The sequence below is a fragment of the Fundulus heteroclitus genome, chromosome 1, assembly GCF_011125445.2.
Source record: "Fundulus heteroclitus isolate FHET01 chromosome 1, MU-UCD_Fhet_4.1, whole genome shotgun sequence".
Lineage (NCBI taxonomy): Eukaryota > Metazoa > Chordata > Actinopteri > Cyprinodontiformes > Fundulidae > Fundulus > Fundulus heteroclitus.
The window spans coordinates 36,701,417-36,811,988 of record NC_046361.1 but is presented as its reverse complement, the minus strand read 5'-3'; the positions used below and the strand labels follow the sequence as shown (position 1 = coordinate 36,811,988).

The following is a 110,572-nucleotide window of genomic DNA, read 5'->3' as shown; positions in this document are numbered from 1 at the left end:
GACGGAGGTGAAGGGTGTAGAAGCTGGCCGGCAGGAGGAGTGTGGAGAGACTGACCGGGAGGAACTCTGGAGCCGAACACTGGAGAGCCGAACATCTGAGCCAAGTGCTGGAGAGCAGAACGTCAGAGCTGTGCAGTGGAGGGCTGAACGTCAGAGCCGAGCCGTGGAGGGCAGAACGTCAGAGCCGAGCCGTGGAGGGCAGAACGTCAGAGCCGAGCAGTGGAGGGCAGAACGTCAGAGCCGAGGAGGGCAGAACGTCAGAGCCGAGCCGTGGAGGGCAGAACGTCTGAGCCGAGCCGTGGAGGGCTGAACGTCTGAGCCGAGCGGTGGAGGGCTGAACGTCTGAGCCGAGCGGTGGAGGGCTGAACGTCTGAGCCGAGCGGTGGAGGGCTGAACGTCTGAGCCGAGCGGTGGAGGGCTGAACGTCTGAGCCGAGTACTGGAGGAAACAAACTGTCGGAAAGTCTTTGGGCTGACTGTAACAAGACCAGGTGAAAGGAGTCTTCAGGCTGACAGTAACAAACGGAGCTGACAAGAATACTGGCAGGGACTGAGCGGGAGTGAACGCTATGGACCGGCGACGGGAACGGAAAGAGGTGAGTCTTATAAAGCGGTGGAAACAGGTGGAAGCAGTTGTGGGTTAATTGCAGCCTGCCAGGTGAAACCGATCAGGCTGCGCAGGAACGAGAGAGAGGGAGAGAGGTTCAGCATGCAGCCAATAAGCTGCATCCTGACAGCACCCCCCCCCCCCAAGGCCGGACACCGGACGGCCCAGAATCCCCACGCCGGGCGGGTGGAGGGGGCCCAGGAAGGCGGGCAAGAGTCGAAACTGAACACTGAGGGACCAAAGAGCCAGCAAACACGAGGAACCAAAAGGGGCCAGAGAACACGGGGAACCAAAGAACTAGAGAACACTGGGGAACCAAGGAACTAGAGAACAGCGGGGAATCAAGGAGCCAAAGAACACGGGGGAACCAAGGAGCTAGAGAACACGGGGAACCAAGGAGCTAGTGAACACTGATGTGCCAAAGCACAACCAGGGCGCGGCACATCAGGGAAAGGCACGAACGCTTGACTGCGCCGGGGGATAAAGCGAGCGCTTGACAGCGCCGGGGATAAGAGCGAGCGCAACACAGCGCCAAAGGGAAGGAACGGGCGCAACACAGCGCCAAAGGGAAGGAACGGGCGCAACACAGCGCCAAAGGGAAAGAACGGGCGTACACAACGCCAAAAGGGAAGGATCGGGCGTACACAACGCCAAAAAGGGAAGGATCGGGTGTATGGAAACGCCAAAAAGGGAAGGATCGGGCGTATGGAAACGCCAAAAGGGAAGGAACGGGCGTATGGAAACGCCAAAAGGGAAGGAACGGGCGTATGGAAACGCCAAGGGCAAGGAACGGGCGTGTGGAAACGCCAAGGAGAAACAACGCCGAAGCGTGAGAGGAGCGCTGGGGCCCAAGGGGCGAGATCGCCGGGGCGTGAGGGAACCGCCGGGGCGTAAGGGAGAAGTTCGCCAGGGCGTGAGGGAAACGCCGAGGCGAAACGGACGCATGACAGCGCCAAGGGGAAAATATAGGCGTACGAAAACGCCAAGAGGGAAAGAACGGACGTACTTAACGCCAAAGGGAAAGAACGGGCGTACAAAACGCCAAGGGGAAAGAACGGGCGTACTTAACGCCAAAGGGAAGGAACGGGCGTACTTAACGCCAAAGGGAAGGAACGGGCGTACTTAACGCCAAAGGGAAGGAACGGGCGTACTTAACGCCAAAGGGAAAGGACGGGCGTACTTATCGCCAAAGGGAAGGGACGGGCGTACTTAACGCCAAAGAGAAGGAACGGGCGTACTTAACGCCAAAGGGAAGGAACGGGCGTACTTAACGCCAAAGGGAAGGAACGGGCGTACTTAACGCCAAAGGGAAGGAACGGGCGTACTTAACGCCAAAAGGGAAGGAACGGGCGTACTTAACGCCAAGGGGAAAGAACGGGCGTACTTAACGCCAAAGGGAAGGAACGGGCGTACTTAACGCCAAGGGGAAGGAACGGGCGTACTTAACGCCAAGGGGAAGGAACGGGCGTACTTAACGCCAAGGGGAAGGAACGGGCGTACTTAACGCCAAGGGGAAGGAACGGGCGTACCTAACGCCAAGGGGAAGGAACGGGCGTACTTAACGCCAGAGGGAAGGAACGGGCGTACGACAACGCCAGAGGGAAGAACAGGCGTACGACAACGCCAGAGGGAAGAACAGGCGTACGACAACGCCAGAGGGAAGAACAGGCGTACGACAACGCCAGAGGGAAGAACAAGCGTACGACAACGCCAGAGGGAAGAACAAGCGTACGACAACGCCAGAGGGAAGAACAGGCGTACGAAAACACCAAGGCTCAACAACTCCTGCTGGAAGACGACTGGTGTACAGAAACGCCAGGGGAAAACCCGCCGGGGCGTGAGGGAAACGCCGGGGCTTGGGGAAGAGAACGCCGGGGCGCGAGGAAGGAGATTGCCGGGGCGCAAGGGGAACGCCGGGGCACAAGGAATACAGGAATTTCTAAAACGCCAGGAATCTAAACACCAGGGAACTGAGACAGAGGGCGTCTTAACACGCCGAGGAACCAAGAACAAAGGGCGTCTAAACACGCCGGGGAACCAAGAACAAAGGGCGTCTAAAGACATCGAGGAATCAAGATGAACGTAAACACCAGGATCTAGAGGGTAAACTAGGCAGCAACAGGCCAAGCGCGCCAGAGGGCACAGACAGCGACTTTAAGCACCGGAGGGCTCTGGCGGCGACCTGCGTGCACTGGGCAGCGACAGGTTGGCGCACCAGAGGGCTCAGCCGGCGACATAGGAGCGCCGGAGGGCTCTGGCAGCGCCTAAACAAGGGAATAACAACAAGAGGGTGAGCTAGGCAGCAACAGGCCAGGCGCGCCAGAGGGCACAGACAGCGACTTAAGCACCGGAGGGCTCTGGCGGCGACCTGCGTGCACTGGGTAGCGACAGGCTGGCGCACCAGAGGGCTCAGCCGGCGACTTAGGAGCGCCGGAGGGCTCTGGCGGCAACCTGCATGCGCAGGGCAGCGACAGTCTGGCGCACCAGAGGGCTCAGCCGGCGACATGGGTGCGCCGGAGGGCTCTGGCGGCGACCTGCATGCGCCTAAACAGGGGAACAACACAGAGACACTAGGGCAAGACAGAACAAACAACTACGGAAGGGAACTAAACTAACCTAAACAGGGCAAAACATACAACGAAAACAGGAGAAGGGTGTAGGGACCTAGAAAGCGCAGGGACCTTAAAGAGCGCTGGACTCCATCCAACGCAGGAACCCATACAGCGCAGGAACCCAGACACCTAAATACTAAGGGGGAAAAAAAAAATAAAGACAAACAAAACTTAAGAAAAAACAAATACAGAACCAGACTAAAACTATAGGACTAGGACAGAAACTACAGGGGCTAGACAGGGACTACAGGTGCTAGACGAAACTACAGGGCTCAAAACTAGAACAGGAACTACAGGGTCTAAAACTGAAACTCAAAAACAAAAACTCAGAAGACTAAAGGCGAACCTAGAATACTAAATCAGGGCTATGGCTAAAACAAGATGACGGAGAACAAAAAACCCGAACTCGCTGACAAAGAAAACCAAAACTAGACTACTAAAGAAAAACCCGAATGACTAGAATAAACCTGGAACACAAAAACCCGGACAAAAGCAACAAAATAAAACACAATACTCAAAAGCAACATAAATCTCAAAAAATCCTAAGTAAAGCAAAAACTAAGGTTGAGCCAAAACAAAGAACAGAAGGCGGAAATAATTCTTCTAAAACAATAAAAAATATACAAAAAGACTAGAAACAAAAGCAGATCTAGAACACAACACCAAAAAATAACTCCAAACAAAAACCAGAAGGCGCTGGGCAGCAAAGTCTGAATATGCTGGGCAGCAGCAAAAGTTAGCGCTGGGCAGCGACGGCGAGGAGCGCCATCCTTAATGCTGAGCAGCGGGGAAGGCGGACCAGGAAAACAAAGTCAGAGGTGGGGCGTCGCGGATGCGACCCCGGCAGACGAACCAGAAGCGTGGCGTCGCAACTCTGCGACCCAGGCGAGACGAGTCCAAAAGCGTGGCGTCGCAACTTTGCGACCCAGGCGAGACGAACCGGAGGCGAGGCAGATCCTACCAGCTTCTACACCAGGCTCTGTGCGTGCTCGGGTTCATCCCTTGGCCGGTCCATAATGCTATGATATATTTTTCTGACAATATATATTTATATATACATATATATATATATATGTATATATAAATGGTTGGTACATTTCCATGCTGCACAGGAATGAGGCATCATCTCTGATCGACGTTCACTACAACAGAACTTAACTTCTTTCTGCCACATACAATATGGCGGTGACGTTGACGTATGAACCCGCACCCAACGAGGCGTCTACGTATATGATGTCTATGTTTGGGATGACCTGTCCCCGGCTGATATACCAAAGAATTATTTTTGCTCTTTAACAATGTATTATGGAAAAACCTGCTCAGCTATATAACTTGTTTTAACTTTTGATGGGAGGACTGGTCAGTTAAATAAATTGATTTTGCTCTTTATGAGAGAGGACTGGCCAGTTCACACATTGATTATTGCTGTTGTGGTGTTCGCACCTGAATTCACATGAAGCTGAGAGCAACATATCTTGTTTTTATTATTTTGAATCCCTGGGTTTCTTATATTCTCAGGCTGATGCGCCTGAGTTCACATGAAACTAAGAACAACATGTGTTATTTTGTTTAACTTATGGTGGGAACTTATGACAATGTGTTGTGGAAAAGACTGATTCAATCTCTGTATTCCTTATTTTGCTTATATTTGCGCTCTGAGTTCACAATGTTATTTTGCTTCACACACTGCTGAGATGCTGGGAACGGTTTCTGTTTTGGAAACTTGTTTTGGAAACAGGACGGACAGATCAGCTGGGAGAGAGAACTGGCAACTCTCGCTTCCATCTGATACTTTGATTCTAGAATATATAAGGAGGGGACCGCCCTCAGTTGGCAGAGTCTGCCGTGGGTTTGCATGCGGACGCCTGGCCGCGTGGATGTTGTTCTAATCCGGACTGACCCGGCTCTCCAGTCCTGTGCCGAGGGTAAGAGCTGATTTTAGAATCTGTTGAACATCACGCCTGTTTGAAAGCTTGTTGCTTTAATGCTTGCTACTTTGCTATATTCTGTGGGGAATAAAGGGGACATTTATCCTAGCAGAATTGGTGTTTGCGAAGTGCTTGCTGTTTTTGCTGCATTCTGTGGGGAATAATAAATGTGGGCACTATTATTCTGGCAGAAACAGTGTTTGTCTCCTTATTTGTGTTATTGTCGATTTCTCCCGATCCTTTATAAAAGTTTCATAAAACACCGGCAAAAGCTGTCCCAGATTTTAGTGTATCGGAATAAAAAAATAAGCAAGAGGTATTTACCCGGTCCTGCGGCTGTCCCGACATAATAGAAGAGTTGAGCCTTACCCACCCTGTCGGCATTGCAGATCGGGCTAAACAAACCAACCCTCCGACAGAGACTCTGTCCCCACCCGCTTAGCAAAATTAGGGACGTTTTCATTAGAGAAATCTGGTCAACGTGTAAGATTTATTACCTATTTGTAAAAGAGGCTAACAATGATCATCCAGAGCTATAGCTAAAAAACATTAAAATTTGATCTAGTTTAGTTTTAACAGGAATGCTTTACATATAAATCATTGTCAAAGCATGAACAGCCGTTCAACCCCTACACATGTAAGCATGTGTAGGGATTGACTAAGAATAAGGTCACTGTTGTAGCACAATTCTAAACATGGTTAAAGTTTGGTTTATCACTTTTACATCAGCTGAAGACTCAATGTTTGATCAGACTTCAGTGTCCGGATACAAAACAAATGTACTCTGTCAATGTGTCCAAGAAACCGGTGTAAATGTTTTGCATTTACATAACAAACAAATAACATATACAACTAAAGACTTCTTGTCCAACATTGATAAATCCCTTTATTCATTTACAAATATTTAAATAAACCTCCAATCAAATAATTGTTGTTCAAACTAGAAGCTGTGATATCCCCAAAGCATTTCAGATGTTAACCTAAAGTTTGGTGGTTCAGATGTACCAGTAAATATTGGTTTTGATGCAACAAAAAATGCAGACACATGTTTCAATAAGACATTGCAGAGCAGTTCTCTGTCCTCCCAGATATGCAACGAGTGACTTTCACTGCTGTCAATAAATGCAAGACTCTGGCATATGTTTCTTGTACGGAGGACTATATTCTTAGTTGGATTCTCTGGCTGAAGATTTGATGCCTAGGATTTTGTTCCTGGACATCTGTTCATAGAGCACTGATATATACATTTATTGAGCCAGATAAAAGCTCTTTAAAATCTGTTTTCCAAGGAGGACCTGGCAAGACAGCAGCACCACTAGGTCCTCAGCTCGAGTTAAAGTGACCTAATTTCTTAACTAGTGATGTTTTTAGCATTGTGGTGGTTTGTGACCTACACAATATGGCAATCGTTTCCACAATTACACATGTATATGAAAAGGGTTGTCTAGAATTTTATTTTAATAAAAAGCATTTCTTCAGACGTCAATGTGTGCACCAAATTATGAAAGTTTTACATTAGTAGATAAATCAGAATCATTGGCTGTTAGTAATGTCAAATGAAAGTGTATATGTAAAGTGGGGAGAAAAAAGGTGCTGTATAAATAAAGATTATTATTATCCATCACACTTATCCCTATTGGAGTAGCGAGGGGTGCTGGTGCCCATCTCCAGCTGTCAATGGGCGAGAAGCGGGGTACACCCTGGACAGGTCGCCAGTTTGTCACAGGGCAACACAGAGACAAACAACCATTCTCGCGCACACTCACGCCCAAGGAGAATTTAGAGAGGCCAATTAACCTAACAGTCATGTTTATGGACTGTGGGAGGAATCCAGAGTACCCAGAGAGAACCCACACATGCACAAGGAGAATGTGCAAACTCCATGCAGGGAAAGCATATGACTTGAACCCAGGAGCTTCTTGCTGCAAGGCAACAGCGCTACCCACTGCTCCACTGTGCAGCCTAAAATTCTTAAAATAAAACTAACGAACTGCCCAAGCAGCTATTATTAAGACACCACTATAGAATATTGTTTACCTTAATTGACGCTATATTTCAATCAACAAATCCTCTCTACTAGGCTAGTGAAACTTAACTTCCTTCATTGTCTAATGCAAAACGCAATGAGGAAGTGACAGCGTCAACAAAGGCATCAATTTGTGAATGGAAAGAAACATTATCTGATAAAGATCTACTATAATGAAATCATCTTTTCGGGGGTGGGGAACTCAGTTAAATTGAACTTAAAGGTTATTAAAAAATTATCATCTGATAATTTTTTTTAAAGTATTAAGGCAAGAATGTTTTGGTTTATGCACATTTTGAGCAAAAGCAATTGGCTCTAGGATTGTATTAAAGGCTACATTGAAATTATCACATTTAGTGTATACATTAATGTTAAAATCCACCTATATAATGACCTGGGAAAGTGGAAATTTAAATAATTAAAGGGAATAGACTCATACTAGTCCTCTTGCAGCCAAGTTTCTGTGACACAAAAATCAATCTGATTATCAGAAATCCATTCATTGACTAACAAAATCTTTGAAGATCTGTATAACAAAGCATTTACCTTTTGAAGTCTTATGTTAATAAATTACACTTAATTATTTTTTGGTTCAAGTTGAGTCAAATTAATGTTTGAGATTTTTGTTTTGCTCTTTTTAAATGAGTTTTTAATATATTTAGTTTTGGCCGTGGGAAGACACTGTCTCAATGGGGTAATGGGTGAGTAACAGTACAGATGCTTCAGCTCTGCTTCTTGGTCTGGACCCAGGGTTGTCAGCATTAATCAGACTTCAGAGTCCAGATACTAGACAGTATATGATAGACAAATGTACTCATGTCAACATGTCCAAAATCACCATGGCTCAAAATGGTGATCTGCACCACATGATCTACTTTCAGAGATTATCACCGGTTATTGCAACCGTAAACTGCAGACAATACGGGCAGAGTTGCTCCCTCTGCCTTTATTCCCGTCGGCTCCTATGTCAGTCTAGAGTAGAAAAGACCCAGCCAATATGGCTGCAACGCAGGATGCACTCCAGCATGTAATGAGGTGGAGGAATATTTCAATTCAATTGAATTTTATTTATATAGTGCCAATTCATGATACACGTCATCTCAAGGCATTTTCAAAGTAAAATTCGCTCAGATTATACAGATTGGTCAAAAAGTTTCCTATCAAAGAAAACCCAAAAGATTGCATCAAGTCTCTCCAAGCAGCATTCACTCCTCCTGAAAGAGCGTAGAGCCACAGTGGACAGTCGTCTGCATTGCTGATGGCTTTGCAGCAATCCCTCATACTGAGCATGCATGAAGCGACAGTGGAGAGGAAAACTCCCCTTTAACAGGGAGGAGAACCTCCAGCAGAACCAGAACCAGGCTCAGTGTAAACGCTCATCTGCCTCGACCCACTGGGGCTTAGAGAAGACAGAGCAGAGACACAGAAAGCACAGAAGCTCACATTGATCCAGGAATACTTTCTATGTTAGATGGTAATAGTGGATGATCTGCCTCCCCTGGATGATGTCACAGCTAACAGAACGGCAGACCAGGTCTACCTGCTATGAAGAAAAGAAAATAACAGAGAACAGAAATGTAAAAGATGAAATAACAATAAGCAATGCAAATTGGAGAACAGTAGAACTCAGCAGAGTGAGAAAAATAGACCCTGATGTCCTCCAGCAGCCTAAGCCTATAGCAGCATAACTACAAAGATAGTTCAGCATAAGCTAAGCTACTCTAACTAGAAGCTTTGTCACAAATAAAAGTTTTAAGCCTAGTCTTAAAAGTAGACGGGGTGTCTGCCTCACGGACCAAAACTGGGAGTTGGTTCCACAGGAGAGGAGCCTGATAGCTAAAGGATCTGCCTCCCATTCTACTTTTAGAGACTCTAGGAACCACCAGCAGACCTGCAGTCTGAGAGCGAAGTGCTCTGTTAGGAACATACGGGGTATCAGAGCTCTGATATATGATGGAGCTTGATTATTAAGGGCGTTATGCGTGAGAAGGAGAATTTTAAATTCTATTTCAGCTGGTTATACTCACAGTGTCTGTAGTGCTGCAGCGCAAGCGGGTCTCTATAACTCATGTGTATCTTCACTTATTTTAGAGCCCAAATAAGCGACTTCACTTTCAGAAACAAGCCCAAATAAAAACCTCACAGAATTTACAAGCGACTTTAGAAAAAAGAAGCTAAGAGTCACGTATAATGAGTGGGCTTGGCAACAGTGAGCGCGGGTCGGTTATGCTAGAGTCTCCACTGCACACTTAGCATTCTTGGAACAACGGAAAGTGCCGAGGATAAAAGAGTGGTGTGTTTTTTGACACACAATTAACATGCACAATTGTTTTTGACATTATGGTATAACAAAGTTAACATGTTAAAACTGACAGCCCTAATTTAAATCTGACCTAGTTTAGTTTCACCTTGTATAATTCATGCATAAAACAGTGAACCAACTTCCAGGTAACAATCTAAAATTATAATTTAAAAGAGGATGGAGGCAAAACTCAAACACTGTGTTTCTGCTTGTGGACTGAAGGTGAGAAACAGACTGAAAGACAAACTGTTACAGAGTTACAGAAAGGAATAAGTCATAATTGCAGTTATTTAGGTACTGATGCATGTGTAGGAATTGAAATAAGGTCACTGTTGTAGCACAATACGAAATTCAATTCAATTTATTTTTATTTATACAGCGCTAATTCATATGTAATCTCAAGAAACTTCACAAAATCCAATTTAATCAAATTATTCAAAACAGGTTGGTCAAAGATTTTCTGTCTAAGGAAACCCAGCAGTGTTTGATTAACAGAATTCACTCCTCCTGGATGAGCATGCCACCGTGGAAGGTCGCTCGCATTGTCTCGTTGACTTTGTAACGTTCCCTCATATCAAAGATGCATGTATTGTCAGTGGAGAGGAAAACTCCCTTTTAACAAGGAGAAACCTCCAACAAAACCAGAATCAGGCTCAGTGTGAACGGTCATCTGCCTCTGTTGGGGGTTTAAGAAGAAAGAGCAGAGACATAAAAACAGAACATAGGAGCACAAATTGATCCAAGAGTAATTTCTGTATTAGAAGGTAATGGCAGACCAGCTCTATAGGTGCCCTTGAGAGCCGTTCAGAGGAGGAAATCCAGTTTTCGGCCTCTGCAGTAAAAACAGGAGGACAGTGACCTCTGGTGTTCAGAGGAGGAACTCCATCCTTCTGAGAAGTTCCTGGTTTATCAGTGAAGGAGGAAGAGAAGCACAGTTAGAATCCATCAGCAGCTCAGGATGAAGGTCTATCACACGTTGTTCAGCTTCTTTTTCCTCAGTGAGTACATTATTTTATTTCTAACAGTTTCTCTGCTCTCAGTCCTTCATAATTAAATTTTTTCCAGTTTACCAGTGAGTCTTTTTACCTTGTTGAAAAGTTTGAAGCTGACTCTCTTTCAGTAGTTCTATCTGTTGCTTCCTGTTTGGTTTATGTGATAAAATATGTTGATGAGCAGTTTAAATCTGGATACCTTTATTCTAAAGTTAGCTAAACTTTTCTAAGCTTCTAAATACATTCATATGTTTGCAAATTTGGCAAAAAAAAAAAACACCCTGAAATTTTCTTTTTAACTGAGACTAAAATTCATCACACATTTGGCCTCTTTCTCAGAAGTCATACCCTGCGTGTTGAACATTAAATTGGACTTGTTGCTTTGGTTGCACAGATGCAAAGACTGGTGTCTCTCTAGATCCAAAGTCAGATTATTTTGTCACAAAAACTGAAAATTAACCATCGGGGAAGATGTTGAGATGCAGATTTAAATGAACAAAATTTACAGTTATCTCTCATAGTGCTCAGTCTTTTGTTCTGGAGAACTTGTAGTTTTCTACGACTCTTAGATTAGTCAATGAAACAGAGGAAACAGCCAGTTGCTTCATGGATTTAAAGCAGCTAAAGAGGAACATAAACAGGAACCACTGAGTGTTAAAACACTCTGCAGAACAGAGGTGTTCTACAGAGATAAAAAAAACAAAACAAAACAAAAACTAAATCATGGTAAATCTTCAGCTTGTCTCAGTTGGAGATTTAACAAGGTGAGCCAAAGAAATCAGAAGGTTGTGGAATTAAGTAGATGTTTAGAAGATTTTTTTAGAATCAGCTGGAAATGTCAATTCACATTTATTCTCACATCGTCATTTAAATTTATGAAAATATTTTCTCTTCAGGCTTCTCAGCAGCTCTGCAGGTTGGAGACACTAGATAATCTCATAGAGGAAAAGAAGGAACCGACATCACAGTTAGATGTTCATTTAGATTCTCTGGAAGCAGGAGGTTCTTCTGTAGGGAAACGTGTGAAGGAGAAAATATCCTCATTGAAACAACAGACGACAGAGCTCAGAGAGGAAGATACAGCATTCTGTATGAAGAAAAAGATTTTGCATCATTTGATCTAATGGATGTGAGCATCACAGGCCTGAAAACGTCAGACTCAGGACGGTACTGGTGTCGCTTGGATAAAACTTGGGCTGGAACTCTATATGATGATTTTGATCTTGTTGTGACAGAAGGTGAGTTTTCTCCTTAAAATGTTGCTTCGTGTCTCTCAAAGAAAACTCTGCTCACTGACAGCTTGTTCTGTTCCAAATAATAATATTTGTTTATTTCCTGTGCAACAAATTGTGTGGGCTCTGGTTTGATCCTTGTCACTGATGCAAGGTTCAGGTTGAGTTCTTTATGCTGCTAACGTTAGATAGCCAATATATCATACTAATACATTTCACACTGTAAAACAAAGCATTTACCTTCTTTTATCTTAGAGCCAGAGGGATGTGCAGCGATGCCCACGTTTATTATTGTGTGTTTGCGAACAGTAACAATGATGAAGATCATCAGCTGTTGGCTAAGAAGAGCCTGATACGCCACATTTACCACTTTGTCATAATGAAACCAAGTTGTTCTCTTGTTAACATCACTGCAGGTCTGCTGCTTTATGTGGTTCTGACTCTGGTCGCCAAGATCATCCTATTATCAACACCTTTGGTGCTTTTCTGCTGGAAGAGGAGACTCACTAAGAGCAAAGGTGATGATACAGAAAGCACAAAAACACCTGTGTTGTGTCTTTTCAGCCATTAATATTTTTTCCTTGTTTTCATCTTACTTAGAGTGTTGGTAAGCCTTCTGTGCAAGTCAGAGACCTGCAGGGTCATACAAATGTGTCCAGAACAAAGGCCCTGGTCTTCAAAAGGTTTTTATCTACTAAGGCAGGTACAAACTAATTAATGTGTACAAAGCTGATCTTCAAACCAGGAGAAAAGCAATTTGCATCTATAAAAGTAGCAGACCTTATTGCTTGTGTCTTTATGAATATGCAGACTCTCCCAATACAGCGGTCAACTAAAGGCCTAGTTCTCAGTCATTTAATGGTTAAATTGCTGACAAATCTAGGAACATTTTAAATGGGAACAGATCAACTGTTCCAGTTAATCGGGACGTGATTATTCTATAAAAGCAGGTCCACAAGTTATCAATAACTCCCTCCCTCATTGTTCCAATACAGGCTCTGGAACTTCCATTCATCCACCTATACCGGCCCCTGCAAGTTTGCAGGGATCTCTGGCGATCGAAGCTCAGTTATTTTGTATTAAACTATTTTGGGGCTTCCTTGATTTGTAAAATTGTGGCTCAAGCAGATGTTGTGAAGTGTTGCTGGAGGTAAACCCAGCTGTTCAGAGATTGATCTCGCAGTAAGTCTAACTATACACTGTAAGACATTTCAATTCAGCTTCACTTGTAAATAGATGTTGACCTGCTGCCTTAAGAATGTATGTTAACTCAACTAGCACTTTATTGTTGTTTTAACTCAGAAATTAAAGTTTAAAAAGTTGATTGTACTAAATTGTTGTTGTCTTGATGTAGTTCTTTAACTTGTCAAAGTAGATTTTACTTTTTTATCACTTGCTTTGTCAACATGATACTTTGAGTTAAATCAAAAAAGTACTACACATTATGAATACACGAAAACTTTATCACTTTTGTCAACTTGATACTGTGAGTATAAAATATCAAACATCATCAGTATAATACACTTTCTTGAGCTAGTTGAACAAACACACATTTCTACATAGTTGTAACTCACTGTTTTGAGTTCAAAACAGTGAGTTACAACTATGAAATACAACTTTTGATATCAGGTGGAAAGAATTTAAATTTCAAATTTGTTTCAACTTACAGAAAACACTGAATGCTTGGCTTTGTCCAAAATTATTTATAAATGGATTGTATAGTGCTTTATGTCCGACTACCCCAAAGCGCTCTACACTACAGTCAGTTATTCATCCATTCTCACACGCTACATAGAAGCCACAGCTGTTCTGGGGCAGGCTGACAGAAGCGAGGCTACCATACATTGGTGCCACCAGGCCCTGTGACCACTGCCAGCAGGTGATGCTGGTGAAGAGTCTTGCCCAAGGAAAAAACAACTGAGACAGTTAGAGTAAGGGATTGAACCAGCAACTCGCTGGTTGCAGGACAACCTCCCTAACTCTTGCATCACTGGAGCCCCTAAGAACATGTTTATGTAAACTTAAAGGAACAATAATTAATAATGACACCTGCTGGTTAAAATTGGAACAACATGTTCGCAATTACGGACTTCTTTTACTGGCTTCCATGTTTTCAGGCTGCTGCCCCTTTGCCAAGATAAAATACCAAATGCTACACGCTGTTTTGGGAACCCTAAGAACGCTCATATGATTGACTCAGGAACCAGGAAGTAAACGCGGACTACACTACACGGAAAAAAAAACTTGACTAAGAAATTGTTGATGGAGAGGACTGATTGTTTATAGGGAATGATACATCCATCCCAGGGACAGATCTATTTGTCCAGGGAAATTATTATATAAAAAAAAAAATAGTTATCATTATTCTACCTCCAATGACTGGAGGGAGGTTTACAGGGCTCGAACACTTCTGCTCTCTCTCCCTTCGAAGACAGTCACATTCTTCTCCTCTCCAGCTCCTTGCTTCCCCCCATCAAACTGTATCCTTTGAATGGGATAAAGTGTGATATATGTGTTTTTTCCTCTCCCTTCCTAATTGTGGCTCCTATCTTTCCACAGAGTAATGGCAGCTCCCTGTGGGCACCGTGTAAGCGGTGTCCTTGGCAGCATGGCCTCAGTAAATTGTCTCCCCCTGAAATGTTTGTGATGTATGTTATGTTATGGTGGTTGCACTGAAACAGTAATTTCCCTCTGGGATTATTAAAGTATATCTGATTCTGATCTGATTCTGAGACCACCGTCTCTGTTACACGAACCAGTAGAATAATGATAAACAGGGATACATCTGATTTTCAGCTGTGATATTTTCTTCATTAAACTCAGACATAAAGTCAAAGCTTTTTCTTCTGTTTTTGCAGAACTTTTTTTAATAATAGCCTCATTAATATTGTCACTAAGAAAAAGTTGGCAGGAGTTCAAAAACGGTTTCGTGCGTCCGGGGTGTCTGGAGTGGTTATGTAAATGATTTGATCTTCCTCTTTCTTTGACAGTGTTACGTCCCAGAAAGGGGCCAACATATTTAAGGACACGTAGACAGGACTGAGGGTTAACAAAAATATTTTATTTTCAAAACCTCTCTTGGACATCTTTTTCAGCTGTTTTGTTTCTCCGTGGAGGCAGAGGGGAAAAAAAGAGAGTGAGTTTAAATACCCTCGGTTTCTCTGAGTCCAAAAAAAAAGGGAGAGTGAAAATGGAAAAAAAACATCTCTCTCCAAAGTATTAACAGAATGTTGGACCTGGTGAGCCGATCAAAAGAACATAATGCTATAGCAGAGGGCCAACCCTATACAGGGCCGTCGAAGCCTCTACTATAGGCAGACTAAAGCAAAACAAAAACACTATTGCAAAGTAAAAACTGCAAACAGGACAACCGGTCCCACCAGGCCAAAATCATCTGAAACAGCAAAAAAAAAAAAAAAAGAAGCTAACAAAAATACCGCATGGCCAGCTGGAGTCGTCAGCTGTCATCATCAGCTGTGTCATACAGCTCCAGAAGACTTCCGAGCACCGCAATCAGGACACATCCTTGGTAGTGGTGACGAGTGGAAGGGCAGGACTCTCCAACAGCTTCTTCTTCTTCTTGTTTTATGGCGGTTGGCAAGCAACTAAAACTCTCCAACATGTTGAGACCCAGCCTATTTATAGTCGGACCAATAGCACCACAACTAATGTAATCAAATTACAAACAAAATAAAAATTATCCAACTCTAAAATCTCTCAACAAAACCACTCAAATAAATTCCATACGAAAGTATCTAAAAAAAACAAATAAACAAATTGTGTGCCCAAAGCACATAACACCCCCACCCAAAAACTCTGAATAGGGATTGATGTAACCCGTAGGGAAAAACAAAAACTCAATCCATTCAGAGAAAAAAAAAACTAAAGCCGTGAAAGGGCGTCAGCAACTACGTTGTCCTTACCACAAACATGATGGATAGAGATATTAAAAGATTGAAGCCGCAGAGACCAGTTCATCAAACGTCGATTTTTATTACGCATGCGGTCCAGAAAAACTAAAGGATTATGGTCTGTACAGATCCGCTGGAACCGCCTACATACACCTCAAAATGTTCTAAAGCCAGGACCAACACTAGTGCCTCCTTTTCGATGGTGGAATACCATCTTTGATACGTGTTAAGTTTCTTTGAAAAATAAGAATCACACGCGTCCACAGCCAACTTAAACGGCACATCAAAACGAGGGGCAGACAACACAGGAGCGTTACTAAGCAAATTTTTAGTTTGCTCAAAAGCGGATTGACATCGTTCTGACCAAATAAAACCTACTTTAGGGCTAAGATCTGTTAAAGGGGCAGCTACAGAGGAAAAGTTTTGCAGAACCCCCTATAGTAACCAACCATTGCTAGATAGCGGCATAGCTCAGTACGATTGGTGGGTACAGGAACAGACAGAATAGCCTCTACTTTAGCCTCAACAGGGCGCACTTGACCTCCCCCCACCCTTTTTTTCAAGATAGGTCACTGTTGCTTGGCTAAATTGGCATTTAGAAAGGTTAACCGTCAAATTAGCGTCACTCAGACGCGCAAAAACAGCTCTCAAATGTTCAACATGCTCAGCCCATGTTGCAGAACAGATCACCAGATCATCCAAATAAGCCTCACAGAATGATAAACCGGACAAAACCACATTCATTAGCCGTTGAAACGTTGCTGGGGCGTTACGCATCCCAAAAGCCATTACCGTATACTGAAGGAAATCATTGGGTGTGACAAAAGCGGAAATTTCCTGGGCTCGTGCTGTTAAGGGTACCTGCCAGTATCCCTTCAGCAAATCCAGCTTAGTCACAAACTTGGTAGCCCCTACATGGTCCACACAGTCCTCCATACGTGGCAATGGATAACAATCCGGCTTAGTCACCCAGTTTACCTTCCTGAAATCCAGACAGAAACGGTCTTCTCCATTGGCTTTAACTGTAAGGAGGCATAGCGAACGCCACGCACTACTGCTGGCAACAGCAAGTCCATGTTTCACCATGTACTCCACCTGTGTTTTCAAACGGCGTCGTTTGTCCGGGTTCACTCTGTAAGGGTGCTGTTTAATGGGCTTGGAATCACCAACATCAATGTCATGGCTAAGCACACGAGTCTGAGTGGTAATGTCTGCAAACAGCGACGCATAACACTGGATCAAATTAATGACATCAGCCTGCTTGGAATAATCAAGGTGAGACAACAAGAGAGGTAAGTTTTCCAGCACTTCTGAATTTGGAAACTTTCCTTTTAGAGACATCCGGGAAAAAGACGTCACCTTCAGGTTCAGCACCACACAGCTCCTCCCCTGCATCCGCACCGGCCCTGACACATACGTCAGCTGATTCACTAGAAACACAACTAACAGTCAGAGAGGCTGCACGCTCGATGTAAGGCTTCAGCATATTAACATGACATAGGCGAGATTTCCGCCTCCGATCAGGGATAGAGACCAAATAATCTCTATCTCCGACTTTCCTCTTGACCACATAAGGGCCACTGTAGCGTGCTTGTAAGCTAGAACCCGGAACTGGAAGTAACACCAATACTTTGTCACCCGGCTCAAAAACTCTCATAACTGTATTTCTGTCAAACCAGGACTTCATTTTAGCCTGTGCAGTTTTTAGACTATCTTTGGCTATCTCGCACGCACGGCTCAGCTTCAGTCGAAAGTTACTCACATAGTCCAATAAGTTTTGGTCAGATCTTTTACGCAACCACTTCTCTTTTAATAATTTTAATGGCCCACGAACAGTGTGTGCAAAAACCAAGTCTGACGGACTGAACCCCAGAGACTCCTGAACCACTTCCCGTGTGGCAAACAGTTGTAAATGTACCCCTTCATCCCAGTCCTTTTCGAACTCCAAACAGTAGGTGCGAAGCATTGTTTTTAACGTTTGATGGAAACGCTCGAGTGCCCCCTGACTTTCTGGGTGATAAGCGCTGGAGTGACAGTGCTTTATGTCAAGTTGTTTTAAAACCTATGCTAAAACTTTGGACATAAAGTTAGATACTTGGTCAGTCTGCACAACGCGAGGTAAACCAAACAATGAAAAAAAACTTTGTTAAAGCTTTCATTATTACTGGTGTAGATATTTTACGCACAGGAAAAACCTCTGGAAAACGAGTGGAGGTACACATCACTGTTACCAAGAACTTATTCCCCGCTTTGGTTCGAGGTAACGGACCCACACAGTCAACCAGTACTCGTTTGAATGGTTCAGAGATAGCTGGAATGGGATATAATGGTGCGGGGGGAATTGTCTGATTGGGTTTTCCAGATACTTGACAGAAATGACACGAATTACAGTAGCATATGACATCCCTCTTCAATCCTGGCCAAAAGAAATGACGCAAAATGCGATCATATGTTTTTCTTATGCCAAGGTGACCAGCTAGTGGATTGTCATGTGCTAACTGCAAAATCTCTGATCGATATGGGGTTGGAACAACAATCTGTTTCACCACACTCCACTTTTCAACAGGGGAAACATTTAATGGCGTCCATTTACGCATTAAAAGACCATCATTTAAGAAATAGCCAGAAGAAATGGAGTCGGGCTTATCAGTTAACGCCTCGCTAAATAAATGTTCTAAGCTTTTGTCAGTTTTTTGGAGATCTATCAACTGATTTCTGGACAAACACAGATCCTGTGCATCCAACATGTCTTCCTCCACAGTTCTCTTTAATGACACATGTTTGGATTCAATGTTGCACAGAAAACTTTCGCTCAAGTCCAAGTCATCTTTATCGACCTCTTGTTGACGCTTAAGTGCTGCACGCGTAACTGCACATGATATGAACACATCAGGGAACGTACGAGCAAGCTCATCTGGACAGGTTTGCAACACCGGGACGGGTGTAACGTCTGGAGTAACTAACACTCGACCCCCAGCCAAATCATTGCCCATGATCATGGAGACGCCTGCTATTGGAAAACTAGGGCGCACCCCAACCACAGCATCACCAGACCACAGCTCAGAGTGGATCACAATTTTGTGCAGTGGAACACCAATGTCTTGCATGCCAAAACCACGAACTGGCACATCAGAACCAATTGCAGTGTCACTATTTAACGGCAAAACCCCCTCCAAAGTAAAGGATTGAGAAGCAGCAGTATCACGCAATATTTTTACTGGGATTTTCTCACTACTATCAGACACAGAAATAAACCCATCCATAACAATAGGCTTAAAATCGGCATAATCACAAGACTTTGTTGAAAGTAACTGAGTAACGTGATTTACAGTTTTAACTAGAGCGACCGGCTTAGTGTTCTTTTTCTTTAAAACCGGGCAGTTGGCCACAATGTGTCCTTTCTTTTTACAATAAAAACACGTCACAGTAGCTTTAAAATCCAACACATGTTCGGACTTACTTTCAACACCACTGAGTGCTGCATGGGTATCTGATTCAGTGAACGAAACAGGTTTCGCCCACTCTTTCCCGTTATTTTCTAGTTTGTCAAACTTATGAAAGACATGTGATCGCTCAAAATTAACTTTGTGAGTTAACATGTACTCGTCAACAAGTACCGCAGCTTCTGACACATTTGACACTTTATTTTCATTTAAATAGGTAGTAACCTTCGCTGGCAAACTGTTTTTAAAATCTTCCATTAACATGAGCTGCTTAAGTTGTGCAAAGTCCTTAACATTTTTAGAAGAGCACCAACGATTAAAGAGAATTTCTTTGTCTCTGACAAATTCTACATACGTTTGATTATAATGTTTTTTCAGTTTGCGAAATTTTTGGCGATACGCTTCAGGCACTAATTCATACGCCCGCAAAATAGCACTTTTAACTTTGTCAAAATCAAGGCTATCTGCCACAGACAGCGAAGCATATGCCTCTTGCGCTTTGCCACTTAACGCACATTGCAACAACAAAGTCCACATCTCTTTCGGCCATTTAAGTGCGAGTGCCACCCTTTCAAATAGGGTGAAATATTTATCAACATCTCGCTCATTAAATGGAGGAACCAAGCGAACATTTTTACTAACATCAAAATCATTGGAATGTGATTGCGAAGACCAAGCACTAAGCTCAAGTTCTTTCACACGCAGGTCAGCTTGTATCTCCAGTTTTCTTTGTTCAAGATACAGCTCCTTCTCTCTCAAAGCCAGCCGTCCTAATTCAACTTCAAGTTCCTTTAGACGAACTGGGTCATCTGACAAAGCTTCCAAAGGAGACGCAGGAGGACTTTTTGGTAAGCTTGTAGCAGAAAAAAATTCCAATCTGAAACAGTGCTGCTGACATCTCAGCTTCAATTGCTCCTTTTTAGCACGTCTATTTACTGTAACTTCAAAATGATCGGCTACTGACAGCAGCTGATCCTTCGTGCATCTATCCAAGGACTCCAAAGTGGGCTTTTTAACAAACTCATCCAGGTCAAACTTCATGTCTAGACCGTAGAATCAAGCCACACAAATTAACAATAGCCCATGCACAACTAAAGCTACCAGCACACCACGCCCAACTGTCCTAATTAACCACCGCGACACCCCCGACTGTTCCAAAAATGCACACCAAAACCAGCATAACTGCCAAAAACAACCGCAGGACACAACTAGTTGCTAGGTAAACTATTTTTTTGACGAGCCCCCATAAATATTACGTCCACCAGGCTCGTTTGGTGGGATAACATTACAAGCAGTCAGTGCAAAGGCATCCCAAAGAAGGCAGGAGATAAAATAGAGCATCTTATTGAATATGGTGAGAAATTCTGCAACAAATGAACATTGAAGGATGATTGATGCACAACCACTACTGCGGTTGTTTCTGCACATCAGCTTGACACTGACGTTTTCTAGGACTTTGCTTCTAATTTCTGGAAAATCTCATAATCTCTAGAAATCAGCAGTTTCATCTCTCTGATCTGAATGTTTTTCAGATCCTGCTGTGGAAACAGATTACGCTGCCATCACTCAGGTGAGTCTGAATCCTTATAAAACACCTGAGTTTCATTAGTGTTAATCTGTCTCAGTGATACAACTCCTCCTCCTCCTCCTCCTCCTCTTCATCCTGCAGACCAGCCCAGAGACGGAGGAAATCATCTGCTGAGGAAATAGCTTGCATTTAGATCTGGACTAAACTCTCTGAAACAATCAGAGCTCAAAGTACAGATGAGAAACACTTCATCAGATGTTTCACAATAAAATACGCCAAACTCTGGCAGGATTTTAGCTCTGAGCTCAGAAAGCAGCAAAACAAATGTAAACTCAGAAAAGGCATGTCCTGTCATGAAAGAGCCTGTAGAGTTCGGAATCCAAATACTCCACAAAAATCTCTGTCGGTAGAGGCTGATCATACCATGTTATCAAGCAGTGATCTTGTTCTTATTTTTGGATATTTTAATATTCATGTGTGTTGTCCTGATAAACTGCTGTTAAAGGACTTTTTATGCCTAACTGACTCTTTTAACCTGGATCAGTCAGTAACTGGCTCCACACATAAACATGGACACTGGATCTGGTTCTGTTTTATGGTCTGCCTGTGTCTAATGTGGAAATCTGTGATTCTGGAGTTTCAGATCATATGTTTGTTTTATTTGACATAGCTTTAAATTTCTAATTAAACCATGTGCAACTGTTCAATGCTGTCCAACTTTTAACCCACCATCTGCCACTCTGGCCATCTCTGGCCTTTAACCGGGTCTCTGTTCCTCCTGATGTTTCCTCCTCTGTAGTTGAGGAATTTATCTCCTAGTTTGATTCTTCTTTCCAAACAATGTTGGACTCTGTGATTTCTTTAACAACCAGGCAGCTAAAGTCTAGACCTGAGCCTTGCTTTAATGACATGCTGTCGGGAGGGAATGTTGAAGAGCGGAAAAAACACCAACTCAAATCATGAAGGACTGGTGGCATCAGTGTCAAAACACCGTTAAAGTGGCAAAAATAACTTATTTGGAAAATGTTGTGTTATCTGCTCTGGACTGGTTTAGATCCTACTTAGCTGATTGATCTCTCTGTGTCAGCATTTCAAATACTGAATCATCATGTGCTCCTGGGTTCCCACAGGGCTCAGTTTTCAGACCTCTACCTCTGTAGACTCCATACTCAGAAGATATGGAATTACTTTCCATTTCTACGCTGATGATTTTCAGCTTTATCTGCCCCTGAAGCAGCTTCTGTAACAAATACTGGACTGTTTGGAAGAAATTAAAGCTTGGCTAACCCTGAACCTTTGAATTTGGTGGTTCAAAACGTCGATGCGTGTCTTTTAACACATACTCCAAAAACAGAGCATTTTACTCATATTCTGGCCTGACTCCATTGGCTTCCACTACATTTTGGAGTTCATTTTAAAATTCTTATTTTCATTTTTAAGTATTTGAATGACCTTACCTCACCGTACTCCTCTGAGCTTCTTTATCCCTACTTGGCCTCTCGGCCCCTCAGGTCAGCTGAACTGCATCTCCTGGAAATACCGAGGTCTGAGAGGAAGCTCAGAAGGGGCCAAAGCCTTTTCTATTGTTGGTCCTCAATTGTGGAATAACCTGCTCTTGCACATAAGAGAGGCTCCTTCACTGCCCACTCTTAAAACTCGCCTTAAAACCCATTATTATTATTTGGCTTTTACCACTGGCTAGACTTAGTTTTCATTTCAAATTGGTTTTATTGTTTATTTTAAGTGTTTTTATGCATTATCTTTTTATTTTAGTTTTTCAATGATGTGTGTGTTTGTAGCGATGCACAGCACTTTGTTTTAGCTGTTGGCTGTTTTTAAGCGCTTTAAAAATAAAGATGTGTCATGATATGGTATCATTTAAAAGAGGGTGGACGCATAACTCAAACTGTATTTCTGCTTTTGGACTGAAGGTCAGAAACAGACTGAAAGAAGAACTGAAACAATGTCAGAGCATGATGACCTTATCGTTAGACATGTATGCGTGTGTAGGAATTGAAATGAGCACAACAATAAACTTAATTTAATAAATTTTTTATCTATATAGCATCAATTGACAACACGTAATCTCAAGGCACTTAATCCAATGATCCAGACAGATTGGTTGAAGGTTTTCAATCGCAGGAAACCCAGCAACATCGGGTCATTGACTTGCAAACTTCACTCCTCCTGGATGAGCATGTTGCGCCACTGGAAAGTCGCTTGCATTGGGTCATTGACTTTGCACCAATCCCTCATACTGAGCATGCATGAAGCGACAGTAAGACGAAAACTCTCCTTTAACAGGAAGAAACCTCCAGCACAACGAGAACCAGGCTCAGTGTGAACGGCCATCTGCCATGACCGACTGGGGGTTTGATAAGACAGAGCAGAGACACAGAAAGCACAGAAGCTCTGATCCAGAAGTACTTTATATGCTGCCAGCTCCAAAGGTGGCTTTATCTTGGGAAGAAACACAGCCAGTAGACAGGCTCTGATACAGTTTTCTGGTCTTATTGTTGATTTAACAGAGAGCCAGTGAAGGGAAGTTAGAACAGGAAATAGATGATCTCTGTTTCTAAGCAGTTTCTTTGTTAAAAACTCTGTTCCAAAGATGATAACTTCTGTCTTGTCTGAATTTAAGAGCAGGGAATTTAAAGTCATAATCAAACAAAACATTTAGACCTTTAGACAAAGTAATTTTTCTCTTGATGAGGCCTAATTTAAACTCAAACATTACAACAGAAACTTAAACTCATTAGTAAAAATAGGAGTAAGTTGACCCCCACCCACTTAAGAGAAGTTCCTGGTTTATCAGTGAAGGAGGAAGAGAAGCAGAGTTAGAAACCATCTGCAGCTCAGGATGAAGGTCTGTCACACTTTGATCTGCTTCTTCTTCCTCAGTGAGTACATTATTTTATTTCTAGCAGTTTCTGCTCTCAGTCCTTCATCCATTTGTATCCTCTGTCAAAATACCTCTAAAATCGGTGGTGTGGTGAGCTCAACCATATTCTCTATCATTCAAAATTAAGAGATAATTTGGAAATTAAAGGTATTACATAAAAAAGATAACATTAAGAGCTCTTTAATTGTGTATTTAAATTGATTGTTTTCTTTTTATTAAACTGCATGTTTTGACTGATTGTTTTTCTTTCTTAAAAAGATCAAGCATTCATGTATTAAATTAGTGAAATGATGATTATTTTAGTGCAGTCCAAGTGTCAGACAGGCTAAGGAGAAAAAAGTTTGTGGAAAAAGGAAGTAGCGCTTGGAAGGAGACTGCAGCTGCTGGCTACAGGAAATCTGCCGAGAAGAAAAGAGGAAGTGGAATCAGACAGTTTGGTTCAATGACCTGCTGCCTGGGGTCGGAGAAAGAGGAGCGAAAACTTTTGACTCGGCCAGATATCTGCTTAGTTTGAAAAGTTTATGAGGTGATAAGGTACTGGGTGCAAGTGTTCGGTGGAGACAGGGGGGGGTTGAGGTTTGCAACCTCCCAACGGCTCTCTCAGCATATAAAAGAAGGGTGATTTGGGTACTCGGGGCTCAGATTCTCATCTCAGAAGACATGCAGCGCGGAGCAGAAGAGAAGAAGACCCAAGACGGAAGGATGATCGTGGAGCCAAAGGAAGAACACGGCGCCCGTGTCTCTGAGAACCGCCGAGACTGAGTCAGATTATCTATTTTTCGTGTTTTTCCACAATTCGGGGCCAACGATCTGCAAATCCTGTCAAGAAGAACTGCTGTGGTTTTGACCTGGTTGATGAGAAGATCCTAGATGTCCAGAAGATGCGAGTTGCACCCATGAGATGTCAGCTCTGCAGTTATACCAACCTCTCAAGCCAAGGAGACGCACCTCAGGCACGGACATCAAGGCAGAGACTCAAGGCGTGAGTCTTTGTGAATGGGGCATCAACGGGACATCGGGTTTGCCATCGAGAGAAGGCACGTTGTTCGGCTGAACAACTCCTTATCCAGCAATCAAAGCCACTATAAGTTTCCATCTGAGGTTCGGGTCAGTTTGCTCCTCCAAATTTAAAATCCTCTCCTAAATATATTAGTAAGCAGCCTTAGATAAGAGATAGGACGTTGATTAAATATTCATTTGTAATCTGTTAAATTGCTTAATGCTGTTTCTAATCCCCTGCTAAAGCGTACTAATTAAAGAAGCATATAAAATTTTGTTCAAAGTTGTGGACATTCAATTTGTGAGTCAACATTTTTCTGAGTTCTTCTATGATTATAAAATAGTCATGGTGCATGGTTCTAGAAATATTTTGGAGGTCTTAAAAGGTTGCCTATAGCCCAAACTTTAAAACAACACCCTTAGGGACTTTTGAGTCTTTAAAAAATACTGATCGTGTAACAAGTGCTGATTTATAGGAGTAGGAGCCACCGTTAACTAGGGCGGTGGATGGGTTACAGGTGGCTTCGGGCTACTAGGTTGCCTGACCTGTCCACTGAAGAAGGGTGTGGCCCTAGGACGAAGGTGGTTAGCCGGTCAGTCGTATCCTACTCATCTAGCTGAAAAGGTCTCACAGGAATTCTAAACAGGGTAATACTCGTTAGATTCAGAGGTCCTTAGAACCCCAGCTAGTTTGAGCTTTAACCCAAAATAGGAAGGATGTGGGGGAAGTGGGGTTTTAGTTCAAAACCAAAAATCTGACACCTCACATTGTATCTATTTTTAACTCCCCCCACCCAATTAGAATAAAACCTTCACAAATGATTTCTAATGCTTTCTTACTGAGATTATGCCGAGCTACGATCATGTCCTTATTGTTGGAGATTTTAATATTCGTGTGTGTTGTCCTGATAAAAGCTGCTGGTAAAGGACTTTTTGAGCCTAACTGACTCTTTTAGCCTGGATTAGTCAGTAACTGGCTCCACACATGAATGTGGACACTGGATCTGGTTCTGCTTTATGGTCTGCCTGTGTCAAATGTGGAAATCTGTGATTCTGGAGTTTCAGACTATTGTTTTATTTGATGTAGCTTTTAAAGAACTTTTAATTAAACCATGTGCCCCTGTTTAACGCTGTCAGACTTTTAACCCATCATCTGCTTCTCAATTCTCTGTGGCCTTTAGCCAGCTCTCAGTTCCTCCTGATGTTTTCTCCTTGGTAGTTGAGGCATTTATCTCCTGGTGCACTCTGATTTCGTTAACAGCCAAGTAGCTAAAGTCTACACCTGAGCTTTGGTTTCATGAGAGAACTCATGCTGTCAGGGGGGAATGTCGGCGAGTGGAACAGACTAAGAAAAAGACAAACTCAAATCATTAAGGACTGTTGGCATCAGTATCAAAACTCTATTAAAGAGGCGAAAATAACTTATTTGGAGAATGTTGTGTGATCCAACAGACATAACCCTTGTGGGTTGTTCAACACCATTGCCTCTGTTCTTAACCCTCCTCAGAACCCTTTCTTAGAAGCATTGGCTGATTAGTATAATACTTTCTTAAAGTTCTTTATTGAAAATATTGTCACCACAAGGGCTCTGGTTATCCCTCCTGACTCAGATACTTTTGTCTCAGACACTTGCTCTGCAACTGTTAGGCAATTCTCTTTAAATGACAGGGTTAGGCATCTTAAGTAATCTGGCTCCCTGTGGGATCCAGTCCCTTCTCGATTCTTTAAGGAGGTCTTTCCCAGTATTGCACAATATGTCCTTACCATTGTTAACTCCAATCTGTGCACTGGTGTGGTCCCTGCAAAACTTACACCAGAATCAGAATCAGAATCAAGTTTATTACCAAGTAGGTTTACACTTTCAAGGAATTTGACTTGGTGTTGATGGTGCAGACAAAACTAATTATATATATATATATATATATATATATATATATATATATATATATATATATATATATATATATATATATATATATATTCAGAAGCCATATACACACAGTAGACTGTGTGTTAATGTAACGCAGAAGCTTGTAAGTCCTGAACGGGGGAGAGAGGCAGTGTCCAGTTTCACGGGCGGCTCTTGGCTTTGTTCATAAGGCTGGTAGCAGACGGCAAAAAACTATTCTTGTGCTGTGAGGTTTTGGTCCTGATGGACCGCAGCCTCCTGCCAGAGGGAAGTGACTGGGTCATATGGTTGATGCCATATCTATCTATCTATCTATCTATCTATCTATCTATCTATCTATCTATCTATCTATCTATCTATCTATCTATCTATCTATCTATCTATCTATCTATCTATCTATCTATCTATCTATCTATCTATCTATCTATCTATCTATCTATCTATCTTTCTATCTATCTATCTATCTATCTATCTATCTATCTATCTATCTATCTATCTATCTATCTATCTATCTATCTATCTATCTATCTATCTATCTATCTATCTATCTATCTATCTATCTATAACTAGATATATAGATATTCTTTAAACTGAACAGTTTTAAACTGAACTCTCTTTGACTTTTCTTTCAGTTTTATTTGTAATATCCTGTTGATTTTTGAGTAAAGAAAATGCAGATGTTATAAATCTCAGGAATTAAAAATTTGAAAATTGAAATTAATATTTAGATGAAAACCTACAGTTACCTCCCATAGAGCTCAAGACTTGATGTTTTGGAGAACTTTTTTTTTTTTTTTTTTTTTTTTTTACAATTGATTTAGACTTAGACAAACTTTATTGCCATTTTGTATGCACAGAGTGGTTACAGAATGAAATTTCGTTTGATTACAGCTTGAGAATTTTAGTGAATTGCAGTGGATTTCAGAATAAAGTAACTTTGCAGGATAAAGTTACAGGATAAAGTGCAGCAGTGATTTCACAGTACAATATTCTTTGACAATATTCAAAGAAACAGAGGACACATGTTTTTGTTGTCTGAAAAAGCAACATTGAAGCAAAAGTAATAGGACTGAGTGATGCAACTCTCAGAACTTCCTTAAAGGCACATTGCAGATAAAGACGATTTATTTCTCAAAACTTTTACTTTGCAAATGTGGTCAATGAAGATTTTATCAGCTGTTACAAAGAAACCAGAAGGTTGCTGATCCAAGAGAAATAAGCTGAATTGGTTTAAGAAACTGTGATGTATTTACATTTATTGTAATGTAGCCAAGTTGATATATAACTACATTTCAACTGTATTATATTGTATTATGACATATTATGCAATGGCAACTACTGACTGTTACTCTCCTCAGCTGCTCTGCATGATGGAGATACTGTGAATATCTACACAGGAAAAGAAGGAGGAAACATCACCATTAGATGTGAATTTCTTTACTCTGGCGACAGGAGATTCTTCTGTAAAGAAACTTGTGAAGGAGGAAATATTCTCATTGAAACAACAGAAGATAAAGCTCAGAGTGGCAGATTCTGGATTAGATATGAAGATAGAGGTTCTCTGTACTATGATTATCTTCATGTGAGCATCACAGAGCTGAGAAGGTCGGATTCAGGACGGTACCAGTGTCGCTCTGATACATGGAAAGGAACTCGATATGATGATTTTTATCTTTATGTGACTGAAGGTGAGTTTTCATTAAATTGTCATTTGATCTACTTTATAATACCAACGTGCTTAACTTGTGACTCATGAAAACCCACATCAATAAAAATGTCATTCTTCAGTTATGTTTCTGTTTAATTCCCCCATCCTAAGATGCTTCAGCACCAAAACGGACTCTGGGACCTTTTATAAGATCGACTTTTCTCCCAACAACAACACCACCACAGAGTCTGAGTTCCTCTTCTTCTCCATCCTCCTCTGAAACCAGCAAACTCCCAGATGAACCAGCTGCAGGTTCAGGTACGTCATCTGTTCATGTTTGGAGACGTTCATGTGATGATTTGGGTCCGTTAAAGTCCAATTGGACTCAGAACCAGAACATAAGTTGACTCAGATTTAATGAAGTAGTCAACAGGGTCTAGTGTTGAATTATTGGTGGATCAATGGCTGACAGGCAGACAGAGCAGGAATCATGAAGCTCCAGGAGGACAAGGAGAAGTAGAAAGAACTAAGATGTTGGACACAAAGAGTAAAATCTTCACAGAGCTCTAAGAAACCGTAGTTTACTGGACCGGTACAAACACTGTTAACCTGACAAGCCAGATTGATAATGTGTAGCATAGCTAATGTGTTTAGCCAATCACGCTACCAAATAAAAATGTAAGCAGCATGTCCCATGAGAAACTACAACAGGTTTATGATGGTTCAGGACAGGTCACTCCTTTTTGTTCTTCTTTTAAGTAAAAATAGGGGATTCTGACAAAACAGTTGTGATAGCAGTAGCTAGGCATGCGTCCTCCTGTGCTGCCATGTTTATTTTGGTTCGGCTGTGGGCTTGGCAGTTTTTGCTTTTGTCTTAATTTTTATGTCCTGCCTCAAACCATGACACTGCAACGTGACTGACTCAAACCGTTTTTTGGTGCTGTCCCGAAACAATTGAGACCGAAGTGGGACACGATGGATTCTCTTGTGTTTTTGAGCGCACAAATACTGCAATAATTCAGCATGTGGGCAAGGTTACCACCACGTCATGATAGTTGGATAAAATGCAATAACTCCTGGTGCGTCTTATCAGTGCAGGACATTCTAAAGATCTTTAAAACAATCCTCTGAATTAAACGGGAGAGAAACCTTATGCTTATTAACAGCAGTTGATGAAGGTGGAATATTATCACACTTGGCATGTTTATGTGGAACATAAGAGTTTCTGTATTAAACTAAATAAACTCAGCTGTAAACATCCTTGCAGATTTTCTACTTTATGTGGGTCTGACTCTGGTCGCCAAGATCATCTTATTATCAACACCTTTGGTGATTTTCTTCAAAAACAGAAGAGCCTCTAAGAGCAAAGGTGAGGATACATGAAAGAAACAAAAATATTTGTGTTGTCTTGAAATAAAAAAGTAACTATGTTTAACATATCAATCTAATCAGTCAGTAGAGTATGGAGAGTCATTTTATTCATAAGTAAATAAATTAATACTGTTTTGATAATATCTGAATAATGGTCCATCAAAAAACTAAATATAAATATGAAATCAAACAATGAAAAAAGCAATTAATTGATATCTATCATGTTTTATCTAATATTTTATGATTTCAAGATTAATTAATTTTTATTAAATTTTTTTGTAATTTTATTTTATATATATTTAATTCTTTATTCATCTATATTTATTTATTTGTTTATTTGTTTATTTGTTTATTTACTTATTTTATAATTGTTTTTTATTTTGTGACTATTTTGTAAAGCTTCTTCCAGGCCTTTTAATTTTTGTACTTGTTTTTATCTCACACTCCTTTTATGATTTTGTGTCTAATATTCAAATGAAGGGGCAGAGTTTTCTCTGTAGGGCCAGGTGGGTCTGTCCAGAGTGATGTAACTGCGACAGAGTGGCGACACTCCCATAGACTTCAGTGCAATGCTGAAGTCACGTGGGTCATGCAGCTGCATATAGTTCCAAACAGCGATAGCTCCAGCATTGAGTGCGGTTTATTGTGGGTATTTTGGAGTGATTTTCTCCATTGAGTTGATGAAACTTAACCAATTTATAGTTTTTAGGAGACTAATGAATAATAAATATTTCATAATTTTACTGTAGCTTTTAAAGCAGAAACCTTCCTGTCCCACGCCTTCCAAGTCATTTAGTATTGCAGTACATCCACGGCAACTCGAGTTGAAGTTGACAAGAAAAAGCCCCACGGGGAAAACTTCGCCCCCTTATTTGAATATGAGAAACAAAAATAAGAAACGGAGTGTGAAATATTAAAAACAGAGTACAACAAGAAAAGTTCAGGAAATAATTAAAGTGGCTGTACAATAATTAAAGTGGCCCCCTCCCTGGGCTGCCACCTTACCGTGGTGGAGGGGTTTGAGTGTCCCAATGATCCTAGGAGCTATGCTGTCAGGGGCTTTAAGCCCCTAGTAGGGTCACCCAAGGCAGACAGGTCCTAGGTGAGGGACCAGACAAAGCGCAGCCCAAAATGCCCCTTATGATGAGTACACTTATTGGACCTTGTGTTCCCTCGCCCGGAGGACGCGGGTCCCTGGGGTCCCACTCTGGAGCCAGGCCTGGAGGTGGGGCTCGTTGGCGAGCGTCTGGTGGCCGAGCTTTTGCCCATGGAGCCCGGCCGGGCTCAGCCCGAAGAGGCGACATGGGTCCCCCTTCCGATGGGCTCACCACCTGTCGGAGGGGCCAAAGGGGTCGGGTGCATTGTGCAACGGGTAGCAGCAGAGGGCGGGGACCTTGGCGTTCCGATCCTCGGCTGCAGAAGCTGGCTCTTGGGACGTGGAATGTCACCTCTCTGGTGGGGAAGGAGCCTGAGCTTGTGCGCGAGGTTGAGAGGTTTCGTCTAGAGATAGTCGGACTCACCTCGACGCACCGCTCTGGCTCTGGAACCAGTCTCCTTGAGAGGGGCTGGACATTCTTCTACTCTGGAGTTGCCCCTGGTGAGACGCGCCGAGCTGGGGTGGGCATACTTGTTGCCCCCCATCTCGGTGCCTGCACGTTGGGGTTTTCCCCGGTGAACGAGAGGGTGGCCTCCCTCCGCATTCGTGTGGGGGGACGGGTTCTGACTGTTGTTTGCGCTTATGCGCCAAACAGCAGTTCAGATTACCCACCCTTTTTGGAGTCCTTGGAAGGGGTACTGGAGAGTGCCCCTCCTGGGCACTCACTTGTTTTGCTGGGGGACTTCAACGCTCACGTGGGCAATGACAGTGGGACCTGGAGGGGCGTGGTTGGGAGGAATGGCCCACCTGATCTGAACTCGAGTGGTGTTTTGTTGTTGGACTTCTGTGCTCATCATGGATTGTCCATCACAAACACCATGTTCAAGCATAAGGGTGTCCATATGTGCTCTTGGCACCAGGACACCCTAGGTCGCAGTTCAATGATCGACTTTGTTGTCGTTTCATCTGATCTGCGGCCGTATGTCTTGGACATTCGGGTGAAGAGAGGGGCGGAGCTCTCCACCGACCACTACCTGGCGGTGAGTTGGCTCCGATGGCGGGGGAGGAAGCCGGTCCGACCGGGCAGGCCCAAACGTACTGTGAGGGTTTGCTGGGAATGTCTGGCAGAGTCCCCTGTGAGGCGGAGCTTTAACTCCCACCTCCGGGAGAACTTTAAACACGTCCCGAGGGAGGCGGGGGACATTGAGTCTGAATGGACTATGTTCCGCGCCTCTTTTGTTGAGGCGGCTAGTTGGAGCTGTGGCCGCAAGGTTGTCGGTGCATGTGGCGGCGGCAACCCTTGAACCCGCTGGTGGACACCAGCGGTGAGGGAAGCCGTCAAGCTGAAGAAGGAGTCCTACCGGGCTTTTTTGGTCTGTGGGACTCCGGAAGCAGCTGATGTGTACCAGCAGTCGAAGCGGCAGGCGGCTCGGCTGGTCGCCGAGGCAAAGACTCGGGCGTGGGAAGAGTTCGGAGAGGCCATGGAGAAAGACTTCCGTACGGCTTCGAAGCGATTCTGGTCCACTATCCGGCATCTCAGGAGGGGGAAGCAGTGCAGTACCAACACTGTTTACAGTGGGGGTGGTGTGCTGCTGACCTCGACTCGGGACGTCGTGTTTCGGTGGGCGGAATACTTCGAAGACCTCCTTAATCCCACCAACACGTCTTCCATTGCGGAAGCAGAGCCTGATGACTCTGGGTCGGGTTCTCCCATCTCTGGTGCTGAGGTTGCCGAGGTTGTTAAAAAGCTCCTCGGTGGCAAGGCCCAGGGGGTGGATGAGATTCGCCCTGAGTACCTTAAGGCTCTGGATGTTGTGGGGCTGTGTTGGTTAATGCGGCTCTGCAACATTGCGTGGACATCGGGGGCAGTTCCCCTGGATTGGCAGACTGGGGTGGTGGTTCCCCTATTTAAAAAGGGGAACCGGAGGGTGTGTTCCAACTACAGAGGAATCACACTCTTAAGCCTCCCTGGTAAGGTCTATTCAGGGGTTCTGGAAAGGAGGGTCCGCTGGATAGTCGAATCTCGGATTCAGGAAGAGCAGTGTGGTTTTCGTCCTGGCCGTGGAACACTGGACCAGCTCTATACCCTCAGCAAGATTCTGGAGGGGGCATGGGAGTTTGTCCAATCAGTCTACATGTGCTTTGTGGATCTGGAGAAGGCATTCGACCGTGTCCCCCGAGGGGTCCTGTGGGGGGTACTCCGGGAGTATGGAGTACCGGGCCCTTTAATAAGGGCTGTCAGGTCTCTGTACGACCGGTGTCAGAGTCTGGTCCGCATTGCCCGCAGTAAGTCGGACTCGTTTCCGGTGAGAGTTGGACTCCGCCAAGGCTGCCCTTTGTCACCGATTCTGTTCATAACTTTTATGGACAGAATTTCTAGGCACAGCCAAGGTGTTGAGGGGATCCATTTTGGTGGCCTTAGGATTGCGTCTCTGCTATTCGCGGATGACGTGGTCCTATTGGCTTCATCAGGGCGTGACCTACAGCTCTCACTGGAGCGGTCCGCAGCCGAGTGCGAAGAGACCGGGATGAAAATCAGTGCCTCCAAATCCGAGACCATGGTCTTGAACCAGAAAAGGGTAGAGTGCCTTCTCCGGGTTGGGGAGGATGTGCTGCCCCTAGTGGAGGAGTTCAAGTATCTTGGGGTCTTGTTCACGAATGAGGGGAAGATGGAGCGGGAGATCGACAGGCGGATTGGTGCAGCGTCTGCTGTGAAGCGGCCGCTGTACCGATCCGTTGTGGTGAAGAGAGAGCTGAGCCAAAAGGCGAAGCTCTCAATTTACCGGTCGATCTACGTTCCTACCCTCATCTATGGTCTCGAGCTTTGGGTCGTGACCGAAAGAACGAGATCCCGGATACAACCGGCCAAAATGAGTTTTCTCCGTAGTGTGTCTGGGCTCTCCCTTAGAGATAGGGTGAGGAGCTCAGTCATCCGGGGAGGACTCAGAGTAGAGCCGCTGCTCCTCCACGTCGAGAGGAGCCAGTTGAGGTGGCTCGGGCATCTGGTCAGGATGCCTCCTGGACGCCTCCCTGGTGAGGTGTTCCGGGCACGTCCCACCGGGAGGAGGCCCAGGGGAAGACCCAGGACACGCTGGAGGGACTATGTCTCTCTGCTGGCCTGGGAACGCCTTGGGATTCCCCTGGAGGAGCTGGCCCAAGTGGCCGGGGAGAGGGACGTCTGGGCCTCCCTACTGAAGCTGCTACCCCCGCGAACCGACCCCGGATAAGCGGAAGAAGACGGACGGACGGACGGGCTGTACAAAATAAAAGCGTTACAAAATAAAACACCATTGTAAAATAAATAAAATAAGTAAACATATATAAATGAATAAATAAAAAAATACAAACATAATAAAATTAATAATTGTTATATTAAAAATGTATTAATTAATCTTGAAATCATTAAATATTAAATAAAAAAACACATTCAATTAATATTTTTTTCGTTTTTTTTTTCATATTGTTATTTATTTTTTGGATGGATTTTTTAAAAAAAATATTATGAGTAACATTAATTATTAATTTAATTAATTATAAACGAAAGGCTCAACATAGTAGAGCAGTCAGGGGTGAGGGATCCTTATATGCAGGAGATAAACTAGAGCATCTGACTGAAGATGTTAAGATATTCTTCAACAAATATTTATAAACATGAAATTATTTATGAACATTAAAGGATGTTAATGCTTCAGCTGCCTCATTTCTGGACATTATTTACAGTATGTTTATTGTGTCAGAGCAAAATCTACCCAACCTGCTCTGTGCATCAATTAGCAGTCGTTTCTACACATCAGCTTGATGCTAAACAAGTTTTCTAGGACTTTCATTCTAGTTCATGAAAAGTCTGAGCCAGTTTTCCCCGTCAGTCCATATTTTACAGTTTTCCATATTTTATCATTTAAATGTAATCATGAGGATAAACAATGCATACTTGTCATGCTGTGCAGATGTCAAATATTAAATAAACCCAAGATTCTCAGTGCATCCTCTGTTAGATTGTAGCTGGATCAGGTTCCTCCTGGCTGAAGGACACAACAGTTTTGAAAATCCAGAAGAGAACTGGAGCTCAGCTTTTACTGGGGAGACTTGAAGCAGATGAACGTTTCAACAGCGACTGTTGCTGCATCTTTTCTGTCACTGATGCAGACAGAGTCAATGTGGAAACATTAGTCTGCTAAAAACTATAAATTGCTTTTACCTAGATAAATCAGCCTCACATCTACTGAACTGCATGTTTTTCAGGTTTGCCAGAAGAAAGAGATTACAGCAGCATCTCCATGGTAAGTAAAGAGGGAAGTGACGATGGAATTAAGGAAAGAAGAAAGTAAGAAAGAAAGGTGGGAAACTAAATTCATGAAAGGAAAGGGATGGGATGGGAGAAAAAAGACAAGAAAAACAAGGAAGGAAGGAAGGAAGGAAGGAAGGAAGGAAGGAAGGAAGGAAGGAAGGAAGGAAGGAAGGAAGGAAGGAAGGAAGGAAGGATCAATAATGAAAATGAACACTGCTCATAAGTCAACATCTAACAGAATTTCATTTCAATTAGTGTCAGGTTCAAACACCTAAAACATTCATAAGAAGGAGAGACAACAGAAGAGTTCATTTTCAAAACTTGCAAGGAGAGCTAAATGGAGATGCTTAATACAGATCTTCACATTTGCTCTAAAACAACTCCGTCGCCTCCTATCTTTTTATTAGGCAAAGGATTCCCTGGTTCCATTGTCAAGCTAAGGCGTAGAGATAAGCGAAACAACTGTGACCTTTGAGATAATACCAAGCAGTTCACACAGTACAGTTATGCATAAGCACTCCAGATGGCTGAATAGAGTTCATAAAAACACTTATTGCAGTCACAACATATTACTCTGCTTTCTGCAGGCCTTCTGCAACGATAAGAGAGAGACCAGCCACATGAAATACACTTTAATATCTAAAACCTTAAAACTTCTTAGTAGTTAAGAGTAAATATATATGATAAATGCATGAAAGTGCAAACTAAAACTTTCTTCTTGTTTCCTTCCAGGCTAAAGAAGTCGAAGTGGAATACTCTGAGGTGCATCTGTTGAACGATACCACTACTTTGTCAAACAGCGCCCCCTGTGGTCACGCAGATAAAGTCATCTACCCTGAGTTTCAGGAAGCTGTGAGCTCTGCAAACCAAAGCGATGATTCTGCTCTTTATTCCAACATTACTTTACAGCAGTAGCTTTGCTGTGGATCTGCTGTTTATGGTCATCAGATAAACTCTTTTAATAATCAGGTATGAGCTCAAGAATAATTTTCATCATTTCAATATACAATCCAATGAAACTTGTCCTCTGCATTTAAACCATCCCTCAGGGAGCAGTGGGGCTGCCACTGTGCGGCGCTCAGGGTGCATTCTGGGGCGAAGGGCCTTGCTCAGGAACCCATAGTGGCAGTCTGTGGGAGTCCAACCAGCAACCTTGCACCCTCTCCAGGAGACACGCACCCTGCTCTCTAACCACCAGGCCATGACTCCTTCACTTCAACATAAAGCTAGCTTTACTACTGTTTAGATTTCTCTAAAGTACTAATTGTGATTAATCTGTCCTGCATAGAGAAGCTGTGATGACCTCAGAGGTTTGTCAGAAACTCACCATAACTTGATAATCAGCCTCCAGGTTGAATCAGGTGTGTTAGAACCAGAGGTGGCTAGAGCAGCCAACAATGTTACATGAAGAAAACTTCATAATAACGTGCTACGGGTTTTATATTTCATTTCAAAATTATTTATATGCTTAAAAATAACCAGAACAATGAAGCTTGTGTAACAATAAGAAGTTTGACTTTAACATGAACTGTACTGGTTTTATATTTCATTTGAAAATTATTTATTTACTTACAAATAATATATCAAAACAATGAAATAAGACCTTAACAAAAACTGTATGTGTGTTTCTGTGTTTTGTGCATTTTTAGTTAAAACACATTTGTTCTTCATTCAGTGAAATAACTAGAGGAGGTAGAGCAGCCAGGAGTTTTACTCAAGTAAGAGTAGCTCTACTTTAAAATAATGTTGTTCAAGTAAAAGTAAAAAGTACAGGGCAGTAAAAGTACTCCTAGAAGGTCATTTATTTTATACAGTTACTCAGATAGATACAACCGAGTAAATGTAACTAGTTACTGCCCTCTTCTGGTTAAAGTCTGAGTTACTGAGCAGCAGGTGTTTTTTTTTTTTTACTGCAGGGAAAGTTCATGTTGTCTGATTGTTTCTGAAAGCAGGAGCTTCTACTTACAATCGTTTTTTGTTTCAGGATCATGAAAACATAAATCTATGAAAGCCACCGTGTTGTTGGTACAAGAGATTAAATAAACTGAAATACATTTTTATTTCTTCATTACCCCTACACCTCTAATAGTATTGTTACAGTTGATATTTTAGGCTAAATGATGCCTCTGCTTTGTGCGGTCTTTGCTTTCTGCTACTCCAGAAGAACCAAAGATCTGTTTGTGAACGTTATAATGTTTAGTAAAGCTAAATGCTAACATGCTGCTGTGTTGTTTGACTTCCACTTGTAATGGAAATTTTTAATGATAATAATAAAACATTTTATTAAAAAGCGCCTTTCACAGAACTCCAGGACACTGTACAGACCCAACAGAGTAACAACAATCGGTCTTGATAAAAAAATACAAACATTAAAAAGTTACATTGAACAGGCATTTACAGCGAGGAGGCTTTCTTGAACAGATGAGTTTTGAGTTTAGACTTGAAGTGAGAAATAGTCTCAGTATTGCAGATGTCTGGAAGGAGAGAGTCCCAGAGTTTGGGAGCAGAACAGGAGAAAGCTCTGCTCCCCGTGGTGCCGAGGAGGGAAGGAGGAACAGTGAAGTAAACAAAGAGGAGGATCTGAGGGTGTGGGAGTAGAAATGATAAAGAGATCAGAGGTAGGAGGAGTGAAGTTGTGGATGGTCGTGATTGCTTCCAGAAGGATTTTAAAGTATTTTCTGAATCTAACAGGAAGCCAGTGGAGCTGCTGTAGGATCGGGGTGATATAATGAAATGAGGGTTTTTGGGAATAATGTGAGCAGCTGAATTCTGAACCACTTGAAGCTTTTGGAGAGATTTTGGAGGAAGACCAAAGAGAAGAGATCTACAGTAGTCGATGCTGGAGGTGACAAGGCTGTGGATAAGAATTGATGCTGAGTACAGGAAAACGGAGGGATGAAGATGATTAATGTTATGTAAATGAAAACATTCAGACCAGATGATGTTACTGATGTGAGAGGTGAAGGAGAGAGTGCTATCGAGGAAGACACTCAGACTTTTGACCTGAGATGAAGGGGAGACCGTCTAATCTTTTATTTTTGTTCATTTATCGTTAATACAAAGTGAAGAGTCAGACATATTTGTGTAAAATTTACCATAAATGGTTGAGATCATTTCAGGTTTTTCAGCCAATGTCATAATTTAATAGATTTTTTTAAGGTATTGCAGTTCCCTCTTTATGGTTTCAGAAAAGTTTGAAATTTACTATTTGCTGAGACAATAACATGTAGCAACAAAAGAGCTGTTCTAGCTATATTTTTGTATGTAAAATTAGCTGCTCTGCAGGTTGGAGGAAAATGTGTCAAATATTTCATGATAAAACAAGTTCAGCTCATCATTTGGTCTTTGTGAAACATCTGTTCACCCTTAATTCTGATTAGTGCGGACTGAATGTGTTTATCAGGGACTTTATAAAACTGATAGTTTGAAGGTCAGTGTGTCTGTGTTTATGCTCCAGCTTTTTTTTTTTTTTTTTTTTTTTTTTTTTTTTTACTTCTCAGCAGATTTCATCTTTTGGTGAAAACATCAGGATCTTTATTAAAGGACAAATCTGCTCAGCAGACCTTATAAAACCAAAAGTTTTGTTTTAAGAAATCCAGTTTTCTGCCTCAGCTGTAAAAAAAAAAGAGGAGAGTGACCTCTGGTGGTCAGATGAGGAACTCCATCCTTCAGAGAAGTTCCTGGTTTATCAGTGAAGGAGGAAGAGAAGCAGAGTTAGAAACCATCAGCCGCTCAGGATGAAGGTCTGTCACACTTTGATCTGCTTCTTCTTCCTCAGTGAGTACATTCTTTTATTTCTAGCAGTTTATCTTTTCTTAGTTCTTCTTCCTTTCAGTTCAGTGAGTTTTTCTACCTTGTTGAAAAGTTTGACGCTGACTTTGTTTCAGTAGCTTCATCTGTTTCATTCTATTTGTTACAGTGGTAAAATAGGTTGATGGTCAGTTTAAATTAAACTACCTTTATTCTAATGTTAATTAAACTAGTCTAAGCTTTTCAAATCATTCACATTTTACAAATTAGACAAGAAAAGTAACAACTTAATTACAGTCTCCCTTTTGACTGAGAATAAAAGTTATCATACATCCTTTGGCCTCTTTCTCAAAAATCATGTTCTGTGTTTTAAACTTTAAAGTTGACTTGTTGTGTTTGTATTTCACCATAAAAACAGAAAAATAGCCACTAACAAGAGGTTAAAATGTAATATTTAGATTAACAAAATGTACATTTACCTCTTATAGAGCTCAGAGTCTGTTGATTTTGAGAACATTTAGTTTTCTACGACTCTTAGATTAATCAAAGAAACAGAGGAAATGGCTGTTTCCCTTATAGATTTAAAGTAGCTGAAGAGGAGCATCAACAGAAACCACTGAGTGCTAAAACACCCAAAACTTCGTGACAGTGATAAAATCTGCAGAACAGAGCTGTGGTCAACAGAGATAAAAATAACCTGAAAAACTAAATCTTGTTAACTTTTCAGCTTTTCCTCCAAGCTTTGATCTGCTCCTCAGTTGAAGATTTAACCAGGTGGAAAAAAGAAATCAGAAGGTTGTGCAGCTAAATAGATGTTTAGAGGATTTAGTAGAATCAGCTGGAAATATTGGAATCAATTCACATTTATTCTCACACCTTCAGTTGAATTTATAAATATATTTTGTCTTCACGCTGCTGAATCTCACATTAACTACTGACTGTTTATCTTCTCAGCAGCTCTGCAGGATGGAGACACTGGAGAACCTCGTAGAGGAGAAGAAGGAACCAACATCACAGTTCAATGTTCATTTAGCTATTTTGGAGTCAGGAGGTTCTTCTGTAGGGAAACCTGTGAAGGAGAAAATATCCTCATTGACACAACAGAAGACAGTTTTCAGAGAGGAAGATACAGCATTCAGTATGAAGATAAAGGTTATTTATCAGCTGATCTAATATATGTGAGCATCACAGGGCTGAAAAAGTCAGACTCAGGACGGTACCGGTGTCAGTGTGATACAACGTGGGGTGGAACTCTATATGAGGATTTTGATCTTATCGTGACTGAAGGTGAGTTTTCTCCTGAAAATCTTCCTTCATGTCTCTGAAAGAAAACTCTGCTCACTGACAGCTTGTTCTGATCCTAATAACCTCAGACAGGAAACTGGGTTTAAATAGTTCTGATGGTTTTAACTGATCTAAATCATCCAAAATGTTCAAACTATGACTCACACAGACAAATATCATCACTGGTGTCATGAATATGAAAAAAATATGGTGAACTTTAAACTCAGTGGTTCTGATTCTGTTTAATTGTTCACAGCTTCAACCTCCTCAGAACCAGACTGGACTCCATCAACTTCTCCATCAACATTTCTGTCATCAGCTTCTCTAACAACAACAACTTTTACACAAAGGCTGAGTTCCTCCTCTTCTTCCTCCTCATCTGAAACCAGAACATTAACTGGACCCAAAGGTAAAGTTTCTCTTCATGTGTTTCTGTAGTAAGTTTATCATAGTGAATGTATTATTATTATTTTTTTATAAAACTGTAATATTCTAGCTCTACTGTCTGTGTTCTGCTGTTTATCTGTTTATCTGTTTCTGGTCCTGAACTGAACTTTCCTCTGTAAACTGGAGCAGATCTCTTTGACATCTGATGTAGGTTAGAATCTAATTAGCTCAATAAATGCACCTTCTACACCTTCTTTTAAAATAAAAGATCTTGTTTTATTATCAAAAACTACTTATGAGAGAAAGATTAAAGTTAACCATCAAAGTCATGAATGAACGTCATTTCTACCAACAATTCTTGCTGCATAATGAAACTCTTTTTTTGTTTCCTGTGTAACAAATTGTGTGGGCTCTGATTTGATCCTCCTTGTCACTGTTGTAGGTTTCTTTTGAGTTCTTAATGCTGCTAACTTAAAATATCCAGTATATAATAAAAACACAGCTCACACTGTAAAACTAAGCATTTACCTTATTTTATCATAGAACCAGAGGGATGTGCACATTTATTATTGTGTTTGCAAACAGTAACAATGATGAAGATCATCAGCTGTTGGCTAAGAAGAGCCTGATACGCCACATTTACCACTTTGTCATAATGAAACCAAGTTCTCTTGTTAACATCACTGCAGGTCTGCTGCTTTATGTGATTCTGTCTCTGGTCGCCAAGATCATCTTATTATCAACACCTTTGGTGGTTTTCTGCTGGAAGAAGAGACTCACTAAGAGCAAAGGTGAGGATACACAAAGCACAAAAACACCTGTGTTGTCCTACATTAAAGAAATCATTTATATCACAGGTCTCCTCAGCCATGAAGGCTTCTTCCTCATTTTCTTCTTCAGAGAGTTGGTCAGCCTTCTGTCCAAATCAGAGATCTGCAGGATCATAAAAGTAACGGTCAAGAGTTACTTTTATGAGTCGCTGTTTGAATTTAACATATCTGATCAATTATCAGGTCAGTCAGGACTGAGGAATCCCTGAGGAGGCAGGAGATAAAATTAAACCTCTGAATGATGATCAGAGATTCTCCAACAAATGTACAGAAACAGGAAATTACTTATGAACATTAAAGATGTTAATATTTCAGCTGCTTGAATTCTAGTTGATTATATATGTTTATTGTGTCAGAGCAAAATCTACCCAACCTGCTCTGTGCATCAATCAGCAGTGGTTGTTTCTGCACATCAGCTTGATGCTGAACAAGTTTTCTAGGATTTTACTGATATTTCCTGGAAAGTCTCCTAATCTCTGGAAATCAGCAGTTTCAGCTTTCTGATATGAATGTTTTTCAGGTCCTGCTGTGGAAACAGAGTACGCTGTCGTCTCTCAGGTGAGATTTAAATCTTTTTAAAGCACATGAGTGTAATTCATGTGTATAAACCTGTCTCAGTGATGCAAATCTTCCTCCTCCTCTTCTTCATCCTGCAGACCAACCCAGAGACCGAGATAACCAGAAGAGGACTGATCAAATCCTCTGCTGAGGAAATATCTTCAGTTTAGACGTGAACTAAACCCTGAAACAACCAGAGCTCAAAGTACAGATGAGGAACATTTCCTCTGATTTTTTTTTTTTTCTCAACAAAATAAGTCAATCTGTGTCAGGATTTAAGGTCTCGGATTAAAAAACAAACAAATCAAATTTAAATGCTTTTTAAAGTTCAGAAGTAGCATTTTGTGTTGTTGTATGAATCACTTTTATAGCCTTTGCATCACTTTAACTATGTATTTTTTTTAAATATTGTATCCCTAACATAAGCTAATATTGTTCACCTTGTTTTTAAATACTATATATTTACATTTGACCAGGATTATCCAGGCTTAGTGGTGAATGCAGTGAAGCCATCTTCTTAACATGTAAAACAGTAAATGACTGATGGCGCGTCTTGTTTTGCTCCTTTGTTATTTTTTGCGTTCAGTTTCAGAACTGTTTGCTCCAGGATGAATACGGTAAATTTTCAGGTCATTTTATACTTTTTTAAAGGCTGGCGATTAGAGTAATTTTCTATAATCTACTCTGTGTTCTGTAAGTAAATTAGTTTTTTTGGACACCAATAAATCTTATGCACCACATGAGCTTGCCCAGAGTTATTTTAAATTTTTCAGGGGTCAAAAATATCACGGTATCATGACTACAACTCAACATATTGTTATTTCAAAATGTTTAAATTTAAAATGAAAAAAAAAGTGTTTTGAATAGTTATTTATTTTTAAACAGTATCTTAAACATGTGACACAAGAAATATGTATTCAAAATAACTGAATTGTTTTGAAATAAACATACAAGTGAAACTACAAGCGTTTGGAAAGTGGAGGTGCAGAGAGATTGGATGGCGTATTGAAAACAGCTAAGAAGCCTTCCTTCCCAAAAATCCTCAGAAATCTGTAGTTTATGCAGAGCACATTATATATGCTGGCACATGAAATACCTGGTAAAGTAATACTTTATAGTAGAGCAGAGCAATAAAGCTGTTTGACTAATTTATTGATAATAATGGTGTGCTTATAAATTAAATTAGACATACAATAAATTACCTATCAGGAGGTACATGGGGCCACAGATATTTAGGCTTTTTAACAAGATTTTTATAGTCATTATAGTCAGAGATTGATAACATTAGTGTAAAATGATTTGCTTTTTTGTCTGGCTTCATTTAACCATGTTTGCCCTTTAAACCAAAACTGTAAACGCAATTTTTTACATCAATATATTTCTACATGAAAATCTTTTATTAGCAATGATATCTTGCATTTTTTAATGCAATCCTATGTTTAATTAATAGTTTCTTAATAAAAATACTACGAGCTATAATCAAGGTTGTATTGCTTATTTTAAAGAGTTGTTAAAGTTTGTGTTGAAACAGATACTTAGAAAAACTGGACTTTTGATTTGTGTCCAGGTTATGGGACACAAACTGTGAAGTTTTTCTCTTGCACAGCAGATTTGGAAAACTCATTATCTTCAAATTAACTAAATAACTAGAAAAGTAAAGAAACACCCCATGTCCAAGTACAAACTGTAGGTATAAAATGGTTCACTTAGAATTAAAACGATGTAACCAGGTCAGGGTGAAACCTAAAGAGCTGTGGATGAACTACAAGAACATACTGGTGATGGTTTGAATTGAGATAAAATACCCTGTATATAGATTGAACAACCTTTAATTCTTTCCTGTGTGTAGTTTGTGTTGTTTCTTTTAATTATGAGGAAAGTGCTTTTACCATTTATTGTTTTTACATGTACAGTGACCTTGAGTGTTTTGAAAGGCGCATAAAATAAAATGTATTATTATTATTTATTACAGTTATTTTGATCCTACTTCACTGCAGATGGAAACGTACGTTTACTTCATGAGATTTGATGGGGAGATTGATCCGATATAAATAAAATTTAAAGGCCTAAAAATAAGCTTTAACTCAGCAGTTAAAACCGAAGGAGAGTGACATCTGGTGGTCAGAGGAGGAACTCCATACTTCTCAGAAGTTCCTGGTTTATCAGTGAAGGAGGAAGAGAAGCAGAGGTAGAATCCATCAGCAGCTCAGGATGAAGGTCTGTCACACTTTGATCTGCTTCTTCTTCCTCAGTGAGTACATTCTTTTGTTTCTAGTAGTTTCTCTGACCTCCAGTTCTTCATCCTCACAGATCCTTTACGGTCCATCAGTGAGTTATTTAACTTGTTAAGTTTAGATGAACAAAACTGTGATACAGCTCTGACTCCAATGTTTTGGAGGACTCCTTTATGGAACTCTAAGGTTATTTAAAAAATAGAGAAAACCACTTTTTACTTAATATTTTAATGAAGAGGAATATCAGAGCAACGGGGAACCACTGACTGCTGACAGAGATAAAAGAAAATTAAGAAAATGTCATTCCTCCTTTTAAATCCTGACAGTCTCTTAAACTAAACTCTGTTTATTCCTCCAGTTCTCTTACACCCTGTTGATTTTCTGGTAAAAATGCAGATGCTGTAAAACTCAGGATTTAAACTTTTACAAAGTTTATACAAAAACAGAAAAGTTGAAATTTTAATGTAGTCAAACAAACGATAGTTACCTCCCTCAGAGCTCAGAACTTGATATTTTGGAGAACTTTTGGTTTTCTACAGCTGAAAATATTTAAAGAAACAGAGGAAACTATTTTTTATTTCACTGTATTTAAAACAACCGAAGAGGAACATAGAAGCAGAAGTAATGGACCGAGTGCTGCAACACTCAGAACCTCCTTAAAGACACAAAGCAGAGCAAATGTTTTATTTCTCCAAAACGTTACTTTGCAAACGTCTTCAGGGGAGATTTTATCAGCCGTCAGAAAGAAACCCGAAGGTTGTTGGTCCAAACACTCATTTAGAGAAATATGCAGAACTGGTTTGAGACACTGGGTGGAATTTAAATTTATTGTAATATTCTGGTTGATTATAACTGTAGGAGGTATATCTCTGCTATTGATTATTTTATGAATGTGTTTATTTTCTAGCTGATTGACCTCTAGTTAGTATTTTTGTTTAATTTTAGTTATGTAGAATGAATTAGTTTATGTAAAGAACCAGAGACAGATTGAGGACCCAGTATTCAGCCAGACATGAGAGTGACATTACGAAGGCTTTATTAAAGCTCCAATTGTTCAGACAGGGAATATTCAGGCTCTGTGGTCAGAATAACAGTTCCAAGTTGGTACACAGGCGGGCATGAAAAAACAGGCAGGGACAACACAAACTCAAAAAATCCAAAAACAAGATGGGTCTGGTATATGGATAAACAGGCAAAAATCAGGATCAGGCTGGCACAGAGGTCAAAAAGGCTAATTGGGTCAGATCAACAGGCAAACAATACAGAGCTCAGTGAATGCTGGACAAGACTCACCAATAGGCTTCAAAGACAATGATCTGGCAGAGTGCAGGAGAAAGAGGCAGATATAAGTAGGGGAGTGAGCAGGTGAACAGAGTGAAACTAATTACCAGAATGGGAGGAGCTGATCATGGGGGACAAAATGGCTGGAAGTAAACTGAAGCTGATTGGATGGTGACTGGTGAAGGGGAGTGACAGGAAGACAAAAGAATGCTGGCAGGTGAACTGAAAAAAAGGCTGGTGACAGAACTGATCAGAGCAGGCCAGAAGAAACTGATAATATAAAACAAAGTACAAAATCAAACCACATTAAAACTTAAACTAATCCATTAACCAAAACTACTACATAACCTAAATCTAAGACAGAAAGATTACATGAAGAGAATTACTAAACCAAAACAGAAATTAAACTAGACTAATCCAGAACCAAAATCAACATAAAGACCAAACCTATGTGTTGGAGCCTATTAAGGATTAGATTAATAATTTAGCAAGAACTAAATTAATGTTACAGATCTAAGGTTGTGTGAATGATAGAGTTATTGTTTATTTGTTTATTTATTGGTTTAGCTTAGACCCTCCTCCTTGTCAGTCCGCCTCCTGCTAAGATTAACAAGTAGAAGCAGCTGCTGAGGTAGATCTGATTGTTTGGTGAAGGAGCGAGGAGTGAAACAGTTTTTCTACACACATACAGACCAGTTAACGTTTATATTAGAATTTTTTGTAAGTCAACTCGGAGAATATTTTTGTTATTTTTGTAAGTAAAGAAAACACACCTTTTGAAACTGGGACATTCTCCACGAGTGCTTTTTGTTTTGAGTGAGTCGAAAAACCTCCTCCTAAGAACTACTCTGGCAATTTTTAATTTTTGGAAACTGTTTTGATGCAAGAGTAGCCATAACAAGTAGAAAAACTACACTGATGACTTGAAGAAGAGTGCAAGATTGGGAGCCACCAGCTGATCACTCACCGACGAGCAAAGAAAGCAGCCAGCGGGCCGTGAGTAAAATCAGCTGATTGAGTTTATGAATGAAAGCGCCGCTGCGCTACAAAGAAAGATCGATCACTACAGAAAGCAAAGCTGTTGATTTTGGAAAGGAAAGGAAAGGATTGTGGCAAAGAAGGATGCATTTTGATGAACTTATTTGAAAGTAAAGGGATCTGTGTGATCATTAACAATGTTGGACCCTAAAGCCACGCCTGCGTCTGAGGGCATGTTAAAAGAGCGCGTCCTTTCGCGCAGAGGCAGATTGGGAGCCTGCACTAGAAAGATTAATGAAATAAAGGCTTTGATGACGGATGCAGAAAATGTTGATGCAGTCAATGATTCAGTACAAGCATTTAAGGAAGCCGTGGATGAGTTTAAACATGCTCATAAGTTGGTTCAAGAGCTCTTGTCAGAGGACGAAAAGGAAAATGATTACAATGACTGGTTTGAGCCTCGAATAACTAACTTAAACTATTTTTTGAAAGATGTTGAAACATGGAAAAAGGACATTGTACAATCAACAATCAAATCATCTGACAGCATATCTAATGTATCACAGAAATCAAAGTCATATTCTTCCACATCCAGATCTTCCTCAGTCTCTTCAGAGTTAAAAAAGGCAAAAGCAGAACAGGCTGCTGCACTGGCACGAGTTGCTGCCTTGAAAGAAAAACATGCTTTACAAATGGAGGAAGCAAAATTGAAGTTAAAGATGGAGCAAATTGAGCTAGAAGCTGATCTTGCCGCATCAAATGCTAAAATAAAGACCTTGCAAAGTGATGAGATGGACCAAAAACCGTCTTTAGGTGATGGCATGAATGAATATTATAGCTCTCATCAAGAACCACATTCGATAGAGGGCAATGTGGAATTTATGCACCTAGGTGCTATACCAAAAACTCCACTTCAACGGACCATTTTGGAGAGATGTAACTCTTCTCCCAGGAGTTTAAGCTCAGCTGAGAATAAACCTCGAAATAAGAAACCCACTGAAAGTGAAACTGAAGCTGCAACATATGATCATAATGCACCTGAAACTGCACAAGCCAACCCAGAGGTGGCCGTTACTGCTGATAATGAAAATTTGAATGTTGTTATTCAAAGACAAAATGACATAGCAGAACTCATTGTCAGCCAGCAAAATCTATCTTTGTTACCTCCGAGAAATATTTCTGTGTTTGATGGTAACCCATTAGAATACCAGTCTTTTGTTCATGCATTTGAACAATTAATTGAAGATAAGACTAAAAATGATAAAGACAGACTGTATTATCTAGAACAATTTACATCTGGTTTGCCAAGAGATTTGGTTCGCAGTTGTTTACATATGGAAGGAAGTAAAGGCTACAGAGAAGCTAAACAACTATTAAAGGAGCACTTTGGAAATGAAATGAAAGTTTCTGGAGCTTATTTGGATAAAGCCTTGAACTGGCCAGCGATTAAGGCTGAAGATGGAAAGATGCTGTATGCATATGCAATGTATTTGAGAGGATGTTGTAATGCAATGCAAGATTTACAGTACTTAGAGGAACTTGAAATACCGTCAAACTTAAGGCTGCTAGCATCCAAGCTACCTTACAAACTGCGAGAAAAATGGCGAACCACAGCTTATGAAATACAACAGAAAACCGACAGGAGAGTCAGATTTAAACATCTTGTCAAGTTTGTAGAAAATCATGCTAACATGCTTTTGGATCCTTTGTTTGGAGACCTTCAAGACCAAACATCAACCAATAAAACATTCCCAAGAGGCAAAGGTGAACTAAAATCAATAAGAGGTAAAAACAGTAGCTTTGCAACATCAATAGTTACTGAGAAAACAGGATGTGCAATAAAGCAATCAGTTTTGTCTCCACCACCTCCAGAATCCAAACCCAGTCCCATCAGCCCTCACTGTGGATTCTGCCAGGGCAAACACAACTTGGCTGACTGTATGCGTTTTAAAACCGAGTCGCATGATAATAAAGTTAAATTTTTGAGAAGTTATGGATATTGCTTTGGTTGCCTACTAAAAGGTCATTTAAGCAAAAATTGTAAGAGGAGACTAATGTGTCAAGTTTGTCGGATGAAACATCCAACAGTACTAGATTTTTAACCCTCCCTTTGGGGCTCACCACGGTGGAGTCTGGGAAAGACTAATACGTCTAATCAAAAAGACCCTCACATCAGTTCTAAAGGAACAAACACTGGATGATGAAACCCTGTCAACAGCATTATGTGAAGTGGAAGCCATCCTAAATGACAGGCCAATAACTTCAGTGTCAAATGACCCTAATGACTTAGAACCACTAACACCAAACCATTTACTCCAGCTGAAAGCAAAACCAACCATACCACCAGGAGTCTTTGAGAAAACAGATCAATATTCAAGAAGAAGATGGAAACAAGCACAATATCTTACAGATCTTTTCTGGAGACGTTGGATAAGGGAGTATCTCCCACTCATGCAAGAACGAAACAAGTGGAACAGCAAAAGGAGGAACTTCAGCCCCGGAGATCTGGTTGTTATTGTAGATAACTCGGCACCAAGGAGCGCATGGACAATGGGCCGTGTTATGAAGATTTTTCCGGATGCCAAAGGCTTTGTTAGAAGCGTTTTGGTTAAAACCAAAGCCAATGTCATCCAGCGACCAATAGATAAGCTCTGTCTTTTAATGGAGGCAGATGGATGAAATAAGACTTTCTAACCTTTACTTTAGACTGCTTTAAGCATTAGAAATGTTAAGAGGCTCTAGGTAACATTTATAGACAAAATGATTAAATTTATGTTATTTTTTTTTTGCTAGATACTAGGCTCCTGTGTATATTATTTTTGTAATTGTTATTTTGCTAAGGCTAACAATTAGGGGCCGGGATGTTGGAGCCTATTAAGGATTAGATTAATAATTTAGCAAGAACTAAATTAATGTTACAGATCTAAGGTTGTGTGAATGATAGAGTTATTGTTTATTTGTTTATTTATTGGTTTAGCTTAGACCCCCCTCCTTGTCAGTCCGCCTCCTGCTAAGATTAACAAGTAGAAGCAGCTGCTGAGGTAGATCTGATTGTTTGGTGAAGGAGCGAGGAGTGAAACAGTTTTTCTACACACATACAGACCAGTTAACGTTTATATTAGAATTTTTTGTAAGTCAACTCGGAGAATATTTTTGTTATTTTTGTAAGTAAAGAAAACACACCTTTTGAAACTGGGACATTCTCCACGAGTGCTTTTTGTTTTGAGTGAGTCGAAAAACCTCCTCCTAAGAACTACTCTGGCAATTTTTAATTTTTGGAAACTGTTTTGATGCAAGAGTAGCCATAACACTATGACTAAACAGAACATAAGCAAATAATAAAAACCAGAGCTAATACTAAGACAGGAGAGTGAACTAATTAAACAAAAAAACATAAACCATAACAAAACCCAAATCATGACAGTTTAGTAGTGACTTGTTTAGTTTATATGCTTATTTTGTTAAGTGCATGGGTATTTTGGGTTAAAGGTGTAGGCTTTAGGTGCATCAGCAGGCGATGGTCTTATGTTTTGTTTTACCGGTCAATCATTTTTATCTTGAGTCAAGATGGCAGTCTTTCAGGCAATCAGACCGTCATGGAGGAGCCAGAGCAGCAAAGGCAGCAAGTAATCCTGTGCCATGTACCTTGTTGTTTTCCTGCCATCTTGGAATAAACCCACCACAGAACTGAGTAAACCACAAACCCATGACGGATCTAATGACTATTTCAGTTACATTTGCCTCGAGTTTGGTCACTCATCATTTTTTCTGGTTTGGTTTTATGGATAAACAGTAGTTACAATAACTGTATTGCAATTATATCTTGTTATGCAATGACATTAACTACTGACTGTTTATCTCAGCTGCTCTGCAGGATGGAGAAACTGTGGAAACCTACACAGTAAAGGAAGGAGGAAACATCACCATTACATGTAAATTTGGTTACTCTGGAAGCAGGAGGTTCTTCTGTAGGAGAATCTGTGAAGGAAGAAATATTCTGATTGAAACAACTAAAGACAGAGCTCAGAGCGGCAGATACAGGATTAAATATGAAGATAGAGGTTATTGGTCCTATGATTATCTTCATGTGAGCATCACAGAGCTGAAAACGTCAGATTCAGGATGGTACCGGTGTCGCTCTGATACATGGACAGGAACTCTATATGTTGATTTTTATCTCGATGTGACTGAAGGTGAGTTTTCTGGGTTTAAACATTTCATCAGATCTACTTTAAAAGACCAACGTGTTTAAATTGTGACTCATGAAGACCCACATAGACAATAAAAACGAGACCAACATCAGTGTTAGCCTCTAATATGGTTTTGTTTTATTCCCACATCCTGAGATTCTTCAGAACCAAAATGGACTCTGGAACCTTTTATAAAACCAACTTTTCTCCCAGCAGCCTCCACAACAACAACAACACCACAGAGTCTGAGTTCCTCACCTTCTCCATCCTCCTCTGAAACCAGCAAACTCCCAGAGGAACCAGCTGCAGCTTCAGGTACATCATCTGTTCATGTTTGGAGACGTTCATGTGATAATTTGGGTCCATTAAAGTTCATCTTTGTTCCTCAGTGAGGCTCAGACCTGTTAAAGGAAAAATGGTTGGAAATAAAGTGTCCAGAGTTAAAATTTAACAAGGTTACATGTTTGTAGATAATGGAACTAAAATTACTTTCAATTAATGAAAACATTATGTGAGGGGTATTTGGACTCAGAAGCAGAACATGAGTTGACTCAGATTTAATGAAGTAGTCAACAGGGTCTAGTGTTGAACTATTGGTGGATCAATGGCTGACAGGCAGACAGAGCAGGAATCATGAAGCACCAGGAGGACAAGGAGAAGTAGAAAGAACTGAGATGTTGGACACAAAGAGTAAAATCTTCACAGAGCTCTAAGAAACCGTAGTTTACTGGACCGGTACAAACACTGTGATGATAAGTGGATAATACCCAATAAAGCCTGGAGCGTCTCATCACTGCAGAACGTTCTGAAGGTCTTTAAAACAACAAAAGCTGTGTGCTCTGAATTAAAAAGGAGAGAAACCTTCTGTTTATATTCAGCAGCTGATGAAGGAAGAACATTAATGCACTTGGTATGTTTATGTGGAACATAAGAGTTTCTGTAATAAACTAAATAAACTGAGCTGTAAACATCCTTGCAGGTTTTCTGCTTTATATGATTCTGTCTCTGGTCGCCAAGATCATCTTATTATCAGCACCTTTGGTGATTTACTGCAAGAACAGGAGGGTCACCAAGAGCAAAGGTGAGGATACATAAAAAACAAAAATATTTGTGTTGTTTTGAATTAAAAAAAAAGAAAACTACATTTAACATGGCAATCTGATCCATCAGCAGATCAGTCAGGACTGAAGGATCCCTGAGGAGGCAGGAGATAAAATTAAACATCTGACTGAAGGTGATGAGAGATTCTGCAACAAATGTACAGAAACAGGAAAATATTTATTAACATTAAAGGATGTTAATATTTCAGCTGCTTGGTTTCTGGTGATTATTTATGTTTGTTGTGTCAGAGTAAAATCTACCCACCCTGCTCTGTGCATCAATCAGCAGTGGTTGTTTCTGCACATCAGCTTGATGCTGAACAAGTTTTCTAGGATTTTACTGATATTTCCTGGAAAGTCTCCTAATCTCTGGAAATCAGCAGTTTCAGTTCTCTGATCTGAATGTTTTTCAGATCCTGCTGTGGAAACAGAGTACACCGTTGTCTCTCAGGTGAGTCTGACTCTTCATAAAACACCTGAGTTTCATTAATATTAATAAAACTGTCTCAACTCTTCCTCTTCCTCCTCCTCTTCTTCGTCCTGCAGACCAACCCAGAGACAGAGATAACCAGAGGAGGACTGATCAAATCCTCTGCTGAGGAAATATCTTCAGTTTAGACATAAACTAAACCCTGACACAACCAGAGCTCAAAGTACAGATGAGGAACATTTCCTCAGATTTTTTTTTCTCAACAAAATAAGTCAATCTGTGTCAGGATTTAAGCTCTCGGATAAAAACACAGAAAATCTAATTTAAATGTCTTTTTTAAAGTTCAGCAGTAGCATATGTTGTAACGAGCAGGAAACTGGATCCCGAATTCAAACCAGACAGGTCAGTGGCATTTAAACAAGTTTATTTTAGATACGCCGCCGCAGGCACTCGGAGCTCGCTGCGCGCTCTGTGACTGGAAACCTCCCTGCAGCAGAGACAGCAGGTTAGTGATCAGCTTGTGGTGTCGGGCAAGAATGAGGGAGGCTGGATCACTAACCTGGTAGTGGGACTCCAAAGCTTGGGCTTTAACTTCGGGCCAGGGTTCCAGGACTGAAGCCGTAGAGCGACTACAGGCGGGCAGACGATCCGTTCAGGGAAATCCAGGGGCGTTATCCAGGGGGGTCCGGGTCCGATCACAGAGAGGCAGTTATCCAGCGGCAGCACAGAGAGGGGAATCCGATAGGCGAGGTCCAGGTCCGGTCCAGGTCCGATAACAGGCGGGCTCAGAATAATCACAGGGGCAAGGCAGAATCCGGTACTCACAGGCGGGGGTCAAGGCTCCAGGCAGAATCAGAACGGGGAACAGGCAGGCTCGGTAACAGAGGGCAGAATCAGGTCAGACACGGACAGGCAGAACAAGGAAACGCTGGAATGCTCGTACAGGTGGCTTGAGACAATCTGGCACTGGCTTCTGATCTGCACGGGGATTATAAGGAGGTGAAAACAGGTGAAACCGATAAGGACTAATTGCAGGCAGGGTGGAGAATGAGCAGGTGTGGTGAACAGAGGAAAAGATCAGAGCCAGTGCCGAGATCGTCACATATGTATCACTCTTACAACCTTTGCATCACCTTAACTATTTTTTTTTTTTTTAATATTGTATCCCTAACATAAGCTAATATCGTTCACCTTGTTTTTAAAAACTATATATTTACATTTGACCAGGATTCTCCAGGCTTAGTGCTGAATGCAGTGAAGTCATCTTATTAACATTAAAAACAGTAAATAACTGATGGCGCTTCTTGTTTTACTCTTTTATGGAGTTCAGTTTCAGAGCTGCTTGCTCCAGGATGAATACGATGAATTTTCAGGTCATTTTATGCTTTTTTTAAAGTCTGGCGATTAGAGTAATTTTCTATAATCTACTCCGTCTTCTGTAAGTAAATTTGTTTTTTTGGATACCAATAAATCTTATGGACCACATGAGCTTTCCCAGAGTAATTCTAATTTTTTCAGGGGTCAAAAATATCACGGTATGACTACAACACAAAATAGTTATTTCAAAATGTTTAAATTTACAAAGAAAAAAAGGTGTTTTCTTTGAACAGTGAGAAACTTTATCTTAAGGCTGGAACACAAGAAATATGTATAACTATATTATTTTAAATAAAAATAAATAAATGCAATCCTTAAACAAAAAAGGTACTTAAAATTTGAGACTTAATGTTTTCATTTTTAGTAAAAGAAACACCTTTTGTATATTTACCCATAGACTACGTAACCAAAGGTCCAACATTGAGCATGAACTCAATGACTAAACAAGAGGAAGCAATGGAGCCTAAGTGAGTCAGCAATGTCCAGCAGAGGTGTGAAAGAAAGAGGAAATGTTCAAGATCAAGTGTGAAAAAGCACCAAAAACATTTGATTCCAACACAGATAAGACACGAGCAGCGCTGAGCTGTTACTTTGCTGTGAGTTTATGTCTGCTGATTCTGTGCAAGGCTGAAAAAGCACTTATTATCCAGTATCTGGACAAACGCTTGGCATATACATTGTTTTGCTGAAGATGAATAAATCTTTTTTTCTTTGTTTTGTTATAGTATGTGACTAGGCCCCTTTAAGTAAACAATGTGAGAGTGATGTTAAAAGCAATGTCTGTTGGTGACTTTGGTGGTAAATTTATTTCCTACAACATACAAGAATTTTGTAGAAGTTGGAGATGATCTGTTGTTGTGGAGTCACTGCCTCATTTCTTTGTTTTGCTCTTACCTGAGATGTTGTTGCTGCATATCTGTGGTTTTCATCATCAGGGGGTTTAAAAGGGAGATCTACTCTACTTTCTCTGCATTCAGAACTTTTACTGGAACTGCTGCAAAACAGCTCACAGCACCAGCGTTGGTGCTCTCTTCCTCTGGGTGTAACCAAGACTGAGAGCCTAATAGGTCTGTTCACAATGTGATCAAATAGTTATTATCCAAATTATAAGGTAGATTTAGCTACAGGGAAAATACAAGCGTTTGGAAAGTGGAGGTGCAGAGAGATTGAATGGCGTATTGAAAACAGCTAAGAAGCCTTCCTTTACAAAAATCCTCAGAAATCTGTAGTTTATGCAGAGCACATTATATATGTCGGCACATAAAGTACCTGGTAAAGTAATACTTTACAGTAGAGCAGAGCAATAAAGCAATTTGACTAATAGATTGATAATAATGGTGCTCTTACAAATTAAATTAGACAATAAATGACTTATCAGGAGGTACAAGGGGCCACTGATATTTAGGCTTTTTAACAAGATATTTATAGTCATTATAGTCACAGATTGATAACATTAGTGTGAAACGATTTGCTTTTTTGTCTGGCTTCATTTAACCATGTTTGCCCTTTCAAACTATAAATTACATTTTTTACATCAGTTTATTGTTACATTAAAAATTTTCATTATCAATGTTGTCCTGCAATTTTTAGGGCAATCCTACATTTAGTTATTCGTTTTTTAATATAAATACTATGAGCTATGATCAAGGTTTGATTGCTTATTTTAAAGTGCTATTCAAGTTTGTGTTAAAACAGATACTTTTAAACAATTGAATTTTGTAGACATCTGTGTAAAGAAAAAGACTGGACTTTTAGAGGAAGCTAAATTTCATCTGACGAGGCATAAGTATAATTCAAAGGCTCCTAAAAATAGAAGGAGAGTGACCTCTGTTATTCAGAGGAGGAACTTCATCCTTCAGAGAAGTTCCTGGTTTATCAGTGAAGGAGGAAGAGAAGCAGAGTTAGAAGCGATCAGCAGCTCAGGATGAAGGTCTGTCACACTTTGATCTGCTTGTTCATCCTCAGTGAGTACATTCTTTTATTTCTAGCAGTTTCTCTGCTCTCAATCTATCTTCTTAAATACTTTTAGATGATTGGATGGATTTCTGCCTTGTTGAAAGTTTTCTAAATGTATATAAGGTGAACAGAAATGACAACTATCTGAGCTAATTATCAGACAATCTATAGAAACAGCTCCTTCATCTGTTTAGGGAACAGTTCATTTTACAGCATCAGAAGAAGAACATCAGAGCAGCAACTTAAAACTTCATTAAATATACAATGTCGGGCAAAAATGTTTTTTTCCCCCCTGAAGCTTTACTCTGTAAATGTTCTCAGAGGAAATTTTGTCAGCTATCAAAGAAACCAGATAGTTGTTGATCAAAACAATTGTTTAGATAAATAAACTGAAATAATTTGAGACACTGAGTTGAATTTAAACTTATTTAATGTATATTTAAGTTAATGTATACATTCAACTATATTATACATTGACAGTAACGACTGACCTTTTATCAACTCAGCAGCTCTGCAGGATGGAGAAGCTGCGAGAACGTACACAGGAAACGAAGGAGGAAGCATCAGAGTTGAGTGTGAATTTGCTTTCTCTGGAAACAGGAAGTTTCTCTGTAAGGAGACTTGTGAAGGAAAAAATATTCTTATTGATACAACTGAGACTAGAGCTAAGACTGACAGATTCAGCATTAGACATTTTATTTCATCTAAAGTTCTGTATGTGAGCATCACCGAGCTGAAAAGGTCGGATTCAGGAAGGTACCGGTGTCGTTTAGATACATGGGCTGTATCTCTGTATGATGATTTTGATCTCATTGTGACAGGTGAGTTTTCTGCTAATAGTCCTGAAGATGTCCCTTAATTCAATTACATTTATATATATATATATATATATATATATATATATATATATATATATATATATATATATATATATATATATATATATATATATATATATATATATATATAGCATCCATTCACAACAAGTGTCATCTCTAGCCAATTTAAAAAGTCAGTGCCATCTAATCATACAGATAGATTAGTCAAAATGTTTTCTATCGAGACTGTCTTGCATCATTCACTCCTCCTGAGAGAACACAAAACGACAGTGGATTGTGTCACTGATTCAGCAATACACAAATTCTCAGTTATTGGGTCATCGCCACAGCAAACAGATTTAAAACAGAGCAAACCAAACTTTCGCTCAGTTCTTTCTTAAAATGTTTTTACAGCTACCCACCTTTTACACCTACCGCACTGCATGGTGGGATATCTGGGAACAAGCATCTGTTTGTTTACACCACCTTCTTCCACAGCGGTGTCTGATTTATATTTTTATATATATAAAAAAAACATGGTGCAAATATGCTGTGTTACAGTCACACGATCGCTTCAGTGAATATAATGTTGGGCGTTGTGGAAAATAAAGATAACTGATTCCCCAGTTATTGGATAAAAGGAAATGGTGATTCCATCCAGCTTATAGTGCTGTTTTACAGTTTTTATGAGGCCGCCGGCATTAGCCCAGCCAGCTGAGGGTAGGAAACAAGGAGAACTTCTATTTACTCCACGCATAGGAGATTTAAGGCTTTACATCATAAACTCTCCTCACTCCTTGGAGGCCATCTATAATATTTCATTCTAACTGAAGTAATTAAAAAAAGTTTATGCATTTTTCTCATTTTTTTTCTTAGCCCTGGCCTAGCCAGCTGAGGGTAGCAGACAAAGTTCCTTTGTGAAAATTCTCTGTTACATAAATAACTAACCGATGAGCCCCGAAATACTTCCAGCAGGTCCAAAAGAGAAATCCAAATATCCTCCCAGTGGGACGTACCTGGAAAGCCACCAAACAAAAGTGACCAGGGGGCATCCTGATTATTTGCCAAACCACCTCAACTGGCCAATTTTGATTTAGAGAAACAGCTGCTCTAATTTGAACTCCCCCTGGAAAACTGAGCTCATCACCCAGTCTCTAAGGCTAAGCTCAGCCACCTTTTGAATGAAGCTCATTTCAGTTGCTTGTATCCAGGATCTTATTAGGCCAAGTTCCACCAGCTCGTATTAGTAATGAACCATATGGCTGCGCCCACTTGCAAGTATTTCAGGAGCGTTTTTTTTTTCAGGACCAGCTAGGATTCTTCTGGCCCTACTAACGCACTGCTTTTCAGTAATTGCCTGAGGAGAAACTAGAAGGTTTTCTCATAGGAAGTTCAGAAGACTTGAAGAGCGACGACATTAATATTAAGGACCACTATATATGGAGTGGGTCAAGCTGCAATATTCAAGATCTCTCGGACTGTGGTTTATCTATTCATATGCAAGGAAGGAAGGTTCCTCCTTCTGATATACACGTCCAATGAAGTAATCCCAGATGTACTTGTGGAGCTTGGCGGAACTACATCCATCTGGCAATAGTCAGGTTACTGTCCCAAGGTGGTCTGGTACCAAGTACCCCAAGGGACCAACTAGTGCTTGAACATGGTGTTCTTTGTTTACATTCCCTGCCTTGCAAAAAGATTCATCAACAAAACACAAAGGCCATTCCTCCTTATCTCACCCTTGCAGGTAATGCTCTCATGGGTATTTAAGTCCTACAGAAGTACCAATCACAACCTTTCTTAACAGCTCCAGCTGCTAATCCACCAGTGAGTTGGCATTCATGTCCCTAAAGTGAGTTTACACTGCCAGGGATTATCATGCAAAGGCCCCTGCCCTCACTTGCATTGCACCCATTCCTCTTTGCAGGTGGTGGGGCTTCATAGGGGGGTATCCAGTAGCTACTTAGGCTGAGCTCTGCTTAGCTTCAGATATTAACCAACCTGGTACCTCCCTTTAAGAGAAATTTAAAGTTTCTGATGAAACTTTGAATCTCTTTTAGTCTGACCCCTCCTCGAGCCAATTTATCAAGGTAGACCCTATCAGGAGCTAAAGTGCCAGGAAACATAGCACTTGAAGGTAATTGGAGTACACAAACCCTGCACACCATAATAAGGTAAAAACTCAAAGGAGAGTAATAACAAGAAACTGAAGCTTCTCTGTCTCAGGTGAGCCTGCAGGCCAGATTGTAAAATTATCACATCCATCATTGAAATGGCTTAAGTGGACGTGGCTAAATAGAAGTCATTACTTCACCACACCAACCTGTGAAACAGTCATCTACGTGAAAGCATCCGATGATGTATGAGGGAGCTAGAGATTTTTAAATATTCTGGGGGGCACCATTGGTCCAATATCCAATCTGATCCCAGTGACCTTTGTAGATTGACAAAGATAATTCATATCCAGTTTGAAGCAAATCGGACCAGGCAACAGTTACTGTTCGGAGTACGATACATCGACTTGCTCTGTGAGATCACACTCAGCTTGAAACTTGAAGCAGAGTGAAAAATGAGGGCATTCACCAGTGTAATTTGTAACTTTCTGTTCTTAGTGGGTGGGGCTAAGGAGATGTCATCCAATCTACAGATGAATGCAGTCTGTGCTTATGTGAGATGACTTACAGAAAGTGTCATGCTGCTGGGAACTACAGTTCCGTATTTCATGGTGATAAGTAAGCTTTTGAGGCGTGGCCACACCTACATTCTCTGATGCATCAAAAAGCTTTTGATAACTTTTGATCCCCAATGCCTTAAGACTACACTTAGTGATTTTGAAGTCTCTAAGTTGAAAAAAGCCGGAGTCATGTCCTCTCAGATAAGACATGAGTAAAAGAGGCAAAATTGTGGGTTTGACCCAAAATGGCCGACTTTCTGTTACATTTGCCAAGATAATTTTTTTGTAGGTTCTGAGAGGTTACTTATGTGTACCAAATTTCATATCCCTCGGTCAAAGCACGACTTGGGGCTGATTCTGCAACATTTTTACTTTTGTCTGTTATGGCAAGAAGTCAGACTTTAACACTTGGCCACACCCACATGCTTTAATGCATCAAAAAGCTTTTAATAAGTTTTGATCGGCAATGCCTTAACAATATGCCGGGTGATTTTGAAATCTCTAAATCCAAAATTCCAGGAGGGGTTCGCTCAGGTACCACATGAATAAAAGAGACAAAATGGCAGCTTTGATCCAAAATCTCTGACTCATGTTGGGCTTGGACCATTGCTCCAAAAGATTTTTTTTTTTTATAGTTAATGAGAAGTGTACAAAATATCATAATCTTCAGTCAAAGCATGGTTTGGGGCTGTTTCTTATATTTAAGGATAATCTAAGCCACTCTATCTAGTATAAACTTTGTCAAAAAGGAAAGTTTTATCCCTGGTCCTAAATGTAGACTGGGCGTCTGCTTCACGGACTAAAAATGAGATTTGGTTCCATAGGAGAGGAACCTGATAACTAGAAGAACTGCCTCCCAATGAAGCCAATGAAGGGAAGCTAAAATAGGACAAATATGATCTCTCTTTTTAATTTTCATCAGAACTTTTGCTGCAGGGTTCATGACTTTGAAAGAAGATTCTTTGCTACTGAAAAATTTCTATCATCCAAATAACCTCATACAGGAAACTAGGTTAAACATTTAGCTCAAATTTTCAAGAAATTTACATCAAAGCATCAACATGTGCAAACTGTGACTCAAGTAGACACACATACCAGTAACATGAACATAAGAAAGATATAGTAATTTATGTCAGTGAACACAATTATGTTTAGTTCTCACGTCTTCAGACAAATCAGAATAGAAATTGACCGTTGGACCTTGAATAAGATCAACTTTTCTCCCTGCAGCCTCCACAGCAACACCACAGAATCCGAGTTCCTCACCTTCTCCATCCTCCTTGGAAAGCAGCAAATACTCAGGTGCATTATTCGTTCATGTTTGTAGCTTTTCATGTGATGATTTGAGACTGTTAATTTCCAACTTAGTTCTTCATTGAGGAACTAAACGTTGAGTTGAAGATAAAAAAAAAACGTTTGAAATAAAGTGCTATGGGTTCAATATTTCTCCAACTAACACAACTGCAGAAACAAATATAACTTAAAATATTTCTGATTCATTTTGAAAGTTATCTTTGGGGATTTTATAACTCAATGAACACTTATTTGGATAATGAAACTGCGATGTCATGTGATGTCCTCATATTCTTGTGTGGTTTTGAGTGTTTTTGCCATTTTTGCAACACAAACATGCAGATCAAAAGCACCTTAAGCAACACAATGCCAATGTCCCACCTTAAACCACAATACTGTAACGTGTTTGGCTGGCTTAATGCGGGATCGCTTCTCGAACGGTTTAGGCTGGAATTGGACAAGAGGAGATCTTGTGTGTTTGTGAATGTACAAATACTGTCAGAATTCAGCTTGCAGACAACATTAGAGTTGGAGGACACCAAGTCCTAAATCTTCTTCACAGAGCTCTAAGAGACATGTAGCTTGTCATGAACAGAATTACTGTAACATGTTTAAACCAGAAACAAAAACCTACTGAAACATCTAATCAGTTCTCAAAATTCACGGCAGCTGTGTCCTCTGAATTAAAAAGAAGCCAAACCTTCTGAGTTTTTACTGAACATGTTTATGTATAAATTACAGGTTAGAATGTATAGAATATGCAGAGAGGAAAGAGGGACACGTTGTTGCCTGGCAGCAAGAAGGACCTATGGTCCATCCAAATACACGGAATAGCTCCTGTTCCCTAACCTTTCATAAGATCAACAGTTAGAACATGATGGTGGGTAGGAAAGGGGCTTTGAACTGTTGTGCCAATTTTGGACAGCCTTTAACTCTGACGTCATCACGTGATGGAAACGCACATAAATGATGCGAGTCAAATCTGGGCCTACAGCCTTCCCAAAATGAACTACAAACTGTGCACTCTCTTCTGTCTGGACATTTTTGTTGATTTCCATGAGGTGGACTTTGCTTATACATCATGTCACACATAGGATTGTAGGATGCCTTAAGACTCCTTAGTGCCGGTAAGGAACATTGCCGGGTTCCTAGGCTAAACTGGCCGCAGGAGGAAGCATTCATGCTCCTTTTCCTGCCTCTTTCCTTACTGACTGCACTATTCGGACAGCACTTATCATGGCAACTACTGACGCACTTCCGCTTTGGCTAAAGAGTCCTTACGTAATGAGGGTGTTCGGATGGAGCCCTGTATTCAAATCTAGTCCAAAGGCCCTGCATGGAGTTTGCCTTTCTCTCTTTTTATGGTTGGTAGCTCAATAAATGCATCTTATACAGACTCTTGCAAAAGAACTGGATTATTACTTTCGCATCAGTAGTACAACAAATGGTGTGTTAGGACTGTTTGTGAAAAAAATTAGGACTAATATTTATGTATCAACTCGCCGTCGAAGGAGAAAGCATAAGATATATTACAATATTAATTATCACTTAACCAGTTAAGTGATAATTTTGATCACTTAATCAAAATAATTCAAGCTGTTCTCTTGTTAACATCCCTGCAGGTCTGCTGCTTTATGTGGTTCTGTCTCTGGTCGCCAAGATCATTTTATTATCAACACCTTTGGTGATTTTCTGCTGGAAGAGGAGACTCACTAAGAGCAAAGGTGAGGATACACAAAATACCTGTACAGGCCTTCCTTAAGTAAACTACATTTACAGCAATTCTTAGCAATTGTTGTGAAACAATTTACCTCTCCCGTGGTCCCACCAACGTGGGCTCTCTCCTCGAGGGTCCACAGGCAAAGAGGAAGATAAGTCTGGTGTAGCTTGGCTTCATAGCAACGGCATTCGGCTTAGGTGGGCAGTTCCTTGGTGCCTCTAAAAGTCTCAGATTTCTTTGCTTACAACTCAGAAACAACAACAGCAGATTTTTCCTCAGGGCTTGATTGCATAACAGAACATGAAACAAAGTGAGATCAAAGACAACACAGAGTCTGCAACTCATATTTAGAAAACAGGAATATATTTATGAAAATTAAAGGATGTTATTGGTTTGTGGAGCAAAATGATCAAACCAGCAGTTAATAAACAGTGGTTGTTTCTGGACATAAGCCTGATGCTGAACAAGTTTTCTTGGACTTTGCTTCAAGTTCCTGGAAGGTCTTTGGAAATTAGTAGTTTCAGCTCTCTGATCTAAATGTTTTTCAGATCCTGCTGTGGGGACAGAGTATGCTGATGTCTTTTAGGTGAGTCTGAATCTTCATAAAACACCTGAGTTTAATTAATGTTTATAGGAACAGTCTCAGTGATAAAACTCATCCTCCTCTTCATCCTGTAGACCAACCCGTAGAGGGAGGAAATCAGAGGAGGACTGGGAGATCAAATGATCTGCTGAGGAAATATCTTCAAACAATCAGAGCTCAAAGTACAGATAAAAACATTTGTTTACATTTTTTCACGACAAAAAACATTTAAAACTGTAGCAGGTGTTCAACTTTCAGCTGATTAACAGTAACATGTTTCTGAAACAAACAATAACTCTACTTTATTGTTCATCAAGAATTGTTTAAGGCCCTTGTTATTTAGGCTCTCGTGTATTTATGGGTTTTAAAATGTTTACATTAGTTTATTTTGTCAGTTTTAAATGTTTTATCTTCAGAACATTCATTTTATGAAGATAAATAACCTTCATCAAGAATTGTTTCATCAAGAATTGTTTAAGGCCCTTGTTATTTAGGCTCTCGTGTATTTATGGGTTTTAAAATGTTTACATTGGTTTATTTTGTCAGTTTTAAATGTTTTATCTTCAGAACATTCCTTTTATGATGATAAATAACCTTTTTTGTCTCATTAGTGCTTGTAGAATCCCTTCTCTGGGGTTCAAATCCTCATAAATGAATAAATTAGTAAAACAAAATGGTAAATTTAGTCATGTCTCAGACACAAGTCACATGTGTGTATTGGGTACAAGGATGCAGCATTTAAACTGGTGTTCAGCAGAAGGATGGAGTGATGTTATGTTGCCATAGTGACTTTTTCTTAGTTTGTTCTCAACTGTGATGCAGGATTGCGATTTGCACATTTTCACATTTTCTCTACTATCAAACACAACCTAAACTGTTACACTGTATTCATGCTGTTGAGTTTTTATTTCAACATCTTCAGAAACACAGTAGGTCATAGACACGTGAAACTTTATTTGTACATTTTTAAATGATCCTAGAATATATTCGAAACAAAGTTGCAAAAACTATTGGAATATTGTTTAAAATAAAAGATTTAATAAATATCAAAGGCCTGCATATTATATATTCCTCTTTGGTTATGCCTTATTTGTCTTATTGTTCAGAAGTATGGGGAAATGCAAATAAAACAATTATTGATAGGTTAGTTAAGTTGTAAAAAAAGCTATAAGGCTTATTAATAAGGTGGAATACCGTGAACCAACTAATAAACTCTTTATTCAAAGCAACACATTAAAATTCAAAGGCATTGTTTATATAAAAATACTGGAAATAATGTATAAAGCAGTGAACAAAAGTCTTCCTTCCGGTATTCAGAAATGATTTAAGTTAAGAGAGAATAAATATAATTTGCGAGGTTTGTTTATATTTGAATGTGCAAAAGAGAAGAGCCAGATAAAGTCTAGATGTGTTTCAGTTATTGGTGTGAAACTGTGGAATGAACTGAATGATGATTTAAAGTTATGTCCTTTCTTGGTGAATTTTAAAAGGGCTTTAAAATGTAAAATGATAAAATCCTATGTTATGTAGATTTGAATATTTATATATGTATTGTAAAGAACCTGGTAGGTTGTAAAGGTTGTAAGTATAAAACAGGGTAGGCAATAATAAGCTTTGCTTCAGCCTATTCCTTTTTTTTGGTAAATTGTGGGTTTGTTTGTTTATCGTTGTTTTTTTTTTTACTGTTTCCTGTGTTTAATGTTGGATACTTTACTAAAAAAATAAAGTGAAAGTGAAAAAAGTATCTGATTATTTTTAACAACTGTACAGTATCCCCCCCCCATGTATTAAATTTGAAATTAATGCTAATATCCCTAATTTCTTAATATTTGTTTACATCCTATCTTTATGTAAATTTCAACATTTTTATTCTGCTTGTCACTTTGCCGCTGAAACACCTACATCAATATATTTCTACATGTACATTTTTTATTAGCAGTGATGTCCTGCATTTTTAAGGCAATCCTATGTTTAGTTAATACTTTCTTAATAAAAATACTATGAACTAAAATCAAAGTTGTATTGCTTATTTTAAAGAGTTATTAATATTTGTGTTCAAACAGGTACTTTCTTAGTGTAACAGGAGGCACCATTAGGTGTTGTACTCTCCACAGCCTGAGCCTCTATAAAAGGGAAGCTGGAAGCTGGTAGCCAAGTGTTCATATCATGTGTCTGGGACCAGGTGTGTGGTGGATCCACGCTATTTGCTGACTGTGGGCCGTGGTGGTAGCGTTACCTGGGCGTGTGGTTGTTCAATGCCGCAGGTAGGCTTTTATATTTGCTGTTTTATGTGACGCAGGTAAGAAGTGTTTTAATGTGTTTTAGACTGACTTGATTAAAGTGTTTTAATAAGTATTTAGTAATTTTGTATTTTTGTTTTGACAGGGTTGTCACTGCTTCCTGCTGTCCTTTTAGGGTGTTCTTTGTGGGTTTTTTGTATGCTGTCATTTTTAGCCTTTTGTCCTGTTAGGTTGTTTGTAGCTTGGGTTTTGTTGTTAGTTCGCTCAGTCGGATATGGGATTCCTCTTCGGACTTGGGAAGGCAGGCTAACAACTTGCCAGTTATTGTGTTTTGTCCTTGCAAAGTTGGTTTTCTTTTTTTTTGTTAGTTCGCCCAGTTTGGATTGTTTGTCTCTTCTTAGGACTTGTGAGGGCGGACTAACAATCTTCTGTTCATTTTGTTTGTTTGTCTTTTGTTTGTCCTTGGGTCACTAGCTGCATACTTACATTCCTGCTAATCTTAAATAGTTGCAACCCAATTTATTTTGGTGTGATCTTGGGTGTGAATTGTATGTGGTTATCTTGCAGTGAATCAAGTGCATATTAAGTTTGCAGTAAATTTTGTAGTGGTTTATGCGGGTTTGTCCACCTGAAGTGGTGTCTTAATTCGGGTTGAATATTCTTGGATTAGCAATAAATGGATGAAGTTAATGGGTGTCCTGTTATTTGTGTAACAATAAAGATTGTAGTAATTAACTGTGTTGCAGTTGTTTATTGCCCTTTGGCCAGAGCAAGAAGTAACATCTTTAGGCAACATCTAACCTGTAACGTTAGAAAAACTGGACTTTTGATTAGTTTCCAGGTCAATGGAAACAAACTGTGAAGTTCTTCTCTTGCAGAGCAGATTTGCAAGACTCATTATCTTCAAAATAACTAAATAACCAGAGAAATAAAGACCAAGAACAAACTGTAGGTATGAAATGGTTCACTCAGAATTAAAACAATGTAACCAGGTCAGGGTGAAAACTTTATAGCTGTGGATGAACTACAAGAACAAACTGGTGATGGTTTGAATTGAGATAAAATACCGTGTGTGTATATGTATATGTATTCATGTGAATAAATATTGACTCACTATGTAAAATGACTACTTCCTGATATCGTGTCTGACTAAACTGACGTCACGGCATCCTGCAGCGCCTTCACTTGGCTAAGACAGTGGGTCACGCGAATTAATGAGGAATTTAGCGTCGTCTGCTATCTTAGTGAATTATTTTATGCTATAAACTATTTTGTACATACTATTAAATGAGAAACTATAAGTATGTGGTTTTCTATTTGAACTTTAAGAGCGTTAAGAGCTGAACTTTAAGAACTTAGAGCTGTGGATGAACTACAAGAACCTCTGGTGGTTGTTTGAATTGAGATAAAATACCCTGTATATAAATTAAACAACCTTTAATTCTATTAGTTATTGTGATCCTATTTCACTGCAGATGGAAATTTACGTTTACTTCATGAGATTTGATGGGGAGATTGATCCGATATAAATAAAATTTAAAGTCCTAAAAAGAAGCTTTGACTCAACAGTTTAAACCGAAGGAGAGTGACCTCTGGTGGTCAGAGGAGGAACTCCATCCTTCTGAGGAGTTCCTGGTTTATCAGTGAAGGAGGAAGAGAAGCAGAGTTAGAAACCATCAGCAGCTCAGGATGAAGGTCTGTCACACTTTGATCTGCTTCTTCTTCCTCAGTGAGTACATTCTTTTATTTCTAGCAGTTTCTCTTTTCTCGGTTCTTCATCCTTTCAGTTCCTTTACAGTTTATCAATGAGTTTTTCTACCTTCAGAATCAGAATCAGAATCAAGTTTAATCGCCAAGTAGGATTGCACTTTCAAGGAATTTGACTTGGTGTTGATGGTGCAGACAAAAAATAAAAATACAATGAAATTAAAAGGATATATATACAGAAGCTATAAACACTCTTACAAACAAAGTTTGACACCGACTTTGTTTCAGTAGCTTTATCTGTTTCAGATAAAGCTGTTTCATTTGTTACAGTGGTAAAATATGTTGATGGTCAGTTTAAGTTTAAATACCTTTATTCTAATTTTAATTAAACTAGTCTAAGCTTATCAAATCATTCACGTTTTACAAATTAGACAAGAAAAGTAACAACCTTAATTTCAGTCTCCCTTTTCACTGAGAATAAAAGTTATCATACATCCTTTGGCCTCTTTCTCAAAAATCATTTTCTGTGTTTTAAACTTCAAAGTTGACTTGTTTTTGTCTTTCATCATAAAAACAGAAACATTGCCACTAAAAAGGGGTTAAAATGCCATATTTAGATTAACAAGATGTACATTTACCTCTTATAGAGTTCAGAGTCTATTGATTTTGAGAACGTTTAGTTTTTCTAAGACTCTTAGATTAGTCAAAGAAACAGAGGAAATGGCTGAAAGTAGCTGAAGAGGAGCATCAACAGAAACCACTAGGAGCTAAAACACCCAAAACTTCGTGACAGTGATAAAATCTGCAGAACAGAGCTGTGGTCAACAGAGATAAAAATAACATGAAAAACTAAATCATGTTAACTTTTCAGCTTTACCTCCAAGCTTTGATCTGCTCCTCAGTTGGACATTTAACCAGGTGGAACAAAGAAATCAGAAGGTTGTGGAACTAAATAGATGTTTAAAGGATTTATTGGAATCAGCTGGAAATATTGGAATCAATTCGCATTTATTCTCACACCTTCATTTGAATTGATAATTATATTTTCTCTTCACGCTGCTGAATCTCACATTAACTACTGACTGTTTATCTTCTCAGCAGCTCTGCAGGATGGAGACACTGAAGAACCTCGTAGAGGAGAAGAAGGAACCAACATCACAGTTGCATGTTCATTTAGTTGGTCTGGAAACAGGAGGTTCTTCTGTAGGGAAACCTGTGAAGGAGAAAATATCCTCATTGAAACAACAGAAGACAGTTTTCAGAGAGGAAGATACAGCATTCTGTATGAAAAGAAAGGTCGTTTATCAGCTGATATAATGTATGTGAGCATCACTGGGCTGAAAAAGTCAGACTCAGGACGGTACCGGTGTCAGTCTGATGAAACGTGGGCTGGAACTGTATATGATGATTTTGATCTTATTGTGACTGAAGGTGAGTTTTCTCCTGAAAATCCTGTTATGCTCACTGACAGCTTGTTCTGATCCAAATAACCTCAGACAGGAAACTGGGTTTAACTAGTTCTGATGGTTTTAACTGATCTAAATCATCCAAAATGTTCAAACTGTGACTCACCCAGAAAAAAATTATCATTGGTGTCATGAATATGAAGAATTATGGTCAGCTTTAAACTCTGTGGCTCTGATTCTGTTTAATTGTTCACAGCTTCAACCTCCTCAGAACCAGACTGGACTCCAGCAACTTATCCATCAACATTTCTGTCATCAGCTTCTCTAACAACAACAACTTTAACACAAAGGCTGAGTTCCTCCTCTTCTTCCTCCTCATCTACAACCAGCCAACAGACCAGAACATCAACTGGACCCAAAGGTAAAGTTTCTCTTCATGTGTTTTGGATGTTGGTTTATTATAGTGAATGTGTTCATGAATTTCTTCATCTTGCTTTAAATCCAACAATGATGATAAAACTGTTAAAAGGCCACAACATTATATTTATTCAAGATAACAACATGTTGCTACGATCGTTCTGGATTATGTTAACTGGGTTTAATATGAAGGGTTCTGTAATGCAGAAGCAGAACATTAAAAATGTAACGAGTTAATCCAAGTTTATGTAAATAATACACAAGGTATCTATTGGTGTGTTTTAGTCTAACAGAGAGAACAGAATTCTTTTAGCAGAGGGAGGAGAAAGAAAATGGTTTTAATTGGTAGCAAAATAAAATGCTGCTTTGTTTATTTCCTTCTGAGATAGATTCTTGTTGCCTTAATAGTTTATAACTACATATCCATGTTCCATGTCTCACCAAAAATATAATTTTAGAGCTTTGTTTTAAAACTAATCAGTAATTTTTTTTGTCATTTCATTTAAAGAGGACATAAGCTCCCTGAGGTGCTATCTATGGATCTGAACTTTCATGGACCTCCATAGGCTTTCAGTATTTTGAAGTCGCTTCATGTCATGCGTTTAACACCATGTTTGAATGCAAAGATGAAAAATTAAGACAAAATAAAAATAAAACTGCTTAAAATGTCTCACCATTGATTTTTTTGACGCTCTTAAACATCCCAGATAAAAATAACATTAAAAAAAATTAAATCTTTTTGACTTTTCAGCTTTTCTTCCAAGCTTTGATCTGCTCCTCAGTTGGAGATTTAACCAGGAGGAACAAAGAAATCAGAAGGTTGTGCAGCTAAATAGATGTTTAGAGGATTTATTAGAATCAGCTGGAAATGTTGGAATCTATCTACATTTATTCTCACACCTTCATTTGAATTTATAATTATATTTTGTCTTCACGCTGCTGAATCTCACATTAACTACTGACTGTTTATCTTCTCAGCAGCTCTGCAGGATGGAGACACTGGAGAACCTTATAGAAGAGAAGAAGGAACCAACATCACAGTTGCATGTTCATTCGGCTATTCTGGAAGCAGGAGGTTCTTCTGTAGAGAAACCTGTGAAGGAGAAAATATCCTCATTGAAACAACAGAAAACAGTTTTCAGAGAGGAAGATACAGCATTCTGTATGAAAAGAAAGGGTTTTTATCATATGATATAATGAATGTGAGCATCACAGGGCTGAAAAAGTCAGACTCAGGACGGTACCGGTGTCAGTGTGATGAAACGTGGTTTGGAACTCTATATGATGATTTTGATCTTATTGTCACTGAAGGTGAGTTTTCTCTTAAAAATCTTCCTTCATGTCTCTGAAAGAAAACTCTGCTCACTGACAGCTTGTTCTGATTCAAATAACCTCAGACAGGAAACTGGGTTTAAATATTTCTGATGGTTTTAACTGATCTAAATCACTCAAAATGTTCAAACTGTGACTCACGCAGACAAATATCATCACTGGTGTCATAAAGATAAAACAATTATGGTCAGCTTTAAACTCTGTGGTTCTGATTCTGTTTAATTGTTCACAGCTTCAACCTTCTGGAATCCATCAACTTCTCCATCAACATTTCTGTCATCAGCTTCTCTAACAACAACAACTTTAACACAAAGGCTGAGTTCCTCCTCTTCTTCCTCCTCATCTACAACCAGCCAACAGACCAAAACATCAACTGGACCCAAAGGTAAAGTTTCTCTTCATGTGTTTCAGATGTTGCTTTATTATAGTGAATGTGTTCATGAGTTCCTTCATGTTGCTTTAAATCCAACATTGTTGACAAAACTGTTAAAAGGCCACAGTATTTAATTTTTCAAGATAACAACATGTTGCTACGATAGTTCTGGATTATTTTAACTGGGTTTAATATGAATGGTTCTGTAACACAGAAGCAGAATATTAAAAATGTAACGAGGTAATCCAAGTTTATGTAAATAATACACAAGGTATCTATTTAGTAATTTTTTTTGTCATTTCATTTAAAGAGGACATAAGCTGCCTGCAATCTATGGATCTGAACTTTCATGGACTTCCGCGGGCTTTCAGTATTTTAAACATTCCAGATGCTGTAGCTTAGAAATCAGCCTCTCTGACTTAACGAGGTCACGTTATTGCTGATGAAGTGTTTCTTTCATATTTACAGGTTTATATATGTATATACATATAATGTGAACCAGTTTCTCTGAGTAAAACTCAGCTGTTAACATCCCTGCAGATCTGCTGCTGTATGTGGTTCTGATTATCGCTGTCCTGATCTTCATGTCGGCAGCAGCTCTGCTGATTTTCTTCAGGAGGAAGCGCTTCGGTCGACAGAAAAGTGAGTTACAAGATAAACTCTGCTTTGTTTGCATCACTTGCAGAAAATTATCCATATCACCCTGAAACTAACATCACTTTGCTCGCCTTTTCAACCAAAATTTCAGCTTTTTATTTTAAAATCAAAATAAAGTCAACAAGTATAAACAGGACGCTTGAGAATATCTTCAATGTTGAAGAAAAAGGAAAATATATTAAATAAAAGAAGATCATTCTTCTGTTATTTGTAGATCATTCTGGTCAAACAAAAACAAAAAGAGATATAGCAAAATATAAGTGAATCAACATGCAAATATGGTTAGGCAGAAATATTGAATCCATGTTGAAGCCTGACATTTAAATTATACATAAAGTGGTCGGTGATTTACATGTTAAGTCAACGTTAGGTTTTCAACCATCATCTAATTCTGGGGCGACGGTGGCACAACAGTTATGGCTGTTGTCCTTCAATCCTCCGCTCAGATGTCTCAGTCGTTGTGTTCTTGGGTAAGACACTTCTCCCGCATTGCCTGCTGGAGGTGGTCAGAGAGTCCGGTGGTGCCGATGTATGGCAGCCTCACCTCTGTCAGTTTGGCCCATGGCAACTGTGGCTGCTAGCATAGCTCACCATCATCAGGGTATGAATGACTGACTGTAGTGTGAAGAGCTTTGGGGTCATCGAACTTGATAAAGCGCTATACGACTACAAGCCATTTATCATTTACATATTAAATCAATGTTAGGAATCAATCATTCTGGTCACACAAAACTTCAGGGGTAAAATAAAAGAGATATCCCTGATAGCTAAATATGAGTGAACTTCCGATAACAGAATTTATGACCGCCACTTATTCAGCAATACGAAGTAACATGGCAGAGGCAGAAGCGGAAGAACTTAGGACACAGGTCACAGCAGCTCTCCCCAGTACAAAAAGGCCAACCTCCAACATCACACAACAGGAAACTATGGACGTTACATCCCTCAGCAAAGACTGGAACATCACAATTTTGCCAGCAGACAAAGGCAGAAGAACAGTGGTACTTAACACAACTGATTTCCATAAAATAACATGGAAATCAGGGCCTGGTATGTGGACAGTAACACATACCAGGCCCTAAAAATGGATCCAACCAATAACTAAAAAAGCTGGTGCCTATAATACTGGACAAGAAAATATAATTTTGTTTTCTGTCAAATTATTAAAAATGTTGCTTCAAATCAGAAAATCATTCTTCTTGTGATTTTCCAGCTCCTCCAATGGAAATAGACCAGGCTGACACCCCAAAGGTGAGTCTGAGTCAGTTTAAAACATCTGCATCAGGTGTCTGCAAAGCAGGAACCACTCGGTTTGTAAAAAACTGCTGCCTGATTCAACATTAACTCCTCCATCTGCAGGAAAGCGTCATCTACGAGGAGATCAGAGAGGAGGACAGAGACAACAAACCATCTCCTGGGGAAATATCTACAGTTTACGCCACTTGCTGCAACCCAGACGGAGCTGAAAGTACAACTATATACAGCCTCGCTGACTGTCCTCAGAATACAGTAAGTGGGACTCTGACAGGACAGCAATAATAATGTTAATGTTAATAATCTGCATACTGATGGGGCAGAGTTTGGACTATTTATTCAGTTGTTTCTATTCAGCCTTAGCTTATAATATGGGGACAAACTTCACACATATAGTTCACTATCACACACAGTGGGGAAACTTTGAGCCCTAAATGTTTTGTTTTCTGCTCTGTTTCTGCAGTGTCATGAAATATTCTTTAGAACATTTTCCCCCAATGCACAGAACATTTTAACAATGTACATTTATAAGTAATATGGGAATATGACAAACTTGATTTACAGCTAGAAATAATTTATGAGGCTAAACTCTTATACTGGCTCCTAATCTTTAGTGAATAATTAGGTAATTGTTTCTTTTTTAATTCACCTTGGAAAGTAATTATAAAATATAATTTTACAAACTCAAAGTTTTTCCCTTGTTTTCTTCCAGGGTGAAGAGGACGGAGAAGAGTACTCTAAAGTGCATCTGTTAAATGATATCACCTTATCCAACACTGCCCCCTCTGGTCATGCAGATAATGTCACCTAGTCAGAGCCTCAGATAGTTACGAGCTCTGGAAACCACAGCAATCATTCACCTCCTTTATTTCACCATCACTTTGCAGCAGTAGCTTTACTGTGTCTCTGCTGTTCGTGGACATCAGATAAACTCATTCAATCAACTTTAAGCTAGCAGTCATAAAAACATAACCTGACTCTCTCCAGATGGATGTAGATCTGCTGAGCTCCATACGGCTCCACACATCCATCTGGAATTGCTTCCATTGGGAGGGATTTCAATATCACACAACATGGACGAGTCAATCATGATCGGCGAGCGGGATTTTTGTAGATGTGCCATATCAAAGAAGCAATTATTTGGGTTCAGACAACAATGGTAGCTCGCATCGAGGAAGCAAGCATTGACCACACATCCCTGAGTCCCTATTTTGGATGACCTGTTCCCAGCAAAAGCTGTATTTACCCAGTCCTGCCGCTGTCTCGACGTAGTAAAAGAGTTGAGCCTTACCCGGCCCGTCGACATTGCAGATCGGGCTAAATAAACCAACCAACCCCCCAACAAAGACTCTACGCACCCACCTGCTTACATTAAATAAATCCGGTCAACCTGTAAGATTCATTATTATTTGTAAAATAGGCTAATAATGGCTACAAATCTTAGAACTTTCACCATGTGTGATTTACACATAAATCATTGGACCAACTCTTCAAAAACAATCTGAACTTGACCACCATTTCAATTCCACCTGAAGTTGTTAAGGACTCTTAAAAGAGTGGATTCAGATTTGTGGTTTTTACAGAACCCAGATTTAAATTTCATTTAATTAGGGGTCTTCAACTCCAGTCCTTGGTGCCCTATAAGTTCCATATGTGTTTTTGCTTTAACACAACTGAGTATAATAAACAGTTCATTAATAGGATTCTGTAGAACTTTGCTCCACACTCAGGAGGTAATACATACGACCATTTGGTTCAGGTGTTTTGGACCAGGGACTCATATAAAAGTTCCAGGACAGTGAACCTCAAAAATGGGGATTGAAGACCCTTGGGCTAAAGGCTATGGTGGCCAAGAAGTGTGAACACACAGCAACAATTTATCATTAGTATGACATGGTCTACATAAATGGTGGCTGGATACTGCATGCCCCACAACTTTAAAATGTTCGCTCCTGTTTTTTTTATCACAGTAACCAAAATTTGTCCCCTCAGCAGTTTCTGCAGGTCTGCCTAATCTGCCTTAAATATGTTTCGGTAAATGCAATAATTTTCTGCAAGACGAATTTTAGCATTTATTTCCAGAGGAGATTATGGTGTTTGCAGTAAACTCACATCCTAATTCTGATCGTTTTCTGTGACCTCCCACAGCCAGCTCACTTCCTCTCTGTTTTAATATGACTCATTGATAAGTCAAGTGCTTAGTGCAGATTGATTTAGAGAAAAGCTTTTCTGTTATTTACACATTTAAAGCTCTGCTTCAAGTGTTTTCATCTTCAGAATCAAATGTTTCAGATGCTTTCTGGTTCGTTCTGTCCCACACATGGCTAGCTCAGGGCCAGAGAGCCTCCTCATACAGACGGGGTGCTGCAGCAATCAACATAGCCTCTCATTATTCTTTCATTGTAAATGTGACGGCATATGGTAGAAAACATGAGTATAACTCGAGTCAATCACACTTTCCCATTGATCCACTTTGTTATTGTTTCGAGCAAAAACCAAAACTGAAATACAAGTTTGATTAATTGCATGACTGTAATCATCATCACCACCATGCTTTGTGATAGATTTGGTATTGCCAGGTATTTCTGATGAAGAGACAAACCAATTGACAGAACAAGAAGCAGTAATTTTAATGAAAATAAATTTGACATCAAATACTTTCATTCTTAACAGAGTTAGAGCAGCATATTTTGTTATTATTAAAAGAGGAGAATAGAAATAATCCTAGGTTTCTCTTTAGCCAAATTACCTACAATCACATATGTAATCATTCCTGTCTGTGACTCTGCTGCAGCAGTCCAATGACGTTACTCCCTGAGATTCACTGACAATACGTTTTGAGTGATTACACCTGTGACTGTTCTGATTACTGAAAGCTGTTGCACCTGGGAGGGGCACGATATATACCTGTCTCTCCCAATGTGTAAGCACCAGATTCTGGAAGCCATTAGTGTGAGTAGACCATCCAGCTTTCCTTGTTCTGATCTCCTGCTATCGACCTGTCTCATTCCTGTTTCTCTTCCCTGCCTCTCCCCATGACGTATACTTCTGTTGGCTTCTGCAAGGTCTGTGTGTTGCTTGTTACCAATTCTTTCGCCTGGACCCCGGATTATCCTCTTGCCTAGCTCTTCTGGAAACCTCTGCCACGTGGACTGTCTACCTATGTGTGACCCCTGAACTGTTTATGACCTCCCTTCGAGCTTCTGCCCTCCCTAGCATAACAAACCTAGACCTAGTGATTTGGTTCCCCATGACTGAGCTATCAGGATCAATCTTCAGAGACAGTGCAACCTCTCGGCATCTGAAAAAGTTTGTCACTTATTTAGTGTTTCTGCATTTCCACTGAGTATTTCCTAGCTACTAACCTAATTCTCCTCATTACAGTGATCATGAAAGGGTTTCTAGTCAGTTCCTTTTCTAGATACACCGGCCTTATAATAAACTCCTACACGCTCATCTCTTGTGTCAGGTGAATTATTGGGTCTCCAGATTCTGAGGATGAAATGTTACACATAGTTCTGTTGATCCATCCATTCATCTAACTCTCAGAAGTAATGATTTTATGGGATTCTTCATAAATGAAATTGATTCTATTAAAGATAAAATCATAGACATCCCTAACCTTCTACTTGTATATTAGACCCAATCCCAACCAAGTTATTTAAGGAGGTATTCCCTTTGAATACCTCCTTTGCCTCTATTTTAGACACAATTAATCTATCCTTGTGTAATGAAGACCTCTTCATTACTGGGACTGTTTTTATAAAAGTAACCAGTATTGTACTTTAAGAGTACTTTTGCACTTTAAACTTAAACCTGAACTAGCACTTTATTTAGCACAGCACTTTGAGCATGACTTTGCACAGAAATAACCATTTACACACAAGAAGTTTTAACTATTTATTGGACATTTTTATAATTAGCATGTAGCCTTTTTTTCTGGCTCTGCACTGCTGATCCTCATTAGGAAATGGGGTTCATGTCTGTGGAAAGAAGAATTGTTATGTGGACCTAAGGTCTACTGTCCAGAAACTTAAGCAAATGGTGGTGTAGAATCTGTGAGATTAAACAAAGTGTTAGGATTTGGTGACTTACCTGTTTTCTATGTCCTCTCCAGGGTGTTTGGTACAAAGGTTTCCACGGGGGTCCAGACACCATTTATAGGTTCCCGGGAGAGACCATAGAAAAAGCAAGGGGGGAACTTTTTCACATTTATTTTTTTAAGGGTTTTTTAGGTGTGGGTTTAAAAGATAAAATATTTATAAAAACAGGTGGGTATGTGTATTTGTATTATGTAAATATTGCATTTTATAGGTAAAATCAGCAGTACAGGGGTATTTAAGGCAGTGATTGTGTCTTTGAACCAGGTTGGTAGGTTGGTTGTAGGATTGAATGCTGCTACCAACAAATAAGTGTATTACTGCTTCCACAATCTTCCGCTTTCGTCATCATTCCTGCTGAAACTCCAGCCTCAAAAGGCCACGAACCGACAAGTGGTGTCAGGAGTGCGGTAGGTCACGCTGCAGTGGGAAAATGATGACGAGAGATGGAAAAAAAGCCAGGCCAAGAGGAGGTGCCTGATGATGGAGTTGGAGCTTCTTCTGATCTGGAGGCTATGGCAGTAACCAACCCTGGGGACAAGTTGGAGGAGCTGGCAGTGCTGGTGAAATCTCTAGTGCAATCTCAAGCAGCCAGAGACCAGAAGTTGGAGAAAGATTTCTTTCGTCAGGAGCAAAGGTGGAAAAGCATGCAATATATTTTAAATATAGAATATTTTAAATATAAAATATTTTAAATCATTTTCTATATTTTACATATAAAATATTTAAAATAAATAAATATAAAATATTTTAAATAAATATATTTTGAATATATATATTTAAAATATATATTTTTTAAATGCATATTTTAAAATATATAAATGTTTTCTACTACTATCATTTTAATAATATTAATAATAGTTTGTAGAGGTCATCAAAGGTCAGTGAACAACTGTTCATGATGAAATTTGATTGATTGATTGCTTTATTCAACAGACTCGCCCACAAAGAGATAAAAAACATAAAAAACAAGAAAATTAAAGAAAAGAATAAAAATAAATTATAAAAATAAATCTTATAAAAGTCTTGCATACCACTGTTTCCACAGAGGTGACTGGAATCTTAGCGCACTGAGAGAGGGATGTTAAACATTACATTAAGACTGTTCAATGAGCTGCCCAAACGACATATAAACCTGTATGTCGGATTTCTCACAACTGCCTTGAATGTTCTGACATGTGCGTTACAAAACATCTCACTTGCACTGCTGAACCTGGGTTTTCTTAAGCAGAATTCTCAAAGAATCATTATAAGCAACCTTAAGCTTCTGCATGCTAGCTTTTTTAAAATTACACCACAAAGGAGCTGTATACAAGGATGTACAGTAAGCTTTAAACAGGCTTATTTTAACCTCATCAGTGCACATCTAAAATTTCCTCCCCAGAATGTTTGCCTGGGCGTACAACACACAACACCGTCGATAGATGTCATCATCATCACAGAGCTGGTCTGTAATGTAGTGACCCAGATATTTTGTTTTGGAACAAACATTTAACTTTTTGCCGTGACAAAAAAGAAAATCAGGGAAATAAAGTTTTGTCTGCTTTAGTCCTACAAACTAGTACAACAGTTTTGACTGAGAGACTAAAGATCTGCTCACAATGTGATCAAATAGTTATCCAAATTAGAAGGAAGATTCAGCTACAGTGAAACTACAAGCATCTGGAAAGGGGAGCTGCAGAGAGATGCATGTCATATTGAAAACAGCTAAGAAGCCTTCCTTTTCAAAATCCTAAGAAATCTGTAGTTTATGCAAAGCACATTATGTATGTCAACACTGTCATGGTTTTTAGGTGTTTGGCCCACATGCAGAACACAGTCGGGAGACAACAAGCAGTTAAGATGTTTATTTAGGTTGACAAACACGAATAAATGCTCACAGAGTGAGCCGCATACAATGATCGGGACGTCAGGGTCAAAAGCATAGCAGGAGAGAAAGGGACAGATTAACGAGAGTGCGGGGATCTACGCTGCGTGAAGCTCTGCTTACCGCCAGGTATGGAGAACCTGTCCGGGGGAGGAGGAGTGGAAGAACGGACTAGGAAGTTCTCTTACTTTTGGTGGTGACTGAGCGACAGGTAAGCTGGCGGGTGGAACAAAGGCGGGGAGCCCAAGCAGCACCACCGCAGAGAGCAGGAACGGAGAGCAGCTGAAGGAACCGGGGAAAATCCAGGGACGGGAACTCTTGTCCTGCTTGGTAACACCAAGAGGACTCGAGGTGAATGCCAGAGCAGGATGTGAGCGGCGGGGATTCAGGAGCTAGTCTTCAGCGCTAGGAGAAGCGACCGATGAGTAATCCAAAGCACAAAACGAACTACGAGAAACAGGAGACAAAGGTTAGCACAGGGAATCTGGAATATCTGAGACACAGGAACGAGGAACTGTCGAAGGACAATGGACACAAAGCGTACCACAACGGTTTAACACTCCGGCGTCCTTCAGTTGACTGCAACCTGCTTTTAAGCTCCAGCCGGAGCTGCTGAAATGAGCTGCAGGTGTGCACCCCTGTCAACTACAGTCACCTGTGAGAGAAAAAGAGTAGAGAACAGGCCGTGCAGACAGCACAGCCTGCAGAATCCTGACAGACACATAAAATGCCTGGTAAAGTAATACTTTATAGTAGAGCACGGCAATAAAGCAATTTGAGTAATTCATTGGTAATAAATGTGCGCTTACAAATGAAATTACATACAATAAATTACCTATCAGGTGGTACATGGGGCCACCGATATTTAGGCTTTGTAACAAGATTTTTAAAGTCATCATATTTAGAGATTGTTAACATTAGTGTGAAATGATTGTTTTTTTTTCTGTCTTCATTTAAACATGTTTGCCCTTTTATACAAAACTGTAAATTATTTTTTTAAAATCTTTTTCATATATTTCTACATGAATATTTTTCATTATCAATGATGTCTTGCATTTTAAGGCATTTCTATGTTTAGTTAATAGTTTCTTAATAAAAATACTATGAGCTATGGTCAAGGTTTTATTGCTTATTTTAAAGAGTTAAATCTTGTGTTGAAACAGTTGCTTTCTTACATTTTTTTGACTTTTTATTTGTGTCGAGATAACTGGACACAAACTGTGAAGTTCTTCTCTTACAGAGCACATTTTCAAGACTCATTATCTTCAAAATAACAAAATAACAAGAGAAATAAAGAAACACCCTATGTCCAAGTAAAAACTGTAGGTATAAAATGGTTCACTTAGAATTACAGCAATGTAAGCAGGTCAGGGTGAAACCTAAAGAGCTGTGGATGAACTACAAGAACATACTGGTGGTTGTTGTTTGAATTGAGATAAAATACCCTGTATATAAATTGAACAAACTTCAATTCGATTACAGTTTATTGTGATCCTATTTCCATGTAGGTGTAAATGTACATTTACTTCATGCGATTTGATGGGGAGATTGATCTGATATAAATAACATTCAAAGTCCCTAAAAAGAAGCTTTAACTCAGCAGAAAAAAAACAGAAGGACAGTGACCTCTGGTGTTAAGAGGAGGAACTCCATCCTCATGAGAAGTTCCTGGTTTATCAGTGAAGGAGGAAGAGAAGCAGAGGTAGAAACGATCAGCAGCTCAGGATGAAGGTCTGTCACACTTTGATCTGCTTCTTCTTCCTCAGTGAGTACATTCTTTTATTTCTAGCAGTTTCTCTGACTTCCAGTTCTTCATCCTCACAGATCCTTTATGGTCCATCAGTGAGTTATTTAACTTGTTAAGTTTAGATGAACAAAACTGAGATAGAGCTCTGAGTCGATGTTTTGGAGGACTCATTTATGGAACTTTAAGGTTATTTTAAATTTTTTAGAAAAACACTTTTTACTTATTTTGTCACAAAGAGGAATATCAGAGCAACGGGGAACCACTGACTGCTGACAGAGACACAACAAAAGAAAATTAAGAACATGTCATTCCTCCTTTTAAATCCTCACAGTCTCTCTGAAAGTTTTTTTAAAACTAAACTCTGTTTGTTTATTCCTACAGATCTATCTCTTGCATCCTGTTGATTTTCTGGTAAAAATGCAGATGCTGTAATGCTCAGGATTTAAACTTTTTACACAAAAACCTAAAAGTTGAAATTTAAATGTAGTCGAAGAAACGATACAGTTACCTCCCTCAGAGCTCAGAACTTGTTATTTTGGAGAACTGTTGGTTTTCTAAAGCTAACAATATTTTAGCTTTAGAAACAGAGGAAACATTTTTTTTGTTTCACTGTGTTTAAAACACCCGAAGAGGAACATGGAAGCAGAAGTAATGGTCCGAGTGCTGCAACACCCAGAACCTCCTTAAAGACACAAAGCAGAGCAAATGTTTTATTTCTCCAAAACGTTACTTTGCAAACGTCTTCAGGGGAGATTTTATCAGCCGTCAGAAAGAAACCAGAAGGTTGTTGGTCTAAACCAGGCCAGCTGACAGCTTTGCTAGGGCCCGGGACAACACAGTCTTTTTGGGCTCCCCCTCTACACCTGCCACCACACACACACACACACACACACACACACACACACACACACACACACACACACACACACACACACACACACACACACACACACACACACACACACCAAAAAAAGTCAACTTAACTGTATACTTCATTTTCATATGCCTTTTATTTTATTCAAAAACCTGCTTTTTACAGATATTTTGTTTTTGTCCTCCAAACAAGTCTTAGATGACTTCACTTCCTAAATGTGGTTAGACCCTCTGAATCTGCTGGCGGTTCATTTGCCATCTCTGAGAAAAGCTTCCATTTAGCCATTAAACGCAAAACATTCACTCAATCAGAATCAGTCATTTTTTTTTTACCATAACGCGGGATCATTGAAATCGACGGTGTGATTCATCTCTGAGCCACTATGCTCAGACTCTCTGATCCCCCCCACCAGCACTGGCCCGTGCTCCGCCTCTCTGCCTGCTCGGACGCTTTTTTCTCTGCTCCCTGCTTGCTTGCATTTTCCTGCGTTTTACTTTTTATCTCCTTTTTATCTCTTTGCCAAAACCACGGAAAGTTGGATTTAGCTATTTTTATTTATTTTCTTTTTATTTATTTTTGATTTTGATTTTGCAAAGATGCCTACCTTCACCACAGTGGACCTTGACACGCTTCTACAAAAGATCGCCGTTATAGAACAGAAGATATGCCGACTCGAACTGAATTATGATGTAAACGGCGCGTATGGAAATGAAACAACCCTGCCTGCGACTCCAAACGGGGACCACCAGCCCAGCAACTCTCTGAACAAACAGATCCCTGAGGAAAATGAGAATCCCTGGATCACTCAGGGTGCAAGACCAAAGGATCAACGAACCCCACGCCTAGACAAAGAAAACTGGCCGAGACTACAGAGAGATGTCCCAGGACAAGTGAAACAACAGCGGGCTGTTCCCACAACAAATGATAGGAGTAAACCTGCTGGAAATGCTGGAATTCCTTTACGAAACAGATTCGCTCCGCTCCAAAATGTGACCCAGGAGAATCAGAGGTACGTCAACGACTTTCGCTCTAATACATCAGAGAAAAGACATGCCACGGGGCCAAGGACCCTGATTTTATGCAGTGGGTCTGTATGTGGGATTAAACATTTCTGTAACAAGAAAAACACAGAGGTGTTAATTTATAACAATTCGAACTATGGCCTGGTGTCTGATTTATTAGACATCCTTCCAAGGATCTTGAAAGAGCGCCCGACCTTGGAAAAACTCATAATACAAGCTGAAGCCCTGGGCGACATCACCCGGATAAGAAAATCAGAAGTATTGAAAGAGGATTACATTCGTCTGTTGAACTTAGTTCATGGCAAAAATGTCAAGGTGTTTCTCAGCGGCCCTTTCCCGCCCGTGGCTTGTGGAGACGAGATTTTTTCCCGAATTCTGATGCTAAACAAATGGCTGGAAAAAACATGCAAAGAAACAACTGTAACCTTCATAGACAACTTTAACATCTTCTGGGAAAGAAGACATCTGTTCAACAGAGATGGCTTCTCTCTAAATAGGTCAGGTGCAAAACGGCTGATTTCAAACATCTTCTATTCTGTGAACCATACGTCATCAGTTTTGTCCCAAAACAAAGAACATCCAGTGCCTAAACAAATGATAAGCCCAGTGCAGCCCGAACAAGCCAAGATAAAGATGGCCAGAAAGATGACACAGAAAGAGGCTACATCAGAGCTACAGGAGGATTCATCCCAGATCTCAGCAGGACAAAGAGAGGACCAAGAAAATCCATCGTCACGAACACCGATCCAGACTACACCCGCCTCGCCTTCTTCTCCACAAAGCCCAGAGGTTCCTTTCCTGGATTTTTCTCACACCATGAACAAAGTCCTTAAGATTGGTCTACGGTTGACATCCTCTCCACATATTAATTCTGAAAACCACAGTTCTGTGACTAAATCAGCATCTTCCAAAGGACGCAGAGGTCCAGATCCTCCTCCTCCTCTACATATCACAGAACATGCCTGTCCTGAAGACCTTCGCATAACATCCTTGTGATATGCAGCAGGCCCTGGCTGTACGTTTATCAGTCAAGACCGCCACCAGCATAAGCCTGGGCCTCCTGACGGAGAACATGGAATATCTGTTATGATACGTGGCAGAAATAAGAAAAGCAAAAGGAAAACAGACAGGAATAATCAGTCGTACTTAAAAGTCATAAACTGTCAGATGCAACCTGCCACAAAGACACCATCAACCACCAAATCATATAAACTGGGTTTATTAAACATTAGATCTCTGTCAGGAAAATCCCTTTTAATTAATGACTTCATTATTGACAATAATCTTGATGTTATGTTTTTAACAGAAACATGGTTACATGAATCTAATGAAGCAGCTATTCTGCTGGAGTCGACTCCTCCAAACTACAATTTTCTTTGTGAGAGCAGACAGCAAAGGAAAGGTGGAGGAGTAGCAACATTGTTTAATGATTCACTAAAGTGTAAAAAGGTGTTTTTGGGAAAATTTGACTCTTTTGAACATTTGGCTCTCCAGGTAAAGAGCCCGGTACGAACTATGTTTCTGAATGTTTACAGGCCTCCTAAGTCCACATCAAACTTTTTTAATGATTTCAGTGACCTCTTGTCTGTGATATGTGTTGATTATGACTTTTTAATTATTGTTGGAGACTTCAACTTTCACGTTGACAACCCTGAAGACAGAAGTGCAAAAGAACTGTGTGACACACTTAGAAACTTTGGTTTAACTCAGCATGTTAAACAGCCAACACACAAGCAGGGGCATATTTTAGACTTAATCATCACTAAAGGTCTAAACATTTCACAGGTCAATGTAACTGATGTTGCCTTATCCGATCACTTCTCCGTTACCTTTGAATGTATCATTACCAGTGACTCATTTAGCCAAAGGGACATCGTAAGAAAACGCACCTTTAAGGACAATGCCACAGAAAATTTTATTCAAGCTTACTCTGCTACCTCAACCTTGGGCTGCAACTCAGTAGATGAGCTAGTAGATAACTTTCATTCTAAAGTCTCAGACATCATTGACTGCATTGCTCCAGTTAAAGTGAAGGTTTTTTACGGGAAGAAAAAATCTCCTTGGAGAAATGCTCCATCAGTTAGAAGTGAAAAAAGGGAATGTCGCAAAGCTGAACGCAGGTGGAGAAAGAATAGACTCCTGGTTCACTATGACATCTATAAAGAGAGACTTAACAGATATAACTTACAACTGAAAAATGCAAGAGAATCTTTCTTCTCTGAGATCATTAAGAAAAACATTAATAACGCTCGTGTCTTATTTGCCACAGTCGACAGATTAACAAATCCTCCTGTGTCCGTGGCTTCAGAACTCCACTCCACCAGGGCCTGCAACGAATTTGCTAACTTCTTTACTGAGAAAATCCTAAAAATTAGAGGATCAGTTTGTACATCCACACCAGCTCCAGAACCAAAGCGGTACTCAGCTGGAACTTATACTGACAAAATGTCCCAATTCAGCCAAATAAACTACAAAAGCTTAGAGCAGATCATTCAGCAGCTAAGTTCCTCTTCATGCTGTCTTGATGTTCTCCCCACAGCTTTCTTTAAAAAAGTTTTACCTGTCATAATGTCTGATTTGACTCAGATAATAAACACGTCCCTCCTGTCAGGTGTTTTCCCCCAGTCCCTAAAAACAGCAATTATCAAACCACTGCTGAAAAAGAATAATTTAGACAAACTTCTACTCCAGAACTACAGGCCCATCTCAAACCTCCCCTTTATCAGTAAGATTATTGAAAAAGCTGTATTTCAACAATTAAACACCTTCTTAACAACGACCAGCCGATTTGACGTTTTCCAGTCAGGTTTCCGTGCTCACCACAGTACAGAGACCGCCCTGATCAAGGTGTTTAATGACATCCATATAAATACAGACTGTGGAAGAACCACCGTGCTGGTACTATTGGACCTTAGTGCAGCATTTGATACTGTCGATCACTCCATTCTGTTAGAACGCCTGGAGAACTGGGTCGGCCTCTCTGGTACAGCTCTCAACTGGTTTAAATCCTACTTAAAGGACAGGGACTTTTTTGTGTCAGTAGGTAACTTTACATCAGAGATGACAAAATCCCATTTGGGGTTCCCCAAGGGTCCATTCTGGGTCCCCTCCTTTTCAATATCTACATGCTCCCTCTAGCCCAGATAATAAAAAATAACAACATCAGCTACCATAACTATGCAGACGACACACAGCTCTACATCACCATGTCACCAGGTGACTATGAACCAATTCAGGAACTGAGTAAATGCCTAGAAGAAACCAATGCATGGATGTGCCAAAATTTTCTCCAATTGAATAAAAACAAAACTGAAGTAATAATATTTGGACCAATAGAGGAAAGATCAAAAGTTAGCACACAGCTTCAGTCGCTTCAGCTAAAAACCACTAATCAGGCCCGCAACCTGGGTGTAGTGATGGACTCAGACCTGAACCTTCAAAAGCATCTAAAGACAGTTACAAGGTCGGCTTTCTATCACTTGAAGAACATTTCTAGGATTAAAGGACTGATGTCTCAGCAGGATCTAGAAAAACTAATCCATGCGTTTATTTTTAGTCGAATTGATTACTGCAACGGTGTTTTTACAGGTCTGCCTAAAAAGTGGATCAGACAGCTGCAGCTCATCCAGAACGCTGCTGCCCGCGTCCTCACTAAGACTAAGAAAGTAGAGCACATAACCCCAGTTCTAAAGTCCTTACACTGGCTCCCTATATCTCAGAGAATAGACTTTAAAATACTTCTGTTAGTCTATAAATCCTTAAATGGCTTAGCTCCTAAATACATCACAGACTTGTTATCAGCGTATAAACCATCCAGACCATTAAGGTCTTCTGGCTCCAGCCTACTCTGCATACCTAGAACCAGAACTAAACACGGAGAAGCAGCATTTAGTTCCTATGCTCCAATTATCTGGAACAAACTTCCAGAAAACTGTAAAAGTGCGGAAAGCCTGAGTTCTTTTAAATCAAGATTAAAAACACATTTGTTTAAAATTGCCTTCAACTGTCCTAGTTAACTGAATCACCACTTTTTTGTTCTATTTTCTTTCTATATTTTATTCCTACTTGCTCTATTCTGTTTTATTTTGCTATATTTTAATCATGTAAAGCACTTTGCATTGTCTTTGTACTGAATTGTGCTATATAAATAAATTTGCCTTGCCTTGCCTTGCCTTGCCTTGCCTTGCCTTGCCTTGCCTTGCATTGCCTTTGCCTTGTCTCTGCTATCGCTAGGGATGGCTCTCTCTGCCTCTCTCTGCCCCCCCACCCCCACCCCGAAGCCACATGTTGCGATGGCTGAACTGCTACGTTATCCTCCTTTCTCTCTGTCCACCAAGCTCCCCGCCTCAGCTGGCTCTTTCAGACTGAACCTGGACCTCTGCCCTCTCTCTGCTTTCTGCTCTTTTGGCGCTAAACTCAAGTATTTCTGTAAAAGAAAAGGTGTTTTCCCCCTTACACTAGCTAGCGGATGCTATACTTTAAAACCACACGATAAACGCATCGCTTCTTACCTGCGGCTCTGGATGGGCATCAATCCTCTGCAATTCCTGTTCCTGAGTAGTCCTCAGTTTTAAAAAAATATTTACTCATAAAATCTCTCAAGCCTTCAGCCAGCCGTCCTAATGGTCAAACCATTTCATGTTGGGGTGGGGGGTGTTCTAATGGCCCCTTATTTAAAGAAAACATATTACATATACGTAATACAGATATATATGTATATATTTAGTTACCTTAATATTAAATATTTTTCACACAAATATTTTCTGAAAAATTACTTTTCCTGTATTTTAATGGGCAGAGTGTTAAGTTTTTTTTCCCCCCCCCCCCCCCTCCCCCCGTCCTGGGTCCAAGACAAATGTGTGTGTGTGTGTGTGTGTGTGTGTGTGTGTGTGTGTGTGTCCCCCCCCCCCCGTCAGCGGACGTGGTCTAAACACTAATTTAGAGAATTATGCAGAACTGGTTTGAGACTGGGTGGAATTTTAATTTATTGTAATGTATTCTGGTTTATTTAGAACTGTAGGAGGTATTTCTCTGCTATTGATTATTTTATGAATGTGTTTCTTTTCTAGATGATTGACCTCTAGTCAGTATTTTTGTTTAATTATAGTTATGTAGAATGAATTAGTTTAGTGACTTGTTTAGTTTATATGCTTGTTTTGTTAAGTGCATGGGTATTTTGGGTTAAAGGTGTAGGCTTTAGGTGCATCAGCAGGCGGTGGTCATTTATTGTTGTTTTTTTTACCGGTCAATCATTTTTATCTTGAGTGAAGATGGCAGTCTTTCAGGCAATCAGACCATCATGGAGGAGCCAGAGCAGCAAAGGCAGCAAGTAATCCTGTGACATGTACCTTGTTGTTTTCCTGCCATCTTGGAATAAACCCACCACAGAACTGCGTAAACCACAAACCCATGACGGATCTAATGACTATTTCAGTTACATTTTCCTTGTGTTTGGCCACTCAAATTTTTTTTCTGGTTTGGTTTTTATGGACAAATAGTAATTACAATAACTGCATTGCAATTATATCTTGTTATGCAATGATATTAACTATTGACTCTTTATCTCAGCTGCTCTGCAGGATGGAGAAACTGTGGAAACCTACACAGTAAAGGAAGGAGGAAGCATCACTATTACATGTAAATTTGGTTACTATGGAAGCAGGAGGTTCTTCTGTAAGGAAATCTGTGAAGGAAGAAACATTCTCATTGAAACAACTAAAGAGAGAGCTCAGAGCGGCAGATACAGGATTAAATATGAAGATGGAGGTTCTCTGTACTATGATTATCTTCATGTGAGCATCACAGAGCTGAAAACGTCAGATTCAGGACGGTATCGGTGTCGCTCTGATACATGGAAAGGAACTAAATATGCTGATTTTTATCTCGATGTGACTGAAGGTGAGTTTTCTGGGTTTAAACATTTCTTCAGATCTACTTTAAAAGACCAACATGTTTAAATTGTGACTCATGAAGACCCACATAGACAATAAAAACGAGACCAACATCAGTGTTAGCCTCTAATATGATTTTGTTTTAACCCACATCCTGAGATTCTTCAGAACCAAAATGGACTCTGGGACCTTTTATAAAACCAACTTTTCTCCCAGCAGCCTCCACAGCAACACCACCACCACCACAGAGTCTGAGTTCCACACCTTCTCCATCCTCCTCTGAAACCAGCAAACTCCCAGAGGAACCAGCTGCAGCTTCAGGTACATCATCTGTTCATGTTTGGAGACGTTCAGGTGATGTTTTGGGTCAATTAAAGTACAACTTTGTTCCTCAGTGAGGTCAGACCTGTTTAAGGAATAATTGTTGGAAATAAAGTGTCCAGAGTTAAAATTTAACAAGTTTACATCTTTGTAGATAATGGAACTAAAATTACTTTCAATTAATGAAAACATTATGTGAGGGGTATTTGGACTCAGAACATGATTTGATTCAGATTTAACGAAGTAGTCAAAAGGGTCTAGTGTTGAATTATTGGTGGATCAATGGCTGACAGGCAGACAGAGCAGGAATCATGAAGCACCAGGAGGACAAGGAGAAGTAGAAAGAACTGAGATGTTGGACACAAAGAGTAAAATCATCACAGAGCTCTAAGAAACCATAGTTTACTGGACCGGCACCACACTGTGATGATAAGTGGATAAAACCCAATAAAGCCTGGAGCGTCTCATCACTGCAGAACGTTCTGAAGGTCTTTAAAACAACAAAAGCTGTGTGCTCTGAAAGTAATTAAATTCGATTCAATTGTATTTATATAGAGCCAATTCATGCAACATATCATGTCAAGGCACTTTCCAAAGTAAAATTCAATCAGATTGTACAGATTGGTAAAAAAAATTCCTATATAAGGGAGAGAAACCTTTTGGTTATTATCAGCAGCTGATGAAGGAAGAACATTAATACACTTGGTATTTGTGGAACATAAGAGTTTCTGTAATAAACTAAATAAACTCAGCTGTAAACATCCCTGCAGGTCTGCTGCTTTATGTGGGTCTGGCGCTGGTCATCCTGATCCTCCTGTTAGCTGCAGCTCTGCTGATTTTCTTCAAGAGGAAAATCTTCGGTCGACAGAAAGGTGAGTTACACGATAAGGAGACAGTATTACCTACTACTATAAACTAGAAGTTTTTTCACACACTTGACAGTTATCCTAATCTCTCTTTGGAAATGACAACCATCTCCACCAAAAGTAATACCAATTTATCAACAGTATTATTAAAAAATTACAGTTCTCCGTTTCTTATTAAATTTTCCTATAAAATGGTATGTTGAAATCATTTAGACTTAAACTCTTAATGTCTTTATTTTATTACAGCCAATCAAGCCCTTCTTTTAATTTCTGATCAGCTCTATTAAGTTTTCCGCTTTTAACAATTTATTTTTGTTGACGAGCTCCAAGTCTTTGAGGTTGGAAGGCCTCCTTACCATCACCCTAATCTTTAGCTCCCTCCAGATTCTGGACCGCTACAAAATGTTAATGTTACTTCCAGTCAGAGTGTGAAAAATTCTTGGCTTAACTGATAATAAACAATTCATATTTATAGTCAATCTTAGCAACTTTTATACTGAAAGTTAAATAATATTGATAAATATATTCAATAAAGCTAACCAATAGAAATTACTTTATCCTGAGAAGGTGCTGTGAGTGTCGGTGGAGAAAAACCTGTGTATTATAAATTACTTTTCATCTTCTTTTTTTATTTTACAGATTCATTTTATAATCTAAGAATAATCATGATCATAAACAATCCATACCTTTCATGCTGTGCTGATGTCAAATATTATTATTATAAATGTGAATACAGTTTTTTATTCTTTTTTTTAACTTGGAGGTATGAAACAAACAACCAAACAAACAAAGATTTAGATTTAAAGTTATTTTAATTCTCTTTGGAAGTTACAGTCATCCACCCAGTAACAATCTACTAGGTGTATCATGAAAAAAAAACAACTAAACTAAATTTCTTTAACCTCGATGACAAATTCTCACAGTATTTGTGTGTTCACAAATGCATGAGATAATGCACAGAACTAGAGTGCTGCTATACATTATCAATCTGGCTGGTCATGTTAAAACTAATCTAAGTTTCTTTTGAAATTTTATTATAAAAAATGGGCTATTAAATACTATTTATACATAAACTCTTTGTGTCTTTATTTTCATTACAGCAACAAAAACCCTTCTTTTAATTACTGACCAGCTTTATTAAGTTTTCCGTTGATATTAAAACAGTTTATCTCTAGCGATGAGCTCCAAGTCTTTGAGGTTGGATGGCCTCCTTACCATCACCCTAATCTCTAGCTCCCTCCAGAATCTGGGACGATCAGGTGAAAAGAAACATGTTGGTGAAATTAAAAGATTACTTTCAGTCTAAATCTGCCAGGAGTGAATATGAACAATTCATGTTTATAGTCAATATTAGCAACTTGCATAGTGAACGTTAAATTATATTAATGAATATATTAAATAAAGCCAATAGAAATGACTTTATCCTGAGGAGGTGCTGTGAGTGACGATCGAGAACAACTTGCTTATTTTTACCTGAGCCAGTTTTCATCTTCTTTTCTTATTTTACATGTTCACTGTTTTTTTGCTAAATGTAATCATGAGCATAAACAATGCATACCTTTCATGCTGTGCAGATGTCAAATATTGTATAAACCCAGGATTCTCAGTGCATCCTCCATTAGACTGTAGCTGGATCAGGTTCCTTCTGACTGAAGGACACAACAGTTTGAAGGTCCAGAAGAGAACTGGAGCTCAGCTTTTACTGGAGAGACTTGAAGCAGACGAACGTTTCAACAGCGACTGTTGCTGCATCTTTTCTGTCACTGATGCAGACAGAGTTAGTGTGGAAACATTAGTCTGCTATAAGTTTGCACAACACATTTCATAACTGATCACTGAGCTCATCCTCTCTTTTTATTGTGAAACATGAAATGTTCTGGAGGAGCTGAAGTACAGGTCATGAGAAGCTCAATAGGAACCTGCTTTTATTTTTACCTGATGTCAGTGATCGGAATCTGAAACCCTTCATCTTATGCTGATCTACATCAAACTGCATTATGACTTCCACTTTAACAGGAGCTGAAGCCAGTAATGCAGAATTTACTCAGCCAGAAGGCTTTTCTAATTTAAATTAGAAAAAATTAAATTGCTTTAAATTAGATAATACATCCTCACATCAACTGAACTGCATGTTTTTCAGGTTCTCCAGAAGAAACATATTACAGTAACGTCTCCAAGGTAAGTAAGGAGGGAAGTGAGGACGGAATTAAGGAAAGAAGGAGTTACGGAAGGAAGAAAAGAGGGAAAATTAAAGTGTAACTCGCCCCGCTACCAAAGCTTAACTCAGCCCAATCTTATACTTGCAGCTGAGATGCTGACACGTCACTTTCTCCAAATGATGTCACATTTTTTAAAATCAATTGCTATATTGATTTAAAATTCAATGCAAGATCGCTGTTAGACCATAGGAGGACGCCACACTGACGGTTTTAGAAACAAAAGCAGGATTTAAACGAATATGCAGTAAATTGTCAACATAATCGGCAGGATATGTAGACAGCAGTATAAAAACACCATGTTAACAGTTTATTAGCATAAAAAATATGATTTTGGGGGTGAGTTACCCTTTAAATAAAATTAATGAAAGGAAAGGGAAAGGAGGAAACAAAAAACCAAGGAAGGAAGGAAGGAAGGAAGAATAAGGAAAATGAGCACTGCTCATAAATCAACATCTATACTAACATTTAAATTAATAACAGATTTTTTCAAGTTTCTGATAGTTTAGCTAATCACTATATTCTGCTTTGCATGTGGGGAAATAAAAAAAAAACATAAAAGTGCAAACAAAAACTTTCTGCTTGTTTCCTTCCAGGCTAAAGAAGACGAAGTAGAGTACTCTGAGGTTCATCTGTTGAACGATACCACTACTTTGTCCAACAGCGCCCCCTGTGGTCACGCAGATAAAGTCATCTACTCTGAGCTTCAGCAAGCTGTGAGCTCTGCAAACCAAAGTGATGATTCTGCTCTTTATTCCAACATTACTTTACAGCAGTAGCTTTGCTGTGGATCTGCTGTTTGTGGTCATCAGAGAAACTCATTAAGTAATCAGGTCTGAGCTTAAGAATAATAATCATCATTACTGTCATTTCAACATACAATCCAATGAAACGTGTCCTCTGCATTTAACCCATCCCTCAGGGAGCAGTGGGGCTGCCACTGTGTGGCGCTCAGCGTGCATTCTGGGGCGAAGGACCTTGCTCAGGGACCCAAAGTCGTAGTCTGTGGGAGTCCAACCAGCAACCTTACAGTCTCTACAAGATGCACACACCCTGCCGTCTAACCACCAGGCCACCACTCCTTCACTTCAACATAAAGTTAGCTTTACTACTGTTTGGATTTCTCTAAACTAGTAATCATGATTAATACATTTATTTATGAGTCTCATTAATGTCTCAATCAACGTCTGTCAGAATTTGTTCATGAATATTACAGACCTGACCACCATGATCTAATCAAAAATGTTTCTCAGCCCTGGTCCTCAGGTCCACTGTCCTGCATAGAAAAGTTGTGATGACCTCAGAGGTTTGTCAGAAACTCATTATAACTTGATAATCAGCCTCCAGGTTGAATCAGGTGTGTTAGAACCAGAGGTGGCTAGAGCAGCCAACAATGTTACATGAAGAAAACTTGTTAATAAGGTGCTACGGGTTTTATATTTCATTTCAAAATTATTTGTATACTTAAAAATAACCAGAACAAAGAAGCTTGTGTAACAATAAGTTTGACTTTAAAATGAACTGTACTGGTTTTATATTTCATTTGAAAATTATTTATGTACTTAGAAATAATATATTAAAACAATGAAATATGACCTTAACAAAAACTGTATGTGTGTTTCTGTGTTTTGTGCATTTTAGTTAAAACACATTTGTTCTTCATTCAGTGAAAAAACTAGAGGAGGTAGAGCAGCCAGGAGTTTTACTCAAGTAAGAGTAGCTCTACTTTAAAATAATGTTGTTCAAGTAAAAGTAAAAAGTACAGGGCAGTAAAAATACTCCTAGAAGTACATTTATTTTGTAAAGGTACTCAGATAAATTAACTGAGTAAATGTAACTAGTTACTGCCCTCTTCTGGTTAAAGTCTAAGTTACAGAGCAGCAGGTGTTTTTTTTTTGTTTTTTTTACTGCAGGGAAAGTTGAAAGCTGTTGAAAGTTGAAAGCCACCATGTTGTTGGTACAAGAGATTAAATAAACTGAAATACATTTTTATTTTTTCATTATCTCTACACCTCTAATAGTATTGTTACAGTTGATATTTTAGGCTAAATGATGCCTCTGCTTTGTGAGGTCTTTGCTTTTTGCTACTCTAGAAGAACCAACGATATGTTTGTGAACGCTATCATGTTTAGTAAAGCTAAATGCTAACATGCTGCTGTTTTGTTAGTCCACCAGTTTATAGACATTTTAATAATCATAATAATACATTTTATTTAAAAGCGCCTTTTAGAGAACTCCAGGACACTGTACAGAACCAACAGAGTAACAACAATAAGTCTTGATAAAAATGCAAACATTAAAAAGTTACATTGAACAGGTATTTACAGCAAGGAGGCTTTATTGAACAGATGAGTTTTGAGTTTAGACCTGAGAAATAGTCTCAGTATTGCAGATGTCTAGAAGGAGAGAGTCCCAGAGTTTGGGAGCAGAACAGGAGAAAGCTCTGCTCCCCATGGTGCCGAGGAGGGAAGGAGGAACAGTGAAGTAAACAAAGAGGAGGATCTGAGGGTGCAGGAGTAGAAATGATAAAGAGATCACAGGTAGGAGGAGTGAAGTTGTGGATGGTCGTGATTGTGTCCAGAAGGATTTTAAAGTATTTTCTGAATCTAACAGGAAGCCAGTGGAGCTGCTGTAGGATCGGGGTGATGTGATGAAATGAGGGTTTTTGGGAATAATGTGAGCAGCTGAATTCTGAACCACTTGAAGCTTTTGGAGAGATTTTGGAGGAAGACCAAAGAGAAGAGATCTACATTAGTCGATGCTGGAGGTGACAAGGCTGTGGATAAGAATTGATGCTGAGTGCAGGAAAACGGAGGGATGAAGATGATTAATGTTATGTAAATGAAAACATTCAGACCGAGTGATGTTACTGATGTGAGAGGTGAAGGAGAGAGTGCTATTGAGGAAGACACTCAGAGTCTTGAGCTGTGATGAAGGGGAGACCGTGTAATCTTTTATTTTTGTTCATCTATCGTTGATACAAAGTGAAGCGTCAGACATATTTAGGTAAAATTTACCATAAATGATTGAGATCATTTCAGGTTGTTCAGTGTTACGGCTGCAGTGGGTCTCTGCCTTTTTTTCCTTGTAGGGTTCGGGAGACATGCCTTCTGCAGGTGTTATGTTTTGCCCACTGCATTAAAGCTGCAATGCATGCAGCAGAGAGGGGGGGGGGGGGGGGGGGGGGACTCTTAACCTCCTCAGACCCAATTTGGTTTGGTTTATATCTTATGGTTGGGTTTTGTTAGTTGCATTTGTTTGTTGCATTTGCTTATTTCTGGTTAGTTATGGGTTTTGCATTAAACTATTTTGGTGTCTTATTTCAGATATTTATTTTTCAGGTTTTATTTCTTTAGTATAATTTAATAAATTACATTTTCATTTAATCAGAAAATCTTTGTGTGGTCTCCTTTAATGTTACACCACCAAACGGGCCTGTTGGACGTAAGATCAGCTAATGTCATAATTTAATAGATCTTTCTTTAAGGAATTGCAGTTCCCTCTTTATGGTTTCAGAAAGGTTTAAAATGTATTATGTGCCTAGATAATAACAACAAACAACAACAAAAGAGCTGTTCTTGCTATATTTATGTATGTACAATTATAGCAATAAAAAAACATTAATTTGATAATTCAAAGAAAAGATAACGGCACATGTTCTCAAAGTGTCAAGAAAAACAGAAAAAGAAAAACATTACATTTCCTCTAAATTTGTTATAAAATCAAACATCATGCAGAGGAAACTGTAGTTTAGCTCCTCTGCAGGTTGGAGGAAAATGTTTCAGATATTTCATAATAAAACAAGTTCAGCTCATCATTTGGTCTAAATTGTGCAACATATGTTCATCCTGATTACTGCGGACTGAATGTGTTTATCTGAAATTGGCAGTTAAAACACAAACTAGCCGTGTTTCCTACCTGTAAATACTGTTGTGACGTCACTATGGTCGTTTAGTCAGGAAGGTTTATCAGGTATCTAAAAAAAAAACCTGACAGTTTGAAGGTCAGTGTGATGTTTTCTGTGTTGATGCTGCATCTTATTTTACTTCTCAGCAGATTTGAGCTTCTGGTGAAAACATCAGGATCTGATTAAAGTTAAAATCTCCTCTGCAGAACTTATAAAACCAAAAGTATTTAAAGGCTTAAAAAGAAGCTTTAACTCAACAGTTAAAACCGAAGTAGAGTGACCTCTGGTGGTCAGAGGAGGAACTCCATCCTTCAGAGAAGTTCCTGTTTTATCAGTGAAGGAGGAAGAGAAGCAGAGTTAGAAACGATCAGCAGCTCAGGATGAAGGTCTGTCACACTTTGATCTGCTTCTTCTTCCTCAGTGAGTACATTCTTTTGTTTCTAGCAGTTTCTCTGACCTCCAGTTCTTCATCCTTTCAGATTCTTTATAGTTTATCGGTGAGTTTCTATCTGTTTACCAGTATCCTTTTTCACTGAGAACAAAAGTTATCATACATCCTTTGCCCTCTTTCTCAGAAATCATGTTCTGTGTTTTAAACTTCAAATTTGACTTGTTGTTTTTGTATTTCGTCATAAAAACAGAAACATTGCCACTAAAAACGGGTTAAAATGGCAGATTTAGATAACATAATGTACATTTACCTCTTATAGAGCGCTGAGTCTGTTGATTTAGAGAACTTGTAGTTTTCTACGACTCTTCGATTAGTCAAAGAAACAGAGAAAACGACTCTTTGCTTCATAGATTTAAAGCAGCTAAAGAGGAGCATCTACAGAAACCACTGAGTGCTAAAATACCCAAAACTTTGTCACAGACACAGTGATAAAATCTGCAGAACAGAGCTGTGTTCTACAGAGATAGAAAAACATGAAAAACTAAATCATGTTAACTTTTCAGCTATTCCTCCAAGCTTTGATCTGCTCCTCAGTTGGAGATTTAACCAGGAGGAACAAATAAATCAGAGGGTTGTGCAGCTAAATAGATGTTTAGAGGATTTAGTAGAATCAGCTGAAAATTATGAAATCTATCTACATTTATTCTTACACATTCAGTTGAATTTATAGATATATTTTCTCTTCACGCTGCTGAATCTCACATTAACTACTGACTGTTTATCTTCTCAGCAGCTCTGCAGGATGGAGACACTGGAGAACCTCGTTGGGGAGAAGAAGGAACCAACATCACAGTTAGATGTTCATTCAGCTTCTCTGGAAGCAGGAGGTTCTTCTGCAGGGAAACCTGTGAAGGAGAAAATATCCTCATTGAAACAACAGAAGAGAGAGCTAAGAGAGGAAGATACAGCATTCAGTATGAAAAAAACAATGTTTGGTCATCTGATATAATGAATGTGAGCATCACAGGACTGAAAAAGTCAGACTCAGGACGGTACCGGTGTGGCTTGGATAGAACGTGGCTTCCAACTCGACATGATGATTTTGATCTTATCGTGACTGAAGGTGAGTTTTCTCCTGAAAATCTTCCTTCATATCTCTGAAAGAAAACTCTGCTCACTGACAGCTTGTTCTGATCCAAATAACCTCAGACAGGAAACTGGGTTTAAATAGTTCTGATGGTTTTAACTGATCTAAATTATCCAAAATGTTCAAACTGTGATTCACAAAGAAAAATATCATCACTGGTGTCATGAATATGAACAATTATGGTCAGCTTTAAACTCTGTGATTCTGTTTAATTGTTCACAGCTTCAAACTCCTCAGAACCAGACTGGACTCCATCAACTTCTCCATCAACATTTCTGTCATCAGCTTCTCTAACAACAACAACTTTTACACAAAGGCTGAGTTCCTCCTCTTCTTCCTCATCTACAACCAGAACATCAACTGGACCCAAAGGTACAGTTTCTCTTCATGTGTTTATGATGTTGGTTTTTTATAGTGAATGTGTTCATAATTCTTCATATTTCTTTAAATCCAACAATGTTGATAAAACTGTCAGAAGGCCACACTATTGGATTTATTTTAGGTAACAGAATTCCAGACACTAAATGTAGCCACAATGGTTCTGTAATATTCTACTTGGGTTTAATGTGAAGGTTTCTGTGACTCAGAAGCAGAACATAAAGATGAAAATCTAAGACAAAATCAAAAAAATTAAAACATCCCAGATGCTGTAACTCATAATCCAGCCTCTGTGACATAACAAGGTCACATTATTGTGGATGGAGTGTTTTTTCCATGCTTACAGGTTTACGTTATATATAATGTGAACTCAGTTCTTAACATCCCTGCAGATCTGCTGCTGTATGTGGTTCTGATTCTCGCCACGCTGATTTTCATGTTGGCAGCAGCTCTGCTGATTTTCTTCAGGAGGAACCGCTTCAGTCGACAGAAAAGTGAGTTACAAGATAAACTCTGCTTTGTTTCCATCACTAGCAGAAAAGGATCCATATCATGCTGAAACTAAAGCCACCTTTAAGCAGTCTAGTTCACTTTTTTTAACCAAAATTGCAGTTTTTATAGATACTTTACCAACAGACCGTAACCATGTCTCCAGTTGTGGTGATTGTGCATGTACACAGTTGATTGAAATCTAAATAAAGTCAATAAGTATAAGCTGTGGGCTGGAAAATATCTTCATTGTTGTAGAAAAAAGAAAATATTACATAAAAGCAGGATTTTTTTTGTGCATCATTCTGAATACTTACTGTAACCTAATAATTTTGACTGATGTGGAAAGTAGGTGTCAAAACATCAGCCTGCCTCAAATTTACACAGTAAAAGCTAAAAATTGATCAATGAACTTCAGTTGCCCTTTGAATAGGCCCATTTGAAATATTTGAGATCTACTTGAATTTTTAAAGTTAATGAACTCAGGAAGGACTTAGTTTTTATGTTATTGTTGTTAATGTGAGTTCAGCAATCAGCACTTCTAAAGTTTTCTGTATCTCTGTTGGTGGATGTGTCTGAAAGGTAAAGTTCACACCTTAACAGATTGATGACAGCGCAGGAGTTGCTGAGCCAAACCTTATTTTAAAATGAATGATTGAGCTTTAAAAAGCACTAAATGATCAATAAATCCAAGCAGTAAACTCCAGAATCTGACTAAATCACTTAGAAAAACTGCTTTTTTCCTGGTTCTTAAAAAGTCGCCTACCTAGATTTTCATGTCTAGTTACAAATAAAAGTTAATCTGGGACCATCTAAAATATTAATGTCTTAATGACCGCAATAGGACGTTGGTGTGAACTCCTGTTTATATGCACTCAAATGCCAAACTTATTTGCTCGTCTGCCTTTAATATGAACTTCAGTGGCATTCCATAGCAAAATTGTGGTTTAAAAACGTTTACCATTATTTTTTCAAAAGTGTGTTTATGTAAATATCTCACCGTACTTCCAGAAGAACATTTGTGAGGTCAGACAATAATGTTAGATGAGAGCCTGGCTCCCATACTCCCCCTAACACGTTTAAAATGTCTTCCATCAGGCTGAGATTAAGACTCTGTTCAGAAAAGTCAGGTTCTTTGATACCAAACTCACTCATCAACGTCTTTATTGACCTCACTCTCTAGTCTGCTGTTAAGTCATGTTTTAACATAAATGGTGTGGATCCTCAAACGGTTCCCACAAAGTTGGGAGCTTCAATTCAATTCAATTCAATTTTATTTATATAGCGCCAAATCATGAAACATGTCATCTCAAGGCACTTTACAAAGTCAAGTTCAATCATATTATACAGATTGGGTCAGATTATACAGATTGGTCAAAAATGTCCTATATAAGGAAACCAGTTGATTGCATCAAAGTCCCGACAAGCAGCTTTCACTCCTGGGGAACCGTAGAGCCACAGGAAGAGTCATCTGCATTGTACATGGCTTTGCTGCAATCCCTCATACTGAGCAAGCATGAAGCGACAGTGGGAAGAAAAACCACCCATTAACGGGAAAAAAAACCTCCGGCAGAACCGGGCTCAGTATGAACGGTCATCTGCCTCGACCGACTGGGGTTACAGAAGACAGAACAGAGACACAACAAGAGAAACAAAAAGCACAGAAGCACACATTGATCTAGTAATCTGTTCTACATTAGATGGTAGTAGCGGGTGAGCCGTCTTCTCTGGATGATGTCACAGTTAACAGAACGCCAGACCAGGTGTACCTACTATGAAGAGAAAAGAGAGAGAACAGAAAGTTAAAGCAGAAATGACAACACATAATGCATAATTGAAGAACAGTAGAACTCAATATAGTGAGAAAATTAGATCCTGATATACTCCAGTAACCTAAGCCTATAGCAGTAAAACTATAAAGGTAGCTGAGAGTAACATGAGCCACTAGTTATAATTTTTGTCAAAAAGAAAAGTTTTAAGCCTAGTCTTAAAAGTAGACAGGGTGTCTGCCTCACGGACCAAAACTGGGAGTTGGTTCCACAGGAGAGGAGCCTGATAGCTAAAGGATCTGCCTCCCATTCTACTTTTAGAGACTCTAGGAACCACCAGCAGACCTGCGGTCTGAGAGCGAAGTGCTCTGTTAGGAACATACGGGGTAATCAGAGCTCTGATATATGATGGAGCTTGATTATTAAGGGCTTTATACGTTAGAAGAAGAATTTTAAATTCTATTCTTGATTTAACAGGAAGCCAATGAAGGGAAGCTAAAATTGGAGAAATATGATCCCTCTTGTTGATTTTCATCAGAACTCTTGCTGCAGCATTTTGGATCAGCTGAAGGCTTTGAACTGCATTTTGTGGACTTCCTGATAGTAAAGAATTACAATAGTCCAGCCTTGAAGTAACAAATGCATGGACCAGTTTTTCAGCATCACTCCTGGACAGAATGTTTCTAATTTTGGCGATATTCCGGAGGTGAAAAAAGGAAACTCTGGAAACCTGTTTAATATGGGATTTAAATGACATGTCTTGGTCAAAAATAACACCAAGATTTTTTACTTTATTACCAGAGGCCAGTTTAATGCCACCCAGATTAAGTGATTGGTTAAGAAGTTTATTTTTTGAGGACTCTGGCCCAAAGATTAAAACTTCGGTCTTGTCAGAATTTAGATGCAGGAAATTTAAAGTCATCCAGCTTTTGATGTCATCAAGACATGACTGCAGTCGAAGTAATTGATTGGATTCATCAGGATTTATGGATAAATATAACTGAGTATCATCAGCATAACAGTGGAAATTAATCCCATGCTGTCTGATAATTTTGCCTATCGGAAGCATATATATAGTAAAGAGAATTGGTCCAAGGACTGAACCCTGTGGTACTCCACAGGTGACCCTAGAGTTTGAGGAAGATTTATTATTAACATGAACAAATTGGAATCTGTCTGACAGATAAGATTTAAACCAGCCTAATGCTTTCCCCTTAATCCCTACAGTATGTTCAAGTCTTTGTAGGAGAATATTGTGATCAACTGTATCAAACGCAGCACTGAGATCTAACAGGACAAGTATAGACACAAGTCCATTATCTGAGGCCATGAGAATATCATTAGTGACCTTCACCAGAGCTGTTTCAGTGCTATGATGAGCTCTGAAGCCTGACTGAAACTCCTCAAGTAGGCCATTACTTTGTAAATGTTCACAAAGTTGATTAGCAACTACTTTCTCAAGAATTTTAGATAAGAAAAGAAGATTAGATATAGGTCTGTAATTTACTAACTCATCTTGATCAAGGGAAGGTTTCTTAAGTAAAGGTTTAATAACAGCTACTTTCAAAACCTGTGGTACATATCCATTTACTAAGGATAGATTAATCATGTCTAAAATAGTGCCACTGATCAAAGGGAATATGTCCTTAAACAACTTGGTTGGGATTGGGTCTAACATACAGGTAGAAGGTTTAGATGAAGCTAAAATTTTAGATAGCTCAGAAAGCTCTACTGCTTCTAAACAGTTCAAACACTGCGCAGATTCTAAAGATTCCTCCAATGCTGCCTCACTTACTGAGGACGAGGTAATCATGTTTGGGAGGATGCCAATTATTTTATTTTTAATGGCATCAATTTTATTTATGAAGAATCCCATAAAATCATTACTACTGAGAGCTAAGGGAATGGATGGATCAACAGAGCTGTGGCTCTGGGTAAGTTTGGCAACTGTACTAAAGAGAAATCTAGGATTATTTTTATTCTCTTCAATTAATGATGAAAAATATGCTGCTCTAACTCTGCGGAGGGTCTTGTTATACAACAATAGTCTGTCCCTCCAGATTAAGTAGGATTCCTCTTGGTGTGTAGAGCGCCATTTTCTCTCCAATTTCCTAACATTGCGCTTCAAGGAACGCAGCTCTGAATTAAACCAAGGAGCCAGCTTCCTGTGAATAATCACCTTCTTTTTCAAGGGAGCTACATTGTCTAATGCAGAACGCAATGAGGAAGTCACATTGTTAGCAAAGGTATCGATTTGTGAATGGGAAGAAACAGCAATGCTGCCATCTACAGGGCATTTCTGCAATACTGAGGATATTAAGAAGGGGACAGACTCTTTAAGTTTTGATACAGCATTATCCGATAAAAATCTACTATAATGGAACCCTCTTTTGGGGGTGGAGAATTCAGTTAGATTAAACTCAAATGTTATTAAAAAATGATCAGACAGGACAGGGTTGTGAGGAAATACTGTTAATTCTTCACAATCAATGCCATATGTCAGCACAAGGTCTAAAGTATGGAGCCGAGAGTGCGTCGGTTCATGCACATTTTGAGCAAAACCAATTGAATCTAGGATAGTTTTAAAGGCTACACTAAGGTTATCACATTCTGTGTCAACATGGATGTTAAAATCACTCACTATAATAACCTTATCAGTATTTAACACCAAATCAGATAAGAAATCTGACAACTCATCCAAAAACTGAGTGTAAGGGCCTGGTGGACGATACAAAACAACAAACAGAAGAGGTTTTATTGCTTTGCAGTTTGGATGAGGGAAACTGAGGGTTAAATGTTCAAAAGAACTGTAATTATTAGTTGGCCTGGGACTAATTAATAAATCAGACTGAAAGATAGTTGCCACTCCTCCTCCTCTTCCCACAGATCTGGGAATGTGGAAATTTGAATAACTGGAGGGGGTTGACTCATTTATACTAACGTAGTCCTCTTGTAGCCAGGTTTCTGTGAGACAAAACAAATCAATCTGATTATCAGAAATTAATTCATTAACTAACAAAGTCTTTGGAGGGAGAGACCTTATATTTAATAGACCACATTTTATTATTTTATTTTTAGGTTCAAGGTGAACCATATTGATTTTTATTAGGTTTTTATGATTTGTTCCTTTTAGATCAGTTTTTGATCTGTTAAGTTTTGGCCGTGGGAAAGACACCGTCTCAATAGGATAATGGGTGGGTAACAGTACAGAAGCTGCAGAGAGGTGTGTTAAACTACGGCTCTGCTTCCTGGTCTGGACCCTGGGTTGTCAGCATTTAGGAGAACTAATAAATCCGGCCAGATTCCTAGAAAGAAGAGCTGCACCATCCAAAGTAGGATGGATGCCGTCTCTTCGGATCAGACCAGGTTTTCCCCAGAAAGTTCTCCAGTTATCAATGTAACTTGACATTGTCCCAAATGTTTTGCTCTGCTAAAGTATTAATAGTCTTTTTCAGTGGAACTAAGGGGCCTGAAAAACTGTCCCACACTGTAATCCCCACAACATAAAGCAGTCCTGCAAGTGGCGTTCTCCTGGAAAGTCCCAAACCCAGACTGGTCCATAGGGTTGCCGGGTAGAGACGCATGATTCGTCACTTCAGAGAACCTTCTGCTCCTAGACCGGTACAAGTTCTGGATGGAGGGAAGAGCAGCCCTGATGATCCTCTCTGCAGACTTTGTTTGTTGCAGTCTGGGCTGGTCTGCAACAAACAATTAGGTCCATGGTCTGTGTTGGTCTATTACACACTGTGTTAAGTTATTTAATGTTTAATAAATAACTCTCGGTCTGTGAGGTATTGTCCGGTGAATATCAGCCCAAACAGCCGATATCAGGACAATAGTTGAAAGGGATGATTCGAACACTGGCATTCTTTTAACTAGCTAGTGGACATTTGGCGCAAATTTTAAAAGACCTTAAGGTCCAAAACACAAACATAATTTTCCCGTCAATGTATAAAACCCTTATTGAAATAAAGTTTGTTATAACCGTAAAAACACACATTAATTACATCAGAAATATTTGGTTTCAAAATGCATACAGGAGCTATGTTTGTTAGCTCCATGTGTTTTAAAAAATAGCGCGAAAACACATTAAGTAAACCATTCAAAATAAACCATTTAACTTTCGCTGTTTATTTCTCTGCCAAACCTGTCTGTGCCTCTGTGTCAGTTCGGTTCACTTTGTGCATCCAGTTGGATGCAGTTGAAGCAGGGAGGGTGAAGGCTGGTTGGGTGAAGGCTATAGGCGGCTATACAGCTAGCCAAAACGTGGCTGTGAGGAGGCGGCTCAAGGGTCCTTCATGTGGGTCTAAGGCCTGTGAAACTCAGCGCTGCAGGGCTGTAGCATGATGTCAGTTTCACAGAAAGCAGACTGTACTCAGCCTGGCCAACCCTGCAGATGCTTGTGAGTTTTTGAGTCCCATGCGGCCGACATCGGTGGCCGGTCTCCCCAACGCGGACTCTCTTCTTGAGGGTCCACAGGCAAAGAGGAAGATAAGTTTGGTTTAGCTTGGCTTCATAGCACCTGCACCCTGCTGAGGGTGGCACTTTCCTTGGTGCCTGTAAAAGTGTGATATTTACTTTGCTTACAACTCAGTCTTGATATTTCCACATGGCTTGATGGCACAGCAGTCTGGTACCACCCGGGAATTCAGTAAGATCCTGAGAGTGACCTTCTTTCCCAAATGGTTGTAGAAGCAGTCTGCAGGCCAAGATGATTGTGATTGAAACCCTGTGTTAGATTGTTGAGGCCAAACTCTTAGGTGACACGTGCCAGAATGTCTGTTATTTGAAGGATCTTACAGCATCTTACTAATTTAGAAATTCAGAAATCACCCATAAATAGTTAACTTTAGATATTAACTAGTTGGTTAGACAATAAAATGTCAACTGCCTTTTTATTTAATAGAAAAGCTACAGGTATGAAACCTTGAATTTTAAACCTGCTCTAGATATGGGACAGTTATTACATTTCGAATAATAGATAATTTGGTCTCCCTGTAGTTTAAAGAAGGTGGTTTGGAAAACCTAACAGCAGCATTTTTTTCTCTTGAATGAATAACACAAAAGAGTCGTCACATTATTCCAAGTCTGCCTCTGATTGGCCGATCAGTCCCTTGTGACGTCTCCTTCTCAGTAGCTGAACTGGTTTCTTAACCGAGACTCAATAAAACAGAACCACCAAGAAACCTTACTGGGTCCAAGGGAGGCTGCACCACCCTTTCTGATTAGGTTAAGATAAATGGTTATAAATAATACAGTCAATAATTATTCACAGTTTGTCAGCAACACCTTTCCAACTTCTGTTTTCACACATGGAGGTGGGGCCAATTTAACAAGACTAATATACATTTGTTTCTGTTTCTGTGAAAGTATTTATTGGGATTTTTATGTGATAGTTCAACAAAAAAAAACATGGTTTGGAATACTGGACCATCCATGCAGTGTCACGAGGTGGTTGGAGTGTATAATACTGGACCAGAAAATATAATTTGGTTTTCTGCCAAATGATTAAAAATGTTGCTTTAAATCAGAAAATTCCTCTTCTTGTGATTTTCCAGCTCCTCCAGTGGAAACAGACCAGGCTAACACCCCAATGGTGAGTCTGAGTCAGTTTAAAACATCTGCATCGGGTGTCTGCAAAGCATGAACCAGTCGGTTTGTAAAAACTGCTGCCTGATTCAACATTAACTCCTCCATCTGCAGGCAAGCATCGTCTATGAGGAGATCAGAGAGGAGGACAGAGACAACAAACCATCTCCTGGGGAAATATCTACAGTTTACGCCAATTGCAGCAACCCAGACGGAGCTGAAAGTACAACTATATACAGCCTCGCTGGCTGTCCTCAGAATACAGTAAGTGGGACTCTGACAGGACAGTAATAATAATGTTAATGTTAATAATCTGCATACTGATGGGGCAGAGTTTGGACTTCTTTCCAGTTGTTTCCATTCAATATGAGATTAAAATATGGGGTAAATTTTTTCACTATCACACAGTGTTTTGTTTTCTGTTTTGTTGCTGCAGAGCTACATGAAATATTTGTGTTTTCTTACCATCTTTAGAGCATTCCCCCCCCATATCCAGAAAAAAACAAAGTATATTTCTAGGGAATATAACAAAGTTGATTTACAGCTACACATAATTTATGAGCTGAAAATATTTCTCATTCTAAACTTTTGGTGAACTATTAGGTCAATGATTATTTTTAAATTCTGCTTGGAAAGCAATTATAAAATATAAAAGTACAAATTCAGCATTCTCCTTGTTTTCTTCCAGGCTGAAGATGACGGAGCAGAGTACTCTGAAGTGCAGCTGTTAAACAATACCACCTCATCCAACGGCGCCCCCTCTGGTCGTGCAGATAACGTCACCTACTCAGAGCCTAGGATAGCTACGAGCTCTGGCAACCACAACGATTCGCCTCCACTTTATTCCACGGTAGCTTTGTAGCATTAGCTTTGCTCAAATCTTTGTTAACCCAGTCCTGTGCAGCTCAGTTCATCGCTGTTCAAAGAAAACATAATTGAATGTTAATCCTGTAAAGCTAATGCTAGATGCTAACATGCTAGCAGCTAACATGGTTGTTTACTTTCAGTGCAGACTGACACATTTGTGTAAACATTTTATACCAGTGTGTTTGATATGTTTATACTTTATATTTAAATTTGCACAATATGATTTAGGTAATCACAGCCGCCTCTTTATGTTCAGCTTCCTGATTGTTATACAGGTGCTGCTTTCTGCTTTTGTTTAAAATATTTTCTTTGAATATTTTACAAACATTTTCATAAATGTTTTTTTCTTTTATTCCTATGCATTGATTTGGGGCATTTTGTTTAAAAAAAAAAGAAGTTAATTATCATTATTATCTATTTGCACAAGAAGCCAGTAAGGATGATCCAGAGCTATAGACACGAAAATAGACATTCAAATATTATCTGATTTACTTTCACCCAACAAAGTAAGTTTTATAAATGAACCCTGAACTTCACAGGCAGCCAGTGCAGTGATTCATGAACTGGAGAAATATGTTTTGGCTTTTTGTGGCAGGCCAGCGAATAAATAATTACAGTAAACATGATGGGCATGACATGAACAACAACCAGCATTAGTATTCTTCCCGATGTTGTTCAGAACTCTTACAAGAGCTGTTTCAGAACAATCTTGACCCTTTACAGGGTCAAGATTGCCATCTCTCAAAAAGTGAGTTTTGATTTAAAAAGGTTAAAGCCCAAGGAGGCCAAGAGGTGTGAACAACAGCAGCAATGATTAAAAATTTGGCAATAAAGGTTAACTTGGAAATTGGTCTATAATAATTAAAATGATTAGTGTTGGTGCCAGATTTCTTCAATGGTTGGACAAAAGCGACTTTAAGAATTTTAAAAGGGCCAAAGGAACAGGATAAAGACTTATTTAAACATGTTAAAATATCTACATATATGAAAGTTGAAACGTCTTTGGAAAATCTTGTTGGTGAAACATCTAAAACAGAGGAAGAGGACTTCATATTGAATAACTTCTCATAAACAATGGGTAGGTTAAGAAAGAGATGGCTTTTTTTGCACTTACTGGGGATTTCCTTTTTATGTAACAACTTTGTCTTGTTCCGTTTTTCATTTTCTGAGCAGATAGTACATTTATTACACCTACAACGTAAAATGGTTTAACAGTTACACCTAAATAGAATTTCTTTCTATTATATAATAAAAATTAAAACATTTCCTAGAAGTGTTTCAGAGCTAAAAAAAAAAAAAGTCACTTTCGATTAGCTCTACTCCAAATATTGTGATCTTTAAGATCAAATGTTTCAGGTGGACTGTCTGTCCGGTCTGTCCCACACACAGATGGCTGAGAGCCACCTCACATAGACAGGGAGCTGCAGCGACCAACACTGTCTCTCTCTCTCTCAGTGTTCTTTCATTGTGAATGTGACTCTATATGTACTTGTTTAGATCAAAAACCAAAACTGAAATACAAGTTTGATTAATTGCACGGCCCTAATCATCATCACTATCGTGCTTTGAGAATAGAGGTTAAAGAATATATTAGTTTGGTGAGATAATAAAATCTAGTTTCACCATATTTTCATTATAAAGACTGGAAAAAAGGGGACACAATAAGAAGCAGTAATTTCAATATTTTAATGAAAATAAATTCAACATTAAACATTTGCATTTTTAACAGTATATGGTCTCCATGCTTTGCAAAACATACGAGAAAACCAAACCATCCTGCAGAGTAAATGGAGGGTGGCTTCACTGCAGCTGCTGTTTGCACTGTATGACTAAAGAAATGTGTTGGATTGAAACTGGTAGCTTAAAATAAAACTGCGTAACAACTTCTGCTCAGGTGATGTTTCAGCAGTAGCAGCCCTGCTCAGCAGCTGCATAGCTCTTCAATGTTGTTGAAATGACATTAAAACACAACCATACGTCAGAATAAAATAGAAATAAGTTAAAATGCACAAAAACAAAAAGGAAAAAAAAAGGAAGACAAACACCTGCTAAATATTTCCCTTTACAGTGTTTCAGTGCTGGAAGAAGAATCAGATAATTTCTTATATAAACAATATACCAAAAACAACACGGGAGGATGTGGCACCACTTAGAAAACACAGGTGGACGAGAGTCAGCTGACACAATAAAACCTGCACCAAAACCAAATCTGATTTCTCTAATGTAGAGAAGACAACTGATGCCCTCACGCTGATGTTTTAAAGTACAACTTTATAACAGCAAATGGTCCATTTAACTGTGTAAAGAAATTTTTTTAATGTATATATATATATATATATATATATATATATATATATATATATATATATATATATATATATATATATATATATATATATATATATATATATATATATATTAGGGGTGGGCAACGATTAAAATATTTAATCGCGATTAATCGCCCTGATTAATCGCGATTAATCGCGATTAATCGCATTGTATTTACAAACTCCAAGAATGAATTCAAAAGTAGTGTAAAGAGCACTTTTATTTTAATGTTCTGCTGCCATATGAACAAAAGTGTTGTAACATTTGTAGCACTTATTTTATACTGGATATTTTCAACCCATCTATTGAATTTAGTGCACTAGTTGATCTTTTCTTCATAAGAGAACAGCAAGCACTGCAGCCAAAATATGGCCTTTTTTGACCTGCTGTATATTAGCCAGTCCCTAAGCTTGATGTATCATGAAACTGTTGACCTTTTGGGTTTTGTGGTTTTTATTTTATTATTACAACTAAATAATAATAATAATAATAATAATAATAATAATAATAACAACAATAATAATAATAATAATAATAATAATGTTATGTTCAGTGTTTTTTCGCTAATCCACCTCTTATATATTTCAATCCTTATGTAATTTTGTCTGTGTTGTGTGCACCTGCCTGTTGCTTTAATCCTATAAATTTCCCCGTCGTGGGATAAAAAAAAGGATTAGCTAATGTTATCTTATCTTAAATAACACTTTTTAATATATGTACTGGGTTCTTTCAAGGTCTTAATTACATGTTATGTGTGGGCTCCAGTAACATCCATCCATCCATCCACTGATCTACCTGGATGTTCCCTGGAGAACTGAAACGCCTCAGTCAGAGACGTCTGTCGGGGCAATGAGAGAAGTTTCGTCTCCTCTCTCCGTTTCTGGGGCTCGACGTTTTCATGTTTTTTCACGTGCTTAGATAAATTTGTTGTGTTTCCACTGAAATGAACCGGCTTTTTACAAAACATACAGCTTGATTTCATTTACGGTATTAAAATAAAGCCGAACGGTGCTACTTCCCGTGCTCATGTTTTTTCGCTGCTGCGGTCTCTCTCAGCTGTTTGTTTGTCAAGTTTGTGTGAGAGCTGAGTGCGCGGGCCAGGCTGAGCCTGCGTGCTGATTGGCTGGCGCCGCTGAGCCATGTACGAGAGGGGAGGGGGAGCGGGATAGTGCTGCCGTGTGCCTATATATATATATATATAGGCACACGGCATATATATATATATATATATATATATATATATATATATATATATATATATATATATATATATATATATATATATATATATATCTATATATATATATATATATATATATATATCTATATATATATATATATATATATATATATATATATATATATATATTTTTTTTTTTTTTTTTTCTGGTTACACTGGTTTCTGGTTACACTGATTCAACAAAATACCCCTTTAACATGCCTGCTGGAGTGTAGTTTTGCCACAGCTCTTCTGTTAGAAGTAGTGTTGCGCCAATGCCATTTTTTGACCCCGATACCGATACCCGATACCTGGCTGTGCCGTATTGGCTGATACCGATACCATACCGATACCATCTGTTTGAAACGGATGTGTGTGTGTGTATATATGAAGAACTGCATACTACTTAGGGTAGTAGAACTTTTTATTGCCTACCTGGAATGGGTAACAATAGTTGAATAAACTTGTGGCTTTCAAATGCCAAAATAGTGCAACTTTCATCAACTTATATAACATGTATAATACTAGTCGGGAGAGAGAAGGCTGCGTTCAAGTGACATACAAACATCAAAATGGTATCGGTGCCCTATTTGGTGGTACTCGCCGATACCGATACCACCATTTTAGTGCTGGATCGGGGCCCCGTCCGATACTGGTATCGGTGCAACACTAGTTAGAAGCTCTTTCTTTTTTTTTTTTTTATCCTTCAAAAATGCCCCTGTAGTCTAATATGAGTGCAGACTGCAGATTCTTCAGCACTTTAGTTGGAGCTGGAGAGGAAACCTGATCAGGTCAGGGGTGTGGATTAGAGTCACATGACATCTGTGTCTGCAGAGTGTTTTATTGTTATCACGTTTTCCTTTCCGACATCAACACACAAAGTGACTGTCAGTAAAAACATGTTGGGTTGTGACGCAATCGTGAGTTAAACCAGACTTTCCTTCATTCTGCTTAAGGCAACAGAGACTTGAACCGCGCCATGACATTAAAGATCTGTCAGAACTTAAGATGGCGTCTGCAGGGTCTCTTGAATGCATTGCATGTTATGTTTAATGGAAGTTGAGAGCTCTCTGTTTCAGCATGAATAACACTTCTGCAGAAAGATAAGGGTTTATCATTATCATGGTGCACAATAGCTGACTCCTGCACACAGGAAGCTGGTATCTGCAGTGACAGCGTATCCATGATGTGTGGCATACACACACCTCCATTGATTGGTGATCAGAGAATTTCATGGTAGGGTGACCTTATCGATCCAAAGGGTGCAACCTCAGAACACCCAAACTGAGACGGCAGCACCTTAAGTAGCCTAATTTCTTGAAAAAATTTGGCTTGACTGACTGCTTTCTACATTGCTTGACATCTTCATAATCTAATTTGTGTGTTACACTTTGTATGTAATTGTATTTACACTATAGGGAAGGGGAAAAACATTGAGGGGGAGACAGTTCTGGAAACCATGGCTGGTCTTAAGTTGGCCGAGCAGGGAGAGTCAGTGATGGCGTACATAAGCTTACATGGTAAAACCTCCTTCCTGCTCCGACAGTCGACTCCAGATGAACCCAAACACCATTTCCTGAACACCAAAGAGAAATGAGTGGAAGAAGATGGATGTCGGCCTAACGATGAAGGATCTGGAGTTATTTTCAGCTACATATTAGCTCCGATGGTCACACATGATTCTCCTTAAGGATTATTTGCAATAAATACATTTCAGTGACACGGTCATTTCTAATATCCAAGGTTACAACAAGATTGTTCACATGTAGAAAAATATTATTACTTAGTGACAAAATAAAGACTGAGGTGAGGCTAAATGGCAAAGTGCAAAAAAACAACCGAGGCTCAGCAGGAAGTGCAAAGCAGCTGGACTTCCTCCAAAATGGCCACAAGACGCAGTAAAAATATCCACTTTAAGAGCTCAGGGCAGATTTAACGCCGCAGCATGAAGGAGCGTAAACT

General features: G+C 39.5%; 2 protein-coding genes and 4 long non-coding RNA genes across 10 annotated transcripts; all 6 read left to right on the top strand.

Moving 5' to 3' along the window:
• Positions 1-24,383: 24,383 nt before the first annotated feature.
• LOC118566415 lies at positions 24,384-36,970 on the top strand. Its single transcript, XM_036148678.1, has 7 exons — positions 24,384-24,519; positions 27,986-28,078; positions 28,210-28,356; positions 29,306-29,407; positions 34,748-34,785; positions 35,526-35,762; positions 35,843-36,970. Exons 1-6 carry the CDS (start codon positions 24,384-24,386, stop codon positions 35,706-35,708), a joined length of 699 nt encoding a protein of 232 aa, XP_036004571.1. The 3' UTR covers positions 35,709-35,762; positions 35,843-36,970.
• Positions 36,971-38,019: 1,049 nt separating this feature from the next.
• LOC105918643 lies at positions 38,020-105,896 on the top strand. 5 transcript variants are annotated; one of them, XM_036142095.1, is made up of 9 exons: positions 38,020-38,570; positions 39,501-39,830; positions 67,846-68,010; positions 68,988-69,317; positions 69,571-69,723; positions 70,252-70,353; positions 71,582-71,619; positions 71,728-71,877; positions 104,885-105,896. In XM_036142095.1, the coding sequence occupies exons 1-9, from the start codon at positions 38,531-38,533 to the stop codon at positions 105,056-105,058; spliced, it is 1,482 nt and encodes a 493-aa protein (XP_035997988.1). In that variant the 5' UTR covers positions 38,020-38,530; the 3' UTR covers positions 105,059-105,896. The 5 variants fall into 5 exon arrangements, 4 of the variants coding, with proteins under 4 accessions (XP_035997988.1, XP_035998003.1, XP_035998006.1 ...); XM_036142110.1 differs by lacking the exons at positions 38,020-38,570; positions 39,501-39,830; positions 67,846-68,010; ... (3 more) ...; positions 71,582-71,619; positions 71,728-71,877 and adding exons at positions 94,666-94,853; positions 95,618-95,947; positions 96,194-96,343; ... (1 more) ...; positions 104,166-104,203; positions 104,311-104,460; XM_036142113.1 differs by lacking the exons at positions 38,020-38,570; positions 39,501-39,830; positions 67,846-68,010; ... (3 more) ...; positions 71,582-71,619; positions 71,728-71,877 and adding exons at positions 94,666-94,853; positions 95,615-95,947; positions 96,209-96,343; ... (1 more) ...; positions 104,166-104,203; positions 104,311-104,460.
• On the top strand, positions 40,917-41,752 carry LOC118564368. The gene is made up of 3 exons (XR_004931807.1): positions 40,917-41,005; positions 41,565-41,602; positions 41,701-41,752. It is a non-coding gene; the product is annotated as an uncharacterized LOC118564368 (long non-coding RNA).
• On the top strand, positions 50,199-52,169 carry LOC118564363. Its single transcript, XR_004931801.1, has 6 exons — positions 50,199-50,288; positions 50,502-50,600; positions 51,265-51,366; positions 51,456-51,519; positions 51,799-51,836; positions 51,932-52,169. It is a non-coding gene; the product is annotated as an uncharacterized LOC118564363 (long non-coding RNA).
• Positions 55,014-62,226, top strand: LOC118564366. Its single transcript, XR_004931803.1, has 5 exons — positions 55,014-55,156; positions 55,655-55,716; positions 59,871-59,942; positions 61,556-61,657; positions 62,202-62,226. It is a non-coding gene; the product is annotated as an uncharacterized LOC118564366 (long non-coding RNA).
• LOC110367992 lies at positions 64,323-67,839 on the top strand. Its single transcript, XR_004931804.1, has 3 exons — positions 64,323-64,500; positions 66,046-66,171; positions 67,282-67,839. It is a non-coding gene; the product is annotated as an uncharacterized LOC110367992 (long non-coding RNA).
• Positions 105,897-110,572: the final 4,676 nt, after the last annotated feature.

Excerpts from the sequence above, each read along its gene's own strand:
- LOC118566415 (XM_036148678.1), top strand. The coding sequence starts at position 24,384 with ATGTCAGCTCTGCAGTTATACCAACCTCTCAAGCCAAGGAGACGCACC. Across the intron at positions 29,408-34,747 it reads AAGAGCCTCTAAGAGCAAAG|GTTTGCCAGAAGAAAGAGAT; the intron begins GTGAGGATACAT and ends CATGTTTTTCAG. Across the intron at positions 34,786-35,525 it reads ATTACAGCAGCATCTCCATG|GCTAAAGAAGTCGAAGTGGA; the intron begins GTAAGTAAAGAG and ends GTTTCCTTCCAG.
- LOC105918643 (XM_036142095.1), top strand. The coding sequence starts at position 38,531 with ATGAAGGTCTGTCACACTTTGATCTGCTTCTTCTTCCTCA. Across the intron at positions 38,571-39,500 it reads GATCTGCTTCTTCTTCCTCA|CTCTGCAGGATGGAGACACT; the intron begins GTGAGTACATTC and ends TCTTCTCAGCAG. Across the intron at positions 71,620-71,727 it reads ACCAGGCTGACACCCCAAAG|GAAAGCGTCATCTACGAGGA; the intron begins GTGAGTCTGAGT and ends CTCCATCTGCAG.